The sequence below is a fragment of the Adiantum capillus-veneris genome, chromosome 28 (genome assembly GCF_014529385.1).
Source record: "Adiantum capillus-veneris isolate H3 chromosome 28, ASM1452938v2, whole genome shotgun sequence".
NCBI lineage: Eukaryota > Viridiplantae > Streptophyta > Polypodiopsida > Polypodiales > Pteridaceae > Adiantum > Adiantum capillus-veneris.
In genome coordinates this window covers 72,638,364-72,782,542 of record NC_140958.1, presented here as the reverse complement: position 1 = coordinate 72,782,542, position 144,179 = coordinate 72,638,364, and the positions used below count along the sequence as shown (strand labels likewise).

General features: G+C 43.4%; 2 protein-coding genes across 5 annotated transcripts; one reads left to right on the top strand and one right to left on the bottom strand.

Annotated features, from left to right (window-relative positions):
* The first annotated feature begins 44,386 nt into the window (after window positions 1–44,386).
* Window positions 44,387–48,900, top strand: LOC147420673 (protein DETOXIFICATION 49-like). 2 transcript variants are annotated; one of them, XM_086504671.1, is made up of 3 exons: window positions 44,387–44,686; window positions 46,125–46,641; window positions 46,948–48,900. In XM_086504671.1, exons 2-3 carry the CDS (start codon window positions 46,462–46,464, stop codon window positions 48,544–48,546), a joined length of 1,779 nt encoding a protein of 592 aa, XP_086360797.1. In that variant the 5' UTR covers window positions 44,387–44,686; window positions 46,125–46,461; the 3' UTR covers window positions 48,547–48,900. The 2 variants fall into 2 exon arrangements, with proteins under 2 accessions (XP_086360797.1, XP_086360798.1); XM_086504672.1 differs by lacking the exon at window positions 44,387–44,686 and adding an exon at window positions 44,706–46,031.
* Window positions 48,901–56,139: 7,239 nt separating this feature from the next.
* On the bottom strand, window positions 56,140–129,057 carry LOC147420672 (NADH dehydrogenase [ubiquinone] 1 beta subcomplex subunit 3-B-like). Of its 3 annotated transcripts, none has more exons than XM_086505088.1 (3): window positions 128,923–129,057; window positions 128,546–128,759; window positions 56,140–56,422 (listed from the first exon to the last, which is right to left on the bottom strand). In XM_086505088.1, the coding sequence occupies exon 2, from the start codon at window positions 128,748–128,750 to the stop codon at window positions 128,556–128,558; it is 195 nt and encodes a 64-aa protein (XP_086361214.1). In that variant the 5' UTR covers window positions 128,751–128,759; window positions 128,923–129,057; the 3' UTR covers window positions 56,140–56,422; window positions 128,546–128,555. The 3 variants fall into 3 exon arrangements, with proteins under 3 accessions (XP_086361214.1, XP_086361215.1, XP_086361213.1); XM_086505089.1 differs by having other exon boundaries at window positions 128,956–129,055; XM_086505087.1 differs by lacking the exon at window positions 128,923–129,057 and having other exon boundaries at window positions 128,546–128,903.
* Between the last annotated feature and the right edge of the window lie 15,122 nt (window positions 129,058–144,179).

Here is a 144,179-nt window from a genome sequence, read left to right as displayed (position 1 = left end):
CACAAAGGGAATGAGGGACACATGTCAGCTCCCTAGCCCAGATGCCCACAAGGTGCACTCACATCCTATTGGATGGCCATGGAGGTGGACCAATGAGAATTAGCTAGAGTAAATCTAGTTTAATTCAATTAAAAACACTTAATAAAAGAACCAATAATAATTAAACTCTCTAGAAGACTATTGGACAGTCTCCCAAGGGGTCCAATGAGCATTCAACAACCCAATGGCTTGGGCTGATTCCTATTGGCCAGAAGACAAAGGGGTCCAATGAGAGTTTAGTTGTATTAATTAATTACCTAAAGCTCTGACAAAAGGGGAAAGGGGGACACATGTCGGAAGGCTATCACTTATGCATCTTAATTTTCATTGGCTAAGCCTGGCATGGGCCATTGTGGTGCCTGCATGAGTAAAATAGAAGAGGGGTCGACCAAGAGAGAGGGGGGGTTGAATTCGTCAAGTCATTATCACACACACACACAAACAATACACACACACACACACACACACACACACACACACACACACACACACACACACACACACACACACACACACACACAAACAAACAATCTCATGTGTGAAGCAAGAAGACTCTCTCTCTCCTTCTCAACCTTTAATGGAAAGCTTATCACCTACTCCAAGCTTGTGAGAAGGGAGGCCTACACCAACAACTCTTGGATTTGTGGTGATGCAAATCCAACCAAGAGCCAAGCTTCAATGCATGCTCATCTCCTCTACCATGCTAATTACTAAGCTATGCTATGCTAATATGAGTGATTATGTGAGGAGATGTACATCTTTCTCGTAAGACTACTCCTGCTTCCTCTCAATCTACTCTCATACCCCGCTAGCTCTCACCATCTTCGAAGGTGTGTGAGGTCTTGGGTCTGAGACCGTGAGGGAATTGATGTTGTGTTTTATAAGTGTTTTGCTTAGTGCTTGAAGCTTCGATCTTCATTGCACTAGCTAGTAATGAAGGAACACAAAGAATTATATTGTAAAATGTCTCTCGATGGGAAAAACCTATAATACAAAGCCTTTTGGAGGGGGCCCGGCTCCATGTAAATCAGGTCCTCAACTGTACTCAATAGCTTAATCTCTCTCTCTCTTTTGAAGTAGTGTTCATGCCTATCTAACTAGGTGTTATGCTTTTTGTTGCTCTCTCCACCCAAGCACTCTTGTTATGCTCATTAGGAACATATTCTAACGAAATGCTCACTATGTTCATGCTATTTTTTGCTACACACAAGCTACTAGGCCGTTAAATGTTACAAAGTCATAGCATCAGTACCATGCGTAAGAACCACTAATCATTAGGTGTATATCCTCCATCCCAAAGCTCTAGGCAACTTACTATTTCAATGTCAAGCCAAGAGGCAGTTACCATACAATACTCCCCCACATCAGTGCACAAAAATCAATGCTATACGTGCTGTTAGTTTACTTACCACCAAATTATGCCAAATCAAGTAATTTTAGACAAATACATCTCCTAAAAAACCAGTGAACCAGCTAACGCATAGCATCATAGTTTCCATTGTGTACATCGGCCATAATTTACAAACCAAAACCTCATTATCTTACTAAGAAAAATCAAAAACCCAGTTGAGGGGTCAGAGTAACAAAAAACATTCAACTCTATGTACTTGTAAAGCAACCCTATTCGGTGGGCTATATCAGGCATCTCGTGAAGGTGTCAAACATACCCTAGCATGTATATGTTTATGAAATCTAAACAAGAAAGAAAACCTCGTTCATTAGATACTGGCAAACCTGAGTTGGTTGAGCTACAAGCTCCATATTGGTGCAACAATAAATATTGCAAATCAACACACAATCCTCTCTCTTACAAAATACACACCCAAAGCTAAGTGAGGGACAGAAAGCACCCTTACCTCCTTAAATAGAGGGGGGAACACCATCATTCCTGGCGTGCGTAGATTACTCCTAGGTATTGAGTGTAGTATGCGCCTTTTGGGGAATCGACACCATGCGACCATCTCAGTAGTGATCCAACTCCCCATTGCCACGAATTTTCACAACAATACTTCATGACAGAGCAGGTAAGTGTAAAGTAGAGAGACCCACGTTCTTTTACTTGTCAGTTACAGCTTAAGTGACAGCTAATAGCCTATAAGGGCTCTACCTCATGGTAGATTTCAAACTTTGTGTAAAATTAAAGCTTTCTACCCAAGGTGACATTATTAGGGTTTAGTAGAGTTTTTTCCAATACGCTGAAAACTCAAAAAAGCAAGTAACAAAGTAAGTGTGTGTGTGCACCCGCCCTATCCCAGGCACCAAACAAAATGGGTTGATAGTAGGCCCATTGTGAATGGGTCTACTACCTTATTAAAGATATGAGAATAGTATGGTTGATGTCATAAAAAATATAATGTCTAACTTTACCAAATGATTTTCTCATATTAAACTGATCACTTAATATGGGAAGATAAAACAGGAACAAGAGTTAGGATATATATATGTGCTTTTAGAACTATCTCAATAGGGGACCATAAGGAGAAATGGTTGCATTTCAATAGGGTCCAAAAGGAGACGGTCTACCAATTAAAGAGCAATGTGCAATAAGTGCTTTTAGATTTACCTGAGCAAAAGACAAGGAGGAGAGATGGTTACATCTCAAAAGGGGTCCAAACGGAGGTAATCTATCAAAGAGAAACGTGCATCTAATGTAGCTTAAAACACCTTAGGGTTAGCTTCATTAAAGACCTCCAAAAGTTAGTGTTAAAAAGTCTTTTGACCTTATGCAAGCTAGAGCTAACCTCGAGGTGGGAATCCTACCCAAGCATGAGGTGCTAAGATGCTTAAAATGGTTGTGGGAACCTTGCCCAAAGCTTGAGGTGATTTTTATGCTTAAATGACTAAGGTTTTTGAAATGTTAAATTCAAAGATAAATTCTCAAGAGGCATGAACGTTTTCATGCTTGATTGACTAAGGCTTGAAGTATTCAATTCAAAACAAATGACTTAAGAAGCATAAAAGACACATGCTTGCTTGATCACTTGATTGACTAAGGCTTGAAGTATTCAATTCAAAACAAATGACTTAAGAAGCATAAAAGACACATGCTTGCTTGATCAACTAAGTCCTTGAAGTATTCAATTCAACCAAATGACTTAATAAGCATAAAAGACACATGTTCAAATGATTCTCCACATGTGGCCCTCATGATGTGTTTGAATGCTATTGGATAGGTTTTAAAGGGGTCCAATGAGAATTTAGATACATAAAAATAAATAATTAAGTTCTGCATCTCAAAGAGGAAAAAGAGGACACATGTCCAAATGAAATAGTAAAATAATAAGAGAGAGAGAGAGAGAGAGAGAGAGAGAGAGAGAGAGGGGTGTGGAGTGCAAAGTTCAAGAGCTCCATCTCCTTCTCCAAGCTTGTTGAGAAGTGGAGAGCCTACACCAACACTCTTGGCTATGGAATGCAAATCCAACCAAGAGCCATGCTTCAATGCTTAAGCTGTCGTCTTCTTCATCTTCATTACTATGCTATTATGCTATGCTAAGCAAGAAGAGTGATGATAAGGGAGGAACTATTTCTTTCTCCTATAGATGATTCTTCTTCCTCTTCCCTACCCTCATTCCCCGCTAGCTCTCTCCACCTTCGAAGGTGTTTGAGGCCTTGGGACTGAGGCTTAGGATAGTTAATGCTTTTTGCAAAGTTTATGTTATGCTTGTGATGCATGAATCTTTCCATCTTTATAGCATCACCAAGGTCACAAGGAACACAAATACTGTATTGTACCAAGTCTCTCTTGATGGGAGAATCTATAATACAAACGCCTTCTGGAGGGGGGACCGGCTCTAAGTAAATCCGGTCCTCAACTATTGTCATGTTCTCTAATACTCTCCCTCTTGCAAAATTATTGTTCACGCTAAGTTAATTAAGTACTATGTTCATGTTGCTACCATCAACTAAGTTCACCTCTATGTTCCCAAAGTAATCTCACAAAAATGCTCACTCTAATTCTCTTAATTCCGCTATTCTCAAAGTTCATAGGCCATGTCCATTACATTGGTATCGGAGCGTTTGGTTTCTCTTTTCTTGCTTTAGAAGAGAGGTTCTTAAGTAGCCTATTAATGGTTTATTTTGTTAATTATATTAGGGTAAGTGGGATTGGGATCTATTATCGATTTTGTTGAGCCCGCTATGTGGGATATGGTGCACACCTTGAGAGCTTTGGTCTTAATAATGGGGTCTTTTTAGACTTGCCTACGGCTTTACCATTATTGATCCATAATAAGTCCAAAAGGATCTATCCCTTGACAATTGTGCTATGTTAGATCCACCCCACTACTCTCTATAATCAACCAATTCGAGCCATGGGTGTAGATACTTAAGTGTTTATTTTCAAAGACGAAGAGGAGTAGCAACTAAGGTTTTGAATTGCCAAAGGATACACTAAGTAAACACATAAGTATAATTAGCATGGTTGACAATAACCAAGAGAGTAGAATGAACATTGATGACTTTGATTTTGCACATGAAGGTGCTAATGATGATGCCCCCATGTTTATCAATTATCTTGTTACTAGGTTGCATCAAGCTATGGGCAACCCTACTTTGCAAGCCAAAATTACTAAACAACTTCGTGCTTATGGGATTTCCCTTCCTCTCCAAGAGGAGAGAGAGTTTAGGAGGCCTCTTGATTAGATTCTCAAAAGAAAGACTCTCTCCCATAAGAGAGGAGGAATCCAAAGAACAAGAAAGAAGTGAATACCTAAGTTCTTGTAAAGATGTGGCTCCATGAAGATGGTAGTATAAACTATCGCCAACTCCTCCCAAGAGGAAACGGTCAACCCATAGTCCTTCTCCTCATCACTCCGAAAGGGAAGAGAGGAAACAAAGGAAGAAAAAGGCAAGAAAGAGGTCAACCTCTTCTCCTTCTTCTTCTTCACCTTCCTCCTCTTTCGATGAAAGCTATGGCTATATTCTCCTAGAGAATACAAGAGGGGAGGACATCGCAAATCTTACCCTGCATGGTAAAGATCACAAAAGCTCAAGAAGTTCAAAGAGTATCTCTTTTCTCACCTATGATGGCACCTTTGGTGCCACAGACAAAGTATTGGCCTTCATCCAACAATTTGATGTGGCCTTTGGAGACGAGGGCTTCATGGATTCCTCTAAGCCACACCATGTAGCTATGCACTTTTAGAAATTTGCTCGTCAATGGTGGGCTAGCCTTCATGGCAATGGCAAAGCCCCAAAGACATGGAAAACTCTACAAGTTTCCATAATAAAGCAATTCCTTGCAAGAGATACCAAGGACAAAGTGCTCACCGAATGGCAAAGTTTGAAGCTACTCTTTGATGAGTCTATCCACAAATATGTAGACAAGTTTTGGGATTTACATCTCAAAGCTACAGTCTTTCAAAGGATAGACTTCATCGAATAAAATAAAAAATTTTGTGCGGGATTACGTGATGAAATGGCTGAGTATGTCAACTCAGAACGACCTAGCACTATCATCGAAGTCATCCACCACACTATGGTTGCTTCAAGGATCAATTTCCAACAAGGGGCGAGAAGAAATTTCAAGCCCATGGAAACAAGGATCGAAATGAAGCTAAAGGAAAGAGCAATGCTCAAAACTCTTCCCAAGGCAACACCAACACCAACAACAACAAGGGTAAGATGAAAGGAGCTTTCAAAGGTAAAAATAAGCTCTCTTGAGAAGAATTAGAGGCCATTCATAAAGACCATAAATGCATTAAGTGTGGGGAGCAAGGAAATGGTTATCGTTCTTGCCCCAAAAGAAATGTACACAATGACACTCCTAGAGCTTCCTTGGTTGAAGCTCCAAAAGAGGATACTCATTGCAAAGGCTCATCACTCTCTTATTGTTGGAAAAAATGGAGCATGATGCCTTCATCTTGTTTGACCCTGGCTCTACTCACAACTTTATATCAACGGAATTGGCCACTAAGTTGAGCATTCAAGCTTTCAGGATGGGAGATATTGTAACTGCCGATGGAGCTTTCAAGGGATAGCAAGCCTCCGTTACTTGCTTGATCGGGAAGTTGAGGCTTCATGTCCAAAGCTACGTCGACAAAGAAGACTTGTTTTATCTCTCCTCTCCAACATGAGGATGTTATCCTAGGGCCACCATGGTTGAACCGCATGGCTGCCAACATGAAGTTTCTTGAAAGGAGAATTGATTTCACTTATAAGGAAAAGAGCATGTACATAGATGCTAATGATTCGGGGAACACTATATCCCTAGTAAATACGCTTGCGTTTTATAAGTCAATGACAAGCTCTATTTCTTTGCGTACATGATTTTCGTTAGAGAATCTGTAAATGAGTAGCAATAAAGGGAATCAAGAGGAATTAGAGTTGTCTAATTTCCTAAATAAATTCCAAGATGTTTTCATTGATGACATCCCTAGTCAGCTACCTCCAAAACGAGGAGATGATGACCATGCAATAGAGCTTCTACTAGGAAGCTCACCGCCTAATAAACCTCCTTATTGAGTTTCACAAGCTTAACAAGAGGAGATCATGAGGTAAGTGCATGAATTGATGGAAAAAGGGATGGTGAGGTCTAGCTCCTCTCCATTCTGTTCACCAGTACTTTTAGTGAAAAAGAAAGATGACACATATCACATGTGTGTCAACTATAGAGCACTAAATAAGATCACTATAAAAAAAAAGATTTCCCATGCCGAGGGTAGAAGATCTATTTGATAAGTTACAAGAAGTTTTGGCCTGGCAAATGCTCTAGCCGCATTCAAACTCACGTGGACAAAAATCTTCAGGCCACTCAAATTCTCTTGAGGAATACAAGTGACACCTCCAGGTAATCTTTCAAGTTGTGAGAGAATAAGCTTTTCATTAATCAAAATAAAAGTGTTTTTTTTACATACAAGAGATTCGGTATTTAGGTCACATTATCTCTCAAGATGGTATCCGTATGGATCCATCAAAATTGGGGGTAATAAAAGCATGGCCTAATCCAAGGAATCTACATGAGCTAAGCAGCTTTATTGGTATGTGTGCATACTATAGACACTTCATAGCAAAATTCTCTCAAATATCAGGACCATTGCATGACTTAACAAGGAAGAACGTTAAGTACTCATGCTCTGCTAAAGAACAAAATGCTTTTGACAAGCTCAAAGAGAATCTTACCTCCCAATAAGTCCTTATGCTTTCGGATCCCTCAAAGCCATTTGAGGTCCAATGTGATGCTTGTGTTCATTGCCTTGGACCAGTTTTGCTTCAAGAATGGCATGCCATAGCATATGAGAGCCGAAGGTTCAATATGGATGAACGGGCCTTGGGCATTTATGAGAAAGAGCTTTTAGCTATTCTACATGCTCTAAACACATGGAAGCACTATTTATTGGGGACTCCATTCATCCTACGAATGGATCACAAAGCCTCAAGAACTTCATGACGCAAACCAAGCTCTCCGACAAACAGATGAGGTGGGAAACTTTTCTTTTGCAATTTACATTTCATATTGCTCACATTGCTGGCAAGCACAATCAAGTGGTCGATGCACTTTCACAACGGCCAAGGGTAAATGTGGTGTCTATAGCAACTCACAATGATCTACCTTTTATGATAGATGAGTATTCACTGACCAAGACTTTAAGTACATAATTACAGCCTTTGCATTAGGGAAGAAAAAAGAACCATTCACCTTGAAGGAAGGTTATCTTCCAAACAACAATAGGCTATGTGTTACTCATCAATACAATAAGAAAGTCTTGTATGAATCCCATGCTTCTCCTTATGTGGGGCAAAGAGGGATTCCATAATCTACTCTTCCAAGAGTAGAAATGTATTTCTGTTGGTCTACCATGGAAAGTAAACATACAAGAGTATTTTTCAAAATGTGTACTATACCAAAAATTGAAATTTAATCAAGGGAAGAAACTTGAATTGTTTCAGTTGACATGCTTAGCAAGAAAACACACTCTATGCCTGTCAAAAAAACTATTAAGGAACATCAAACGGCAACCCTCTTTAGATCTCAAAATTTCAAGTATCATGGCTTGCCAACATCCATAGTGTTGGACAAAGATCCTAGAATGACCAAACGGTCTCTTTGAGAATCTAGGAAGTAGATTAAATTTGTCTTTCGTCCTATCATCCACAAACGGATAACCAAAGTGAAATAACTAATGATTCTTGAATCTACTAAAAGCCTCTGTCATAGAAGTAGGTCCATGTTCTCAATTAGAGAAGTACCTACCTCTTATAGAGTATACGTACAATGAGATTGTACATACTTCTATGGGCAAAGCACCTTTTGAGGTTAAAGAGGGAAAATCCAAAAGTCTCCTACTACTTAAATGGGAAGATCTTCGTTGCTGCTGATGAATATAGCCGAGATTTACAAGAATCTTTTCCAAAGATTAAAAAGGGTTATATCCATTTTATAGCAAAGGCAAAAAGGGATGCTACTAATAAGCACAAAAGAGCCTTAGCCTTTAAGAAAAATGATTGGGTCTTGCTAATGTTTCTCAAGGCTCATCTAAGGAATACTACGGGCCACCAAGAGTATTATGCTAAACTAGCAAAAAGATACTATGGTCCTTTCTTTGTAAATTCTTAAGCCAATCAATGAGATGGATTATTAGTTAAAGTTTCCCAACCAGTGGATCATTCACAATCCTAACCATGTGAGCCTACTCAAGCCTTACAAAGGAGAGCCACCAAAAGAACCAATAATGGAGAACCCGCCAAAGATCAAAGATCAAGAAGAGGTGTTGCAGTCTGAATTGATTCTTTGACACAAAGACAAGGTACTAAGAAACCTTAACGTTATCCAATGATATTTTGTTAGGTTTAAGGATTATCCTTTTAAAGATGTTAGATGTATGCAAGGAACCTAGCTTAAGGATAATATGAACCTTGTCAATGCTTACAATGCTACACTAGAGTAAGCAAATAAAAAATGCAGTTTAAATGAACAATGTTTTTGTCTTATAAGACTCATTCTTTCTCTTTTATTGTGCACAAAATTTAAGAAGTATGCATGCTTAGAATCATGTTTGTGGTGACGACATCTCCCAAACACCAAGTAGAACTTGTCACTCTACTTTAATAGTATGACGTGGACTAAAGAGCAGACATGCTTGCGGCAGCTAAGTCTCCCGAGCACCAAATGGATTAGTCATCCATTCTAAAATGATGTCGTAGGGTAAAAAGGGATCCTCTACCTGTTAAGAAACATGGACTAATGACTAGGCTTTATCCTCTCTACCTCATAGTCAAGGATGACTATGATTTCAAGAGAGAGGTAATGTCATAAAATATAATATCTAACTTTACCAAATGACTTTCTCATATTAAACTGATCACTTAATATTGGAAGATAAAATGGGAACAAGAGTTAGGATATATATATGTGCTTCTAAACCTATCTCAACAGGGGACCAAAAGGAGAAATGGTTGCATCTCAATAGGGGTCCAAAAGGAGACGGTCTACCAATTAAAGAGCAATGTGCAATAAGTGCTTCTAGATTTACATGAGCAAGAGACAAGGAGGAGAGATGGTTACATCTCAAAAGGGGTCCAAACGTAGGTACTCTATCAAAGAGCAACGTGCATCTAGTGGAGCTTAAAAGACCTTAGGGTTAGCTTCATTAAAGACTTCCAAAAGTTAGTGTCAAAAGTCCTTTGACCTTACGCAAGCTAGAGCTAACCTCGAGGTGGGAATCCTACCCAAGCATGAGGTGCTAAGATGCTTAAAGTGGTTGTGGTAACCTTGCCCAAATCTTGAGGTGATTTTTATGCTTAAATGACTAAGGTTTTTTAAATGTTAAATTCAAAGATGAATTCTCAAGAGGCATGAAAGTTTCCATGCTTGATTGACTAAGGCTTAAACGCCATTAACGCATTACTTTTTTATAAGTAGTTTGATACTTTCCCAAGCAAGGAGATGATTGGAGGAGGAGTAGACAATTAAGTAAAGCAGGCTAATACAAGTGCTAAGAGCCACTTTGTGGTGTCTATTACTATTTCTTTTTATGAACTCAAAGGATGGAAGGTTCAGAAGATCTCTTTTCCAGATAAATTTTAGGTCATATTCTCCAACACAAGGTATATGAAGAGAAATAGAAAAGTTAAGGAATTGTAATGAGGTGCAGGAAAACCCATTGGATGTAGTGAACCCTTGTATAGAAGTGGGATCTATTTTTAAACAGTTAGGATATATCTGACAAATATCTTTATTGTTGATGCTCAATAAGTCATCCATATACCTGTAAGTGTGTTTGAACAGTGAAATTTTATCACTTTTTTCCCCATGGCTCTGAGAAACCATTTGTATTCAAAGAAGGCAAGAAAAATGTTACACATAAGCGAGGAGCAGGAGAAGCCCATGGAGATGCCAAGACTTTGGTTAAAATAGTGTCCTCCAGAGAGAATGGTGCATTTACTAAGTAGCCAAGACATAAGCGAGGAGCAGGAGAAGCCCATGGAGATGCCAAGACTTTGGTTAAAATAGTGTCCTCCAGAGAGAATGGTGCATTTACTAAGTAGCCAAGATATATAAAGACATAGCTTCTCTTCATTTAAGTGTAATGGATAGAATGAGTGTCTTTTTTATCCATCTAGGTCTTTTGGAAAGAGAAATGTAGAAGACCCCCATTTTTTCTAGCATTAATAAACGCCAATTTAATAACTTGTGATAGGACATCTTTAAGTCCAAGATCCCCTTCTATGGGGATATTCTCATAACACTGAGTAATAGCTGTTGAAAGATATGTTTAGGGAGGTTAAGAGAAACTTATGTAGAGTTTTTTGTTATTGAGAAGGGGTTGTATCGTACTTGAAAAAAGTTATAGCAGATTTTTTGTTTAGAGGCACAAACTAGTTCAAACTCTGCAAGTACAAGGTCACGACAAAGAGTAATATATTTAGTAAAATTTGTAAACATGCCATTCTAGGCATCAAAGATCCATCTAAATTTATGATTATGAATTTTGTAGGTGGGAAAAAGTACTGGAAGTTTAGTATCCCACAGAGGATAGCCCAGACTTTCTAAGTATCTTGAGATGTTATTGGTAACCTCTTGTACAGATGTGTTGTTTTTTGTGAATTCCTTCCCAGATACCCGAGATTGTGCTATTTTCCAAGCTAGGTTTTTACAAATAGGAGTGAGACAATTAAAGCTTTTATCCAGCCCTACTATGAACCAGTTCTTTGATAATTTTTGAAATTCAGTCGCAAGTTGTGGTGTTATCCAAGAGCTATCTGTAGACAACCATTCCTTAGGAATTTAAGAGATTTTTTGAAAAAAAACATTCTTCCACCATTTTGGTTAAGTCCAGTAGGACCATCATCTCCAGTCGGAGAGAACTGACAAGGTCAGTTAAGAAGCTCATTAGAGCTGATAAGGCAAGATATGGGTTTTTGGGATAGTTAGGTATGTGGTTAAGCCCTTTAGCCAAGACCTTTTAGACTTTGATATTTTTAATGATATCAAGATCACAAGTATAAACATGCATACCATATGTATCAAAGTCTTTGCAAAAGTGACAAACTGATTGCAGATACATTCCAAAATTGAGTTATGTCTAAAAAAATTGTTGCTGTATACCAAATTCTTAATAGATGGTTGATATTTCGAGCCAAAAAGTACATTGTCCAGTAATTTGTGCTTCCCAAAGAGTAAGTCAAAGCACTCACAAAAAAGTGTTTAAGGCTGTATCCGTCGAGACGCTGATTTTGAAAGAGACAATGTACATAAATAAAGTCTTGGCTTGGAACTTTTTTGTTGAGAAATAGCCTTCCACATGGGCTCACTGCCACCTGCATGTTCATCAATGATTACAAATCAAGAAATTTTCTGATATGCGTGTTCTTGCCTCATCTCTAGTGTAGCTACAAGACTTCCCTCGATTAGAGGAAGAGCTAGGTGTCAAAAAGCAACAAAAGAGTTGGGAGTAGCAAGGGAATTGGGTCTTTTTAGTGAAGGGGAGTCATCTTCATCAATACAAGGCTTGAGTAAGCTAGTGATAATATTTACCCCTTTGTAATTGGCGTAAGTGGTGAGATAAATCCCAGGTTCATCAGACTTCAGTTCTTTCAAGATATCCAACATTAGCCCTCGAAAGATGTAGAAAGCCATTTGAGCAATAACTACTTGTTTAGCTTGGCCACCCAACCAAGAACAAATAAGGGAGAGATGAAAGTCCACTGGTTTCTCAGGGAAGAGCAAGTCAAGATGGTTGAGAATAAACCAATAGCATGGCCAAACCACATGATATTGGATTTGCATGAAGCCTTAGGGTCAAGAAACTTGCAAGCGCATTTCACATAGGGTCAAAAAACATTCGAAATGGATTCTGGGTAGAAATCTAGGTTACTTTTGGCAAACTCCATGTTCCCCTTTGTTCGAATGTAAAGGCCTATATTAGAAGGGCATTTGGAATGATCGATGAGGTTGAGGTTGAAGGGAGCTTTAATGAGTTCCCCTTTGTCAAGGAACTGTCAACCTTCTAAAATTTTGAGTTTGCAGTCTTCTACAGTAGAGGTAGGGAGATTAGCTACGTAGACCCAGGTTTCACTAAGAATAGGTGCTAGAAAGGCTTTGTTAGGAAAGACTCGGAGTTGGTGGTCAACCCCAAAAGATTCAATTTCAATCTGCCTAACAGGTAGGAAAGGAAAAACTTTGGAGATTTTTGGTACCATTTCTAAGAGGTTAGAGTCATTGAGGGAACAGAGATTACTCTGAAATTCCTTGACAACTTCCAGAGTCTCACTATCCCTACAAAAGACACCACCTGTTTGAGGGATAGCTGAAGTAGTTGGGGTGCTGATGAAAGAAGGATTGAGGCCACATAGTTTTTTCAAAAAGTTGGATAGGTCAGCTCCTGAGGATGAGAATAGGACAAGTTCATGCTGATATTGTACAAAAAATATAGGAATTTGAGCTATGTACTGGGAAATAAGATTAACACCATCTTTGGAATCCTTATCCAAGGTAGCCAAAACTTTGATCCAATCATTGAAAGACAACATATGTAAAATAGACATCTTTTTGTTTGTGGTAAGAGCCGAGTCATATATTAGTTGAGAAGCATCCAAGCTGCTACTACATTTGAGGACCAGCGATGTTGCTACAGAAAGGGGTTCAGAGGATAATTCCAAGCCTTGCGAGAGAGCAAGGGTCTGTAATATACAAAAGAGTTAGTGTGGCTCTAACAACTTCTTGTAGTAAGTAACACAATTTTTGGCTGTTCTAGCCAGGAAGGGTCGAGTTCTAACTGCTAGGGCCTTTTTTGGAGTGTGGTCTTTTAAGTAAAATTTAATATGCTCTAGAATCGTTGTATAATTCTCAGGGTTGTAATTTACTCTCATGCAGGCTGTCATTCTATAGTGTTTGTGTTCCTTAAAGGAAATATATAAATATGACTAGTCTTGTAGATTGGGCCTGCACTCCTTAAACTGGCAAAGTCAGAGACTATGATAGCCATGAGCAGGAAACCAGAAATTTAGTCTATGAAGGGGACCACCTGACACCAGTCAACCATTGAAGGGATTACAGAATGTGAGTCCAACTTAGAGCTAAGTCTCAAAACAATTCCAGCATCCCAGTTTCGCCATAAAAATGGAAAAAACCTTATGTTTAGGACGTGTGTGTAGTTGTTTTAACATAAATAATAACACATAATTAAACCTTTACATTCAAAAGACAGTTGGCTCCAGAGAAAGGGAAATGATAAGTACAAAAAAACTCAGTCTTAGAATTATTTTTGTACAATGCTTATAAGAATGAAGCCTCATTCTAGTATAGAATTATCAGAAGTACTTCCTCTAGAGTACTTGTATGTGTAATCATGTGTGGACAACTGGTTTTAAGCCAAAAAAAAAAAAAACCTCCAAGATAAGATAGAGTCCTTACCTGCATCCATCCAAACAAGGCAACAGATATGTTAGCCTTGGATGTGTTTTACAAGTATCAATGGACTATACCAGTTGTTATCCATGTCCATCTCTTAACTTTTTTTAAAAACTTTACAAGCTTGTCCAAAGTGAAAAGTTTTATCATCCCAAAGTTTATTTAGTGCTTTATACTTACTCCAGGGCCATAACCCCTTCTTCTTCAAGTGGTATTCTTCCCCCAAATATTTTTGAGTTTTTATTTGCCAAATTACTGAGGCTTTGGCTAAAAAGAAGCTAAAAACCATTTAATGAGTTTAAAACTTATTTTTGTTTATTACTGATAAATTTTTTGTTAATATGGAATCTCATCCTTCCTAATTTTATAAGTCATAATTACATAGTAAGCCAAGTGGTAGAGAACTTATGTCGTAATCTAGCTTGTCCACTTTGTCAAAAAAAAAAAAAACCCAAGGGCTAGTTGTAAATGCTTAATAGTGTATAGCATCATCTCGACCAATCAATTGATAACGGATAGTTTTATAAATGGAATATATCCGTGCCCTAATCCTCTGAAGTAGCCCACATTTATTAGAACATGCAGTTATCATCATGTAAAAGGGCAAAAACGACCTCAAAGTTTTACTAAGCCAACCCACATGGTGGGGTTTTAAAAAAAAACAATAGTCATCATGATGTCAAGTCACAATGACAACACCATATGCAAGAAGCAATAATCATCCGGGGCATGCCCTTCCATCCCAAAGCTCCATTATGCATCGACATGATACTTACCTTCTCAATGGGCAAAAGAAACCACCACAAAGTTCAATAAGCCAACCCACACCGTAGGGTTTATCAGAATTTGTAAGCGACGGGAAGTTCAGTAAGTCAACCCACACAGTAGGTTTTACGAGAATTTGTAAGCAACAGGCAATGATGATGTCAAGTCACAGCGTCAGTACCATGTGTAAGAACCACTAATCATTAGGTGTATACCCTCCATCCCAAAGCCCCAGGCAGCTTACTATTTCAATGTCAAGTCAAGAGGCAGCTACCATACAATACTCCCCCACATTAGTGAGCAGAAATCAATGCTATCTGTGCTGTTAGTTTACTTACCACCAGATTATGCCAAATCAAATGATTCTACATCTCCTAAAAACCAGTGAACCTGTTAATGCATAGCATCAAAATTTCCATTGTGTACAACGGCCATAATTTACAAGCCAAAACCTCATTATTAAGTACTACCATTATTCAAACCATATGTGGATTTTACTCAAAAAAATCCAAAACCTAGTTGAGGGGTCAGAGTAACAAAAAGCATTCAACTCTATGTACTTGTAAAGCAGCCCCATTTGGTGGGCTATATCAGGCATCCCGTGTAGGTGTTAAAAATACCCTAGCATGTATTTGTTTATGAAATCGAAACAAGAAATAAAACCTCATTCAATAGATAGTGACAAACTTGAGTTCGTTAAGCTACAAGCTCCATGTTGGCGCAGTAGTAAATATTGCAAATCAACACACGGTCCTCTCTCTTAAAAAACACACACCCAAAGCTAAGTGAGGGGTAGAAAGCACCCTCACCTCCTTAAATAGAGGGGGAAACACCATCACTCCTAGCGTGGGCAGATTACTCCTAGGTATTGAGTGTAGTATCTCCTTCTAGGGAATCAACACCATGCAGCCGAATCAGTAGTGGTCCAGCTCACCATTCCCAAGAATTTGTACCACAGCACCTCACGGTAGAGTAGGTAAGTATAAAGTAGAGAACCCACGTTCTTTTACTTGCCAGTTACAGCTTAAGTGGCAGTTAATAGCCTATAAGGGCTCTACCCCATGGTAGATTTCATACTTAGTGTAAAACTGAAGCTATCTACCCAAGGTGACATTATTACGGTTTAGTAGATTTTTTTCCAATATGATGAAAGCTCAAAAAATCAAGTAACAAAGTGTGTGTGTGTGTGTGTGTGTGTGTGAGAGAGAGAGAGAGAGAGAGAGAGAGAGAGAGAGAGAGAGAGAGAGAGAGAGAGAGAGAGAGAGAGAGAGAGAGAGAGAGAGAGAGAGAGAGAGAGAGATAGAGAGAGAGAGAGAGAGAGAGAGAGAGAGAGGATCCTATTCCATTGTCCAAATTTAGGGGACACATTCTTCTCCATGCTCTCTCTCACCCCGCATCAGTAGCTATGGCACTTTCGTGTACATTAGAGCATTGTGGGGGCTGACATATTGAGAGATAATTATCTTCGAGTTATGATGGTGATGTAGTAATTGAAACAAAAAGTTAAAATGGGTCCTTTTCTTGCAATGGTGAATAGAAAAAGAACTTAATTGGGGATGCAGAGCATCTTCGCATTGGATGCATTTGGGCTTCTTCTATTGCTAGCAATGTTGTTTTAGCTTTTAGGAGCCATTGCCGCCGACTACTTTAGCTTCACATATTTGGAGAAGCTGTAGATGTTTTACATCTATCCCAAGGCATGTGTGTGTGTGGGTGAGTTTGTGTGTGTGTGTGTGTTTGTAGTTTTTTTACTTTTATAAATACACACCAAGGAACAAGACGTTCAAGAGATGACTTGTAACATCAACCAGCAATTAGGAACATGGTTCCTCTTGGTAAGCTTCTGCTTATTTTCTTGTAGCCACTTCTAACTAAACCATAGAATTCAATCTAGCTAAGTGATTCATAGCATGTAAATAGATGGTTAAGTGATTCATAGCATCTAAATCAATCAAATTCTATTTTCTTGTTGAGATCAGAGCTACTTTTGTGGCCTCTTTCTTCTTCGTAGTTGGAATATGCATAACCATTTTTCTTTCTTTTTCTTTGTGTTGAATAGAAGAAATGGTGGAGCTTGCATAATACGAAGAAGGTGCTTTGGCAATATGCATTTTTCCTCTCTTTTTGAGTGCTTGTTTGGAAAAGTCTCAATGATATGCATTGTTCTTTGTTTTCCAAAGGTTCATGCATTCCATCGCTTGAAACAGGACATGATAATCAGGGAATATGAGTCTCGCTGCAAGAGAGAACAAAGAGCTAGACTGAAAAGAAAAGTAGATGAAGGTAACATTGCTGACGGAGAACTGGATGAAGCAGCCAAAGAAATAGCGGACGAAGGAGAACCACAGGACTGTCCGAAAATCAACGGTGAGGTAAAAAGAGCAAAGGTAGCCAAAGACATTGCACGATATATTCTTCGTCAAACAAATGCAATGGACATGAGCGCTAAAAAATACATTTTCAAACGGATGATTCACCATCCTTCATTGAAAGATCTTCACAGCGATAAGGCACCAACACCAGGTTTTGCAGACTCACTCATAGCAAATATCTGGTACACGCTTCAAGACTTGAAGAGGCCACAAAATGAAGATGAAATGTTCCTCAAGAGGTCTACCATGTTGATGCTTGTGAGCTCAAAAGATCGAGAGGATGCATGAGGGCTTGATGTTAATGCTGCCTCCAAGCTCCTTTCCGTTCATAGAAGGAACTTTTATGGAGCAAGATACTAGCTACTCCAGCAAACTGAGAGATCCTTTTTGAGCTCTCAGTTAATGCTGCCTCCAAGCTCCTTTCCGTTCATAGAAGGAACTTTTATGGAGCAAGATACTAGCTACTCCAGCAAACTGAGAGCAGTGCACTGCCATTTTCCACATGCCATCAAAGTCTTCCAAGAAGTCACATACCTGAAGAGGTCAAGGAGTTGGTAGAGAACTTCTGGACTCTTGATACTCATGTGTCCCCCAACAAGAGGGACATATGTCGAAAGAGAATAGGTCAAAAACAATTTATCACACATCCTATCCATCTATTGGAAGTATCACAGGTATGAATGAAAGTGCATGCCATGTAGTAGCTATGTATATTTGTTATATAACATTTCGAGTTAGTATCTATCATTTAGTGAGCATTGCCTAACTATTTATATATGTGAATAGTTTAATTCTATTGGCCAGTTAATAGCTGTAAATGGTTCTAACTGTATCTATCTGTAATTATGACATGACTGTTGGTAGGCTATTTGTTGATAGCTATTGATAGAAGATAGGTACTAATTAGTAGTTATCAATTACTGATGATTGCCTAACGGTTTATAGCTGTACGTAGTTTATTGCTATTGGCCACTTAATAGTTGTAAATGGTTTCTATCTGTATTTATCTTATCAATAGTTTTTAACTAATGATTGCTATTTTATTACTAGTGATTTCTATCTACAACTATTGATGGCTATGATTGATATTTGATAGCTGTGAATAGCTGTCATATAGTTATCATTGCTATTTGAGGGGTAGCTATGATTGTTATTTGACAAGTATTGATAGATATCACATACCTATGTTTGCTACTTCATAGCTAGTGATTGCTATTACAACTTGGTATTGACAGGTACTGATAGCTTTTTGATATATATTTCATAGCTAGTGATGGTTATCTGATCGCTACTTATAGCTAACACATAGCTATGATTACTATTTCACAAAAAGTGAGTGCTATTCTACAACTATTGATAAGTATTACATGTCTATGATTAATAATTTCATAGCTAGTGATTTCTATTTGGTAGCTATTGGTAGCTAACACTTAGCTATGATTGCAATTTGATAGCTATTACATAGCTATTGGGTGGTTCTCAAAGCTATTGGTATAGTTGTGAATAACTATTGATAGGTATTGCATGCTTTGACATACTATCTAACCCACATGTGAGATCTACTAATAGCTTGCTAATGCATCATAATTTCCTAGTGATACAAGCTTTAATTGTTCTGGAACGCAGGCTGAGCTCTTCCAACATTTTAAGGAAGCATATCCTGATGTACAAATCCAGCTTCTTGCCTTTGAATTGGAGAAGCCTTACTTTGTGAGAAAGCTAAAGGATAGGCTGAAATGTTGTTGTATTTACCATGTGCAAATTTCATATATGAAGGAGGCTATCAGTCACATGCGTAATCAAGCATTCGGAGTGCATGGTGCATTGTGCAAATGTGCATGCAGTTTGTGCAAGGATTCATCACTTGCAGAAACATGTTCTGCTACAAAGTATAGTGTGAAGAGCATTTCAAAGCTTGTAGATTCTATTTTGTGTCCCAATCAAGTTGGGTCTACCTACCACGGTCTAAAATGCCACATGGGTCAATGTACAACTTGCGGGGCAAAGAAATTTGTATGTTGTCCATAGGAGCTGCTCAAGGATGCAAGAACCATCAGAGTGAAAGTATTCAAGGATGTGGAAGTAGGCAACATTAGGAAAAATATGAATCCCAAAAGGGCCTTGTAAGGATCCCTAATTTTAAAGGATTAAGGCTGAAAATGTGTGTGGTTTAGGAGACAAGGCCATTGAATGAGGGTATTCTCATAGGCTTTTTTTGGACTGTCATAGGCTTTTTGTAGGTTGAAAAAGAGGCTAAGGAGGGAGGATAGATACATTCTCTCTCTACCCAAAAGAGTGGTGGTCCCTATGACAATAACTACCCTCCCTTTTTCTTTTGTTACATCATCAAGGGCGTCCATAGCCTCAGCCCACAAAAACACTTTTTTCAAAAAAATTCAAAAAAACCTCACTTTTACTCAAAACTTCTCCCCAGCCTATATATATACTCAAAAATCAAATTTCTCTCTCAAAATCTCACAGCTAGACCTGCAAAATATGAAACTTCGCACCTTTTTTTATTTCCTTCCAAACTCACTCCTCTCTGTCTCTTCTCTCTCCTAGTTTCCAGCACACATTCTACTTCCTTCCCTCTCTCACTCCTCTCCCTCCCTCTTCTCTCTCTTACTTTTCAGCACACACACTTCCTCCTTCCCTCTCTTTATTGCAGGTCCACTCCATAGCTTTGTTGCAGCTCTCCCCCCCATGGCTCTCCACTCCATAGCTTCCTCATTCCCTGTCTTTGTTGTTTTGCAGGTCCACTCCATAGCTTTGCTACAACTCTCCCCCCCATGTCTCTTCACTCCATAGCTTCCTCCTTCCCTCTCTTTGTTGTAGGTCCACTCCATAGCTTTGCTGCAGCTCTCCCCCCCATGGCTCTCCACTCCATGGCCCTCCTCTCCACTCCGTAGCTCTCCTGCAGCACTCCACTCTATAGCTCTCCTGAAGCTCTCCATTCCACAGCTAATCAATCCGTGCCTCTACTGTAGCTCTCCACTCTTTCTTGAGGCCAGCTTTATTCCCCTTGCCATGGAGCTAGGCGACATTACAAACCTCCCATCCACACCAAGATTTTCAAGTTCAAAAACAGTTTCTCTACATGTTTGGTTGCCAAAGGACTTCGCACCCTCAAAGCGTCATTACTTGCAAACTGCACAACAACGCCGTGTTGCAGTTCACACCAATGTGAACCTTTCGGTGCATGGTTGTCTCTACCCTATTGATCCAGCCATCAATGTGTACCCAACATTCAATAGCCTTGCTTCATTCTTACAATATGTAGGTAGAGGGGAGCAAGGTCTTCTTGGATACTACAAGCAATTGTCGACTATTGGAGCTGATAGTGCACAATGGTCTTTGCATCAATGTCAAATTCTTTTCCAGACCACTAGTGGATTGCACAAAAGGATCTTTCATGCGGAGGAGGAAGTGGAAACTCTTAAGCTACAGGTGGACGAGAAGGATGTAAGATTATGAAGCTTGAAGATACGATCTTGCATCTTAAAAAAACGCCCTTAGGTGCAAGGGAACGTAAGAGGAGCTTCAATGCCATAGAGACTTTAGCCCTCGAAGGTGGTGCTAAAAAAAGAAGGGTTACAGCTACAAGGTACATTTTGCTACACTCCAATTTATGTTTTCATGGTAATGTTTTTGTCCATTCTTGTAGGAATTTTGTAATGATGTTTTTGTTCATTCTTGTAGGAATTTTCTACAAGAGCTGTGTGGTGGCCACACCCAAGAGGATCGCATCCATTTGTTAAGGTTGTGCCTCAAGAAATCAGATGTCATAGCCCTTTTACGAGCACGAAATGCAGAACATTTAAACAATGTTGACACAAAGGAGATGATGATAAAGTTATTAAATCTTGTGAGCGATGTTGATGTACAGAAGGCTTGTGATAAAGTTGAAATTAGTACTAAGGGATACGTTGCCTTATATGGTCTCCTTAAAGATTCTTTATGGGAAAGAGAAATTACTGAGAATGTTTTTCCTACACCACTTAAGTTCAATCTTGCTAAGAAGGCCTTGGACAAAGACGTGTACTTTCGAATAGGAGGCTATTTGCACATAGAGGAAATAATTCCTTCATCCATCTTTACCAAGCAATCCAAAGGGGTTAAGAAACGTACCAATGCAAGCGTAGGTGCAGATAGGGTGGACAAGGGATTTCCTTAATGTCAACTAATATTTTTGTTGATTTCAGAAGGCTTCAAATGGCAATGATACATTTTTATGGTGTACCACCTAATGGTGAGGCTACGGTAACGCGGTCTTTTTTCTTCAATTATGGTTTTTCTTATGTTATTTTGGACATTTTTCAGTGCTAGGCTCAAAGTTGGTGTTTGTGCTCAAGCTAGACAAGTGTCATATTGTGAAGAAATGAAGATTAGAAAGGATAAGTATTACTCTCATGAACGAGGCATTATTTCATGCAAAACGTATAGCTATGAATGAGGATTGTGCACCATCTTTCAGTGCAGTCGGAGAAAGAAATTTGGTGGCTTGGTGCTATTGAGGTTCCCAACGAGACCCATGGAGTGCTTGCTTGGATTTTTGAACGCATTCCGTGGATAACATATGTCATTAAGGCACAGCTAGCTGGGGAAAAACTCCAAGTAAATGGCATAGGGGAGTTTGAAGTTGACTGGCACTTAGGTGGAGATTTGAAAACAATCAAGTGCATTCTAGGGATCTCTGTATCCTTGTCCATTTTGCATTAAGGGCTATAAGGGGAATGCACGCAAGATCGCAATGGTCGATGAAACAAAGAAAGATGACAATTCACAAATTACACGTGTGTGGGAGCATTCGGTTCTACGATGTCCTATGTTGGAGGAGCCCAATTGTGCTGCAAAAGATAGCGAATGGAACCCTATAATTAATTGCCCTCTAAAAAATGTGCATTTTTGCACACTTCATGCTTTTATGTGCATCTTTGATCGTTTATTAAAGCTTCACTTTGATTATGCCTTTACAAAGAAGCCTGTGGAGAGGTCGTTTGATGCTATCTCAACAGTGGAAGCGCTCTTAAATTCAATAGGTTTTCATGAGATCAACACCTCCATTGTTTCACATAAGAACAATGCAAGCGCTGAGGAAGTGGCCCAACCAGTGTCCATGAGTGGACTAAAGGCAAGGCATTTTTTGAAGAGGGTTCGGTCCAAGGAAAGGGCTGCTACTGTCGGAACATCAACATCTGAAGGTGGATGGGAGTTGTGGAAGGATCTTTGCAAGTATACAATGAACAATGATAGCAATGCAAGTGTTGTGCTTAGCCGACAACATGTTTGCGAGGTATTCAAGAAGATGATGAAGTTGATACTACGACTTGCAAGCATAACGAGTGAGCAATGACAAGAATTCCAAAATTTGGTGGTGGAGTTCACAGAGGCAATCGTCATTGCATGGGGTGAATCGAACATTACACACTATATGGTGAGTGCTTACTATTCCTTGGTATGTACTATGCTTTAGTTTTGATCATCGATGTGTTGTGGCTTTTTGGGCAGCACATCCTCTATGCCTATGGCATACTTTATGAACATCTATGGTTCATTGGATCTTTGGAGCATGCAAGGTATGGAGAAGTCACACTATCGTACCAAGGGTGTCTACTTCAAGAATACAAGACATGGAGGAGGTTTAGTGCCCTCATGCTATCTTCAAGAAAATTTCAACTGTTTTATTGCACCACCTTTGGACGCAAAGTGTCGATTGAACGTGCAAGGTCATCACACTTGGCAAAAGAAACCCGTCGACTAGCCCATGTTTGTCCTTAGAACGCTAGAGATCCTCACAAGGTCCAGCACGGAATGCAGTGTGGCGAGCATCAAGGACTAGGGTTGGAAAAGTTTGGGTTAGGCAGTAGTAGTTGTATTTAGAATCTCATGAAAATGGAAAATCTACATATTTGGATGCTCTTTTTTTTTGGATCATGCGTTTGCATTGTTTGATAGTTTATGCAATTTTAGAAGTATACATTTCGCTCTATGTGTTTGAATCGTTTATGCAATTTTAGCAGTATACATTTCGCTCTATGTGTTTGAATAGTTCTCCAATTTGATGTGGTTTTAACATTCAAAAGATTATTTTCTCATGCTTTTAGCGGCTCTTTTCCACCATGTGAACCTGCCCTTATATGGTCCTCTGATGTCAAAACCTTTTTTTGTAACTAGCTTTTGTATTGGATTAGTTTACTTTGGAACCCTTGTATTGGATTCAAGTTTTCTTGAGAACTCAATGTATTTTCACTTTGCGACAAATACAATCCATCTCTTTTTGTCTCTCTATGCAATTTTTTGGACAAGTTTTTTTCAATGTACAAAATCAACTTTCAAACAGTTTGCTTTGTCATTGAACATGAACAAAACAGTAAATTGAACTTTGCAAAAGATCATGGAGAAGAAAGATAATTTTCATTTAAAAGATTGTACATCTGGCTTAACGATCTTTTGATACGAGGCGCTTTGCAACCTCTCTACGACGTTCTATAGTGTTGGGTAGAATGGATGTAAGTACAGAAGCAGCTATAGCTTGGGCACTGTCAACCTCCAGGGTTTGACAAAGAGCTATGCATGTCATGACCTTGCCACAGAAGCCATTGCCAAAAGTGGCAATTCCAAGTGATTTTTTCACAAGAATAATTACATGGGTTGTTTGAGGGATGGTGGCTAAACATAGGAGTTTACTTGCGGCCTTAAGATCCCACAAAACAAAATGGCCATTCGACGAGAAATCCTTGTGTATGATGCACACATCTTGCATTGTTAGTTTGCCGATGTATGTGCTAGGGCTGCTTGAGGCCCAAACACTGCGCGCTCTCCCCCCTCCGGCTAGCCCAAAGGTCCATGTACAAAACATCTTGCAGATTGTAATTAACCAAAAGCAAAGAAGAAAGGTTGAATTATCAACGTAGAAAATGCTTAGTATTACCTCTTGTTGCTTATCATCATCATCCATTGTTGATGTGGCTTCAAGGTTGATAGAGGATTTGCTCTCATAAACCTTGCGGGGGCTCTGCGAACCAGGCAAATCGGGGCGGATAGGAGTTTGGTTGGCAACAATCCAGGCTTGTGTTCAACGAACTCCTTGTCTATGACTTTGCTTTGCTCTGCAGCGAGAATATTCTCTGTCACTAGTGCAATTGTGTCAGCAATAGAGTCCCCCAATGGAAGCATCTTGTCATCTATAGCTTCTGGTGTAGGATCAAGGGGGAACTTCATCTTGGTGCATATGAGGCTAAGAGGCTCATCTAGTCGAGCACCAAAAGCTTTTTCAAGATCATGTAAGAATGAATACTCCTCATCTTCTATAATTATGCTGCTGAGATGGCTAATCTCCACTTTGGGAATTGCAACAAGGTCACGGAACTTGGGGTCGGGCACCTCAGAGGTGCCAGCAATTTGCTCTCTCGCTGCAACTGCTTCTTCCAAGCCATGTGGATATTCAGCAACTTGAAGTCTTTGCTCACTTTGGACAACTATAGGCTTGGTCTTGAGATCTTTACGATCCGCCAGCACCCCACCCACTGCTAAATGTGGGACCTCCATCCCCTCCAAGGAGTGCTCCTCATTGACGAGGAAGAATAGAATGGCAACATTGGACAAGAAAGATTGCCCAATTTTGCGCTTCTTGAAGGAGTCTGCAACTTCCTTTGTCACTTGACGGAAGTGGTTTGCCTCTTTTGCAATCGCTCCAAAGAGAGCTAGTCTCTTTGAAAATTTTGTGTCGCCCTTGTGGATGTAGCGAAGCAAATCAAATGGCAACCGCAGCATGGAGTTGTCTTCAAAGTTCACATACTTGAGTATATGCGTATGCATATACTCTATGATGTCGTGAAAAGTGTCATTGTGGAGCTGCATGGTTTTTTATAAATCCACTGTGCGGGTAAAGAAGCCGTGAAGATCACTGCGTCCAACATATTTGGTGTCCTCTAAGAAAAGAAGAAACCACGAAAGGAGGGGGGTGTGGCTCTTTCGACGTTGATGTTGCATGGGAGGAGGATGCGCTAGCATGTGCTGCCATGGCTCTCTCTCTCTCTCTCTCTCTCTCTCTCTCTCTCTCTCTCTCTCTCTCTCTCTCTCTCTCTATGTGTGTGTGTGTGTCTTCTTTTTGTCTCTCTCAAGTGTTGACAGAAAAGTAAGAAGCCCCCTCCCCTTTATATAAACCCCCCCTCCCGCCACGGCCCGGACACCCAAAGCTCTTTGATATACATACAAACACACATGGGTGCGCACACAAACACCCAACCAAAACCTAAAAAACTTAATCAACAAAGGTGATATTATAATGAAAAAAAAGTTTTGAGTTTCATTAAATAGAAAGCTTTACAACGACGTGGCATTAGAGCCGATTACATTGATCTATCATATCAACTTAAAGACAATGCGCCGCCAACCCTCTACTCCTCTTGCACTTTCATGGTTGCCTCCACCCGCCTACCAATCTGAAACAACAAAAATGCTTTTAATAAGACTAAAAATTGGCATATGTAGACAACATATAAACTAAAGTGACCTTTTGCCGATTGAGACGAAAGTAAGCATCTTTGATTTCTTTGTAGCCCAAGATAATCAAGTGTTCCCGTATCTTGGTGAGTATCCTGTGTTCACTGACTTGCACAATCTCAGAAACACCATTTGACAAAGTAACGGGCATGTCAAATGTCACAAAATTAGCAACACTAGATTGTAAGGGTATCCACTTTCCACTCTTACACATCCAACGCTCATAGTGAAAATGTAAGTACAAAGTAGTGCGCACTTTCAAATATCGTATCCCTATACCTGAAGCACCCACCTTACACTTGTATTTATCTCCTTGGTGCACTCCCTCAACCATTCCCCACTTTTCTCCAAATACCAGTTTTAGTGCTTCATACATGACATTCTTGCTACAAAACATAGTAGGTGTGACACATAATGGCAATGTCTTGAACAGTTGTACAAAAACATGCACGGGACAGCACTAACTAAGGCCAACTTATCTGGAAGCCTTTCCAAATTTTAATGAGGAATATCGGAAAGCATCTTCTCCTTCACTGAGAAAAGTGAGCACGCATCCGGTTGTGGCCATTTCGGACTCAGTAATGAAGGTTTGTCAACAACATTGATCTTCACCATATCCATCCTTCGAGGGTGGCACTTCATATCCAACATTGATCTTTACCATATCCATCCTTTGAGGGCAGCACTTCATACGTGTGTGAGTAGAAGAAGATTCCGCGTTGCAGCAAAATTGAAGGTGGCAAGTTAGGAAGCATCGTAACACCAATGTCCGCATGAAGAGCGTTGAAGGTTCTTGTGAGACTCTTGAGTGGTTGTTCCTCAAGAAGGTCGAATGGGAATATATCTATGACAACACCAAAAACAATTAAAATAAAAAACAAATAACAAGCGTTTACAATCAGCAACCAACAATGTTTTACAACTTACAATGTATTGGGAAGTCTCTTGAGCTTCCATTCCTCAAGCGCATGGAACGCCAAGAATACACGTGTGTTGAACAATGGACACTGTGCCATTGACTCTATGGTTTTTGAAACCAAGAAGTCTCCCCTTCCAATGTTCGTCAAGGTTGCCACGGTTTTGAACTCGATGAGGCCCGATAGCTGCTGCAGGTTGCATGAAGATCCAAGATCCTTTAGAAAACATATGCGGCACGCATTCCCCATCAGAATCCCTAGTGTTATGCAAGCAAACCGCTTCTATCTCATCCTTTGGCTTCCTTGAAGTGGGGGGGGGGGGGGGGGGGGGGGGGGGGGGGGGGTTGACATGGTAGCACCAGAAGAAGAAGAGTTGTGGTGTTAGAGAGAGAGGCTTGTTGCTTCAGGAATGAAATGAGAAGGAATGGTTGAATGGGAAACAAAGGGGAGAAGAAGTAGTTTAAATGGATGGTGTGGATGAAAGGGGGAGACAAGTCATGCAGCTATGGAAAGCTTCCAGTTGTGATGCAACTATGGAAAGCTTGGTGCGAAGGGGGAGAAGTGGCTAATGGGGAGCAAGGAGAGAAGAAGTAGTTCAAAGGGATGGTGTGGATGAAAGGGGGAGACAAGTGGTGCAGGTATGAAAAGCTTGGAGGCAGAAGGAGAAAGAGAAGAGATAGAGGGTACTGCTGAGAAATGCAAATTTTGGTCAAAGAAATAGTTTTGATCATGTATTTGGTTAGGAGAGCTTTTGGAGAGTGAAAAGTGAGATTTAGAGATTTTCAAAATAAAATAAAATTTTAGGGTTACTTTAATGGAGGGAACCCCCCCCCCCCCCCCCCCCTTTCCCCCTTCTCTCTCTTTCTAGGGAACAAAGCTATAATGAGGGGAACAAATAGGCCCCCATGCCCCCTACTACTCTACCTTTTGAGAGGGTATAGTTGTGGCCACCACCCTCTTCCTATTGGTGCCATGCTTAATCACCCCTTAAGCTAAAGGGCCCTTTTGGGGTTCATATTTTTCCTAATGACAGTGAAGGTGTAAAGAAGAAGAAAAGGAAGGAGCTTATATGCCAAGAGATGAGCACTGCTGAGTTATTACAAGTATTCAAGACGTATCTTCAAAAGTTCATCAAACGTGACTTTGTGTATCGATGGCAGGCTGAGTAGTCCAAAACTTGCATCAGGCATTTTCCAGAAGATGTTGTTGTATCTGTGGTGGATTTTGCTGAGAATTATTCATTCAAGGGGCAATGCATTGGTATTCCATTCAAGTCACCATTTTTGTACAGATTACCTACTACCGTGTCGAAGGTGAATTAAGAAAGACTTTGCACTTTTTCATTTTTGATGATAAAATGCATGACACTTTGTTTGTCCAACACTGCTTTATGCTACATTTGCAATGGATAAAAGATAGAGGCCTAGATGTTAGCCAGCACGGGGTTTGATCGGATGGGGCGGCATCCCAATTCAAGGCAAAGAGACCTTTCTTTTTTGTTGGTAGATATGCTGGTTTGACAGGGAAAGAGATGGTGTGGAACTTCTTTGGAAGTGGCCACGGCAAAGGAGAACATGATGGGGCCGGGGCAGTTGTGAAGAGGGAACTTACACAGGACCAATTGAAATGCAATGGAGTGGTACTCAGATGTGCAACTGATGTTGTGCAATTTATTTGCCAGCATTTGTCTGATGGAACCATTGCTCACTACCCTTCCAAGCATAAGCAAGTAGAGCATGTGTTTTGGGAGGTAAAGCTTGGAGAAGTGTCGCAAGAGAATAGCTGGGATTGTGACAAGATCCCAAGTACATGCTCCATGCATTCAGTTCAAGGCTACTCCAAACAAGCCTCCATCACATTAAGGCTGCTATCTTTCTATTGCAATGCATGCATGCACAACCAATGGAGGAAATGCAACAACAAAACACACGTGTCTAGCTAGAGCTTCCACAAAATTGCTCAAAGTGTCAGTTGCAAATGGAGACGACGAATTTGAGGAGCCTGCTTATGAAGGGCACTTTGAAACATTGAGTGATCCAAGTGGGTGACAACTTTGCTGTCAATGCCGAGGAGGGAAACAAAGAAGGTGTCGACTTTTACCTGATCAAGTGCACCAACACATTAGAAATGTTCAAAATACATGAAGTTGATAGTTGGGGTGGTGTGTTCAAAGCTGGGTCTTCCATTTTGAAGGGTCTCTATTATAAGCAGGTTGACGATTATTGTTACAAGCTTATGGGTAGACAACCAGTCTTCATGTACTCCCATCTTGTCAGATGTATTAAAATCCCAATGACAAAAGTCCAGGGTGCTATGGGATTGTATCAGATCTTGCCGGAGGACTTTGAATCTGTATACAATAGCATGCCATGGGAGATGTAATCTAAATCATTTGGATTTTTATGAGCAAACAAGTCTTATTGCCCATTTTGTCAGTCTTTGTTGGTCCAAATGTCATCCCTTGGAGCATGTTGATTGCCAAATATGCCCAAAATGGCTAAGGCAAGGAAGCCCTGGGTTGTTTTCAACAGATGCGAAGTGCAGGCCTCTACAAATCCCATACCCTATGCTTGTGACAAATGTCCCGCATCAAGGATTTTGCAACCAGACATATGGCTTTTAAACGTGTTACTAGTACACACACTGAGATTTGCAATATTGGGTTACTTTACAAAGACACACATTTAGGAAACAACTGAAGCAAAATTGTGGACTTCTTTGATGAAGTGAAACAAAGGTAGATTAGAAAGACTCCTGACAAACACTACTTGCAGCATACATGCAGCTCTAACACCAGAGACGGCTTAGAGATTAATCCCTAAAATAGAGAATTGAAATAAAGCCAAAAGAGATATTTATGTAATGTCACAATGTATCCCCAACATTCAGAGTTGACCATAATTTCCGTAGACTGCATTCCAAGTCCACCTAAGCTCTTCAATGGAGTGAAGACAAAGCTGCTTGGAACACTATCAACTGTATTGAGAGGACATAAAGCTACAAAAAACAAAAAAAACAAAGTTAACCTTTTGAAAACAATAACTAACTAGCTAAAAAAGAAAATAGCAACCTAATGCTGTTTAGAAGCTTTCTTCCAGCATGATGTACATTTATTAAACAAGAATCAAACAGCTATTAGCAGGTATAGCCTATTACACAGGTAATAGCTGTATTTTCAATAAGAGAATGAGAAAATATACCCTACAAACAACCAATAGCTAATGTTGAGCTATTTTACCAGTATGAGGTAGCTATTACCAACCCATAGCTGCTTCATAGCTACCATATACCTATTAATGAGTTAGTGTTCTACACAATAGCTATGTGATAGCTGGTCAAGAGCTCTATGTAGCTATAATAGCTTCTATAATATCTACTTAAGCTATATAAATAGTTAGTCAAAATGGGCATAGCTATCACCACCTAGCTATTCAAGACATAGCTACCTAATAGCTCGTTAAAAGCTTTCTGTCAACCTATTGTTGAGCTATTTAACAAGAACTAGGGTGCTATTAGCAGTTAATAGTTGTTCCATAGCTATCAAATGGTCTTAAGGAGTTTATGGTCTACATAATAGCTTTATACAGCTATTAGACACGTAATAGCTATATTAGTGGCTACCCAATTAAGGCCATAGCTATTACCCTCTAGCTATGAAAGTCAATCGTAGCTAAATGCTGGTTAAAAGCTTCTTGTAAAACAACTATAGTCAACTTTGGATAGGTCATAGCTACTTACAAGTTATTGAAGGCAGCTATTGGGCAGCTATCAACAGTTAATAGCTCTTCCATGGATATCAAAAATGGTCTTAAGGAATTTATGATCTACACAATATCTCTATATAAGGTGGCCAACATCTAATAGAAAGGCAATAGTTGTATTAATAACTGCTCAATTATGGCCAAAGTTGTGACCCTCTAACTATCAAAGTCAATTGTAGCTAAAAGCTGGTTAAAATCTTCTTGTCAAACACCTATAGCCAACTTTGGATAGGTCATAGCTACTTACAAGCTATTGGAGGCACCTATTGGGAAACTATTAGCATTTAGAAGTTGTTCCATAGCTATCAAAATGGTCTTGAATGGTTAATGATGTACATGATAGCTTTATATAAGGTAGCCAACATAGACAAGTAATAGATGTATTAATAGCTACCCAAATAAGGCCATAGATATTACCCTCTAGCTATGAAAGTCTATAGCAGCTAAAAGCTGGTTAGAAGCTTCTTGTGAGACAGCTTTAGCAAACTTTGGATATGTCATAGCTTGTTAATAGCGATTGGTCAGTTATTACAACAGCTATTAAAAAGGCAGTACATATATCACTGGCTTATTGGGGACATACCTGTTGGGGTACCTTTGTCTTCTATAGCGGAAGTTGTATCCGCACGAAACATCGTCTTCAAAGATGCAGGGATCTCTACGCCGCATCCCATTGCCAAGCAAAAGTCATGTAACATGCATAAATTTGCGACACAAAAAATGTGATAAGGGTGTTGCATGGTAGTAGCATGAAAACACCCACCATCATCTCATCTTGAAGACCCATTCCACAAGCAGTGCACGGCTCCTCAATATATATTGGTCCTTGACGTACATGAGGCATAGGAGGTGAGGGAGAGAATAGTGGACCTTTGCCTTGTTGCAACTGAGAAAGATTGTTGCCAACAAAAGCCTCTTGATTTTTAAGTGTTGCCAACAACAGGTTCTTTTGTTGGAGCCGCTCCTGGTGTCCAAAGACAAAAAAAAATCAGTCTACAATAAAAAAACATAATAACTGTAAAGTGTTCACAATTCAACCTGTACGTTTGCAAAGATGTGGTTTTCAGGCATGCCACTCTCGGTCACTCCAAGAAGAGCAAAGACAACTTTGTCTGTAGTTATCGCAGCTTGCAATTGTATCGACCGCTCCAAAGGTGCATTCTCACTAGTATGTAGCTAGTTCTTCTCTAGCTTCCTGTAGTTACTACAAAAAGGTGTCTCCCTTTGACTAAACCTGCATTGCCACTTCAGCTTGCTGCATTTCTTTTGTGATCTGCCCTATATCAGTCTCCACATCCCTAATTTTGGCATGTACATCAACCAACAAGGCCAATGCCAAATCCACATGCTAAATATTTGTTGCAGCCAAATCAGCCTTCAGTGGTGCACCTTCCAATGATAATGTGCTCGTCTCCCCCTGTTTTATGCACGTCATTAATCTAGCCCTCTTGTTGGAGAGCCCCTGCTTGTGTGCTCCCAGCCGACTGACTGAGCTCGCAGCCACGGCTGCCCAAGCAACCTTGTGCTTGGACTTGTCCTTAGACAACTCTGCCCGTTGGCAATATTTGAAAGAAAACGCTTTTGCAAACCAGGCAGTGCACTCGCCGTTTACAGGTAACTCCTGGTAGACCATTTGATACAGCACCATGAATTTGTTGAAAAACTCTGGCTGTAAGGTGCGGAGCTTCACTTTCTGCCCTTTTGCTCTTACCACCGTGAACACGGACATCCAATCTATGTCTGAGACATCCATCATAGCGTGTTGTCAACCCCATCCAAGCTGGATTGTAAAGTTCATGAAACTCCTCCTTTGTAGTGCAAACCTTTGCGTGCTGGATTTTGGTGTATGGAGGTGGGGTCCACCTGAATATACAATAGCAATAATAAGATGAAGTCCATAACATTAGCAACAAAAGATGAAGCATATGAAAGGTCACACACCACACACATGGGCATGCACAATGACGCAGGTGCATATAACAGGCAAATAACAACCACATACACACAAATGCACAGACTGCACATGAAAACATCATGAGCAATTGCACCTCCTAGTTCTACTCCCATTCACACAACAGCTTCGAGGTCTGTTGCAAGGGACTCTTTGCAAGTTAATGTGATCAATGAACGTGCTGTTGATGCAAAGACAAGAAGGCAATTGAGCACACATTCAACACCCCCTCCAGGTATGGATACTCCCATTCACACACCAACACAAAGCTCTTTTGCAAAAAAGCATGTACAAGCTATGGTGGTTAATGACGACGACAAGATGGTCATATTTGCCACTCTTAGTACCGATGCTTCCATTGAGAAACAAGATTCGAGTTCTATTGTGACACAGTCCATGCATAATGCTACTTAGTGATGATAGTGTGATCATGATAGATGAGGAGCTTATTTAGACAAGTCAATCTCCTTCCATTTTTGAAAATGCGCATTGATGCAACATCTTTATCAACCTCTCAGCCATCACACCCTACTTCTCCCACACATAAACAAATCACATCCACACACACACACACACACACACACACACACACACACACAGAGAGAGAGAGAGAGAGAGAGAGAGAGAGAGAGAGAGAGAGAGAGAGAGAGAACCTTAGAGCCATAGCACGCGATGTTCGTGTAGGAGAACCTTGCCTTCCTGTAGAATTCTTGCCCATGCAAGAATGAGAATCCGCGAAGAGTACTCCCCCCTCTCTCACACGTCCGACTACTTTTCTTGAAAATTTTTCAAAAGTGATTTCTAAAAATTTAGCAACTAAAGAGTTTTCTTGAATTTATTTAATCGTGACTTTTTTTAAGCTAGCAGTTAAGGACTAAGCTATTAAGGTGTTATGGAAAGACAAAGTTTCAACCCATAAAAGTGTGCCACCCACTAATGCTACCACCGTAAAGCCTTGGGAATATTTATGAAGTGGGGCTTTGATTTCATGTGGGGCCCTTTAAGAAAGTCAGACTCTGAAAGGATAAGTACATAGTCATGGAAACATATTATGTCTAATAAATGCATGGAAGCAAAGGCGCTACCTAATAATACAACAAAGTCCACAGCTTAGTTCATATACGAGTATATCATATGTCGGTATGGTTGTCCTACGGAGATAGTTTGAGATAAAGGAACTCATTTCACAAACGATACTATTTAGTTCTTCACTAAATATTTTCCTTCAAGCATCAAAAGTCAACACCTTATTATCCGAGATGCAATGGATAGGTTGAAAGTAGCAACAAGACCACAACTAGGATGAGAAGCTCTAAACACCACTATTGGCAAACTGAACAGCATACAAGATTACCACTGGGTATGACACTGTTCAAAATAGTGTATGGAACAGAGGCTGTCGTACCAAAGGAATTTGATGTTCCCAGTTTAGACCTGCAATAGAACATGACATGGAATATAAATCATTAACACATATTAGTACCTTTTTTTATTTCAAAATGATTATTGTAGAGAAAGGAAGGATAAGAAAGTGCATATGATGGGAGATTGAGGTTTGATCATTAATTCTTATGCTACTTACACAAAGAATGAGGATGTGATTGCTTTATCTCCAAAGCTTGAAAAAACCAAATCAAACACTAAGGTCTTCACCATAGGTAGTAAAAAAAGGGCAATGGAATGTCTCCAAGGGCCACAAGTACGTCTATGAGGTCTTTGTTGAGCTTGAAATGTGTGTGTGTGTGTGTGTGTGAGAGAGAGAGAGAGAGAGAGAGAGAGAGATGCACCAAATGCATTTATCGGGAAATTGCTTTACATGTCTCTTTTGAGCTTATTTTAACCTGATAAGATACCCCCCCACCACACACCGAAAGGGGTAATTTGTTAGATGATAGGACTTCTCCTTCATGCGCGCGCACACACACACACACACACACACAGGGGAGGGGCTAAGTGGTGTAAGATTTAATTGCACCCTTTTGAGGTGCACTTAGTGGAGGAGGGAGGGGTTAACTCATAACTCTTACAAATAATTAAAACAACCTCCCGCCCCGCCCCGCGGTGGGCATACCCTAAATTTTAAATACCTGAGAGAACTTAATATGTTTATAGTGCATATGTAGTGTCTGCGAGAGAGTACTTGTGAAAGGGTTCAAGCCTCCTAGCTAAGTGTTTGAACTTTGAGACTTTAGGGCTCAGGAAAATGATTATATGAAGTTGGCTTTGGGTATTTTTAACCCCTTTCTGATGAGGTGAAAACCATATTTGAGAAATAAAATTCTTTATAAAATTGATATTTTCAACTCAACATCTTGAAATTTGAGCGGACCTCAAATCCTCCTTGCTAAAATTTTAGGAGGCCATATATTGATTTGAGGACCTGTCACGATGGGAAAGGACGTTGAAAAGATAATCTATACTAGATATAATTGAGCTTGAAATTTTGAAGGAAAGAGAGGGCATCCATGTGTCACTCTCTCCTTCATTTCAAGAATTTACTTTAAGAAACATTTGGTTTGAAATGGAAAAGTGAAGGGTAAATAAGAGATGATTTGGTTTGAAATGTAAAAGAGAAGGGTAAGTAGCTAGTACACTGATGGTAGAAAATGAAAAGATTTAGTTTTGACTTCTTCTGTCAAAAAATCACAATACTTAGTAATATAAATTTTTATATTATTTAAAGTCTTTAGCAAGGCCATGGAGTTTCACTCCAGCTTTCAACTTTGAAAGGTGATTACTTTTGTTTTTATAAAGGGTGGCTCTACTTCGCAGCTTGGAAAAATAACGAACAACGAGCTATGTCACACGTCGATAAGTTGGTTCGCCTCGAACATGCGTGTGCATGTGCATACATGTGTACGTGTGTGTGTGTGTGTGTGTGTGTGAGTGAGAGAGAGAGAGAGAGAGAGAGAGAGAGAGAGAGATGTGGCACATCGCAGGTCTGAGAGAGAAGTTTTTATTTTCTACGGCACTATCCTGTGTGTCACAGGTTTGTGTGTGTGTGTGTGTATGTGAGAGAGAGAGAGAGAGAGAGAGAGAGAGAGAGAGAGACGTCTTCATTGTTTGTTGTAGTTGTGTGTGTGTGTGTGTGTGTGTGTGAGAGAGAGAGAGAGAGAGAGAGAGAGGGCCAATCCCATTTAGTCCTGCTGAGGAGTGTGTATGTCTATTTTTGTTCGAAAGAGAGAGAGTGCCATTGATTGGCCTTGGTGCTTGACAAAGAATGCTCCCCCCCCCCCCCCCCCCCCCCGCCTTAAACTCGATCATGAACACAACCCGCCATTTACTTCATGTATAACTTCTCAAATGTTGTCGCGATAGGCCTCATATAGTCTCCTCTATCAACACCCCTGGTTGCCAACGTTGATCCGCCACGAGCCCCACACCCTTATACAACCTTAATCCTCTGCTCGTCGGGACGCCACAAGTGCTTGCTGAGCCACCTACTCCTCTACCATTGCCTGTCCGCCACCCTTGATCCCAACGAGCTCCATTTTTGCCTAGCTGCGACCCTCCACACCACGAGAGAGAGAGAGAGAGAGAGAGAGAGAGAGAGAGAGAGAGAGAGAGAGAGGGAGTCCCACATTCGTCTCCACACTTTCTTCGTCTTTTTTCGGCCAGTTAGCGGATACTACAATGTTGAGAGCTCCACGTGATCATCTAAGCTTTTTAGATTTTCCAAGTTTTCACATCTCAAAGTCCTGACATAGGCAAAAAAAAAAGGGGTTCTGCAAAGGGGACAAGTGGCATTGATTGCTGCAATAGTGCTCACGGCAATGGTCGTGCAAGGCGGGTCTTCCATTCAATGTTTGGGAAAAATGTGTCTCAGTTTAATATCATGCCGTTTTCAATTTCAAAAATGCCGATTGAGGGCAAGGAGAAAAAGAGAAATCCCACCCCAAAATAGAGAAAAATAGTGTAAAAACCTATAAAATAAACCTAATTTTCTAAATTTTCTCTTGGAAAATTAAAGGAAAGCAATTTTGTACGTTTGAAAAAATTATTTTTCTAGAACAGTGACTAAAATTATACTATATATAAATGAGTTTAAAATTTTCAAGGAAAGAGAGGGCATTCATCCTTCATTTCAAGAACTTACTTCAAGAAACATTTGGTTTGAAATGTAAAAGTGAAGGGTAGGTAGCAAGTACACTGATGGTAGAAAATGAAAAGACTTAGTTTTGACTTCTTTCGGTCAAAAATTCACAATACTTATTACTATAAATATTTTTATATCATTTTAAGTCTTTAGCAAGGCCATGGAGTTTCACTCGGGTCTTCAATTTTGAAGGGTGATTACTTTTGTTTTTGTAAAGGGTGGCTCTACTTCGCAGCTTGGGAAAATAACGAGCAACGAGTTGTGTCACACGTCGATAAGTTGGTCCACCTCGAACGTGCATGTGCGTGTACGCGTATGCGTATGCGTGTGTGTGTGTGCGTGTGTGTGTGTGTGTGTGTGTGTGTGTGAGAGAGAGAGAGAGAGAGAGAGAGAGAGAGAGAGATGCGGCACATCGTAGGTCTGAGAGAGAGAGATTATGTTTCATTTTCTACGGAACTATCGTGTGTGTCGCAGGTGAGAGAGAGAGAGAGAGAGAGAGAGAGAGAGAGAGAGAGAGAGAGACGTCTTCATTATTTGTTGTAGCTTTGTGTGTGTGTGTGTGTGTGTGTGTGTGAGAGAGAGAGAGAGAGAGAGAGAGAGAGAGAGAGAGAGAGAGGAGCCAATCCCATTTAGTCCTGCCGAGGAGTGTGTATGTCTATTTCTATTCGAAAGAGAGAGAGAGAGTTCCATTGATTGGCCTTGGTGCTTGACAAAGAATGCTCCCCCCCGCCTCGCCTTAAACTCGATCATGAACACAACCCTCCATTTACTTCATGTATAACTTCTCAAATGTTGCCGCGATAGGCCTCATATAGTCTCCTCTATCAACACCCCTGGTTGCCAACGCTGATCCGCCACGAGCCCCACACCCTTATACAACCTCAATCCTCTGCTTGTGCCGGGACGCCAAGACTCTGGATCCAATACATGTCCCACTTGCCACAAGCGCTTGCTGAGCCAACTACTCCTCTACCGTTGCCTGTCTACCACCCTTAATCCCGACGATCTCCATTTTTGCCTAGCTGCAACCCTCCACACCAAGAGAGAGAGAGAGAGAGAGAGAGAGAGAGAGAGAGTCCCACATTCGTCTCCACACTTTCTTCGTCTTTTTTCGGCCAGTCAGTGGATGCTACAATGTTGAGAGCTCCAACGTGACCATCTAGGCTTTTTAGCTTTCCCAAGTTTTCACATCTTGAACTCCTGACATAGGCAAGAAAAAAGGGGTTCTGCAAAGGGGACAGGTGGCATTGCTTGCTGTAACAGTGCTCACGGCAACGGTTGTGCAAGGTGGGTCTTCCATTCAATGTTTGGGAAAAATGTGTCTCACCTTAATATCATGCCGTTTTCAATTTCAAAAATCTCGGTTGAGGGCAAGGGGAAAAGGAGAATTCCCGTCCCAAAATAGAGAAAATAGTGTAAAAACCTGCAAAATAAACCTAATTTTCTAAATTTTCTCTTGGAAAATTAAAGGAAAGCAAGTTTGTACGTTTGAAAAAATGATTTTTCCAGAACACTGAAGTGATTGCATTGGAGGATGATCATTACCAGTCGAGGGTATTGGCCTTGGTCTTGAAGTTAGCAATCGTTTGCTCATTTGGATCCTCCTTGGTGTTACATACCTAATGTGGCCTCCCCCTAGAAATGATGACTCCGGTCTCTTATTGTAGGGCTGCCTCCATTGTGACTCTCTCCATGTCATTTTGCTTACATTTAGAGCTGATCACTTTGGAATGGTTAAATAGCCTTCCAGCTTTGTTTGCAAGTTAAGAAAATTGGTGGCTTTTCGAAGATAAATGCTTGATTTGATTGAGTGATGAGACAGATTTTGAGCAGGTTCTTGCTAACCGAGAGGGCCTCAAAAGTCGACCATGTGAAAGGCTATGCCCGTTTCGAGGCTCTTAACCACCACAATTAGATAGGTAGAGGCTCGTGATCGAGCAGAAAGTAGGCTCGCTGGTGCACACGACCAGGCTCTTCGCCTCTCACATGCTTCATTTTAATACTACAAACTAGAGAGAGAGAGAGAGAGAGAGAGAGAGAGAGAGAGAGAGAGAGAGAGAGAGAGAGACCTTCCTTAAAGGTCAGATTGACCTATGGGACCAAGTACAACATGGAACATGCTCAAAGACTATGGATATAAGGGTGGCCACTAACAAGTTGAATCCATGAGGTGGCTAGGAGAGAAAGGTATGTAGGCCATGGTATGGGCTAAAATGTGGGTAAAGCAAGTTTGATGTGATGAAAAGCTAAGCACTCATGTAGGGTATGATGATCGCACTCTCAAATTGTTAAGGGATATAATTCGCATACAAAAAGAGACTCTCCTCCATGTAGTGCCTCAATGCTCTGTCTCACATTTAAGGGAGTGGAGGCTAAGCCAATTGGCTGCTATGGTATAAAATATGGGTAAGGGCAACCATGTGAATGGTTGAATACATTCTGCTCTATCAAAGAAGAACATGCATGTGTGTATGTTTGTTTGTGTGTGTGTGTGTGTGTGCGTGTATTTTGGAGCACGCCCTTTCTTTTAGCATGATGCCCAAAACTCTTGCAAAGAGAAATGATTGAGTGAACTTTCATTGCATTCACATTTTAAGGTGCCAATGGTGCCCAAATGTACACAAAAAACAATATGCGACTTATATTACTAACATGCTTATGGTTAATTGCAAGAGACCTCAACATCCATGTGACGAGTCTTGGTAGATGCAAGTGTCCATGCGTGCTAGATTGAGTGAATCCAGCCTTTTAATTTTGAAATTTACCATGCTACAATGTTGAGAGCTCCAATGTGACCATCTAGGCTTTTTAGCTTTCCCAAGTTTTCACATCTTGAACTCTTGACATAGGCAAGAAAAAAGGGGTTCTGCAGAGGGGACAGGTGGCATTGCTTGCTGCAACAGTACTCATGGCAACGGTTGTGCAAGGTGGGTCTTCCATTCAATGTTTGGGAAAAATGTGTCTCAGCTTAATATCATGCCGTTTTCAATTTCAAAAATCCCGGTTGAGGGCAAGGGAAAAAGGAGAATTCCCGCCCCAAAATAGAGAAAATAGTGTAAAAACCTGCAAAATAAACCTAATTTTCTAAATTTTCTCTTGGAAAATTAAAGGAAAGCAAGTTTGTACGTTTGAAAAAATGATTTTTCCAGAACACTGAAGTGATTGCATTGGAGGATGATCATTACCAGTCGAGGGTATTGGCCTTGGTCTTGAAGTTAGCAATCGTTTGCTCATTTGGATCCTCCTTGGTGTTACATACCTAATGTGGCCTCCCCCTAGAAATGATGACTCCGGTCTCTTATTGTAGGGCTGCCTCCATTGTGACTCTCTCCATGTCATTTTGCTTACATTTAGAGCTGATCACTTTGGAATGGTTAAATAGCCTTCCAGCTTTGTTTGCAAGTTAAGAAAATTGGTGGCTTTTCGAAGATAAATGCTTGATTTGATTGAGTGATGAGACAGATTTTGAGCAGGTTCTTGCTAACCGAGAGGGCCTCAAAAGTCGACCATGTGAAAGGCTATGCCCGTTTCGAGGCTCTTAACCACCACAATTAGATAGGTAGAGGCTCGTGATCGAGCAGAAAGTAGGCTCGCTGGTGCACACGACCAGGCTCTTCGCCTCTCACATGCTTCATTTTAATACTACAAACTAGAGAGAGAGAGAGAGAGAGAGAGAGAGAGAGAGAGAGAGAGAGACCTTCCTTAAAGGTCAGATTGACCTATGGGACCAAGTACAACATGGAACATGCTCAAAGACTATGGATATAAGGGTGGCCACTAACAAGTTGAATCCATGAGGTGGCTAGGAGAGAAAGGTATGTAGGCCATGGTATGGGCTAAAATGTGGGTAAAGCAAGTTTGATGTGATGAAAAGCTAAGCACTCATGTAGGGTATGATGATCGCACTCTCAAATTGTTAAGGGATATAATTCGCATACAAAAAGAGACTCTCCTCCATGTAGTGCCTCAATGCTCTGTCTCACATTTAAGGGAGTGGAGGCTAAGCCAATTGGCTGCTATGGTATAAAATATGGGTAAGGGCAACCATGTGAATGGTTGAATACATTCTGCTCTATCAAAGAAGAACATGCATGTGTGTATGTTTGTTTGTGTGTGTGTGTGTGTGTGCGTGTATTTTGGAGCACGCCCTTTCTTTTAGCATGATGCCCAAAACTCTTGCAAAGAGAAATGATTGAGTGAACTTTCATTGCATTCACATTTTAAGGTGCCAATGGTGCCCAAATGTACACAAAAAACAATATGCGACTTATATTACTAACATGCTTATGGTTAATTGCAAGAGACCTCAACATCCATGTGACGAGTCTTGGTAGATGCAAGTGTCCATGCGTGCTAGATTGAGTGAATCCAGCCTTTTAATTTTGAAATTTACCATGCTACAATGTTGAGAGCTCCAATGTGACCATCTAGGCTTTTTAGCTTTCCCAAGTTTTCACATCTTGAACTCTTGACATAGGCAAGAAAAAAGGGGTTCTGCAGAGGGGACAGGTGGCATTGCTTGCTGCAACAGTACTCATGGCAACGGTTGTGCAAGGTGGGTCTTCCATTCAATGTTTGGGAAAAATGTGTCTCAGCTTAATATCATGCCGTTTTCAATTTCAAAAATCCCGGTTGAGGGCAAGGGAAAAAGGAGAATTCCCGCCCCAAAATAGAGAAAATAGTGTAAAAACCTGCAAAATAAACCTAATTTTCTAAATTTTCTCTTGGAAAATTAAAGGAAAGCAAGTTTGTACGTTTGAAAAAATGATTTTTCCAGAACACTGAAGTGATTGCATTGGAGGATGATCATTACCAGTCGAGGGTATTGGCCTTGGTCTTGGAGTTAGCAATCGTTTGCTCATTTGGATCCTCCTTGGTGTTACATACCTAATGTGGCCTCCCCCTAGAAATGATGACTCCGGTCTCTTATTGTAGGGCTGCCTCCATTGTGACTCTCTCCATGTCATTTTGCTTACATTTAGAGCCTGGTCACTTTGGAATGGCTAAATAGCCTTCTAGCTTTGTTTGCAAGTTAAGAAAATTGGTGGCTTTTCGAAGATAAATGCTTGATTTGATTGAGTGATGAGATAGATTTTGAGCAGATTCTTGCTAACCGAGAGGGCCTCAAAAGTCGACCATGTGAAAGGCTATGCCCGTTTCGAGGCTCTTAACCACCACAATTAGATAGGTAGAGAGAAAAGAGTTGGCTCATGATCGAGCAGAAAGTAAGCTCGCTGGTGCACACGACCTGGCTCTTCGCCTCTCACATGCTTCATTTTAATACTACAAACTAGAGAGAGAGAGAGAGAGAGAGAGAGAGAGAGAGAGAGAGACCTTCCTTAAAGGTCAGATTGACCTATGGGACCAAGTACAACATGGAACATGCTCAAAGACTATGGATATAAGGGTGGCCACTGACAAGTTGAATCCATGATGTGGCTAGGAGAGAAAGGTATGTAGGCCATGGTATGGGCTAAATTGTGGGTAAAGCAAGTTTGATGTGATGAAAAGCTAAGCACTCATGTAGGGTATGATGATCGCACTCTCAAATTGTCAAGGGATATAATTCGCATACAAAAAGAGACTCTCCTCCATGTAGTGCCTCAGTGCTCTGTCTCACATTTAAGGGAGTGGGGGCTAAGCCAATTGGCTGCTATGGTATAAAATATGGGTAAGGGCAACCATGTGAATGGTTGAATACATTCTGCTCTATCAAAGAAGAACATGCATGTGTGTATGTTTGTTTGTGTGTGTGTGTGTGTGTGTGTGTGTGTGTGTGTGTGTGTGTGCGTGCGTGTATTTTGCAGCACGCCCTTTCTTTTAGCATGATGCCCAAAACTCTTGCAAAGAGAAATGATTGAGTGAACTTTCATTGCATTCACATTTTAAGGTGCCAATGGTGCCCAAATGTACACAAAAAACAATATGCGACTTATTACTAACATGCTTATGGTTAATTGCAAGAGACCTCAACATCCATGTGACGAGTCTTGGTAGATGCAAGTGTACATGCTTGCTAGATTGAGTGAATCCAGCCTATAAATTTTGAAATTTACCCGCATATAGAGACAAAGTTGCTATAGCTATGCAATCACCCCCAGGTCACACACCCATCATGAATACTACCTTTGAGAAGCAAACGACACACTACTCACCAAATCAGTTGTGCATACCAATGGCAAAGTTTCTTCTATTACTATGTTGTGTAATGTTGGCATGTTGGGTCATGGCTGGTACATGCATCCTAAGTGCCAACAAATTGCAGTTGATGACTTAGTTGATTGTGATGCCCCAAATGCAAGACCAAAACTACACGAGAGAAGCATGGGAGAGTTGCTATCATGACCAATGCCTTGATTGGTAAGGATGGCGAGAGGGGATGCTAATGCATCTAAAGAATTCGTCGTTCAATGCAAACACTATATCTAAAGAAGGATACTAGCTCTTTATTAGTCTATTTAGAGGGCCACTACCACTCACCAGGGTTCCATATCAATTGTGTGAGAGGGACGTCTCTAGCCTAATCGCAAATTTGTTGCCTCCTTAGAGAGAAACATAGGATGTTAAGACAAGACATCATGCAAAGGGAGCCCATTACTTAACGCATTCCCAAGGGACCTCAAATTGATCTGATAATTCTTGACTCAACACACACACACACACAGATAGAGAGAAGGGGGGGTAGGGGACAGGGACAAACTTGTCATGATTAGGAGGAGTATGTTGGAGCTTGGCATGACCAATTGGAAAGAGATTTGTCCTTGGTCAATCCACAAGAATATTAATGTGGAGAGTAGCTACACTTTATTAGTTGTTCGATCTTACACTCGAAAAGGTAGACATAGTGTTGAACCAAAAGATAGATTTGTGCTTGGTTGATGTGAATGTGGAGGGCACTTAGACCTTGTGTGTTGTCATACATTGTCATTTAGAAAGTAATTATAGTGGTGGTTGATGTATAAGTGTATTAAACAGTTATAAAAGCTCACATGGGAATCATAGGCCTTTGCCCACATTTGCCATCCCTATGAAGGGAAAGGGAACAATGGTTGCTTAAACTGACGCACATGTAGCCATAGCAACGCGCGGATCACATACTAGTTATTATTTAAATAATTCCCTAATGGTCATCGGTAAGGGTTTTGAAAATTGTTAGCTACAATGGTATAGCTCAACTTACCATGGCAAAAATAAGGACGAATGGCTACATGGAAGTTTGGGCCCTCATGGATTGCTTGATTAAGAGATTGGAATAATAAAATGGTCGCAACCATTGTTTAAATGTTGGGCACAGTATATTAAAACAAACAAAAAAGAAATTGGCATCTGGGATTATTAGATCAAATATAGTTTGTCGCCTCCTTTACATGCATATGTGTGTATAGGCTCTGATGCTCTGATTGCACATTTGCAAAGATTTTTGCAGCTTTGGTGTGGATCTCCCGCTTTCATGTGCATTACTTTTTGGTCCCATGCTGTGGGTTTGGATAAGCACATTTAGTTTATTAAAGAAATGAGGCAAATGCATTTTATGGTCGGGCCCTAAGACCTAAGCCCTAAGTGCCCTTAGAGTCTTAGCCTAAGCCCTAAGTGCCCTTAGAGTCTTAGCCTACCTGGAGCTTTATTTCCTAGTCCTTTTCTTCCTTGCATCGGAGCACGCGTTGTGCAGGCTGCAGCCACACTAGAAAGGATCACCCGATGTGACGGGACGAGGCTGCTATTTTTGCCTAGCTAGTAAGTAGCCTTCCTACTAGTGTTTGACCGACCGGCGACCAGGACGTGACCGGAAGTACCAAAGGTACAGTGTGTCGATTGCTTGTTTATTTAGTTGCAATTGCAAGCAGATCAGTCGGTCGGAGGCGCTTCTTATCTCGTCCGGTTGGCGTATCCGTTGCAGGAACCTGTGATTGAGAGAGAGAGAGAGAGAGAGAGAGAGTGGCGCTGTTCCTGCGGCGCTGCGCGCGTGTGCTGATGCGGGAGAGGAATGAGACAGGAGGTAGGAGCAACCCAACAGTAGCTGGTAGTAGGTTCGCAAATCGCTTCAATCGCGTGAATGGCGACTTGTAAAATCTTCGTTCCCAGTCCTTTTTTTAACCCGGCTTTCATCACCCTCCCAAGTCCCAACAGCTGATCAGGGCCACTCGTAGCTAAGCGCAGCCCTCTCTCCCTCGTGGCTGGGGCTTTGGGGCTTGGGCGCTCTCTCTCTCTCTCTCTCTCTCTCTCTCTCTCTGCGTCATGCACTACCATTATCCATAGCTCTCATTCACAGCTATCCCACTCTTCCCTCTCCTTATATCAGACACAATTCACACTTCTGGTCTCTCTCTCTCTCTCTCTCTCTCTCTCTCAGCAACCACTACCAGTACTTTGCCCTTGCTTAGATAGACACGCGCATTTACTGTCTTGAATTGCAGAGTGATCAGGCCTCAGAGTACTCTCTCTCTCCCCCTCTCTCTCTCTCTCTCTCTGTGCAACGAGCGGGTTACGAGTCACGACTCACGAGCCAATGACGTTAAAATCTCTCTCTCCAACCGGGCCTCACAGTTAACACTCCAGTTTAGCCCTAGCCTCCTTGAGTCCTTACTCCTCTCTCTCTCTCTCTCTCTCTCTCTCAGACACACATACGATACACGCGTCTCTCTCCCTATCGCTCAGTTTTTCCCACACGCGTCTGTAACTCGCTAGTGTAGGATTGTCAACGCCAGTTACGCCACCCCCCTGACCTGGAGTCTGGACCCCCTCTTTTCTCTCTCTCTCTCTCTCTCTCTCTCTCTCTATACTTCCCAGTCAGATGTCGCGACTCGTTTCCAAAAGAGTAGGGCTTCGTTTTTGGGTGGGAATGACAGGCTACAGCAAGCTGTAGCTGTGCTGAATGAGTGAGGCTTGAGCACAGCACAAGTCTCTCTCTCTCTCTCTCTCTCTCTCTCTCTCGTCCGTCTCGACTGCGTCTGCGTATCGTTGCCGGCTCTGCAATCGATAATGAGGAGTGGCCCGAGTTGCAGGCGCACGAGAGCTAACTAGCCAACCAGTAAAGTGGCGACACGTGTTTGACTGCTACAGTAGCCATGTTCTTCTGTAGCGTTCGGACTTCTGACTGCTTCTGAGATGAGTATGATCCGTGATCGCATGCTGACGGCAGCCGGCAAAGCATACCATTCCCGCTTTAAAAGCCTCCATCACTGCTAACAATAAATTCCAGTATTAAGAGGAGGGGGGAGGGAGAGAAGGTGTCTGTGTCAGTGTCTGAGAGTGTGTGTGTGTGTGTGTATGTGCGCCATTGCCGGCTGTGAGCTCTGAGCTCTCCTCTGCCTGGTCTTGCGCAGCGCGCACACAAATACGCGCAGTGCCCACTGCCACTCACTATATTCTCTCTCTAGTCTCTCTACCAGATTGTATTGTATTGTCAATGATCTGACACACACACACACACTCTCTCTCTTTCTCTCTCTAGGCTCCAAGGGCGCTGTTGGATTCATGAACCTTCTCTCACTCATGTTACAATTATGTGTATAAGAGGACTTGAGATTTACTGAGGTTTTTATCTTCAACAGCTTTCTCATTAACCTTAGAATTAAGCCTTCCATTGATCATATTACCTAGTGCACGTCTGCAAACGCCATCTTCCAGTTTGCCTCATCGCCCAAGTTTATTGAGGCGGAGAACCTTACAAAAATCTTGTAATTCATCAGACCATAGTAGTTTTAAGGAGTTTCAAACCTTAAGAATCCTGTTTAGCCTCTTGGAAGCATTGTTTAGGCCTTTAGCTGATTTGGAAGGTAGGAGGTTAATTATTAATTTGGTATTATCAAATTTAAACAAACAGCAATTAGCCCCCGTTGCTAACTGAGCTGAGGTCATGATGAAAGCAGGAGAGACATTCCTTTCAAGTGTCTGGGGTACAATTCTGATCCTAAGCTGACGACCAGCTCATGCCTCTCTTGCATCCTTTACTTCTTCCAGCTCCACAGCCCTCCCCATTCCTCCCCTTCTGCCCACCGTCGAAAATAACCGCCTTAGCTTAGAACCTTTCTATTTCATGATAGTCATCTGCAGGCCCCTCATTCCATCCACTTCCACAAAATTTCATCATCAGTGCAGAGAGCCCTCTATAGCCTAATCTCAGCAAAGTCCATACAGTAGGCGAGTGAGCAGTGAGGTGGCATTCTCAAATCTGTGTGGCATCAAAATTCACATTTTAACAGAGCCATGTGCAGGACATCTGATCACAATACATCAAATGACTTGGGAGAAGACAATGTGTGCTCCGTGGATAAATGCGCCCCATGGTCATTCGATGAATCATCTGTGCTGAAGATCGATCATGACATTGAAGGTGGCATCAAAAAAAGCAGCTATGAAACATCAAATTATTCAACCCCCTCTGAGGTATATTTATTATTGTATTCTGCTTGCTGCCAATAAATTTTCTAAGCTAGCACGTGGTTAGTTGATAAGCCTCTTCAAGAATTACCACTGTTGTATGATCAAGCATGCATGTGTATGTATTCTTCAAGGATAATTCAAAGAAACTCATAAATGGATCATGTCATTCGCACCTATTCAAGCTAACTTCTATTTGATTAGCATCATGACCATGGAAAATCTCTGCTTTCACCCTCACTCATCTAGATTTCATGTTTTGATTACATATCCAATGTCTGTATAATGATTTCTCTCTTCTTGGCTCATCAGGTCTGTGAAGAGCTCAGCCAGTTGATGAGAAATGCTGTACCTTTGATAGTAGCAGGCCTCTTGTTATACCCTAGAGGCATCATTTCAATGTACTTTTTGGGACGGCTGGGCGAGCTAGAGCTTGCGGGAGGCGCATTGTCCATTGCCTTTGCCAACATCACGGGTTATTCGGTGCTCTACGGACTGGCTCTTGGCATGGAGCCCATTTGTGGGCAAGCATATGGGGCAAAGCAATGGAGCCTTATGATGATAACTACAAAAAGGGCCATGGTAGGCCTCATGTGTGCATCCTTCCCCATTGCAATACTTTGGCTGAACATGCAGAAGATACTTCTTTTGTGTCGGCAGGACGAGAGCGTCACCCAAATGGCAAGCATATATATCCTCTACTCCATTCCTGACCTTGCTGTTCAATGTGTTTTGCACCCCCTAAGAATCTACCTCAGAAGCCAAAACATCACCATACCCATCTCCTGCTGTGCTGGCATTGCTTTGCCTCTGCACGTGCTTGCGAATGTGCTCCTTGTGAATGTTTTGCATTTGGGCATCCGAGGCGTGGCACTGGCAGCTGTCTGCACGAATGTCAACATGCTTCTCTTCTTGATAGCATACCTGAAGTACTCCAAAAAGGTTTATATGAAGGGAATGTGGTCCTCTTGGAGCTCCCTCTTCAGCAAACAGGACTGGGCACCATTGATAAAGCTAGCCATTCCAAGCTGTGTTTCAGTGTGCTTAGAATGGTGGTGGTATGAGCTCATGATAATGCTTTCAGGGCTCCTAGTAGAGGCCAAGGCAACAGTAGCAACCATGGGTATACTCATTCAAATCACTGCATTAGTGTACATATTCCCATCATCTCTGAGCTTAGCAGTATCTACAAGAGTGAGCAATGAGCTCGGGGCAAACCGGCCGGCAAAGGCACGGCTAGCGGTCATGGTAGCTTCATGTTGTGCTGTGTTACTAGGCATCATTGCAATGGCATTCACTACCACAATTCGACACACATGGGGGCGAATGTTTACAAATGATGAGACTATACTACGCCTCACTGCAATGGCATTGCCCATTATCGGGCTTTGCGAGCTCGGAAACAGCCCACAAACGACAGGATGTGGCGTCTTGCGAGGCAGTGCGCGACCCTCGGTGGGAGTAAAGATAAATTTGGCCTGCTTCTATGTGATAGGAATGCCTGTTGCCATCATTCTTGTGTTTGGGCTGGGATACGGGTTCGTGGGGTTATGGTTAGGGCTACTTGCAGCGCAAGCAACATGTGCCGTATCCATGATGCTAGTGATGCTGAGGACAAATTGGCTACAAGAAGCAGAGAGATCAAAGGGGTTGACAAAGGCAAGTGGGGGAATAGGGGGTTTAAGGACGGAGGAAAGTGAAAGGGTAGAAGAGGGTACAAAGGAGGGCATGGTGAAGAAAGGGGACGATGAAGAAAGGATGGCTTGCACAGTTCAAATTAAGCAAGAGGATGAAGAGAAAAGGGGTCTACTAGAAGATAAAGAGCAAGAGCATGAAGAGGCTCCTGGAGACTGTGAGCATGATGAAGGGGAAAAGAGCAATTCAATTTCAAAACGTTCACCAAAAGCTTGACCAGTACACTTTACATTCTCTCCTTTTTTGGCCCCCACCTCCTTCATGAAGTAAAGTAGCACACAAATTTTGGCATATTCTTGTATTAGCACCCAAAGGTGAAGAAGACCTTATTATACCCCTCCCTTTTTTGGCTTACCTTGTAGTCTTAACCATTTTTGGCCTTCCTCTGCTTAGCAAAATTGGATCATTGCAATTTGCATGGCTTTTGCACCAGGATTGAGTTTCAGGTCCTCTTTCTCCGGCAAATGTAGAGCTCCAAAACTAAAAACTAGTGATGCTGAATTGGCCTTGTTGTAGCAGCATAAATTTATTAGTTTTGACATGTATGCACAAATATACTTTTAATGCTAAGTGTAGCTTTTGTTATGTACATCAAATTGAACTCAATTTCTGTCGTTCAATTACAATCAAATATCGTAAAATAATAATTCAATAACACTACCAACAAAGAACAAACATATGCAGACCTCCTACACTTCAAAAATGTCGAGAATTTATTTTAGTCCATGGACTACTTGAATGCTAGATGGAAGTATGGTGGAGAGTTGCTAAATATCCTTTACAATTTTCAAAATATGCAATCCATGCGGTGGAGCTTGCAAGTAGTGAAGTGTGCAATCAATCCTACTACTATATATGGATTTATAATAAGAACAAGAACAAAGTAGTGTTGTGTGGTTAAGTATACTCAGGATCACTTATGATGATAGTGTATACTTATGATCCAACCAACCTTGTTCTAACCAACAATTAGAGTACGTTCAAACTTGAGATAAACGAAAAGATCCTAAAAGCACCCTCCCATACATCGGCTAGAGGTAGTATTGGATTGGGGGGGTCACTTGATCATGATGTGACTATCACGTGAGTGCAATAGAAGCAATTAATTTTTTTTAAAAAATCTCACATTTTCACATGCAAAAGGGTACCTTAAAATGCAATTGGAGAAATAAATTTACAAATTGAATGAGAAAAGGGTGCATTTTATTTGTAAAAAATTCACAAATTGATATTTTAAAAATAACCCTTGAACGCACAGAATATACACAATTTATACATAGTCCCCCCCCCGGCCCCCTCCCCTCCCCTCCTCTCTCTCTCTCTCTCAAACATAAATTGCAAGCCCATACATTGGTTAGTATCACCTTCCTAAAGGTTGTATAAGCAATGTTATCAAGCCACATTGTCAAGAAATTGATAAATATTTAGCTATACATTCAAAACTTAGCCTCTTATGTGAAATCACATGATATGATCTTTTTTTTGGCTCAACCACATGATCCACTGTGCACATCTTGGTCTATGTGCATGACAAGTTCCTCCTCCTTGTTAATTAATGAAGTGTTATAGTATGGGGTTAAATAAGAAACTATTGTGGTGCCCCAGATGGTATTCTATGAATCTTATTAGCCAATGACCAAGCCTTGTTGCACTCCAGGAGAAAATATTCAATAATTGTAATTGGTTATTCTTCATTGTGTACTTTAGGACGTAACGTTTGAGAATACTTTCAATTGTGGTAGCAATGCGAGTAGAATGAATTTTTGAAAGAAGAGGTGCCCCAGGAGAGTACAAAATTAGACCTTTAGCTACTTCAAGAAGATGTCATGAACAACATAATATACAATGACTTCATGACGAAGTACCAAAGGAAAGGAGGAAACCTAAGCTATGAAGGCATAAAATTGGGTCGAGCTTGAGGAGAATAGGAGAAACTTTGATAAATTTTGAAACATACCAAAGCAGTTGGTCGAACCAAATGATAGAGGTTGAGCAAGAAGAACTAGTATCTATCTTCTGACAATGCCATTTCACAAAGGGCTTATAGGTGTTCCAACATCTTTTTAGAAACATTTTTTTGTCCTTGATTTAGTATGTAAAGGGCCCATCCTTTGGTTTGAGCAAAGAGTTTGGAGCTGGAGCATTTGCTGGCATCCACTTCAGACAGCTATACTTGAAGGAGCTCGAAGGGTAGATCCGAGGAGAGGGGGTGTTTTGATTGAAGAGCTAGGGTTTTGCATTGTTCCACAACCTTTGGAGTAAGGCTGCATAAAAGAGCAAGAGTTGAAACGGTGAAGGGAGCAGAATGGTTAATAAGTTCAAAATCCCAAAGTTTATTATCAAGGCGGATCGCATCAAGCTCCACCTGTCGGGGAAGGAGAAGGGGATGGCTTCAAAAAAAATCTTCGATAAGGATTTTTTTACCTTTCTCTATATTAGATAAGGCCAAAGAAGTCAAAGCTTCCCTTTCTTTGAGATCTAAGAGATCTAAATTTAGCAAAGGGTTGACTATCTTCTCATTGTGTTTGATTTCAAGAGGGACAACTGAAAAATTGTTGATGAGATAGATACCCTCAACGGTAGGACAACCACTAAAATATTTGTGGAGATGGAAACCATACTCACATGTCATTTCTCTCCCCTTGACTTTGCAAGCAAGCTTGCATCTATAGTGTTGCTTTGTCATCATTGGATGTTGTAGATTGTCTAAAAAACTCAAAGGATGCTTGTCAAATGTAGGGATGTATGTTGCTACTATTTCTGCTATCCACTCTTTATTGTTCTTAGATGTCCATATTTCTTGAGATGTCAAGGAGGTTCTAAAGTACTCTACATCCACAAAGCTAGCTTATGACTTGAAACGAACTTGGATTTTTTTTAGGGCTACTAATTACACCTTTGTTGTTGGGTTTGAGTAACATTTTAAAACCTAACTCAAGCCGCCAAAAAAATATGTGCTTTACTTTTTGTGAACTGAAATGCAGTTGGGTTTACACTTGACCAGGTTTATATGTTGTGTTGTCTGCTTGGGTTTATACTTACCTATGTTAACCATATTCATTGTTGTAGGAAGGCTTGGAAGTGGCGACTAGTCATCAATGTACAAGAAGGCTCTTAAGTTGAAAGAGCGGAACAAGGTGCTACACTATCAACCCTACAACCCCTATGCACTTGAGGAGACAGATCGACCCTTCATTCTAGTTATCCAAGATGATTGGATGCTTCGCATGTGTATACGATTCTCAAGCAATAGTTCCTGGGTAATAGATTCGATCTTCAAGAAAAATGTATTTGGCATGCTCGTGTATGCAGCAATGGTACCAAATCAAGATGGTGTTGGCTTCTTATTAAAGATATAATATCTTCAGCACATTGTATCAAAAGATGGGGATATAAATGGATCCTTCAAAAATTGATGTAATCTGTGATTGGTAAGACTTACAATATACACATGATGTATCAAGCTCTTTTGGTTTGTGCTTTTACTACAATAGATTCATTTGCCAATTTGCATGGATTTCTTCTCCTTTGCATGACTTTAAAAATAAGGAAACTATATTAAAATGGATAGATGATGAGAAGCATGATTTTGATGCATTGAACAATGTAATCACAAATGATCTAATTTGGTCATACAAGACCATTTGTTGTGGAATATGATGCATGTGCAAAATATTTAGGAGTTGTTTTAAACAAAGACAAACATCCTGTTGCATAAGAAAGTCGCAAATTGTGTGATGCAAAGCTCTCTCTTGGAATATATGAAAAGAACTCTTGGTTGTAGTTCATGCATTGATAATTTGAAAACATTACTTGCTTGGGGCTGATTTTAGAAGACCGTTCATCAAAGTTTGAAGTGTTTTCTTACTCAAACCAAGTTAAAAAAAGCATATGTGGATGGAAAATGCTCTCTTGAGGTTCCATTTTCTAATTATACACACCCCAAGAAAGAAAAATGTAGTCACATGCATTGTCAACAAGAAAGTCGTACATAGCAGGCATCTCTATTGCATCTCACAATGACTTGTCAATGACATGTGAAAAGTATGATACAAATCTTGATTTTGCACCAATGTGGACTGCTTTGATATTTGGTCATTCACATGCTTCTTATGACATCAAATGTCTGTATTTAATGAGCGATAATTGCTTATGTATTACAGCCGAGTTGAAGCATAGACTAATAGATGAGTACCATGCTCCCCCTTTTGTTGGTCAAAGAGGAATAATGCCTACAACACATACAATAGAATATAATTTCTTTCGACCAATTATGCGGTAAGATATTGAAGAATATGCATGTGAATGAATTACCCTGCCAAAATGTCAAGTTTGACATGCATAAAATGCCCAATTTAAAAGATCAATCATCAATGACTTACAAGCATCACAATTTATAATCTCTCACAATTTGCAGCAACCTATCAAACTTTGAACTAGCATAAGGTATGTAGATGGAGTATAGAGGATTAGTTTGTTAGATATTTATAGTAAGAATTTCTTGTTCTGGTTTGATTGTGACATCAGCCTTTACTATTCCTTTGTAACCATGGAAAGCATTGCAATGGACTTCATAATAGACTTTTCAAGGAGTCAACAAGGCAATGATGTTATATGGACGATTGTCTACAGATTTAGCAAAGAAACTCCTTTATGGTGGCCATGTTCAAACATCATGGAATGTTGAGAAGTCTGTTAGGGGAGATAGAGATCCAAGAACTACGTCTCTTTTGGAGAGCATTGTTTGTTAACATGGGAACAAACTTCCATTAGCTTATCATCCTCAAATAGATGGGTAAAGTGAGGCTAAAAATTTAACAGTCTTGGATCTTTTAAATGCTTTGTTTCATATCAAAAGACTATATGTGAGAAAAGTAACTACTACGCGTGGAATTTGCTTATAACAACAATATAGTGCATCCATTCACAAGAAATGCTCCTTTTGAAATTTTATTTGGCAAAGGGATTTTACCACCTAATCTTAGTACTAAGGATAACTCTTTGCAACAATTAATGAATATGTAGGAGACTTGAATATTGCATTTTCTCAGGAGAGGACAGCCATTGCTAGTTCACAAGAAAAGTATAAGAACACTGCAAATAAGCACAAAGGATGAATTCACGTTGAAGGAAATGATTGGGTATTACTAAAATTTGAGAAATCTAGAATGAAAGGAAAGCCAAATAATGAGACTCTTGACTTCTAAAAGCAAAAGAAAATGCACTAAAAAAAAAGGAATGTATCCTTAACTTACTACTAGCTATTATGGTCCTTTTTGTGAGATTGAAAGGATCAATAAAGTGTCTTTTTGTAAGTCTTCTTTTCAAGTATACATAATGCTTTTCTATAAATCTTCTTCGTAAGTATATTGAATGAAGTTCCACTAAAAGTTAATGAGCTATCTAGACAACAAAGATCCACCGGAAGTTGATGAGCTGAAATATATTTTGTAACATGATCAAATTTGTTTTCATGAATATCGCAAGGCAACATTTGAAAAAAATGTGAGACGGCATATTGTTAAGATGACGAACTATCTTGCAAAGTGGGTTGATAAAGAGTTCTTCATAGATGCCCAACACTTCCTTCATGTATATTGAAACAAGTGGTAAGTATAACCTCCTTTTGAGGAGGAGAAAAACCTAAGACTTTTCAGATTTGCCACTAGTCAAAATTCTCAATTTGATCAAAGTTAGTTGATTCAAGGTCTTTTGTCCACTTAAAAAATTTGACTAGTGGGACTAGTGGCAAATCTAAAAAGACTTATTTATGAGAGAATTTCAAGTTTTGGAAACTAAAAACTTAATTTTTATAGCATTTTTTGCACTTTGAAGCTTCTACATTAGGGGAACCTCTTTTCCTTATCCTAGGCTATTTATGCGAAGCTGATTTATATCAAAACAGTCCATGATATAACTGAATTCTACACTTTTCTCATAGTTTCAACTATCCTTCTTCGATGGAAATCATGTGGAAGTTATCCTTAACCTATGTCGACAATGAAAGCATAGTGTCATGAAAAATTAATCACAATTGAAGATTTCAACCATTCATCTACTTCTATTCCAAAGGCTTTGTTCAATCTACTCTAGGATAGGCGTTCTCTTGTTTTGCGTGCTTGTAAAGATTGTGACGTCGTATTTGGAAGACAAATGAAAGCAAACGTTGGAGAATGCGAGCACTTGAGAGAGTAGATGTAAAGAACATGCAACTAAAAGAATCCACATCGACATTCATTTAGCTACAGATGGAGGAGAATGTAAACACTTGAGTAGATATAAATAACGTGGCTTGAAGAATCAACATCAACACTCATCTAGCTACAATGCTAATTTTTCACTAGTATTGTCCACGATACTATGCATAATACTCCCATAAATAAAGAGAAGTTTTGAGGGACAGGACTATTTGTATGCCTCGGTTCATTTCAAATTGTATTTTAAGTAAACAAGTGTTTGCTCTCTAGTGTCGAAGTAACTACCCTCTTCCAATCATCGATCATGTTTTAGAATGAGTTGCAAGAATTTTCAAAGTACAATCAACTTTTGGTCGATCCCAAAGATCATCATAAAACTGCCTTTGCAGCTAAATGAAGTATTTTTGCCTATAGGGTTATGCCTTTTGAGTTTAACTAATGCTCTTGTCACCTTCCAAAGATTGATGAGCTACGCTTTCAAAGAATACCTTTGGAATTTCTTGGAAGTATATATGGATGATCTATGTGTACACTCATCACTCTGGGCTGATCATTTTGAACATCTCAAAAAAGTATTCAACAAAAGTAGACTTTATAGGATTTGCTTAAATCTCAAAAAGTGCACATTTATGGGCAGACAAGGAAAAATTCTTGGACATAGTGTCTAAAAACGGCATAGCGATCGATATGGATAAAATTCATGTTATTGCTGATTGCTTAGACCGACAATAGTCAATGCCAACTCTAATTGACACTCAAATGGGAGCCAGCATTGGGCTAGCATGCTTTCGGATTAAGTCTGACAAAGCAACCTAGGACAATATGACACTCTAACTAGTGAACCAACGTAAAAATCTAAGTTTGGTGGTGGTAACAGATCAAAAGCAGCAAAGGTTACCACCTAGCTCAATGTACACCGATAAACTCATGGTGCCCATATGGGGGAGCCATAAAATCAATGTAGCCCTATGAGGAACCAATGAGGAGAGCCTCAATGAGGAACCAATGTAGGAGAGCCTCAATGTCAATGACTGCCTGTGTGCATCTTCACCCTACACAAAAAAATCACTCTTCCATGCCCTTCAGCTTTGGTGACCCTTTGGAAGTACAGCTCAGAAATGAAGATAAGGCATCTCAAAATTCTATGTGATGTCAAGCTACAATCAGTAAAATCAACTGTGAGCTGCGAAAGAGGTACGACAAGATGTGCATTTTAAAAAAAAAATGATACCATAGCTCACATATTCTTCAACATACAGCATGATCAAGCAGAAAAAAAAAAACAGAACAGATATAGGCTTGAATACAAGACATGAAAAGAGACGATGTTCAATAAGAACTTCAGTACAGATATAGGCTTGAATGCAAGACATGAAAAGACAAGATGCTCAATACTCGGGAACAATTTCAGTTGGAGGAAGAAGATGATGGAATGTCCTCAAGCAGCTTCAGCACAAACAGGTGGCACTAGTTGCAGAGTAACGGGAGGCACGTTGATGAGTAATCTGCGGACGTTCAGAAAAATGACAATTCGCTCTACAAAGCAAAAAATCCACATGATCGTATACATGTTTAGGTTTGGAATATATTTTAAGGGACAAACAAACACTAATCACCTAAAATAGGAGCTTATATTCACACACTTCAGGTCCTACAATCTTGAAACACCAACAATGGCTTTGCAAATTTTCTTTTAACGTGACAAGGCCGAGATTTGGCAACACTTCTTCACGTGAAATGCGTTTCAGATCACAAGTCAACAATGGGCAATATGAAAATAGATAATAAACCCTTCATTATTCATGTTGCTGCAGCTAACAAACCAATTGAACTTCTGCCAATCCCATCTTTCGCCACTTTCACCAAAGTTGCCACCCCCAACTTATCCACAAACCCTGTCGAGAAAAGTCCAAACAAACATGAATTGGAAAAGAATTCCACTAGGCACCTTAATTCCTGCAAGTCAGTGAATAGTTTAAAGAGGGTTGTTTCACTTAAACAAAAATGAGACTGGCACCATATAAATTTTGCAAGGATGATGGCCTTCCTCCTACAAATCTCTTTTTATCAGTGGTTTCCCATAAGTATCTCATCCAATAGGGAGTCTCATTCCAGGTGGGAACTCTTGATATCCTTGGTCGTTGGTTTCCCAGAAGTACCTCATCCAATAACGAATATTCAGTGGTTGGCACATCACAATGCAACACGAATGCTTGCATATGCATGTTACAAGACGTAGAAACATAAAGCCGCCGATGAGCACTCTCCCGTAAATAACCTAGGCCATGAATTGTTCAAAGATTCCCTCATCACTCCTCCCGCATAACCTAAAAAGGTCCAAGCCGGGAGATAGAGACGCCTTTTACAACCAAACGCCGCCCCCCCCCCCCCCCCCCCCCCCCCCCCGACCACAGCCTGTGTCGTTTGGAGGTGCTGAGAATAACCACTGCTCAGACTTCTTAATACTCCCCCCGTAAATAACCACAAGGGTCTAGGCCATGAATAAAAACAACACTTTTCAAACGTTCAATACTCCCCCCGCAAATAACCACGAGGGTTCGGGTCATGAGTATGAGCAAGCATTCTCAAATCATTTCTCAGTACTCCACCCAAGAGTAAAATCACCAATCATTGAAACCAGTATCAAAAACAAAGCCAAACAGTTCAAATCCGCACCAAGACAGGTTTAAATTAGATACCATCTATTTCAAACAAATACCAAACAAGTTCTCAAACAAAACTCAAACTTAGAAAGCAGTTTCGACATCAGTCGAGCTCGAAAAGACGAATGGCTTTCCATCTTGAAACCTGCACCAAGATTAGGATTAGATTTTTTTCATAAGGTCGTAGCCAACTACAGCATGGTCCATAAGTGCTTGAATAATCAAAACAAGCCTCGACAGACAATGTTCCTGTGGCCGTTATGGTAACCCCAAAATATATCAATCATACTGGACCTCCAAGGTTATCATCTCGAGAAGAGACACTTGTTGAGAGATGTTGAGAAATTTCAAGTTTTGATTTGCTAGGGTTTTTGCGGCAAGCCTTTCAAGATACCCCACTTTGCCAGAAGTTGCAATCCAAAGGAAGATGTCTGAAGGCATGTAACCTCGGGCAAAAAAATTCTTGAAAGCTTGCCAAGTCCTTGGGAGTATGCGGCTTGGTAGCTAGAAACATCCACCACTGCATGGCATTGCCTCTGAGAAAAAGAGCGGCTTGAAAAAAAATCCTTGATCCTTCTTTGTGAGTGATCTTTATGGCTTATGCCCTGTAAGGCAGAGCAATGCAGACAGGAGTGCGCCCAATGCGCGATGAAGGGTGGGAGTGGCTAATACGTCCATGGTCGGGGCACGAAGATAGGTTGGGGCACGAAGATACTTCAGATAAAATTCGAGTAGATTTTGAAAGCGCAGGTTTGCTTTGTTTGCTCTTTGGTGGGACCAGTATGCTTTCAGAAAGCACACGCCTGAAGCTCTGATACCACTGTAACAAGGGACGGGCACCACGTGCCAACGGAAAAGAACAGACTGAACACTTTTAGCACTTCAAATAACACTTCAAAGAGAGAAGAAGAAGAAGAAGAAGAGAGTTTTAACGTCGTAGGAAACTATCCCAAGAGACCTTAAAGATCTAGCCGACGAGGAGAGTTGAACTCAAGACCTGTAATTCAAGAGGGAAATGGCATAACCAATCTACCACACTTGGGTGATAGCAAGGTTATACCATTTTGCTCTTTTTATTAGCGTACACACACACACACACACCCGAGAAGAAGAGAGTTTTAACGTCGTAGGAAACTATCCCAAGAGACCTTAAAGATCTAGCCAACGAGGAGAGTTGGACCTGTAATTCAAGAGGGAAATGGCATAGCCAATCTACCACACTTGGGTGATAGAAAGGTTATAACATTTTCCTCTTTTTATTAGTAGAGAGAGAGAGAGAGAGAGAGAGAGAGAGAGAGAGAGAGTGCACGACACACGAGACAAGGAGTGACAGAGTTCCACCTCGAGAAAGCACTGGCCCCAAACCTTGGCTCCCCTTTTGGTATTTCTTTATATTGCTTGAACAAGGTACAATGCCGGTACTCCATCCTTTGCACCTTCATACTGAAGCGTTCCGGAGAATCCCTTGGCTCGTATTTAAAGGCCCTTGGCCATGAAAAGCTTTCAAATTCAAAAGTATCTGATCCCAAAAACTGGCTTAAACAGCTGGCAACGCATTTCACGAGAATCCGTACAACTGCCACATCAGCAACGCAAAATGTGGAAATTCGTATTGCCTGCAACGTGGCACTGCCAACACAAATCACGGGCGTCTGTATAGCTGCCACGTCATCATCTTTCTCGTTGTGAGTGTGCGTGCGTCCGTGTGTGTGTGTGTGTGTGTGTGTTGGTCGCGCTTTAGTTTATTCTCTTTAGGTCACTAGGGCCTTATCGAACAGGGTCCCATAAGTTGGCAGGAACTACTCTTTAGTAATAGGCCACTCGGCAAGACTTTGCAAGTTGGTAAAACTTCTTCTGCTGCTTCTTTTAGGATTTAGGCTTCTCGGCCGGGATTTTCAGGTTGGCTCTGTTCTTCAGTGTCTTGACACGTCAGCAATTTTTGACATGCAATGTGCCATCTGGAAATTTATCTGTGTCCGGATAGTGTGATAAGTAGAACAGTAGTCGGACGAAGTGCAGAATAGTTCAAAACAAGCACATGAATAAGATGGTGTCCCTAGTCTACTCGGGCAAGCTATAATGTAATAATCTTGCAGTGGCTGCCCAAGAAAGTGGCCGGCCAGACAAAGTGGAAATACGACCAAGCAAGAGCCGGTAGACTGGGTCGGGAGAGACATGAAATCGGGCGAGTTGTTAATACTCTAGAGTGGCCAAAAACCCGGGTTTTAACACTCATCTTTAAGTCTAAGGTTTGAAACCTTTTAAAAATGAGTGGCCGGGTCAGTATGTATGCGGTCAAACGACTTAACATTACAATAAGACTAAAACCTGCTAGCGTAGGATTTTGGAAAACCCAATGTTGGCAGCTTGCGAGCAGCTCTCTCTCTCTCTCTCTCTCTCACTCTCTCTCTGTGTGTGTGTGTGTGTGTGTGTGTGTGTGTGGTGCCATCTGGCAAGGATTTAGCATGTGCAACCTTACATAAGGCCTAGTGCTACCACATTGTCGAGTTCTGCAGCAATTTCCACCCACGCACAGAGTCCCCTCTATCGGCTCTAAGTTCAGCCAATACTCTCTCCCCTCGCGATTTTCTTACTATGGAATCCGTGAAGGCCGGGCAGAGGCTGTGAGGCCTGCGGCGGAGGTAGAGTGCAACCATAGCAGCTTGTGTGCGTCCGTGCGGAAAGCGTCGCACTCAAACAAGTGCAGTACCGGTTGCCCACGAAAATTGCAGCACTCTGACACATTCCAGAAGCAGGTTGTAACAAACTGCTGACGTGTCATAGCCTAAAGAATGGAGCCAACTTACAGATGCCGGCCGAGGGGCCTAAACCCTAAGAAGAACAAATAACAGAAGAAGTCCTCCCAACTTATGGGGACCCCGTCCGATGGGGCCCCAAGTGACATAAAGAATAAAAAAAAAGCAGGACACACACACACACACACACAAGAAATTGCAAAGTTGGCTGATGACGTGGCAGATTTCCAAAAATCACGCTGGCTAATGATGTGGCATGTTGTACGGATTTCCGCGTTTTGCACTGACTGCTTATGTGGCAGCTGTATGGAATACCGGATTTTACGCTGGCCGCTTTTCGACCAGATGCTTTTGAGTTTTGAAGGCTTTTCGCTGTAACTGCTTTTCAGGCCAAGCGCCTTTAAATATGAGGTTAGGGCTCATTCTCTGGCATGCTTCCCGGAGAAGGTGCAGAGTTTGGAGTACCAGCTTGTACTTTGTTGATGCAATATAAAGAAATACCGAAAGGGGCGCCAAGGTTTGGGGCCAATACTCTCTGGGGTGGAATTCCGCCACTCTGTGTCACGTGTCGTCTCTCTCTTTCAGTTCAGTTGTTATTGAAGTGTTAAAAGTCTGTTCAATTTGTCCTTTCCTATTGGCACGTGGTGCCCGTCTTGTGACACAAGTTCTAACCAAGGAGAACTCGTGTAGGAGTCCCCTACGCAAGCAAATATCAGTAGAAGCTTCTCCCACATTGAAAATCCGAGTCCGAAGCAAACATATCCGTTCTTGGCTACAAGTATGATGAATTTCAGCCAATAGGCTTATGCAACCATGCATCTTTATGCATCAAAAAGTATTTGGGACATGAACGGTGAATTCTATTTCGGGTTCACATGCTTGTAACAGTTAAGAAATTAATAAAAATCTCCTTCAAGGGGGAGAACCAGCCCATCTTTTGGTCCCTAGTGTTATGTCGATTTTTTGCATTGTTTTTTCCAATTTTATGTCTTGCAAAATTCCACGTGAATTAGTAACTTGGTTTTAAAGCATTATGTGGATGCTTCCATTTCTGTGACAATGGTATCAAAGCAAGGTCCTCTCGTTTCCTTTCTTAAGAAGAGACAGTCCTTGGCAAAAAAATACCCGTCATGGCAGGACAAGCAGAAGAGCTTGAGCGGCTCAGGTAACAAATGGCACAATTGCAAGCTGCTCTTGCTCAACCATAGGTGTAGAAAGTGCTTAAGACCCTTGAAAAAGGGAAAGCAAAGATGGTGAAAGAACCACCTCAGAACTCCCTAGTACCAACTCAAAGAATACCTCAGATTGGGGCTCTAACACGGCCTCAGAGGGATCCGGCAGTAGGAACCTCCCGACAGCACGAAGAAGAAGAAAAAAAAAATTCACCGACTTCCTCACCAGATTACTCTTTTATGAAGAACTTGGTTAATATCATTCCTGATGAGAAACCTGAGTTGCCCTTAGACGAGGCTGTAGATCAACCACCAAAAGCAGAAAAGCAAGAGAAGGATCGTAGAAAGAGTCAGCACACAATTCCGGTGCACAAGGATTCCAAAGCCATCTCCAAGAAGCGGTCCCGACATCACAAGAAGAAGAAGAAGACTTTCAAAGCTAGAGATAAAGATGTTAAATTTGAATGTTATAATGGAAAGAGGATTGCTACGAAGGCTCTCGCTTTTATTCAACAATTCGAGGTGGCCTTTACAAAAGTTAATTTCTCAGAGCGCTCAAAATAACGCTATGCTAGCATGTATCTGAAAGATACAGCTAGCAACAAGTGGCTTACCACAATTCTGGAAAAACACAAACCCAAAGACTGGGAGGATTTCAGGAAGGAGTTCTACCCTCAATTCCTTCCCCCATACTTTGCCGATGATGTAAAGAAAAAATGGGATTGGCACTCCCAAAGAGAGAATGAAGTTGTGTCTGACTACGTCGACAAATTCTGAGAGGTCCTAAAGTTGCTCCCTTTATGAAAGTTTCTAAGGAGAGACGATGCGCATGTAACAAACTTGGACACTCCAAGTCAAGAATCAATCACAACAGCACCAAATAACCACTTTAAAACAATTCACAGATCACAATAGATTTGCACTGGCCCAACGGAGTTCCGTGCCTAGAGATATTGGCCCCAAAGACTGGCGCCCCTTTCGGTGTTTCTTTATGTATTAATCAATGTCGAAGTACAAGAGAGCGGTTAGGGTTTCACTCTGAGACTCTGCGTCCAGATGCTCTGCAGAGTGAGCCCTAAACCACTTACTTAAAGATTACAAGGGATGCCCAAAAGCAGAGCCCCAAAAGCTTCAGTTAAAAGCAAAAATTCTCTCTCTCTCTCTTAAGAGAGTAAAATAAAGCAAATCAATTTTCTCTCTCTCCTTGCCCATGCGTAGAGAGAAAGCACCAATTGCGTCGCTTGGAGGCAACTTTTTTTCCGCCGTGAATCCCGCCGCAATTTCCGGAATCCGTACTAATGCCACGTGGCATTTGCTGCCAAAAATTAGGGTTTCAGCCAACAGTTAGGGTTAGGGTTTCCAAAAATTAGGGTTTCTATAGATTAGGGTTTCTGGCATAAATTAGGGTTTGCAGGTTTTAGAGTTTTTGCTCTCGGTAGCCACGTCATCACTTTGTGACAGCGCAAGTGTGAAGCTAGACTTTAGCCAGTACTTGAAAAAAGTATGAAGCTCTACCCCGGAAACACTGTTCAAATTATGATGCAGTCCGTCCTGATAGCCGGTAACTTGCATTCGAAAGGAATTCCTCGGGTGGCAACTGCTGCAGAACTCCACAAATTGGTAGAACTAGGCCTTATGTAAGGTTGCGCATGCTATATCCTTGCGAGAGAGAGAGAGAGAGAGAGAGAGAGAGAGAGAGAGAGAGAGAGAGAGCTGCTCGCGAGCCGCCAATGTTGGGCTTTCCAAAATCCTACGCGAGTTTGCTCCAGTTTTTAGTCTTATTTTAATGTTAATTCATTTGACCACTTTTATACTCACCCAACCACTCATTTCAAAAGGTTTCAAACCTTAAGCTTATGCTTTAGTGCCACAAATACAATGCAGAAAATTGGATGATAAGGTTGTCAAATGCTTTTTTTTTTTTGGTTGACTTAAAAATGAGTGTTAAAACCCCGATTTTTTGCCACTCTAGAGTATTAACAACTCAGCCAATTTCATGTCTCCCCCTACCAAGTCTGCCGGCTCCTGTTGCGTCGTATTTCCATTGTGTGCGGCCGACCACTTTCTTGGGCAGCCACTATAGGACTATCAAATTATAGCTTTTCCGAGCGGACTTGGGACACCATCTTATTCATATGCTTGTTTTGAACTATTTTGCAGTGTGCACTGCTTACGGCTACTGTTCTACTTATCATATTATCCGGACACGGATAAATTTCCAAATGGCACATTGCATCGGAAAATTTACCCGTTCGTAATTGGTACCAATAAATTCATAAATTCATTGTGTGTACACAAAAATCATTTTCATTTATCTGTAGCTACAACTAAAAATATTACATCTCTTTGGCTTCTAATCAGGCGTCCTCAACTGTAGAGCCTCATGATACTGATGCACGATGTCTGGGAAATCCTGTAATTCTGATTCCGTCATCCACTGGGCATCTAGAGGAGAGTAATTCTTAAACTTTTCTAACGATGCGTTCTCTCAGACTTTGGTTGGTACTCCTGATGTTGAATGATCTGTCCTGGAAGAAGTATTTCTTCAATTTGAACTACCTCAGGGGGATCTTTTGTAGCTGGTTCTGCAGGAGATTTACCAACGAGGTTCGGCAACGAAAGGTCGTAGAAGGCTCGTGTGAAAAGCATTACCCATTTTCCAAGTCTCTAGAAGATCCAATCTAAATGCTACGAAATCTATCTGTTCTGTAATCTTAAACGAGCCGTAATATCTATTGGAAGTTTAACAACTTTTCCTTTTTGATTGGCGTGTTTCTTAAGTTGTGCTTTATCAAACTTGAGACGAACAAATTGCCCTTTAGTTAGCTTGAGATCACGACGATGTTTCTTTGCTGCTTTCTTATGCTTTTCTTGAGATCTAAGGATAGCATGCTTCACGTGAGTGTAAGCGGTATCTAGATCTCGAACAAATTCATCAGCTGCAAATATCTTATCCTTTGTGAGAAGGGTTGGGAGAAGATGTGGTTTGTCATAAATAATCTCAAAAGGAGCTTTTCCTGTAGAGGAATGTACAGTGTGATTTGTAGGCAAATTTTGCGGGAGATAGATATTTCTCTCATTCTCGTTGGTTATCTGAGACATAGAACTTTAAAATGTCTAGGACTGTGGACTTAGCAATTTCACTTTGTCCATCTGTCTGAGGATGATAAGCCGAAGTAAAATTCAGATTAGTCTTTACGTTCGTAAAAGTGCTTGCTAGAAATTATTGGTCATTCATGAGTCACGATCATTTATAAATCATTTTGGGCATGCCATGATGCTTAATTTGGGCGAGAAAGATCTTGGCCATGTGATACAGCTTTGATGGTATTTCTTACTGCAATGAAATGAGCTTGCTTACTGAATTTGTCTATAATAGTCTAGATTGCATCATTTCCATTCGGAGTAGTTATCACCATCAGTGACATAGTCACTTATCATATCGTGGAATCCCTCGAACATCGTAGCATCATCTTCCGGTACCTCAATCTCTTTTGGTACCTTAGAGAGTGGTTTCAATGCCAGATGTGTCCACTTGCCTACATATGATTTGTTGCAACAAGTCCTCCAATGGCCCCTAATGCAAGCATCACAAAAACAAGAAAGCAATCTGGTCCTTGCTTGACTTGGATCCTAGCAAGGAAATCTTGAAATATACTGGAGTAATCAAGATCCTTGTACTATCTCACAACCCCATATATTTGCCTATCCACATCCCCCTCTTTTACCAGCCAATTTTTTTTGTTTATAGTAGGATCTGCTCTAGTGGACTATGCATAAGAGCTACATGCATCATTGGACATTGTTCTAATAAAAAACGCAACCATGTCTATAGCTTGCCTAAGTACAATACCTAGGGTATCGGTAGGGGTTGAAGCAAGCTAGGAGCCTTATGGCGATCATACTTAGCTTTTTGACATGGTATACATTCTTTGACATATTTGTCTATGTGGGCTCGTAGTGTTGTCTATATTTCTCTACGGCTTGTGTCATAGACATTACACCTTTGTGCCGTGTCATGCGTAAGGACAAGCATGTGCTTTATCCATTACCTTTGTTCTAAGTGGACGCGGCACACAAAGAACATAATGAAAATAAAGGTAACTAGCTTTAATAGAGTAGGAAAAAAATCCAGTATAGCTGTTGCCAGATTTCACTGGAATCGAGGTTGTCAAGGTACATCTCGGGTAGAGATTCCAACTCTTAATGATGTAAATTTGTTATTGCATTTACTTGAGGCCGTAGTGAGAGAGCATCTGCCACCACATTCTTACTTCCAGAAGTGTGTAGAATTTGGCAGTGAAAGATGGAAAGAAAATTGGCCCACAACATATGTTTGTCAAACAACTTGTGTTGAGAGAGACAGTATCAAAGACTTTGATGATCTGTCTTGATCGTAAAATCTACTCCCAGAAGGTAGTGTTTCCAAATTGAGAGAGCATGAATGACTGCCATGAGTTCCTTCTCATAGATAGAAGCATGAAGCTCTGCATCACGAAGTCGTCTACTTTCATAATCTATTGCGTGGCCTTCTTGATTAAGAACTAAGCCAATGCAATCGCCTGAAGCATCACAATGTACTTTAAATGGTTTCCGAGATCAGATACAATGAGGATGGGTCCATATGGCGAATAAAGCGTCTGTAGAAGGAACAAAGGCCAAGGAAACTTTGGACATCATGAACCGAAACAGGGTGTGGTTAATCTGAAATAGCTTGAACCTTTGCTGGGTCCATGCGTAATTGATTATGGGAGGCAATGTGTCATTTGTGTTCCTCCTCTGTGTGAAAAAAGACAAAAATGTTATCGAATAAGATGCCTGTAAATTGTCAATGAGGACAAAAAATTTGGTCCATCATTTGATTGAAAGTTGTTGGAACGATCGAAGGGCATTACTAAAAACTCGTACAATCCTAAATTTGTGCAGAATGCACTCTTGTGTATGTCTTCTGGAGCAATACGAATGCAGTCTTTTGTACGACCGAAAGGCATTACTAAAAACTCGTACAATCCTACATTTGTACGGAATGCAGTTTTATATATGTCTTCTGGAGCAATACGAATTTGATGGTGGTTGCTCTTGAGATCTATGCGGCTGAAAATTCGTGCCCCTTGTAGCTTGTCTTTGATTGTAAGGTGCAGCGGAATGAATGTTGTATTTTCTCAAGATTAGTGATCTTTATTGCTCAAGGTTCCTTTTAGTTCTTAGGGAAGGAGAGAGCCTTCCGTCTTGTAGAGTGCTGTGATCACGAACAACGTGAGTGGATATTGTGCGTGCAAGTGAATGAGACTGAGAGAAGGAGAGAGAAGAGATACGACACCCGAGAGGTTGTAAAACCCTCATCCGAAGGCCCCACTCTCATCGGCGAGAGTGGTCTACTTTGATTGCACAAAGATGTACAATGCGAATGCAATGGACTGATGCATTGGGACTATGCCGATGACGACGGCGGTGATGCGACGACTTAGGCTAAACTATGTGATCTTCTATGGCTGAATTCGGGATTGTCTTGGTGGCTGAAAATGACTGTTTTCTTGCTGTACTTATGGCTGAAATTCTTTGCTCTTGTCGAAGGTTCTGTGGTGAATAAAAACGATGAGATGAGACACCTTATGGCTGCGTTTTTATGGTATTAGAGCTTTGGAAGTGTTCTGCATTACTCAAGGAAAGAACCACAAGAATTTTTTTTTGTTTGTTGCGATCGCATGAACCCAAGTTTACTTGGGCGTGGCGATTCTTAATCGTGTTTTGTTGAAGAGTGACAGGAATCCCAAGAAAGAAGGGCTTGTCCAACCTCCCCTTGTGTCTCTTTTCACTCATCGAGAGCGGACCGTGCACTTAGCGGCCGGCCAATCGACGTGAGGTGGGAAAAAGCAACCTTGGTGTGAGCGCAAGGCCGCCAAGGGGGTGCGCCCGCAGAAAGGAGTAGAACTCGGGTGAAGAGAAGATCCTTCTTCAACGCGATTTGCAAGCGAAAGAAAACCTCAAGAAACCCAAGAACCCAAGACCCTCAAGACTCAAGAACCTCAAGAACCCAAGATTCTCACGAATCAAGGACCTCAAGAACCTCAAGACCCTCAAAACCCAAGTTCCTCGCGAGCTTAAGACCCCAAGATCATAGCACATGGTCGTCACCCGAAGCGGAATGGATACTTTGCATACAGGTGATGAGCATGAGAGAGGCGACGAAGACTCGTCCCCACCTGGAGATGATTTCTTCAACCCTCCCCCTTCGCCATCTACGCCACCAAGTGCACCAAACCCTATGGAGGAGATGGTCAAGCAGATGATGGCCATGATGGATAGACAAGAAGCAAGTTGCCTTGCTCAGGACCGTGAGCGCCTTGCTCAAGAACGTGAGCGCCTTGCTCGTGAGCGTGAGCGCGATGAAAGAAAGGCAAGACTTGCCGCACAACAAGAAGAAAATCGACTTGCTCTCGAACGCGAGCGCGATGAACGAAATGAACAAAAAGCAGAAAAGGACGCCGAGCGTGAAGCTCAAAGGAAGCTTCGCAATCAAGAGTTTATTTCCCACATCCTAGCCTCGAAGACCGAACCACCCAAAGATTGTGGGAGTTTGTCAAGTGCCAGTGGTTAGCCCGTGAGGCTAGGAGTGCGCGAGGTCACCTCGAGGAGGTGAGGCCAGGTGGTATGGGACGCTCGGTCTTACAGGTGCACGTCTACGTCCTCAGATGCTGGCCCCAGCACGGGGGAGCTGCCGGATGGTGGCTATGGTCGGGTGGTTTGTCCGACGCGCATCTGTTGGCGGTCCGTTAGGCCGGGAGATCCTTTCTCCTCCTTCGCTTCATGGTATCAGAGCCGGCTTGGCTGCACGAGGGACCGTGTGCACACCTACGGAACGGTTCGGGTTGGAAAACCTCAATTTTGTATAATTTTTAGTGATTAAATTGCTGAAATTACTTACTTTTCTTCTCGAAAGCATGTTTGCAGGTGAAATTTGATGTGTTTTTTGCTAATTTTTTATAAAATTCAGCAATTCGGCAGTAGGAATGCTTAAAAAATTGGAGTTTTTCAATGAATTCTATTGATTTTTGACAGGAATTGGAGGATTGACACAGAGAGAGAGAGAGAGAGAGAGAGAGAGAGAGAGAGAGAGAGTTACAACTCTCTTGTGAGCTCTGCACACGAGGCAGGGAGAGCATCCTCTGTAGCATTGAAAAAATTCGTTGGCTCTGTTGGCCTCCAGCGTGGACAAATTTACTATGCGCTGGCTCCAGAGTGCAGCCTATAGCATGTGTTGGACACGACCCTCCACGAGCCTAAAATTTCATGCGCTGCCTCTCCACGCATTAGCACTCTGGCCAACGCTGCCTTGGAAAAAAAAAAATCCACGCTGATGGCTTTCTTTTGTTTTACGCTGGCACCTAAGAGTTAAGAAACGTTGGCACTTAAGGGTTTATTTAAGTGGCCTTTTATTTTAAAGTATGGCCAAGACTTTTTGAGTTTTTTCAAGCTATGGTCTGAAACCTGAGTTATTAAAAAAAAACTCACTTACAGAGACTGCAAAGTTTGCAGAGAATCTCATTTTTGAGCTCTCTACATCTTTCTGCTGCTCCTCCCTCTCACCCGCTCGTGCTCCCGCGCCCCTGCCATCACTTGCTCACCTTCAGGCGCTCACGCCGACGCGTGGAGCTCTTCGCAACTTCAACCCTTCGCGATCGAAAAGTGCACAAAAGGCTCGGTTTCGCGTGAATTTTCCAGTTTTTCACGCACTTCGCCATGGATTCCTCCAGCTCGGATGTGCAGCGTGACGACGCGCCAGGTAACATTCAAATTCCATTCACGCATGCTCTCTACACATGGATTACCAGCACTTTCGAGAGTTTCGAACAGCGTGTTACCGCTCTGGAAAACGCGAATGTTCAGACGAACCTTCGCTCGGCCTCTCTCGAAGGGGTTGTACAACGGCTCAATTCCCGACTTTCTACTCTTGAAAATATGGCTCAGTCAACGACTGCGCGTATTTCTGAGAGCGAAACCCATCTCCAACATTTGAGGGCCCAGATTACTGCTTTTGGGCGTTCGCAGGGTGGTCCGACTGCTACAATTCCGTACAAAACTACAAATTTCTCAGGTGAAGAGGAGTGTACGGAATTGGCCGTGAATAACTGGCTGCACCAGTGGACCACATACTTTCATCTCCATGGGGAGCATGATGAACGGAGGATTCAGACGATTCCTCTCTATCTGCGCAGTAAGGCGCTTACCTCGTGGCGTGACATGACAGAAAAGCCTACGACGTGGGCTGATTTTTGCCTGAAATTCAAGAAGGATTTCGCTAAAATGGACCCTTTGAAAGCGTATGCCAAACTGCAGAGTCTTTCGATGAAAACTCTGTGTTTTGATAAATATACAACAACTTTCAAAGAGGCGCTCACCTTCTGCAAGGTGGATTCCACACACGCCGTGCACATGCACTTATTGGGGTTACATGAAGATTACCGTTGGGCCTTAATCAAGGACAAAGCCCCAACTGACGTCGAGGATGCAATGGCAAAGGCCAGGACGTTCCATTTGATAAATGGAGCGAATTATGAAAAGACGAGAACTGCAGACCATCAATCCGGTGAGGGTGCTTCGAGGAAGCGACCTCGATTCTAGCATAAGTGCAAATCACCGCCGAGATCTTCTCAGGAAAAGAAGAAAGCCAGAAACGCTTCAATTGCTGATGCAGTAAAGAAGGGGGCTTGCTTCGGATGTGGCCAGACGGGTCACCAAATCAAGGATTGCCCTAAGAAGAAAAAGACACAAAAACCGCAAGGCCGTCCTTCGGTTCAGATTCACGAGATCTCAGGTAACTCTGAGCTTGTTCAAGTTGAAATCCATCATTTAGCGCACAGTTCATGCACTAATTGTACTTTTAGCACCAAAGTGTTTGGTAAGCACGATCTTCTCCGGTTCCCCGGGAAGATCAATGGTCACGACCTGACCGTACTCCTTGATAATGGAAGCTCACACAATTTTGTGGATGCAAAATTGGTGCAGAAACTGAACCTGCGGACGCAGGACAGTGACCATGAGTATTGCGTGAAAATGGCTCGTGGCGTGGATACGGATGTATGGAATCAGATGGTTCCAGACTTGTCGCTCGAGCTGGCTGATTACAAAGAGAACCTGGACTTCCACATCATGCGCCTGGACAGAGGAGATGTTATTTTAGGAATTCCATGGTTTTATGATAAACAAGATTCGTTGTATATAGACTATGTACATCACTCTCTTGTTTTTCTTAAACAGAACATGCCTCATGTATCTGTGTCGCTTTGTTATCAGAAGTCTGTAAATAATGTGAACCATCTGCTTGGTTTGCTTCATTAGTGCTTGGTACTTCTGTCACTGAATTTCGTACAAATGTTCATGTTCTTCTGTTGAACTTGGGGATTCCGACGAATCCAACCTCATCCGAGAAATCGTGACTGATTTCAAGGATGTTTTTCCTGATGATCTATCTCCTGGCTTGCCGCCTTCGAGAGGAGTGGATCATGGCATTGAGTTGGTGGCTGGTAGTCAGCCCTTCTCAAAGCAACCCTATCGGTTTAGTAAAACCGAGGAGGACAAGATTCTGCGACAGCTGAAGGATTATCTCGACAAGGGTTTTGTTCGGCCTAGCAAATCCCTGTGGGGAGCACAAGTGCTACTTTCTCGAAAGAAGGATAACACTATGCGCTTCTGCGTGGATTACAAGGGATTGAATAAACTCACTGTCAAGAACAAGTATCCGCTCCCGCGTATGGACGATCTGATAAATCGGCTCCATGGAGCGTTGTATTTTACGAAGATAGACCTGCGATCAGGCTATCATCAGATACGGATCAAACTGGAAGATGTTCCTAAGACAAGCTTCCATACGCGTTATGGTCACTACGAGTTTTTAATCTTGCCTTATGATTTGACCAATGCTCCGGCTACGTCTCAGCAGATGATGAATGATCTGCTGAGACCATTTTTAGGTAACTTCGTTGTTGTATTTCTCGATGATATCTTGATCTACAGCCGAAGTTTGTCTGAGCGCCTAGTGCATATACGCACTGTTCTTGAAGTACTGAGAACTGAGAAGCTTTACGCTAAGGCTTCTAAGTGTGAATTCTTTAAGAAAGAGCTTCTATACTTGGGTCACATCATTACTCGCGATGGAATTCGTGTCGACCCTGAAAAGTTGGATAAAGTGCGAAATTGGCCCATTCTGAAGAATGTGCGCCAAGTAAAGTCCTTTTTAAGCTTTACTGGATTCTTTCGCAAATTTATCAAGGATTACTCTAAAGTTGCTGCTCTGCTTACGGAACTTTTGAAAGGAGGGGTGAAAGGGCTGAAGACTTCGGGTCCTCGTCGTAAAGGTAATCCCCCTGTTGTCTGGAATGAGCGTCTCGACGAGAGCTTTCGGACACTAAAGCACTTGGTGACTACTGCGCCAATATTGCACATTGTGGATCCTAGCAAACCATTTGTGGTTGAGACGGATGCTAGTGATTATGCTATTGGTGCAACATTATACCACGATGGACGTCCTGTTGCGTTTGAAAGGAAGAAGATTTCTGACGCTGAGATGCGTTATCCAACGTATGAAAAGGAGCTTTACGCCGTAGTCCACGCCCTGAGGAAATGGCGGCACTACTTGTATGGCTCTACGTTTGTTGCATGGACAGATCATCACTCCTTGCGCTATATCTGTGATCAGGGTGATCTCAACGGCCGGAAGGCTAGATGGGTTGAGCTTATGCAAGAGTTTGACTTTGAGATCCGTTATAGAAAAGGATCCAACAATCGAGTTGCCGATGCGCTCAGCAGGATTCCTGAGGTCAATGCCTTGTCTATGGTTGAAATCTCGACGGATTTCTATCTCTCTCCGAGGGCTATGCCGTTCCGACGGCCATTTTGGCAAGATATGGAACGAGGTCGAAGCGGGGCATGACTCGCATACAGGCTTGGGTGGTCCGGAGACCCAAGTGAGTCGTGATGGAGAGACGAGACAGCGACAATATTCCATTAGAGGTGGACTATTGTTTAGAAATGGCAAAGTCTGCGTGCCGGAAATCGACGAGATTCGACAAAGGATTTTGTGCGAATGCCACGATGTTCCTAGCGCTGGGCACCCAGGCATCCAAAGAACTTTGGCTTTGGTCAAGCGATATTTCTATTGGTCAAGAATGCGCTCTTACATAGCGAGCCTTGTGAAGAGATGCGCTCAGTGTCAGGTCAATAAGGCAGAGCGCCTTAGGAAAGCTGGCCTGTTACACCCATTGGAAATCCCAGATGCCAAGTGGCAGAGTATTTCCATGGATTTCATCGTTGGTTTGCCTAATACTAGTCGGAGCAATGACGCTATTTGGGTTGTGGTCGATAGACTCACAAAAATGGTGAAGTTTATACCAACGAAGTCGACAATAAAAAGCCATGAGTTGGCGGTTTTATTTGTCGATCAGCTTTATAAGCTGTATGGCCTCCCAAAGGACATCGTAAGTGATCAAGATACTAAGTTCACTAGCCGATTTTGGCGAGATGTGTTCGCTCATCTTCAGACGAAGCTGAGTATGTCGTCTTTTGACCATCCTGAGTCTGACGGACAAACTGAGAGGATGAATCAGACATTAGAGGACATGTTGCGAGCCTATGTCTCTCACAAGCAATCTGATTGGGAAAGGTATCTTCCACGGTTAGAGTTTGCCTATAATAGTAGCAAGCATTCCGCTACTGGATTTAGCCCATTCATGTTGATGTATGGATTTGAGCCTAAATCCTCGATTGCTATTGGCTTAGAGAAAGTCAAGGAACGCCAAGCTCGTGATTTCCTGTATGACATGCAGGAAATGCTCGAATTGGCTAAGGATAGTATAAGAACGGCTCGGGATCGAGTCACTACTTATGCTAATCAAAAGAGGTCTCCAAGGACTCTAGATGTGGGACAATGGGTTTATCTGAAGATACCCAAGGATTCCAAGACTATGCGAACAGGAAAGCATTATAAGCTTTCAACTAGATATTGTGGTCCGTTCTTGATCACAAAGAAAATTGGCCAAGTTGCCTATAAACTGGCTCTTCCTTTGGATGTTACTGTACATCCAGTGTTTCATGTCACCCGCCTTAAAGTGAAATTGGGCGAAGCTGATGTTGTCGTGCCTATCGAGGAAAATGTATGGCAAGATATGCAAACTGAGTATATTCCTCGAGAACCAGAAGCAGTTTTAGATCATCGTACCCGTCATTCTCGCCAAAAGGCTTATGACGAGTACTTGATTAAATGGAAGGGTCAATCTGAAAGGTTTGCTACTTGGGAACATGTTAGAGCTTTGAAGGCTCAATATCGCCACTTCATTGATGAGGACATCAATGGTTCTTAAGGGGGGAAGTATGTTATGTCCCGCTCACAGGAGAGGAGATCTAGCCCAAAGTCGTCGGGATGGGTGCCCAGTGTTCAGGGCGGACGTAGTGTGAACACGGCCAGTGTGGCCGGCCATTATTATAACAGGGAGGCAAGGCCTCATTTAGAGTTATCGACCCCACTGGCAGCGTGCCAATGGTTAGCCCATGAAGCTAGGAGTGCGCGAGGTCACCTCGAGAAGGTGAGGCCGAGTGGTATCGGACGCTCGGTCTTACAGGTGCACGCCTACATCCAGTTTGATCCGTATCTGATGATAGCCTGATCGCAGGTCTATCTTCGTAAAATACAACGCTCCATGGAGCCGATCTATCAGATCGTCCATACGCGGAAGCGGATACTTGTTCTTGACAGTGAGTTTATTCAACCCCTTGTAATCCACGCAGAAGCGCATAGTGTTATCCTTCTTTCGAGAAAGTAGCACTGACGCTCCCCACGGGGATTTGCTAGGCCGAACAAAACCCCTGTCGAGATAATCCTTCAGCTGTCGCTGAATCTCGTCCTCCTCGGTTTTACTAAACCGATAGAGTTGCTTTGAGAAGAGCTGACTACCAGCCACCAACTCAATGCCATGATCTACTCCTCTCGAAGGCGGCAAGCACAGGAGATAGATCATCAAGAAAAACATCCTTGAAATCAGTCATGATTTCTCCGATGAGGTTGGATTCGTCGGAATCCCCAAGTTCAACAAAAGAACATGAAACATTTGTACGAAATTCAGTGACAGAAGTACCAAGCACTAATGAAGCAAACCAGGCAGATGGTACACGTTGATAAAAGTCAACATCAGAAGACTTTATTTCTTTATACATTTCCAAAGCAGTAACAACTGGTATTGCAAAACCATTATTTACAGACTTCTGATTACAAAGCGACACGGATACATGAGGCATGTTCTGTTTAACAAAAACAAGAGAGTGATGTACATAGTCTATATACAACGAATCTTGTTTATCATAAAACCATGGAATTCCTAAAATAACATCTGCTCTGTCCAGGCGCATGATGTGGAAGTCCAAGTTCTCTTTGTAATCAGCCACCTAGAGCAACAAGTCTGGAACCATCTGATTCCATACATCTGTATCCACACCACGAGCCATTTTCACGCAATACTCATGGTCACTGTCCTGCATCCGCAGGTTCAGTTTCTGCACAAATTTTGCATCCACAAAATTGTGTGAGCTTCTATTATCAAGGAGTACGGTCACGTCGTGACCATTGATCTTCCCGCGGAAACGGAGGAGATCGTGCTTACCAAACACTTTGGTGCTAAAAGTACAATTAGTGCATGAACTGTGCGCTAAATGATCGATTTCAACTTGAACAACATCCGAGTTACCTGAGATCTCGTGAATTTGAACCGAAGCACGGCCTTGCGCTTTCTGCGTCCTCTTCTTCTTAGGGCAATCCTTGATTTGGTGACCCGTCTGGCCACATCCGAAGCAAGCCCCCTTCTTCACTGCATCAACAATTGAAGCGTTTCTGGCTTTCTTCTTTTCCTGAGAAGATCTCGGCGGTGATTTAGCCTTATGCTGGAATCGAGGTTGCTTCCTCGAAGCACCCTCGCCGGATTGATGGTCTGCAGTTCTTTTCTTCTCATAATTCGCTCCATTTATCAAATGGAATGTCCTTGCCTTTGCCATTGCATCCTCGACGTCAGTCAGGGCTTTGTGGAATCCACCTTGCAGAAGGTAAGCGCCTCTTTGAAAGCTGTCGTATATTTATCAAAAGACAGAGTTTTCATCGAAAGACTCTGCAGTTTGGCATACGCTTTCAAAGGGTCCATTTTAGCGAAATCCTTCTTGAATTTCACACAAAAATCAGCCCACGTCGTAGGCTTTTCTGTCATGTCACGCCACCAGGTAAGCACCTTACTGCGCAGATAGAGAGGAATCGTCTGAATCCTCCGTTCATCATGCTCCCCATGGAGATCAAAGTATGTGGTCCACTGGTGCAGCCAGTTATTCACGGCCAATTCCGTACACTCCTCTTCACCTGAGAAATTTGTAGTTTTATACGGAATTGTAGCAGTCGGACCCCCCTCCGAACGCCCAAAAGCAGCAATCTGCGTCCGCAAATGCTGGAGATGGGTTTCGCCCTCGGAAATACGCGCAATAGTCGACTAAGCCATATTTTCAAGAGTAGAAAGTAGGGAATTGAGCCCTTGTACGACCCCTTCGAGAGAGGCCAAGCGAAGGTTCGTCTGAACATTCGCATTTTTCAGAGCGGTAACACGCTGATCGAAACTCGGGAAAGTGCTCGTAATCCATGTGTAGAGAGCATGCGTGAATGGAACTTAAATGTTACCTGACAAGCCTTTTCTGCACTTTTCGATCACGAAGGGTTGAAGTTGCGAAGAGCTCCACCCGTCGGCGTGAGCGCCTGAAGGTGAGCAGGTGATGGCGGGAGCACGGGAGCGCGAGCGGGTGAGAGGGAGGAGCAGCAGAAAGAAGTAGAGAGCTCAAAAATGAGTTTCTCTGTAAACTTTGCAGTCTCTGTAAGTGAGTTTTTTTTTAATAACTTAGGTTTCAGACCATAGCTTAAAAAAACTCAAAAAGTCCTGGCCATACTTTAGAATAAAAGGCCACTTAAATAAACCCTTAAGTGCCAGCGTTTTCTAACTCTTAAGTGCCAGCGTTTTCTAACTCTTAAGTGCCAGCGTTTTTTTTAAAAAAAAGCCATCAGCGTGGATTTCTTTTTTCGAAGGCAGCGTTGGCCAGAGTGCTGACGCGTGGAGAGGCAGTGCATGAAATCTTAGGCTCGTGGAGGGTCGTGTCCAACACACGCTATAGGCTCCACTCTCGAGCCAGCGAATAGTAAATTTGTCCACGCTGGAGGCCAACAGAGCCAGCGAATTCTTTCAACGTTACAAAGGATGCTCTCCCTGCCTCGTGTGCAGAGCTCACAAGAGAGAGGTAACTCTCTCTCTCTCTCTCTCTCTCTCTCTCTCTCTCTCTCTCTCTCTCTCTCTCTCTCTCTCTCTCTCTCTCTCTCTCTCTCTCTCTCTCTCTCTCTCTCTCTCTCTCTCTCTCTCTCTCTCTCTCTCTCTCTCTCTCTCTCTGTGTGTGTGCTTCGCACAGAGGGACTCACAGAGAGAGATAATTCAAAAGGATACAGTATGTTGAGTTTTAAACTAAAACCAAGAATTTAATAGGTAATCCTCCAAATCCTGTCAAAAATCAATAGAATTCATTGAAAAACTCCATTTTTTAAGCATTCCCGTCTGCCGAATTGCTGAATATTATCAAAAATCAACAAAAAGCACATCAAATTTCACCTGTAAACATGTTTTCGAGAAGAAAAGTAAGTAATTTCAGCAATTTAATCACTAAAAATTATGCAAAATTGAGGTTTTCCGACCCGAACAGTTCCGTAGGTGTGCACATGGTCCCTCGTGCAGCCAAGCCGGCTCTAATACCATGAAACGAACCAGAAGCAGTTTTAGATCATCGTACCCGTTATTCTCGCCAAAAGGCTTATGACAAGTACTTGATTAAATGAAAGGGTCAATCTGAAAGGTTTGCTACTTGGGAACCTGTTAAAGCTTTGAAGGCTCAGTATCCCTACTTCATTGATGAGGACATAAATGGTTCTTAAGGGGGGAAGTATATTATGTCCCGCTCACAGGAGAGGGGATCTAGCCCAAATGCCGTCGAGATGGAAGCCCAGTGACCGGGCGGACGTAGTGTGAACACGGCCAGTGTGGCCGGCCACTATTATAAAAGGGAGACCAAGGCCTCATTTACAGTTATCGACCCCACTAGCAGAGTGCCAGTGGCTAGCCCTTGAGGCTAGGAGTGTGCGAGGTCAACTCGAGGAGGTGAGACCGGGTGGTATGGGACGCTCGGTCTTACAGGTGCACGCCTACGTCCTCCGATGCTCGCGCCAGCATGGGGGAGCTGCCGGATGGTGGCTATGGTTGGGTGGTTTGTCCGACGCGCATCTGTACGCGGTCCGTGTGGCCGGGAGATCCTTTCTCCTCGTTCGTTTCACGCACTGTTTTGTCATATTGTTTGACCCAGATAGTATGCATGATGTGATCAGTTCCTCTCTTGTTCAGACTGCCTGCCTCGAAGTTAGTCCGAGATCTCCTATCGAGGTCTCTGGCTTTCGTCCCGGTATGGACGCTCTCATCACAGAAGAATGCCATGATGTGTTGTTTGCAATTCAAAAAGCTGCCTTCACTAGAAGATTTGTTGTCTCTCCTCTCTTAGAATGTGATATGATTTTAGGCATCAAATGGTTTCGTGAAGTGAACCCTCTCGTTGATTGGGAGGCTAACACTTTCACTCTCAATGCCAAAAGTGATTCTCCCATTGTCATTCATGGAGAGGACATTGTTCATTCTCCATCTCTAATTGCTAATATGCAGGACAAGGTTGAAAGGATTCGGGATAAGGAGATTCTCTCAATCTCTTTTTCTCCACAGCATGACACAAAGGATTTACATGAGTATGGGAAGCATGATGATGATTTGATTGACCATGATTTGCATGATGATTTGGATGATAAAGACAAGCATGATGAATCGCATGAACCAGATGTGATTGTTCACAATGATGATGTGTTAGTTGATGCTTTTCCTAGCGAAGCTAACCTCGTTGTAGATTCGATCAATCACGAAGATCCGATCTTGGCTCTTGAGCCTTGGTCCAAGGAACCCTCACAGGAAGTATTATGTGTTCGCATGATTGATACGCACGCATTGTTCGAGTGTTTCATTCGTGAAGGTTTCCTGTACTTTAGTCAGCATAGTTATGTGATCCCTTTTCCTAGGAATGACATATTGTATGTTGAGCACGTTTCTATCATGGATAAGCACGAATGTAAGCGGATTGTTCATGAAAAGTTGAAAAGTTTGTATGTCACGAAGTCACATTCTATCTCTCTTCCTTGGCATGACACAGTTTCCGAAAGAGCACATGATAGTATAAGCACCAAGCATGGGCATTTCCATTGTGATTTGCCCCACTTGATTGATTTTGATCAAACAGAAAAGATTCGATCTCATTGTTTGCATCTATTTGATGAACGGTTTGTCATTCCGTCTATATGTTCATCTACATTGCCTATACAGTCTTTAGAGAAGACAAGATTTTTTTTCTTCACTTTACATGGAATAGGTATGTTTATGGTTTTGTGTTGGAGATGGTTTTAGGAATTTTCAGCCATGGAGATTCTTAAAGACGAAAGAAGCAGGACTCTAGACGACGTTGAAGCATCAAAGGAGCCACAGACGACTTTGTGTCGCTTTCGGCGCAGCCCAAAGCAGCAAGAGTTGCAGACCTTTATGAAGTTCAAGTACCGCACGACCCGCACATCAAAGTGGGCCGGCGAAGAGTCCCTTCCAGGATTCTGGATGCTTTTGGCGATCTCCATCGACGCCATACAGTTCGGTACCAGTACCTCACTTTGAAAAGGAGGGATGTCACGTGACACATCCCAACCCTATGTGTCCGGGACAAGCTATACCACAGCAGGGTTCAGTCACTCCAGTCAGTTTAGATTAGCAGTGATCTGGCACTTTTGTGAGTCTATTCGTAGACCGTGCATGCCCAGTCACTTAGCATAGATGCATATCCTCCGGTTGCACACAACATGATCATCAGAATTCCCATCAGAATCCATTAGCATCAGTTAGGGGAATTTTCTAGTGCATTTAGCCTATTTTCCTATTTTTGGTTATTTTCACTTATTATTTTTAAGTGACTTTCCAACAAAAGTAGGTAGGGCAATTTTGCTAAGTTAATATATAAGCAAACCCAAGTTAGCACTTTCTGGCAGAAGAGGTAGCAGGAGCTTCCCGCTCAACAAGCAACTTCTCAGCAGTACTCCCCCTCAGCACTAAACCTCGCCATCCTCTCCCATCCCCTTGGCGTTTCCACAGCATCAGCCATCGCCATTGGAGTTCCCTCTTCTAGCGTTAGTCCCCCAGCAGATCAGCCCATCCTTAGCGTTTTGACCATCAGCAGCAGCCCCCAGCATTTGCGTTTTGGGATCGCTAGACAATCAGCCCCTCAGCGTTTTTGTGGCGTTTCCCTCAGCATGGACAACTCAACCCTTGCAGCGTTTTTAACCTGCGACAACATACCATAAAAACGCAGCCATAAGGTGTCTCATCTCAGCGTTTTTATTCAGCACAGAACCTTCGACAAGAGCAAAGAATTAGAGCCATAAGTACAGCAAGAAAACAGTCATAATCAACGACCAAGACAATCCCAAATTCAGCCATAGAAGATCACAGATTTCAGCCTAAGTCGTCGTCATCAACGTCGTCGTCATTGGCATAGTCCCAATGCATCAGTCCATTGCATTCGCATTGTACATCTTTGTGCAATCAAAGTAGACCACTCTCGCCGACGAGATTGGGCCTTCGGATGAGGGTTTTACAACCTCTCGGGTGTCGTATCTCTTCTCTCTCCTTCTCTCAGTCTCATTCACTTGCACGCACAATATCCACTCACGTTATTCGTGATCACAGCACTCTACAAGACGGAAGGCTCTCTCCTTCCCTAAGAACTAAAAGGAACCTTGAGCAATAAAGATCACTAATCTTGAGAAAATACAACATTCATTCCGCTACACCTTACATTGGTATCAGAGCTTTGGAAGTGTTCTGCATTACTCAAGGAAAGAACCACAAGAATTTTTTTTTGCTTGTTGCGATCGCACGAACCCAAGTTTACTTGGGCGTGGCGATTCTTAATCGTGTTTTGTTGAAGAGTGACAGGAATCCCAAGAAAGAAGGGCTTGTCCAACCTCCCCTTGTGTCTCTTTTCACTCATCGAGAGCGGACCGTGCACTTAGCGGCCGGCCAATCGACGTGAGGTGGGAAAAAGCAACCTTGGTGTGAGCGCAAGGCCGCCAAGGGGGTGCGCCCGCAGAAAGGAGTAGAACTCGGGTGAAGAGAAGATCCTTCTTCAACGCGATTTGCAAGCGAAAGAAAACCTCAAGAAACCCAAGAACCCAAGACCCTCAAGACTCAAGAACCTCAAGAACCCAAGATTCTCACGAATCAAGGACCTCAAGAACCTCAAGACCCTCAAAACCCAAGTTCCTCGCGAGCTTAAGACCCCAAGATCATAGTACATGGTCGTCACCCGAAGCGGAATGGATACTTTGCATACAGGTGATGAGCATGAGAGAGGCGACGAAGACTCGTCCCCACCTGGAGATGATTTCTTCAACCCTCCCCCTTCGCCATCTACGCCACCAAGTGCACCAAACCCTATGGAGGAGATGGTCAAGCAGATGATGGCCATGATGGATAGACAAGAAGCAAGTTGCCTTGCTCAGGACCGTGAGCGCCTTGCTCAAGAACGTGAGCGCCTTGCTCGTGAGCGTGAGCGCGATGAAAGAAAGGCAAGACTTGCCGCACAACAAGAAGAAAATCGACTTGCTCTCGAACGCGAGCGCGATGAACGAAATGAACAAAAAGCAGAAAAGGACGCCGAGCGTGAAGCTCAAAGGAAGCTTCGCAATCAAGAGTTTATTTCCCACATCCTAGCCTCGAAGACCGAACCACCCAAAGATTGTGGGAGTTTGTCAAGTGGCGCAAGCCACGAAGCGGATTCCAACCATCCAGTCACAGAGAAGTTGACTTTCAATAAGTATGACGGTAAGATGGATGCTACAGTTATTCATTCTTGGTTGCATCAATTTAATGCTTATTTTGCGACAACTAAGAAGAGAGGAAATAGCAAAGTATTAACGACAGCTATGTACCTTCCCGATGATGCCATCAATTGGTACAACGCATGGCAAGAGGCACAGCTAGCCGCGCACCTAGAGGCAGCCGACGATTTCACGCCCCTCTCTTTTAGTTGGGCTGATTTCCAAGACAAGCTCAAGGCGCGGTTTATGCCACCTCAGTACCTTGCACGATTGAAGGAGGATTGGCGCGCTCTCAAGCAAAATGGTATGCCGGTTATGTCCTTTTCTAATCGTGTTTTGCAGCTAGGTACCCAACTACGCATGTCAGATGATGAGCGCAAAGAGACTTTTCTCCTTGGATTGGACGAGTATATCAAGTACGATGTCGAGGTATCTGATCCAATCGATCTCAACAAGACGGTAGCGATTGCTCTCGCACAGGAGATGAAGCACAACAAGGGAAAGCCTAAGGAGAACAAGACTTCCACAACTACCTCGCAGAATTCTCAGAACCCTTAGAACGGTAAGAATGGTAAGAATGATAACTCTTCTAACCAATCTACCAACAGTATCTCATCAAAGAATTCTTCCAATGAATCTAAGGGTAAGGCTAACACAATTGCTAAACCTAAGCTTACTCCAGATGAAAAGGTAGCACAAGGAATTGTAGGAGGATACATCACTTCGGAAGAACAAAGCACTTATTCTAAGGAAGGTCGTTGTTTTCAATGTCACATTAAGGGTCACATAAAACGAACATGTCCTAAGCTTGAATCGAATGAATCTAAAGAACCCACAGCACCCACTACATCTGTCAATGCAATGAATGATAACACGATTGTGCCCAAAGTTTCTCAAGACCCTCCCATTGATGATTCTCTCATTAAATGTTATGGTCGTACGTCAAGCAGATGATGGCCATGATGGATAGACAAGAAGCAAGTTGCCTTGCTCAGGAACGTGAGCGCCTTGCTCGTGAGCGTGAGCGCGATGAAAGAAAGGCAAGACTTGCCGCACAACAAGAAGAAAATCGACTTGCTCTCGAACGTGAGCGCGATGAACGAAATGAACGAAAAGCAAAAAAGGACGCCGAGCATGAAGCTCAAAGGAAGCTTCGCAATCAAGAGTTTATTGGCCACATCCTAGTCTCGAAGACCGAACCACACAAAGATCGTGGGAGTTCGTCAAGTGGCGCAAGCCACGATGCGGATTCCAACCATCCAGTCACAAAGAAGTTGACTTTCAGTGAGTATGACAGTAAGATGGATGCTACAGTTATTTATTCTTGGTTGCATCAATTTAATGCTTATTTTGCGACACCTAAGAAAATAGGAAATAGCAAAGTTTTGACGGCAGCTATGTACCTTGCCAGTGATGCCATCAATTGGTACCACGCACGGCAAGAGGCACAGCTAGTCGCGCACCTAGAGGCAGCCGACGATTTCACGTCCCCCTCTTTTAGTTGGGTTGATTTCCAAGACAAGCTGAAGGCGCGGTTTATGCCACCTCAGTACCTTGCATGATTGAAGGACGATTGGCGCGCTCTCAAGCAAAATGGTATGCCAGTTATGTCCTTTTCTAATCTTGTTTTGCAGCTAGGTACCCAACTACGCATGTCGGATGATGAGGGCAGAGAGGCTTTTCTCTTTGGATTGGACGAATATATCAAGTAGTACGATGTCGAGGTATTCGATCCAATCGCTCTCAACAAGGCGGTAGCAATTGCTCTTGCACAGGAGATGGAGCACAACAAGGGAAAGCCTAAGGAAAACAAGACTTCCACAAGTACCTCCCAGACTTCTGAGAACCCTGAGAACGGTTAGAACGGTAAGAATGGTAAGAATGATAACTCTTCCAACCAATCTACCAACAGTATCTCATCAAAGAATTCTTCCAATGAATCTAAGGGTAAGGCTAACACAATTGCTAAACCTAAGCTTACTCCAGATGAAAAGGTAGCACAAGGAATTGTAGAAGGATACATTACTTCGGAAGAACAAGGCACTCATTCCAAGGAAGGTCGTTGTTTTCATTGTCACATTAAGGGTCACATAAAACGAACATGTCCTAAGCTTGAATCGAATGAATCTAAAGAACCCACAGCACCCACTACATATGTCAATGCAATGAATGATAACACGATTGTGCCCAAAGTTTCTCAAGACCCTCCCATTGATGATTCTCTCATTGAATGTTATGGTCGTACGTCGGGGCACCGTTTTGTCATATTGTTTGACCCAGGTAGTATGCATGATGTGATCAGTTCCTCTCTTGTTGAGAGAGCCCGCCTCAAAGTTAGTCCGAGATCTCCTATCGAGGTCACTGGCTTTCGTCCCGGTATGGACGCTCTCATCACAAAGGAATGCCTTGATGTGTTGTTGGCAATTCAAAAAGCTGCCTTCACTCGAAGATTTGTTGTCTCTCCTCTCTCAGGATGTGATATGATTTTAGGCATCAAATGGTTTCGGGAAGTGAACCCTCTCGTTGATTGGGAGGCTAACACTTTCACTCTCAATGCCAAAAGTGATTCTCCCATTGTCATTCATGGAGAGGACATTGTTCATTCTCCATCTCTAATTGCTAATATGTAGGACAAGGTTGAAAGGATTCGGGATAAGGAGATTCTCTCAATCTCTTTTTCTCCACAGCATGACACACAAGATTTGCATGATTATGGGAAGCATGATGATGATTTGATTGACCATGATTTGGATGATAAAGACAAGCATGATGAATTGCATGAACCAGATGTGATTGTTCACAATGATGATGTGTTAGTTGATGCTTTTCCTAGAGAAGCTAACCTCGTCGTAGATTCGATCAATCACGAAGATCCGATCTTGGCTCTTGAGCCTTGGTCCAAGGAACCCTCACAGGAAGTATTATGTGTTCGCATGATTGATACGCACGCATTGTTCGAGTGTTTCATTCGTGAAGGTTTCCTGTACTTTAGTCAGCATCGTTATGTGATCCCTTTTCCTAGGAATGACATATTGTATGTTGAGCACGTTTCTATCATGGATAAGCACGAATGTATGCGGATTGTTCATGAAAAGTTGAAAAGTTTGTATGTCACGAAGGCACATTCCATGTCTCTTCCTTGGCATGACACAGTTTCCGAAAGAGCACATGATAGTATGAGCACCAAGCATGGGCATTTCCATTGTGATTTGCCACAGTTGATTGATTTGATCAAACAGAAAAGATTCGATCTCATTGTTTGCATGGGTTTGATGAACGGTTTGTCATTCCGTCTATATGTTCATCTACATTGCATACACAGTCTTTAGAGAAGACAAGATTTTTTTCCTTCACTTTACATGGAATGGGTATGTTCATGGTTTTGTGTTGGAGATGGTTTTAGGAATTTTCAGCCATGGAGATTGTTGAAGACGAAAGAAGCAGGACTCCAGACGACGTTGAAGCATCAAAGGAGCCACAGACGACTTTGTGTCGCTTTCGGCGCGGCCCAAAGCAACAAGCGTTGCAGACCTTTATGAAGTTCAAGTACCGCACGACCCACACATCTGAGTGGGCCGGCGAAGAGTCCCTTCCAGGATTCCGGATGCTTTTGGCGATCTCCATCGACGCCATACAGTTCGGTACCAGTACCTCACTTTGAAAAGGAGGGGATGTCACGTGACACATCCCAACCCTATGTGTCCGTGGACAAGCTATACCACAGCAGGGTTCAGTCAGTCCAGTCAGTTTAGATTAGCAGTGATCTGTCACTTTTGTGAGTCTATTCATAGACCGTGCATGCCCAGTCACTTCCGGTTGCACACAGCATGATCATCAGTATTTCCTTCAGGATCCATCAAATTCAGTCAGGGAAATTTTCGAGTGCATTTAGCCTATTATCCTATGTTTGGTTATTTTCACTTATTATTTTTAAGTGACTTTTCAACAAAAGTAGATAGGGCAATTTTGCAAAGTTAATATATAAGCAAACCCAAGTTAGCAGTAATTGGCAAAAGAGGCAGCAAGAGCTTCCCACTCAACAGGCAACTTCTCAGCAGTACCGCTCCCTCATCACTTAGCCTCGCCACCCCTCACCTTCACTGGCGTTTTCTAGCATGGCTACATCGCCATAGATCCAGATCCCCCATCCCTTGCAGGATCGCCCCCAGCAGCATTCAGCCCTGGCGTTTTCTCAATGCCATAGGCAACGTTTTCTCAGCAACTCACTAACGCCAGCCATTCTAGCGTTTTTCTTTAGCATTGAAGGACCTTTCATTCCAGTGTTTTTTAGCCTGGATCTGCCGGCAAGACCACCGTTTTCAGCCCTCGACAGAGACATAAAAACGCAGCCTGATCAGGGAAGAAGATCAGCGTTTTTCATCTTCTCCTAAGCCCCGACAACAGCAGTCATTTTCAGCCACAAATCAGCAGTAAAAACCAGTCATTTCAGCCCCGAAACAGTCCATGAAATTCAGCCATTAGAAGACCACAGTTTCAGCCACCAAGTCGTCGTCATCATTACCGTGGTCGTCATCGGCATAGTCCCATTGCATCAGTCCATTGCATACGCATTGTACACCTATGTGCAATCAAAGTAGACCACTCTCGCCGACGAGAGTGGGGCCGTCGGAGGAGGGTTTTACAACCTCTCGGGTGTCGTATCTCTTCTCTCTCCTTCTCTCAGTCTCATTCACTTGCACGCACAATATCCACTCACTTTGTTCGTGATCACAGCACTTGTCACAAAGTGATGACGTGGCTACAGACAGCAGAAACCCTAATTTCTGCCAGAAACGCTAAAGAAACCTACAAATCCTTATTTTTGCCAAAAACCCTAATTTCCGGAAATTGCGGAGGCTATTAAAAATAAAAAAAAATTAAAAATGAAAATGATGAGCGACGCAAATTTTGCTTTTTCTCTACAATATGAGAAAGAGAGAGAGAATGCTTTTGCTTTCAAGTTTTGACTCTTTGTGAGAGAGAGAGAGAGAGAGCAATTGCTTTTGATTTGAAGCTTTTGGGGCTGTGCTTTTGGGCATCCCGTGTAACCTTTAAATTAGTGGTGAGGGCCTCACTTCTCAGAGCATCTGGACGCAAAGTTCAAGAGTGAAACCCTAACCGCTCTCTTGTACTTTGATGATTGATTAATACAAAAAGAAATACCGAAAGGGGCGCTAGTCTTTGGGGCCAATATCTATAGGCACGGAACTCCACCGGGCCAGTACAAATCTATTGTGATCTGTGAATTGTTTGAAGTGGTTATTTGGTGCTGTCGTGATTGATTCTTGACTTGGAGTGTCCAAGTCTGTTACAGTGGTATCAGAGCACGGCCGATTTCACTTCTACGGGAAATCCGATCCCCAAATTTTTTTTCCGCGGCACCTATGGCTTCATGCAAGGATCAGTCGACTCCCTCTGCATCTGGAGATGCGGGCAGCGATCACAACGAAGATTCCGGCAGAGAGTATGGCCCACCTTGGCCTACTCAGGCGGAGCGGCGAGAGATGGAGCGTCGCCAGTTGATCGGCGATGCAACAAAGATGATGGTCAATTTTGCCAAGGACCCGAAGATGTAAAAATATATGAACTAGACCTCTTTGGAAGAGGTACAGATGGAGTGGCAGAGAACCACATCACCACTCCCGAAACCCGCTCTCAAGAAACCTTCTGCCTCCAAGAAAATATACGGAGAAGGAACTGGAGAACGTGGTTGATGCACGGATTGCTCAGCTTTTCGACGTGCAAAAGAAAGACAAAAAGCACGGAAAAAAGAAGAAGAAAGGCACTGACTTCCCGGGATATTTGGGTCGTCGGTCGACATTCGACAAGGCAAAGAAACAGAAGAAGCGTGTCAAGCTTACCCAGTTCTTCTTCTTCTTCTGACAGTTCTTCTAGCTCTTCAGACTCGAGCGAAGAAGACAGAAAAAGCAAAAAGCGAAGTAAGAAACAAACCTTCGGAAAGGGCAAGAAAAAGACAAAGAAGGCTACATCTCGCCTAGAGACTGACAGTTCTACTGAGGACTCGTCTACAAACAACTTAGATTCCGATGACGGAAACTTTTATGCGAACAAGAAGAATTTTTTTACAAAGCTAACCAGTATGACTTTCTCGAAGATAAAAGCAAGAAAGTCCGAGAGTTTAAGGAAGGTGGCCACTCGATCAAGTTTGATACTTTTTCAGGATACTCACATGCTTCGAAGGCTTTGTCTTTTATACAGCAGTTTGACATCGCTTTCGTAGGAGGACGCTATTCAGAGCACTCCAAGATTCGGAGAGTTGCCTCTTACTTTAAGAGGAATGCTCGTACTTGGTGGTCCACGCTTCTTTTAAACAAGACTGCGCCAGTTAAATGGTTGAAATTTAAGAAGCTTTTTATTTCTTCTTGGTTGACGCAAGAATATGAACGAGATATGCGAGCTGCTTGGAACCATCTTCGGATGACCAAGAAAGATACAATCAATGCTTATTGTGAAAGATTTTGGAGCTCTTTTCTACCCGCCTCTTCAATCAAGAAGATCTCATTCAGAGAACAGATTGAGCGGTTTACCTTGGGTCTACCTACAGAGATCCGAGATCACTGCTTAGAATAGAAGTCAGCTTCTAGCATTTCAGCAGATCTAAGACAGTAGAATTGGCCTCTTCTGACTGTCCATCAATTTGTGGATGAAACGAAGACGAGAACTTGAGCGTAGTACCCATGTTCTCAAACAATCCTCTCCAGAACAAACTGGTCATGCGAGGATCACGATCACTGATAATCGATTGTGGCATACCATGGTACTTAAACACATTGTACATGAACAAGCGTGCCATCTGATCAGATTTTATCTTCTTCCGGACAGGGATAAAATGGGCCTGCTTGCTGAACCTGCAGATAATGGTCCATATACCATCATTCCCTGTTGGCGTTCTTGGAAGATCAAAGATAAAGTCCATAGCAATGCTTTCCCATGGCTTATCCGGAATCGGCAGTGGTTGTAACAACCCTGGTGCCTTTTGCCTGTCAAACTTGACCTTTTGGCAAACTATGCATGCTCGCACAAAGGCATCCACATCTCTCCTCAAGGTAGGCCAATAGAAGAACGTCTCTACCGCTTTAACTGTTGCATCAATGCCACGATGCCCTGCATACGGTGGGACATGACTCTCTTCCATGACCTTATGTCGCAATGGCCTAGTGACACAAAGTCTGCCATGCATCATCATAAAACCATCTCTGAGGAGGTAGTGCTCGTGATGTTGTCCCTCTTGTAACTGTTCAAAGATCCTTGCAAAATCTTCATCAGCAGTATACTGTTCCTTCATGTCATCTAACTCATGATGATAAGGAATTGACACAGCTGAAATTTGTGGCTTTCTTGATAACGCATCAGCCACAACATTCTTCTTGCCTTCCACATGCATAATCTGGAAGTGGAACATGGAAAGAATGTTTGCCCATCGCATATGCTTTTCGGATAACTTTGACTGTGTCAAGAAGTATCGCAAGGTCTGATGATCTGTTTGGACAACAAAATCAGCACCTAAGAGGTAGTGCTTCCAGCTAGAAAGCGCATGAATCACGGCCAAGAGCTCTTTCTCATAGACTTGCATAGTCCTCTCTGGCCCTTGCAAAATTCGGCTTTCATAGGCTACTACCCGTCCATCTTGCATTAGCAGTGCTCCGATGCTACTGCCACACGCGTCACACTGGACCACAAATGACTTCCTGAGATCTGGCAAAACAATAACTGGATCTGAAGTCAACTTTTCCTTTAAGAGACTAAAAGCTGAAATCTCTTTTTGGGTCCATCTGAAAGTGACCTCTTTCTTTTGCAATGCGTGAAGAGGCGATGCTATCTCTGCAAAATTTCTGATAAACCTTCTATAGTAGGAACACAATCCCAAGAAGCTTCTGACATCGTGCATAGTCTTCAAGTCTTGCCATGTCTTGATAGCTTCGACCTTTGCGGGATCCATTCTAACACCATCCTTTGAGACTATGTGGCCCAGAAAGTGGATCTCTTCAAGGAAGAATTCACTTTTCTTAGGATTGACAAGTAACCTGTGACTGCGTAGCTCTTCGAACACAATGGTCAAGTGACGCCTATGCTCCTCTTCATTCTTCGAATACACAATCATGTCATCGAAGAATGTTCCAACAAACTGTTGATGCGAGCGGAAAATCCGGTCCATCATTCTGTTGAACGTGGCAGGAGCATTTGTTAGCCCAAACGGCGTCACTAGAAACTCATAAAGACCAAATGTCGTTCTAAACGCAGTCTTGTGCACATCCTCTGGGCTTATACGAATCTGATGGTACCCACTCTTCAGGTCTATCCTACTGAAAATTGCAGCACCCTCTAAACGATCGAGAATATCATCAATGTGAGGAATAGGAAACCTATTCTTGATGGTATTCTTATTCAACGCACGGTAATCAATACACATGCGCCATGAGCCATCCTTCTTCTGCACTAGCAGCACTGGGGAGCAAAAAGGTGAAGAACTGGGCTGAATCAGCCCCTTCTCTAATAACTCCTCAACCTGGCCCATAATCTCTTTCTGCTGCGCCGCACTAACCCTGTAGGGAGGTCTATTTGGTGGGCTACACCCTGGCACCAAATCTATCCGATGGTCCTCAGGTCTCTCTGGCGGCAATTGCGACGGTAATGAATCAGAAAAACAGTCACTAAACTTTTGCAAAAATGCTGACCTTTCTTTATCTAACATAGATAAATTTGACTGATCCCTATCTGAGACATCACGTGCAAAAATCAAGTACACAGAAAGATGATTCTTTATTACAGAAGTGATAGCAGAAGCAGATACAATAGGGACTGACTCTCCTTTAAGCTTTACATCCAAGATGTGAGTTTTGCCCCTATGCTGTACAGTGATCTTTTTGTTGTAGGCATCCAAGACTCCATGCACTCGGAACATCCACGGGATCCCCAACAAGGCGTCACAACCTTCCAGCGGCATGATGTAAAACTCTTCAGTGTCCACATACGACTGAATATGCAGACGCAGTTTTCCAATGATGGGAGTAACACACTCTGAGTGGCCAGTACATGCCAACCCTGCCTCTGCTGTGTACCCAATCTCTTCAGCTTTGATGCCGAGCTTCATAGCTAACTCTGGTGATATAAAGTTGGCTTTGGCACCTGGATCAAAGAAGATGAGTGTCGTCTGATCTCTAACTTTACCCCATGCCCTGCATAACTCACTGGCATCTGTGCTGGGCCTATCACCCACCATATCTGGCACTAAACCTGCCCTGGGTTTAGGCTTCTTGCCTTTCTGGTCTTCTTTATCTTCTGAGTCAGCTGGCCTTTTCCTTTGTGGACAATTGATAGAAAAGTGACCACGCTGCTCGCATATAAAGCATTTGTTCTCAGCCATTAGGACCTTCTTTTCCTTGAGCGACTTGCGCACAAAAGGCTTCCTTTTCTGTTTCTTTGCCTGCGCTCCAGAAGTCCCAGCTGAATTCTTGTCTTTGGTGACCTGTTCTGACCCCTGTGACGCATCAGGAGCCGTTTTCACAAAGGGCTTCTTCACTGAATTTTTATTTTGCTGCCCTCCTTTATCACTGCTCGGAAATCCACTGTCCTCTCCTTTCAACAGGGCAAGACCAGTGTTCGCAACTTCCATGAGCTGAGTAAGGGTAGCCACTCTGTTCTTTGTACAGTAATCACGAAGCCCTTTAGGCAGCCCACAACAATACTTCTCTATCTGATCTGTCAGTGGCACAAATCTGTAGGAGGTCACTGAGAGTAACGCTTTACAAAACCTCCTATTGTACTCCAACAAGCTCTTGCACGAAGCTGCCGTAAGCTGGTGCCAATCTGTCAGGACATCGGCTTCAAATTCATTTGATAGCCAAGCAGATGCAAACATTTGCTTGAAGTAAACCCAAGTGGCGGGTGCCTGTCCTTGCATTAACAATGTCGTCCACCATGTAAGCGCATTGTCCTTTAAGAAAGTGGCAGCTTTCCTGACCTTCGAGGCCTCTGTAAAATTCCCTCCCGCATAAGCTGTATCAAACTGCTGGAGGAAAGTGAGTGCCTTTGTCTTGTCCTCGAAACCACTGAAGGTACTGAACTTTACTGCTGCACCACCCTCTTTGTAAGCCTTCGGCTTCTCTAGTACCCCCAAGTTGTCATACGGAATGGTCTGCAACATGGGCACTGTACTAGGCATGATCGGCACGTGTTGGCCATTCACATTTTGCGTCAGAGGTGCGATATCTGGCTGCTGTCCAGAAAAACCAGCCATGCCAACATGACCCTGTGGCACCCCAAACTGGCCCTGGTTGCCATGGAAACCTTGCTGCATGCCGATAGTACCATACATGGGGTGTGGCATGATGCCTTGCATACCCCCAAACACTGTTCCTGGCATGTACGGCTGACTTCCAGACGCATAACCAGCCATACTTTGGAACACTGATCCACCCCCGAAATACCTAGGATGTACCGTGGGTGGTGGAAAAACTGAGTGCATAGCCTGGTATCCAGCTCCCTGTCCATTCAAGACAGCATGCTGGCTCTGAAAGGTGGCGGGCTGAACTGGCATAACCTGTGGAATAGGCGTTCTAGCCACCTGTTCAAGCACGGGAGGAACCTGCTTTGGAGCCCCCGACTCCGCAACATGCGAGTGTTCCCTTTCCTCCTGCGCCTCATGAAGTACCTGGGCTTGAGCTTCAACAAGCTCCGTACGCGGCGTAGGTTGCCTATTTTGCTGTTGCACTGGTGGCGCTTGCAAGAATTCCATAAACCTCGGATTCTGCACCAGCTGCGAAAAGACATTCACCGCGGCAACTAACTGAGTCTTAAACGCATCATCCTCAAGTTGCCCTGTCATAAAGCCCTGTACTACTGGAGGGACATTCACGTTGACAGGAGGTACAGACTGACGTGGCCGTGACCTCTCGCCAATCTCAAAAACCATAGGAATCTCTTGCCTGTCCTTTGGAGAGGAACCCTCTTCCATAATTCCCTTCCCCTTGTCCGCCATAGTGTAATCCCCGCGTTCTTGCACTGTGTGTCTTTACCCTGAACAATCCAAGCTCACTCTTTGAGGAAAAAGTGATTGATGTCCCGGCAATGGAACCATGAAACCGGCCCGTAGGGCGGTAGGCGTTGGCTTTCACCCGAAATTCTTTACTTTATACACACACACAGAGCACTTTGCAAAGAGAACCTGTAATGGGAATTAACACTTAATCGCACACACGGCTCGGAAGCTAGAATGCTCCGAGCAGACGCCGACAACCTGTAGGCCCCAAAATTGGCGCCCCTTTCGGTATTTCTTTATTCTTATGGAGGGTAAATTACAAGGTAAGGTCCTGGGAATCCTTCACGTGTATCCACCTAGATACCATTTGATTTGGCCAAATTTCGGCAGCATAACAACCCCAAAACTTGCGCGAAACCAATTCCCCTGCTGGAACTCGCTTGCACTGTCGTATACCCTCTGATTCCTATCCAAAAAAGTAAATTCAGCACGCTGTATTTACTGGTTTTTGCCCTGTTTTCAGCCCCAAACAGTCCCCTAACTGTCCTTTGCCAGTGGGGCACGATTCCCAATGATCTTGGCGTCCGTACGGCTGAAAAACAGTGAATTTACAGCGCATACACAGCGCTGATTTTGCACCTGTACGGTGAGGTTATGACCCTCACCAGTGCCTGCTTTGGAGTAGCAGTTAGCTACCCCTGTTCCTGCTCAAGGAGGCTCTTGCCTCAGCACAAAAGCATGAACCCACACAACTGTACATCAGTCAAATGAGTAGCCCTCTTGTGGGGCATCACATAATTGCACGTAGGGGAGAGAGAGAGCAGTGTGTAGTGTGCAGGGCATCACTCCTAGCACCACACTGTACATGAGAGGGAAAGAAAGCACTCCATAGCTCTTAACCTGTGACAGGTTGCAAATGAGGCCTCTCCCAGCATAAAAATCAGCGCCCATTTTTCTGCAAGAGGAAAGTTCACAAAAAGTTGACACTTGACGCATTTTCAAGCATTTTCCCGTTTCGGGTTCGCCGCTTAAAAATATCCCAACCGACGCGTCAGTTGACTTCGCGGCAGAGTTATAAAGTGTTCCCCTAGTCATACCGGAGGTAATGACGCGAACACATTTCACGGCCCAAAATAGCAGTTCCCTAAATTTTAGGAGATGCTTCCGTTGGGCTCCCACTGGTCTTCTGACCATCTATCCTCATTGGGACCGCATCCAAAAATGCAATGTGGCCCAACTATCGGATACTTTTTGTTGGTAGTCCCACCTTGACTTTACGCCTTAATTGAGTTCACTTCCTAGTATCCACCAACTTGCTAAGTGCGACGGGGGGGACCTATATGATCTTGCTCTGAGCCTAGACATCCTCTTACCATACGAATTTCAGTGCCGACCACTTCCCGTCTGCGGGTGAATCTACCGTTCACATTGGCCATACAATGTCCACCGTTTGCTACTTCAAAAAGAGGGTCTCAAAACAAATAAAATAAACCCCATTGGAAAGAAACCAACAACCAAGGTTAGCAGTTGCCACATCTCTGTGACATGGTTAATAACTGCCACGTCCTCGTGACAGATTGTACTTGATGAACTTCAGTTTCTTACTCATTCTTTTGGGAGAGAACTGAACAATGGATAAAGGTTGAATATGTTTTGACCTGATCTAAAGAACGCCAAGATTTTTCTCCACACTCATGCTGATTGCTTTTCAAAGGGCCTGAAGATCATACCATTGATCTGATACTTGGAAGCACGTCACCGAACCGGCCACCCTACCGTGTGAGCCGAGCACAGAATGAAGAGATTATGAACCAAGTGAAAGACCTCTTGGAAAAGGGTCTTGTCCAGCCTAGTACTTCACCGTATTGCTCTCCAGTGTTGTTGGTTTTGAAGAAAGACGGATCTTGGAGAATGTGCATCGATTATAGCACTCTCAACAAAATCACCATCAAGAATAGATTTCCGATTGCTAGGATCGATGATATACTCGACAGGTTACAGAGATCCTCGTGCTTTAGCAGGATTGACTTGAAGAGTGGATATCATCAGATCAAGATAGCGCCAGGAGATGTCTACAAGACAGCTTTTCGGACGACTTTTGGGTTATTTGAGTTTTTGGTGATGCCTTTTGGCTTAACCAATGCTCCTGCGACATTTAACCGGATGATGGACAGGATTTTTTGAGAGTACGGGCTATTTGTTGACACTTTCTTTGACGACATCATTGTTTTCTCCAAGAATGAGGCAGAACACAAAGATCATCTGCTTCAAGTCTTTCAGGCATTACGAGATCACATGTTAGTGATTAATGCAAAGAAAAGTGAATTTTTCCTACTAGAGATACACTTTTTGGGACACATTGTGTCAACAGCAGGAGTCCAAATGGACCCGGCCAAGATAGAGACTATCCGTGATTGGCCCGATTTGAGGAATGTCCATGAAGTTGGAAGCTTCTTGGGACTGTGTTCGTACTACAGGCGGTTCATACGAAAGTTTGCAGAGGTTGCTTCCCCTTTGCATACCTTGACACAGAAAGGAGTACCTTTTTCGTGGGGACCCACAGAGGTGACTGCCTTTCGGACATTGAAAGAGACATTGACTACGGGACCTATTTTGACTTTGCCGGACTTGCAGAAGTCATTTGAAGTATATTGTGATGCTTGTGGTCGTAGTCTGGGTACGGTCTTGATGCAAGAAGGCCATGTCATAGCTTACGAGAGCCGTTTGTTCTCTAGGCCGGAGATGACAACACAGATTTATGAGAAAGAGCTTTTGGCGGTTATCCATGCTCTTACTCGGTGGCGGCATTACCTACTCGGAGCGGATTTTACTGTCTTTACAGACCATCAGAGTTTGCGCTACTTCTTGTCACAGAAGCAGCTTTCGGAAAAGCAGATGCGGTGGGCGAACATCTTGTCACAGTTCCACTTCCAGATTGTCCATGTGCAGGGACAGAAGAATGTGGTGGCAGATGCTTTGTCTCAGAAACCATTGGTTCTGGCTATTTCCGCGATACATCATAGGAGCTTCGAGGATATGGTCGATAAGTATGCCACAGATATAGAATTTGCAGATATTTTCACACGGATATGGGATGGGCAGACAGTAGCTGGATACTCCCTTCGGGAAGGCTACTTGATGAAAAAGACTATGTTGTGTGTTACACAGCCGTTGAGGGAAAAGGTTATGACTCAATGCCTCTGTCCACCTTTTAGTGGTCACCGTGCCATTGCTACCACCATGAAAGAGGTAGAGAGATACTTCTTTTGGCCGTGACTCAAAAAGGACGTGGAAGAGTTGTGCGCAGTATGCTAGAAGGTCAAGTTTGACAGGTATAAGACACAGGGATTGTTACACCCTTAAACCCATACCCACCCGCCCCTGGGAAAGTATTGAAATGGATTTCATTTTTGATCTCCCGATTACACAGAATGATCACGATGATTTTCCGATTACATGGCACGTCTGAGACGATTGTCTCCGACAGAGACCCCAGATTTATGAGTTTGTTTTGGAAGGCAATTTGGGAGAACATTGGCACGCGGTTGCAGTTCTCGTCATCGTTCCACTTGCAGAATGACGGGCAATCTAAGATTGCCAATTCAGTGGTTTTAGATTTATTGAACTCTTGTATCTCGGATCAGAAGACTCAATGGGAAAAGAACTTACCTTTGGTGGAATTTGCCTACAATAACACGATACACTCTTCGACGGGGAAGACGCCATGTGAGATTGTTGAAATGCACTTAAAAACAAGTCAAGAACAAATCAGTTTCATATTCAGGAATTCCATTTCATAAAGTCATACAGCAGAATACTGTCAGCTCTTAGTATCCCTGAAGCCCAAAGAGACATCAGTGACTCTAGTACTCTAAAATCAAGGTATCTGTTGACAAAGGAGCGGAGTAACTCCCCTCTTGTGCATCCAACTCCACCAGATCTGCAGCCAAGCTGAATTCTGGGTTCCATTTGGAGTAGACTATGCTAAACCAAAAGCTTCGAGATAAAGTTTCACAATCTGAGGAGTATCTGCTAGGTCCTCCTCCTCCATCCACTTCGCATCCAATGCAGGATAGTTCTTGAATTTAACCAAGAACCGCCTTTTTACTTTACCCTTATTCTTTGTGTCCTTATGTGCCAAAATCTGTTCAGGAAGAAGGATCTCCTCGTTTTCCTCCATTTCAGGTTGCTCATCGAGCTCCCCATCATCAGGCACATCACCTTTGAAAGGTTTCAAGAGACTCACATGGAATGCATTGTGAATCCTCCAAGTGTCAGGCAGTTTCAAACGGAAGGAGACATGATGATCTTTTTGGAGATCTGGAAAGGCCTGTAGTATCTCATACTAAGCTTTGGAAAAAGCCTCTCCTTTTCCTTCTTCTTTCTCAAGCGTGCCTTCTCAAAACGTTAGAGCACCCAATCATCCTCCTTCAATTTCAAATTGCGACGATGGCGATCCACTGCCTTTTTTTGTCGTTCTTGAGATTTATGCAAAGCCTCGCGGACCTTGGCAAAAGCCGTGTCTAAGTCGCGTGTATACTCATCAGCTTCAAAAATCTTATCTTTCGTGGTTAGGAAGGGTGGAACCTTCGTAGCACCTTCAACAATCTCAAATGGCGCTTTCCCTGTCGAAGAGTGTATCGTGTTGTTGTAGGGAAACTCCACCAAAGATAGATACTTTTCCCATTGAGTCTTCTGATCCGAGATATAAGACTTCAATAAATCTAAAACCACTACATTGACAATCTGAGATTTCCCGTCAGTCTGTGGGTGGAAAGATGACGAGAATTGCAACCGCGTGCCAATGTTCTCCCAAATTGCCTTCCAAAACAAACTCGTAAATCTAGTGTCCCTGTCGGAGACAATTGTCTCAGGCATGCCATGTAATCTGAAGATCTGGGCCATAAACAATCGAGCCCACACTGTGTTCTCAGGAGATGAAATCCATTGCAATACTTTCCCAGGGGCGGATGGATATGGGTAAAGGCTGTAACAATCCCTGTGTTTTATGCCTGTCCAACTTGACCTTCTGGCATACCAAGCAATTACGCACAAACTCGTCCACATCCTTCTTGAGTCTCAGCCAAAAGAAGTATCTCTCTACCCCTTCCAAGGTGGTAGCAATGCCGCAGTGACCCGTAAAAGGCAGACAGTGGCATTCTGTTAGAACCTTTTCCCTCAACAGTTGTGTAACGCACAACATGGTTTTCTTCATCAAGTAGCTATCCCGAATGGAATAGTCCGCTACCATCTCCCCTTTCTGTATTCAACTGAATACATCTGCAAAATCTGTATCTGTGGCGTACTGATCGACCATATCCTCAAAGTTTCTATGATGTATCGCGGAAATAGCCAAAACCAACGGCGTTCGGGACAAAGCGTTTGCCACCAATTTCTTCTCTCCCTACACATGGACAATCCGGAAGTAAACTGTGACAAGATGTTTGCCCACCGCATTTGCTTTTCCGATTGCTTCTGTGACAAGAAGTAGCGAAGACAGTAAAATCCCTACTCCGAGTAAGTAATGCCGCCACTTAGTAGAGCATGGATAACCGCCAAAAGCTCTTTCTCATAAATCTGTGCCGTCATTTCCGGCCTTGAGAACAATTGGCTCTCATAAGCAATGACATGGCCTTCTTGCATTAAGACCGCACCCAGACTATGACCACAAGCATCACAATATACTTCAAATGACTTCTGCAAGTCCGGCAAAGTCAAAACTGGTCCCGTATTCAATTTCTCTTTCAATGTCTGAAAGGCAGTCACCTCTGTGGGTCCCCACGAGAAAGGGACTCCTTTCTGTGTCAAGATATGCAAAGGGGAAGCAACCTCTGCAAACTTTCGAATGAACTGCCTATAGTACGAACACAATCCCAAGAAGCTTCTAACTTCATGGACATTCTTCAAATCGGGCCAATCACGGATAGTCTCTATCTTGGTCGGATCTATCTGCACTCCTGCTGTTGAGACAGTGTGTCCCAAAAAGTGTATCTCTGGTAGGAAAAACTCACTTTTCTTTGCATTAATCACTAACTTGTGATCTTGTAATGTCACGTGACACATCCAACCCTATGTGTTCGTGGACAAGCTACAGCATGATCAGGGTTCGGTTCGGTTCAGTCGGTCTAGGATAGGAAGTGATCTGGCACTTTTGTGAGTCTATTTGTAGACCGTGAATGCCCAGGTACTTAGTGTAGATGCATATCCTCTGGTTGCACACAGCATGATCATAAGCATTCCCATCAGAATTCTTCAAGGGAATTTTTCACTGCATTTAGCCTATTTTTCCTATTTTTGACATTTTTCACTTATTATTTTTAAGTGACTTTTGTTGGAAAGTAGCTAGGGCAAATTGAGTAAGTTTGCATATAGGCAAACCTAGACTAGCACTAATTGGCAGAAGACCTTGGCGGTTCTCCCCTTCAAGCAAGACTCAGCATTAGCGTTTTCTTCATCAGCATCCCCTAGCGCTTTCTCAACAAGGCATCATCGCCAAGCAAGTCCCAGCCCTGGCGTTTTGCAACAAGTAGTCACCGCCGGCAAAGCTGCAACACATCAGCATTTTAAGCCCTTGCCATCGCTATCCACAGCCCCATGACTAGTGTTTTTGATCCCAGCAAGATTCAGCCCTAAAGAGTAGCAGATTCAGCCCGGAAAGACCAGCAGCTTCAGCCCTTAAGAACCTCAGGTTTCAGCCATAAGACCTGCAGAATTTCAGCGACAAAGACCTACAAAAACAGCCCCAAAATCAGCGTTTTTGGACTTGCAACAGATTTCAGCCAACAGCTTTTGGATAGCAGCTAAAAGATTGCAGATTTCAACCCTTAGGTCGGTCTCGTCGTCCCCGTCGTCATCGCCAACATAGCCTAGACTTGCATCAGTCACATGCATTCAGTTTGTACCTGTTTGTGCAATCATAAGTAGACCACTCTCGCCGACGAGAGTGGGGCCTTTGGAGGAGGGTTTTACAACGTCTCTGTTGTCGTATTTCTCCTCTCTCTCTATCTCTCAGTCTCATACACTTGCATGCACAGTGTCCATTCACTTTGTTTGTGATCATAGCATTCTCTCATTAAGAACGGAAGGCTCTCCCTTCCATAAGAACAAAAGGAACCTTGAGCACAGTTCGGAGCACTCATCTTGAGCAAAGCGCAAACATTCATTCCGCAGCACCTTACATGTATGCCTGAAAGACCTGAAGTAGATGATCTCTATGTTTTGCCTCATTCTTGGAGAAAACAATGATATCGTCAAAGAAAGTGCTAACAAATAGCCTATACTCTTGAAAAATCCTGTCCATCATCCGTTAAATGTCACAGGAGCAATGGTTAAGCCAAAAGGCACACCAAAAACTTAAATAACCCAAAAGTCGTCCGAAAGGCTGTCTTGTAGACATCTCCCGGCGCGATTCTGATCTGATGATATCCACTCTTCAAATCAATCCTGCTAAAACACGAGGATCCCTGTAATCTGTCAAGTATATCATCGATCCTAGGAATTGGAAATCTGTTCTTGATGGTGATTTTGTTGAGCTCTATAATCGATGCACATTCTCCAAGATCCGTATTTCTTCAAAACCAACAACACTGGAGAGCAATACGATGAAGTACTAGGCTGGACAAGACCCTTTTCCAAGAGGTCTTTCACTTGGTTCATAATCTCTTCATTCTGTGCTCAGCTCACACGGTAAGGTGGCCGGTTCGGTGGTGTGCTTCCAGGGATCAGCTATGGTATGATCTTCAGGACGAGCAAGTGGTAATTCGCCTGGCAGGCCCTCTGAGAAGCAATTAGAATGAGAGTGGAGAAAATCTTGGCGTTCTTTATCAAGTTTAGACATATTTGTCCTATCCTCATCACTCAAGTCTTTCATAAAGATCGAGTAAACAAACAGACTGGATTTTATTAATTTAGAAATGGCCGAAGCCGATACAATAGGGACAGACTCGCCCTTCAGTTTAATGTCAAGTACAATGGTTCTGCCCTTCTCTGTAGTTAATGTCGCTTTCCTCGCCCGATAGTCGACCACGGCGTTGTTCTTGTGGTACCAGGGAATTCCCAAGAGAACATCACAACCTTCCAAAGGCATTATGTAAAAGTCCTCATGCCCCAAATACCCCTGACAATGCAACCGAACTTTGCCTATGACATGTGTAATGGCTACGTCCCTGCCGGGTGCCGCTAGAACTGCCTCCGCAAGTGGTCCCATCCGATCGGGAGTGATCTCGAGCCGCGCCGCCAATTCCAGTGAAATGAAGTTTGCCTTGGCTCCTCCATCAAAGAAGATCAGGGCTTCTTGGTCTTTCACTTTTTCCCAAGCTTGGCAAAGTTCTGTACTCTCGTCCAACGTGCTGGGATCGGCACCCACGTAATCTGGAACCAGTCTTGTTTTCATCTTGCCTTTTCTTCCACATTCCTCAGCTGCTCTCGAACTCTCAGGCCTTTCGTCGTCCTTGTCATTTTGTTCTTTCTGTGCCTTTTTAGGGCACTTCACGGAGATATGTCCAGGTTCCCCACATCCAAAGCACTTCCCCTTCCTGATGAAGCGAGCTCTCTCCTGAGGAGTGAGCTTGGGTCGTGCATCTTTCTTTTTTGAGTTGCTCTTTCTCTTTCTACTTTCATTTGTCGAAGTCTGTTCAACTCTTTGTGTCATGATCTCATCTGTGGGGTAAGTCAGACTGCCAGAGTGGATGGCAAAACCCCGTTTCGCATGACTCATCAATTCCTCAATAGAAGCTGACTTCTATTCCAAGCAGTGATCTCGGATCTCTGTAGGTAGACCCAAGGTAAACCGCTCAATCTGTTCCTTGAACGAGATCTTCTTAAATGAAGAGGCGGGTAGAAAAGAGCTCCAGAATCTCTCGCAATAAGCGTCCACTGTATCTTTCTTGTCCAAAGATGGTTCCAAGCAGTTCGTATATCACGTTCATACTCTCGAGTCAGCCAAGAAGAAATAAAAAGCCTCTTAAATTTCAGCCATTTAACTGGCGCAATCTTGCTTAACAGAAGTGTGGACCACCAAGTTCGAGCATTCCCCTTAAAATAAGAGGCAGCTCTTCGAACCTTAGAGTGCTCAAAGTAGCGCCCTCCCGCGAAAGCAATGTCAAACTGCTATACAAAAGACAAAGCCTTCGAAGCATCTCTATAAAACGTGTCAAATATAATTGATTGTCTACCCTCCTTAAATTCTTGGACTTTCTTGCTTTTATCTTCCAGAAAGTCATATTGGTTGGCTTTGTAAAAATTCTTCTTCTTTGCATAAAAGTTGCTCTCATCAGAGTCCGAACTCTCTGAAGATGAGTCCTCCGTAGAACTATCAACCATGGGGCGAGATTTAGACTTCTTTGCCTTTTTCTTGCCCTTTGCGAAGCGTTGCTTCTTGCTTCGCTTTTTGCCTTTTCGGTCTTCTTCGCTCGAGTCAGATGAGCTAGAAGAACTGTAAGAAGAAGAAGAAGAAGAAGAAGAACTAGGTACTTCTTCAAATCGAACACGCTTCTTCTGTTTCTTTGCCTTTTCAAATGTCGACCGACGACCCAAATAGCCCGGGAAGTCAGTGCCTTTCTTCTGCTTTTTGCCGTGCTTTTTAGCTTTGTTTTGCGCGTCAACAAGCTGAGCAATCCGTGCATCAACCACCTCTTCTAATTCCTTCTCTGAATATTTCTTGTGAGCAGAAGGTTTCTTGGAAGCGGGTTTTGGGGGTGGTGGTGTGGTTTTCTGCCACTGCACATGCACTTCCTCAAAAGAAGTCTCACTCATATATTTTGCAAATTTTGGGTCCTTCGCAAAATTGAGCATCATCTTTGTTGCATCGCCGATCAATTGACGACGCTCCATCTCTCGACGCTCCGCCCGAGTAGGCTGAGGCCGGCCATACTCCTTGCCGGAATCTTCGTTGTGATCCCTTCTCGCATCTCCGAATGCAGAGGGAGTCGACTGATCCTTTCCTGAAGCCATAGGTGCCACGAAAAAAAAATTTGGGATCGGATTTCCCGTAGAAGAGAAATCGGCCGTGTTCTGATACCACAGTAACAGACTTGGACACTCCAAGTCAAGAATCTACCGCGACAGCACCAAATAACCACTTCAAAGCAGTTCACCAGTTCACAATTGATTCAACACTGGCCCGACGGAGTTCCGTGCCTAGAGATATTGGCCCCAAAGACTGGCGCACCTTTCGGTATTTCTTTTTGTATTAATCTATGTTCAAAGTACAAGAGTGTGGGCAGGCACTCACACTCAGACTCTGCGTCCAGATGCTCTGAGTTGTGAGAGGCCTACTCACTTATTTAAAGTTACTAGGGATACCAAACACAAAGCCCCAAAAGCTGAAAATCAAAAGCTTCCATAAAGCAAAGGCTCTTTCCCTCTCTTGCTTATAAAAATAAAGCAAGTGCCAAGAAGCTGTCCATATTTAGCTTTTAAAAATATAGCAGAAAAAGCTCTCTCTCTCTTTCTCCCAAGTTGCGTGGAAAAAGCAAGTCCTACTGCTACCGCAAATCAAGGAGGTCCGTACAGCCTTCCACGTTGCAGCCTTTCCGCGTTTTACGTTGCAGCCAGCCAATCACCATTTCAGGGTTAGGGTTTCAGCAGAATTAGAGTTTCTTATTTTAGGGTTAGGGTTTCAATAAAATTAGGGTTTTTGATTTTAGGGTTAGGGTTTCTTGCAGAGCGGGCAGCCACGTCATCACTTTGTGACACAGTTCCCGCAGTAGAACCCCTGAGCCTCGCAGATCTCACCTTCCTGCAGCAAATCCTCGTTGCACGGTCAGATCTATAGAAGTTCGCAGATTCAGCCCGGAAAACGCAGATTTCAGCATCTGCGTTTTCAGCGCATCGTTGTCATACAGTGGTCATCGACATCGTCACCGACAGAGTCAGAATTCAGCAGATAAAGATTTGCAGATTTCAGCCCTTAGCATTTTCAGATTTCAGCCGCTCTCATCGTCGTCCTCATCGTCGTCGACATCATCGGCAAGCCAAGCATTGTAGAGATTTGTGCAATCAATAGTAGACCGCTCTCGCCATAGAGAGTGGGGCCTTCGGAGGAGGGTTTGACAACATTCTGGTGTTGTATTCTTCTCTCTCTATCTCTCAATCTCAGCACCTTCATTCACAATGTTCATCAACTTTGTTTGTGATCACTTGCACTGTCACAAGGCGGGCACCACGTGCCAATAGAAAAAGAACGGAGTTTTAGCACTTCAATAACAAATGAACTGAAAGAGAGAGAGAGAGAGAGAGAGAGAGAGAGAGAGAGAGAGAGAGAGAGAGAGAGAGAGAGAGAGACGACACGCGACACGGAGTGGCGGAATTCGACCCCAGAAAGTATTGGCCCCAAATCTTGGTGCCCCTTTCAGTATTTCTTTATATTGCATCATCAAAGTACAAGCCGGTATTCCAAACTCTGCACCTTCTCCGGGAAGCATGCCAGAGAATGAGCCCTAACCTCATATTTAAAGGCCCTTGGCCTAAAAGGCAATTACAGTGAAAAGCCTTCAAACTTAAAAGCATCTGGTCCAAAAAGCAATGCCAAAAGCTGCTAGCGTAAATCACGAAAATCCGTACAGCCTGCCACGTCATCAACAAGCGTAAATCATAGAAATTCACCTGATGCCCTTAGGGTTAGGGTTACGGTTAGGGTTTCTGCAGTTTTAGGGTTAGGGTTTCCAAAATTAGGGGTTGCAAGTTTTAGGGTTAGGGTTTTCAAAATTAGGGTTTCAGTAGTTAGGGTTTCTAGCAAAAATTAGGGTTTAGGCCCCTCGGCCACATCTGTAAGTTGGCTCCATTCTTTAGGCTTTGACACGTCAGCAGTTTGTTACATCTCCCCTTCTTGAAAGGGAGTAATTGTCCACGATTACAGCATATCTGCAAAACAACTCAAGTTAGCTCAAAAATTTCCGAGGGACCATCAATATGCTCTTTTTATTAAGGAGTTAGCTTCTCCTTTCTTCTCTTTTGATCAAGGAGTTAGCTTCTCCTTTCTGCTCTTTTGATCAAGGAGTTAGCTTCTCCTTTCGTCCAAATCGGAACCCTTGATATTCCGGCGTAGTAAAATTAGCCATCACAACCAGACCGTACTGATCTTCCACAGGTGTCTTGATGCACTAAAATTACATACCCAGGCAATCTCATCCAATTAGGAATATTATTCAGTAGTTGGCACATCACAATGCAACACAAATGCTTACATCTGCATGTTACAAGACATAGAAACATAAAGCCGTCGATGACCACTCCCCCCGATCCAGGTCCGGGCCATGAGCTGTTCAACGACTCCCTATCACTCCTTCCGCAAATAACCTAAAAAGGTCCGGGCCATGAGATATAGAGGCCTTTTACAACCAAACGCCCCCCAGACCGCAGCCTGCGTTGTTTGGAGGTGCTGAGAGTAACCATTGCTCAGACTTCTTAATACTCCTCCCGCATAACCATCCAGGTCCGGGCCATGAGTAACAACAACAATACTCCCCCCGTAAATAACCACAAGGGTCCGGGCCATGAGTAAAAACGGCACTTTTCAATCATTCAATACTCCCCCCGCAAATAACCACAAGGGTCCGGGCCATGAGTATGAACAAGCATTCTCAAACATCATTTCTCACTTCTCCACCCGGGAGTAAAATCACCAATCATTGAAACCAGTATCAAACCAGAGTCAAACAATTCAAATCGGCACCAAAATAGATACCATCCACTTCAAACAAATTCCAAACAGGATCACCAAACAAGATCTCAAACACATTTTAAACTTAAAAAGCAATCTCAACATCAGTGGAGCTCGAAAAGTCGACTGACTTTCCATCTTGAAACTTGCACCAAAAATTAGGGTTAGGTTCCTTCCATGAGGTCGTAGCCGAGCACAGCATGGTCCATCAGCTCTTGGACAAACAGTGTTTCTTGGGCGGCGATGGTAGTCCCAAGAGATAGCAATCACACCGAACCTCCAAGGTCATCTGCTCGTGAAGAGACATCTACTGAGAGATGTCAAGAAATTTCAAGTTATAATGTGCTAGGGTTTCCATGGCAAGCATTTCAGGATACCCCACTCTGCCAGAAGTTGCACTCCGAAGGAAGATGTCAGAAACCATATAACTTCGGGCAAAAAAATTTCTTGAAAGCTTGCCAAGTACTTGGAGTATGCTTCTTGGTAGCTGTAGACATCAACATCTGCATGGCACTGCTTCTGAGGAAAAACAGTGACTTGAAACAAATCTGGATCCTTCTCCTGCAAGTGATCTTAATTGGCTTATGCCTTGTAAGACACTGCAATGAAGACGGGAGCGCGCCCGATGCGCGATGAAGTTAAGGGTGGGAGTGGCTAATAAGTCCGGGTTGGAGGGCCAAGATACTTCAAATAAAATTCCAAAAGCTCTGCTCTTTTGTAGGACCGGTATGCTTTCAGAAAAGCATACGCCTGATGCTCTGATACCACTGTCACAAGGCGGGCACCACGTGTCAATAGAAAAAGAACAGACTGAACAGACTTTTAGCACCCCAATAACAACTGAACTGAAAGACAGAGAGAGACGACACGCGACACGGAGTGGCGGAATTCCACCCCAGAGAGTATTGGCCCCAAACCTTGGCGCCCCTTTCGGTATTTCTTTACATTGCATCATCAAAGTACAAGCCGGTACTCCAGACTCTGCACCTTCTCCAGGAAGCATGCCAGAGAATGAGCCCTAACCTCATATTTAAAGGCCCTTGGCCTAAAAAGCAATTACAGTGAAAAGCCTTCAAACTTAAAAGCATCTGGTTCAAAAAAGCAATGCCAAAAGCTGCCAAGGTAAATCACGGAAATCCGTACAACCTGCCACGTCATCAACCAGCATAGATCACGAAAATTCGCTTGCTGCCCTTAGGGTTAGGGTTAGGGTTTTTGCAGTTGTAGGGTTAGGGTTTCCAAAATTAGGGTTTGCACGTTTTAGGGTTAGGGTTTCCAAAATTAGGGTTTGCAGGTTTTAGGGTTAGGGTTTTCAAAATTAGGATTTGCAAGTTTTAGGGTTAGGGTTTTCAGAATTAGGGTTTCTAGCAAAAATTAGGGTTTAGGCCCCTCGACCACATCTGTAAGTTGGCTCCATTCTTTAGGCTTTGACACGTCCGCAGTTTGTTACATGCACTCTCTCACTAAAGGTAGAGATTTGTGCAATCAATAGTAGACCGCTCTCGCCATAGAGAGTGGGGCCTTCGGAAGAGGGTTTGACAACATTTTGGTGTCGTATTCTTCTCTCTCTATCTCAGCACCTTCATTCACAATGTTCATCCACTTTGTTTGTGATCACTTGCACTCTCTCACTAAAGGAACGGAAGGCTCTCCCTTCCGTAAGTAAAAGGAACCTTGAGCACAATTCGGAGCACTCGTCTTGAGCAAAGTTCAACATTCACTTCCGTTGCACCTTACAAGTATTTGGGACATAAACAGTGGAATCTGTTTCATGTTCGTGTGCTTTTAACAGTTTAGAAATTAATAAAAATCTCCAAGAGAGGGACCAGCCCATCTTCTAGTTCCTAGTGCTGAGTCAACTTTTTGCATTGTTTTTTCCAATTTTATCACTTTTTTCTCGAAAGGCCTGCCAGGCGAGTTACCCCCATCTCGTCCTGAGGACCATACTATTGATTTGATTCCTAGAACTACACCACCGAACCGGCCACCGAACCGTGTTAGCCAAGAAGAAATCATGAACCAAGTGAAAGACCTTAAAAAGGGTCTCATCCAGCCAAGTACTTTCACGCTACTGTTCTCTTGTTTTACTGGTACTAGAGTAAGACAGATCTTGGAGGATGTGTATTGACTATAGAGCTTTCAATAAAATCACTATCAAGAACAGAATTCTGATTCCAAGGATCGATGATATTCTTGACCGACTTCGGGGATCCTCTTGTTTCAACAGGATTGATTTGAAAAGCGGATATCATCGGATCAGAACCGCTCCGAGAGATGTCAACAAGACAACCTTTCGGACAAGCTCTGGCTTATACAAATTTTTGGTGATGCCTTTTGGATTTACCAATGCTCCAACGACTTTCGACCGAATGATGGATAGGATTTTTCGAGAGCCTCGATCTTTTGTGGGCACTTTCTTTGATGATATTATAGTTTTCTCCAAGGATGAAGCAGAGCATCGACACTATCTGCTACAGGTCTTTCAGGCATTATGTGATCACAGATTAGTTATCGATGCCAAAAAGAGCAAGTTTTTCTTGCCGGAGATACACTTCCCGCAACACATCGTCGCAGTAGCAGGAGTGAAGATGGACCCGGCAAAATTGAGACTATCCCCGATTGGCCAGATTGAAGAATGTTCATGAAGTTAGAAGCTTTTTGGGCTTGTGTTCTTACTACCAGTGGTTCATTCACAAGTTAGCAGAGGTAGCTTCCCCTTTGCACTTATTGACTCGGAAAGGAGTCCCTTTCTTGTGGGGACCGACAAAGGTGACTGCCTTTCAGACACTTAAGGAAAAACTGACTATTGGACCAGTGTTGGCTTTGCCAAACTTGCAAAAGCCATATGAAGCTTATTGTGATGCTTGTGGTCGTAGTCTGGGAGCGGTCTTGATGCAAGAAGGCCATGTGATTGTTTATAAAAGCAAAATGTTTTCAAGGCCAGACTTGGTAGCACAGATTTATGAGAGAGAGCTATTGGCAGTGATCCATCCTCTTACTCAGTGACGACATTATCTACTCGGATCAGAATTTACGCTGCTACTTGTCACAGAAGCAGCTTTCAGAAAAGCAGATGCGGTGGGCTAACATCTTGTCACAATTTCACTTCCAGATTGTCCATGTTCAGGGACAAAAAAACTTAAGTGGCAAATGCATTGTCTCGGAAGCCCCTTGTCTTGGCTATTTCCACGATCCATCATAGAAGCTTCAAGGATGTGGTTGATCAATACGCCACCGATCCGGATTTTTCCGATGTGTTTACTAGGATACAGAATGGGGAGATAGTGCAGGGATATGTCATACGGGATGGCTAGTTGATGAAGAAAACAATGTTGTGTGTTACACAGCCGTTGAGAGAAAAGGTTTTGACTGAGTGCCATTGTCTACCTTTTACGTGTCACCGTGGCATTGATACCACCTTGAAAGGTGTGGAGCGTTATTTCTTTTGGCCGAGACTCAAGAAGGATGTGGACGACTTTGTTCGCAGTTGTTTAGAATGCCAAAAGGTCAAGTTTGACAGGCATAAGGCACAGGGATTACTACAGTCTTTACCCATTCCCACCCGCCCTTTGGAAAGTATTGCAATGGATTTCATCTTTGATCTCCTGAAGACACAAAGTGGGCAAAATGGCACTTGGACTATCATTGACATATTTAGCAAGCAAGCTCACTTCATTCCAGTGAAGAAAACAGTCAAGCCGGACCATTTAGCAAGATTGTTCATTGCACACATATTTCGATTACATTGCATGCCTGAGACAATAGTCTGCGACAAAGATCCCCAATTCACGAGTTTGTTTTGGAGGGCTATTTGGGAGAACATTGACACGCCGTTGCAGTTTTCGTCATCATTCCACCCACAGACAAATGGGCAATTTGAGATTGCAAATTCAATTGTTCTTGATTTATTGAAGTCTTACATCTTTGATCAGAAGACTCAATGGGAAATTTTTTTGCCTTTGATGGAATTTGCCTACAACAACACGGTTCACTCTTCGACGGGGAAGGCGCCATTTGAGATAATTGAAGGTGCTTAGAAGGTTCCACCCTTTCTCAGCACTAAAGACAAGATTTTTGAAGCCGACCAGTACACAAGAGACTTGGAGACTGCTTTTGCCAAGGTCCGCAAGGCTTTAAAGAAATCTTAAGAACGACATAAGAAGGCAGCAGATCGACATCGACGAGACTTGAAATTAAAGGAAGACGATTGGGTGCTCTTATGTTTTGACAAGGCACGCCTAAGGAAACGAAAGGGAAATGAGCGGCTTTTTCCAAAGCTTAGCATGAGGTATTATAGCCCTTTCCAGATTAAAGAAAAGATAAATGATGTCTCCTTTCGACTCAAGCTGCTCAATACTTGGAAGATTCACAATGTATTCCATGTGAGTCTCATGAAACCTTTTAAAGGTGAGGTGTCAGTTGATGGGGAGCCTGATGAGCAACCAGAAGTGGAAGAGAGTGAGGAGATACTCGTTCCTGAACAGATTTTGGCACACAAGGAAAGAAAGATGAAAGGTAAAGTAATTCGGCGGTTCTTGGTTAAGTTCAAGAATTATCCGGCATTGGATGCGAAGTGGATAGAGAAGGACCTAACAGATACTCCTCAGATTCTGGAACTTTACCTTGAAGCATTCGGTTTACCATAGTCTACTCCAAATAGATCCCCGAGATCAGCAAGGTTGAATCCGGTGCAGAGGGATTGCACAAGAGGGGAGTCACCCCACCCCTTTGTCAACAAATTACCTCGATTGAATAAGGTCATTGATGTCCCCTTTGGGATTCAGGGATACTGCTGGGCTGACAGTATTTTGCTGTATGACTTTATGAGCGGAATTCCCGAAATTGAATATGATTGATTTGTACTCTCTCATTTGACATGTTTGAGTGCAGGAACTGAAAGACGAAATGACTACAGCATTTTAGTCTCATAAATCTCTATAGACATGATCGCAATAAGGATAAGTTAATCCGGCATCAATGAGGTCTGGGATGGATCTAGATGCGGTTACTAAATACGTTGCTGGCAGTCATGGTCTGAGATTTAAAATGAATTTTTCTGTGATTGATTTGCCATGTGATGTCCTCTAATGTCATGTGATGTCCTGTCGTCTTTGTACAAGTGCTAGATATGTCGTGTCTAGTGCGTCGCTACTTAGAGTCAGTGTCTACTGAATTGATTTATGGCCTCTGTCTGTTTTGCACGCGTAATCGAGGGCGATTACAATTCTTCCAAGAGGGGGATATGTCACAAACTGATGACGTGGCATGCCGTAGGACTTTATAAAGTTGTTCCAACTTATGGCTATTAGCCAAGGCGGGGCCAATGGACATAAAGAATTAAAAGTCAACGAACAGCCCAGTTGTACGGACGCCGCGAATCGCGCTAGTTGCTAACATGGCAGAGCGTACGGACCTCCGTGGTTTGCGCTTACTGTACGGATTTTCGAAAATTGCGCATGCAGCTTTTGGGGCCTAATTGCTTTTGAGTTACTGTTTTTGGGGGCTCTGCTTTTGGCATCCCTTTGTAATGTTTATAAATGACCCAAGCGACTCACTTCTCAGAGCATCTGGACGCAGAGTCTAAGAGCAAGCACCCGCGGGAAGTTCTACTTTGCTCAAAAATTAATATAAAAGAAATACCGAAAGGGGCGCCAATTTTTGGGGTCAATCTCTCTTGGCAGGGAACTACGCCGGGCCGTGTCAACTCTTGAAATTGTGGTGTTTTGAAGTGAATCTCTATTGTGTCGCGACAGAATCTAGACTTGGGGTGTCCAAGTTTGTTACAACATCTATAGCACGAGAAAGATGGAGTTAGGAGCTACTCCCAATCTATGTTGGAATCCAATCAACCAAGGGTCCAATCATCTCGTACACGAAACGTGTCCAAATTGGATCAAGCTCAAAGATGACTCACATCCAATCCATCATCAAAGCATATATGACCTCCTGTTATCCCGACTTTCTAGGCTCTAAACTGTTAAGACTTACAACACTCTGTTGCTTCACAGATCTAGGGCATACATGTATGGCTAGTATGTCTCCCGGCTGGCCACCCTTTGCATATGCATTTAGGTTGCATCATTGTCCGGGCGCCCACTTCTGGGCCGACAGCCCACTTTGTCCAGGCGCCCTCATATTTCATTTATTTCTTGTTGGGTCGTGGGGGATTTTTCCAGGCTTTGCCCTACCTCCCCTTGGACACCTATTTATAGGGCTAGGGGGGTACTTACTTCCACATCTCACAGAAATCATCATATATTGATTGTACTGAGGGTCTTCTGCTCATGGTAGTCATGGGGGGCTGATCGCCACCTCTTCACCATCTCTAGCGTTTGTGTTCTCTCTCTCTCTCTCTCTCTCTCTCTCTCTCTCTCTCTCTCTCTCTCTCTCTCTCTCTCTCTCTCTCTCTGAAAAAGTCAGGGCTGTATATTACTGAGTACAATATAATCCCCAGCGGATGCCAAAATAGCCTATCACGTGGGGTGTACAAGTTGAATGTAAGGAGGAGAGCCACTATAGTGACTACTCGACTAGAACAATCTCATGGTGGTCGGTGTGATGAGTGGAGGAGAAACCACCGAGGAGGGGCATAATGCCACGTAATACGGCCACCTGTCAGTGTGAAGAAGAGTGGGGATCGAGCCCAACGCCAAAGGAAGGCAAATCGACGAGCCTCAGCTGCTCGAGATGTACCTGAGGAAGAATCCCACTGCCAAATCAGGGTGTGAATGATGTCCAGCCAAATGGCAGTGAGGGAATCGTGAAGGAGCTGTGGAGCCGCACTTAGAATGTGAAGACAATGAGCTCTCCAAACATTCCATAGTGTAATACTAGTGATGACTGAAAAAACTTCATCACGTGTCTGAGAATCCCCCTGCCAAGCAATATGTGGTATCATAGCCAAAGTCCCTCGCCGATAACCAGTCGAGGTGAGCATGAAGGCTGGATCTGTGTCTGAGCCATCGTAGAAAAGATGCGGGCCGGGCATCGGCATCAACCATGAGACAGATCCCCAAGTGAGAAATCCATGTTGAACACCTGCTCTGCTGAGTAGAAAGCAAACTCCAAGCCACACTACATGGGAAGCTGAGCATGACCAAAGACAGTGTGCACGTGACTCAAGTAGTCGCAAAGGACAGCGAGTACATAACGGATCGTGACCCATAGTAGCTAGCCAAGTCCCAACTGGAAGTCCCGCATGTGCAATCATCCACATGAAAAAAGAAATACGACGAGCCGCATGTAAATCCCAGATGGCGGACCAAAACTGCTGCAGATAGGCATGGGAGAGGCCTGAATGTAACCAGAAACGCATACAAGTGGGCTGCTATGGTTGCTGTCTCATCAATGCTAACCTTCCAATCCTGACAGTGTACTCAAAGAATGATACAGGTCCACCGGTGGGGTCAGAGTGAGGCCAATGCCACTCTCCTGGGTCCCAATAAAGCTGAGATAGGGCACGACCCTCCCGCACCCAAAGCCTCCAAAGTGCAGCATCAGCGGAAGCGAAACGGGGGTCAACACAACGACGCTTCCCGCGTGAGCCAACTACTCGTATGGCCTCCCTTCGAGCGCCGGGGGAGACAAGTTGTGGAGAGGTGGCATCATATGTCAATCTAGCATGAATCCCCTGAGAGTAGTCAGTATCAACTGTGAAGAGCATGGTGTCTAAACGAACTAATAAGAGAGTGCTCTGAGCAAAGAGGCCTTCTCAGCCACAATGGGGAGGCATCTGAACCGTGCCTCGCATGACTGCATCCCACTGTGAAGGAACGGTACAACCAATCTCAAGCAGTCTGTCTGTCACCCCGCGACCAATGTCATAATGTCCTGCCACAAAATCTGCATCCAACATACGTGTCTCATGAAACAACCGCATAGAGGCAGCAGGGCCAGTGTCCCAAGCAGCCCAATCAATGTGAGTCCTCTCTCCAAGATGACAGGGTGGATTAACCGAAGAATCAAGAACTGCAGCATTCCAAATGAGAGGCTGGCGCTCAATCTCCTCACGACATAAGGGAGGTGAGCGTATGATAGCCCATCGCATGGAAACCCAAATCTGAAGGAGCGATCGGATGAAGGGTGAGAGGGTGGTGGTGGACAAGGGGGTATCCGTAAAGAGAAAACGATACCCTGTATGCCAAGTATGACCGTCTCTAGTGCCAAGTCGTGGAGTCACTATGCAAAGAGCGGCCTGAAGAAGCATCTTCCAAGGTTCTTGGCCGGGAAAAAGACCCCGAACAATAAGCTTGGTAAGAAGGGCGCGGCTCTGTAGCTCTGGATCAATAATGCCAAGGCCTCCCTCTGACCTGGGACGAATAATCGTGGACCAGCGAACTCGAGCACGAGTATCAGTAGTCCCATCTGTGCCACTCCATAAAAAGTTCCGCACTAGTCGACGGAGCTGAGCTATCACACCGGAATGTAACATCCAACAAGAGGCCGTATACCATACTGTAGCCAGAATGACCTGGTTGGTGACCAATGCACGGCCAGCCAACGACAGATGACGTGAAGACCAATGGCATAGCTTCCTGCGAATAGACTGTAGTACGGGTGCAAACTGCTGCTGTGAGGAAACATCAAATCCAACCTGAAAGCCCAGATATCTGCATGTCTGACCCGGCTGCAGCCATGTGAAACCATCAGCTACCCCCCAAGTAGGTATGTCATCACTGCCAACCAGTAACCCGTAGGATTTATGTCAGTTAATGCGTGCACCACTGGCAATGCAAAAAACCTGTAGGGCCTCCCGCATGGCGTCAAGAGCAGGTAGCAAATAGCGCAACATGAGCATAGTGTCATCAGCAAACTCCTGATCGATAATGTCTGGAGCTGTAGGTACTGGCATGGTCAAGCCACGAAATGCATGACTCTGAGCACAAAGAAAGTCGGACATAGTCTCTCCCACAAACAAATACAGATATGCTGCTAAAGGACATCCCAGACGTACAGATCGAGAAAGCTCAAAACTGCGACTGACACGGCCACCAATAGTAATAGCACTGCTGGCAGTTCTGAAGAGAGCGGAAATGCCTGAGATCCATCTCGAAGGGAAACCCATCCTAGCTAGAGATCCTTCGAGAAAGTCCCACTCAACACCATCGTATGCTTTCTCGAAGTCAAGGATGAAAAAAGCGAGAGGTTCAGAAGATGATCTGGCCCACTCTACTGCCTCATAAAAAGTGAAGATATTATCTAGGATGCATCGATCCATGACAAAGCCTGTCTGAGAAGTATGAATAATATCTGGTAAGAACGGCCGCAAGCGATGGCTGATCAGTAACGCTAATATCTTATAGACCGAAGGGAGTAGGGTAATAGGTCTCCACTGTCGGAGCTGAGTGGTGTCACCCCCCTTCGGAATAAGAGATATGAGACCTAAACAAAGATCCGGATGCATATATCCTGATGCAAAGATGTCCTGACAACCGCGAAGCAGTGGTATATGCAATAAATCCCAATATGTCAAAAAGAAAGCTCTAGTGAGGCCATCCTCTCCTGGACAGGAGGATGGATCAAGACTCTCTATAGCAGCATGGAGCTCTGCAAGTGTGAAGGGTGCCAACAAGTTCTCTGCCATAGTGTCTGTACAATGGTGTCGAGTGTGCTGCAAGATTTGCTCACGGGCAAGTAAAACCTCAGTAGTGCATACATCAGCAGTGAACAATGTCTCAAAATAATCTGCAGACATATCAAGAATAACATCAGGATGCATATGTAGTGTCCCCTGAGCATCGCATAAAGTCCGAAGGGTGGTGCCAAGAGGGCACTCTTTATGCGCAACGAAGAAGTCTTTATTCATTCGATCAGCTTTAGCTATCCAATGAGATACTGAAGCATGATGAGTGAACTCAGACCTAGCCTCCTCTACGCGACGAATCTCTTCTGTGAGCTCTGTCTGTCTAGCAGCGAGATAAGCATCCTGAGGCCACTCCTCAAGCATGCGCTGAGTGGAACCAAGAGGGATGTGAAGATCAGACTCGCGTACTCTCAACTGATGATGAATAATAGCAGTCTGGTCACGGCAGTGAATACTAGACTGAGTAATGCAATGAGCAAGAAACTCTCCAGGGGGTCCACAATAAGAAGCATCCGTGGACCACAAGTCACGAATCTGCTGCTGCAATACTTGAGTGGTGAGAACACTGTCAGGGATGCGGCAGCCTTGTCTCTGTGCAGAGGATCTAGTGAAGGAGATAAACAATGAGATGGGTAAATGATCTGAGAGGCTGGTCCCTCTCCATATAGTAGTAAATCCGCCTAGAGCTGCTGCCCAAGGGCCAATGTAAAAACGATCAAGTCGCTCTAATAATCTCCCCTGCTGTCTCTGAAACCCCCAAGAGTAATGAAGTGTAGCAGGGTGGTGACCAAAAGAGGGTATGTGCTAGGCGTCAACACCTTGAATAGCTAGAAGAAATCGATCCCAAGCTGGCTGCTCATCGGGAGAAATGGATGATAGAACTGGAGGTGTGATGGCTCGCCAATCAGAGTCGCTCTCAACGTTGTTGAAGTCACCTCCAACAACCCAAGAGTCTACAGTAAGTAGAACAGCAGCCAAGGAGGACCAAAAAGTAGCCCTTTCCCGAGGGGTAGTGGGTGCATAGATTGACATAAAACCAATGATAGATTCCCGAATCCAAATAGAAACATAAACTGCTTTGCCAGCAACAAGTGTGCCATGCTGCTGAACTGAGGCCAAGTAACGTGGCCCCACTGAGATGCATACACCGCAACTCTGTCCATGAAGGCCCAGAGCAAGCTCCCAAAAAGTGCGGGCGCCCGAGGGCATGAGATTGCCAAAAGGAGTGGCAATCTTATGCTCCTGTACTAGTAATATATCCACAGTGCCCACTACATGAGCGTATAAATCTCTGCGAAGTAAAAGCTTACGAGAACCTTTTACCCGAGAAGTTTGTAAACCATTAGCATTCCAAGAAACTACATGTAAATCCATAGACTGCATGAAAGAATTTGTATAGCATCTGACTAACTGCGCATCTTCTTGGAGGCAGCTGGGCCATCCAAGGGGTGAGCTTCAAGCGGTAGGAAAGCAACCCGCAAGCCCTCTCTAAGATATGGTGTCTCATTGCACCAACTGCGGACCTCAGCTTGTTTACATTGCATTACCGATGCTGCAACTTTGACACCCCAAATGCGCATAGACATAGGAAGCACCACATCTGAGGATACATGAATGACCATAGACAATGAATAGCAAGCATAAACATCACTCCACTCCATAGCACCAACACATGAAGGGTAGTGAGGAGACAAAACATCAGGAGCGGAAGTAGACAACCATAAATGAAGCTGAGCCATAGTCTGTGCGTGCACAAAATGTAGAACTTGATCCTCGGACCATTCCTGAGCAACGTGGAATGGAAGGAAAAAGGAATGGGTAGGCTAAGAGCGACTGCCTATTAAGAGGGAACACAACCTGTCTTGTGATGCATAAGGTAGAGCTGCACCCGCAATGGCCCTTCTGAGTCACCGCACATCTCAGCCCAATGAGTGCTCCAGGAAAGAGGGCAAGAGCTGAGAAAACTGCGTGGGACGTAAGTATGAGCTGCTGAGGGAGGGGGAGGACCAGAAGGTGGAGGGGGGAGAGTAAGGGCGAGAGGAAGAGGAGGAGAAGGGAGAGGTAGTAGCGGTGAATGATCCATCTGCATGGGAACAGGGACCTCGGGAAGAGGGGAAGGAGCGGGCGGGGGAACTGCAAGTGAAGGAGGAGCTGGTAGCAGAGGTAAGTGATCCTGTGGCGAAGAAGAAGAATGGCGAGGAGATGCAGGGGGTAAGGGGGTGGTGGAAACTTGAGAGGGAGCAGGAGAGGTAACACTGGGGGCTGGCTGCATTGATGGTTGCTGACGAGGACAGAAGGAATGATTACGACCCACTGTCTGCCATGCTGCCTCAATGGGAGCTGAAGCAGAGGGAGCTCGAGGAGCGCCTGTAGGCTGCTGAGGTGCTTTACTAGTAGAAGGAGGAACCGGCTGTTGACGCTGACCACGTGGCTGAGCATGACTGCCACGAGCCGGCTGTTGTTGTCGCCGATGGCGTGGCAGGGTGGGGCAATCTCACGCCAAGTGTCCCATCTCGTGACAGCGTAAGCACTATCCTGGGCGACCAGTGACTTACCATTCGGAGAGAGTAGTCTCGATCGCGCACAGCCACAATAACTGTATCTGGTAATGAAGTATCCCCAAACACCAAGACCTGAATGCGAGGTGGGCCAGATGAGAAGATGCAGGATCCTGGAACTACCCTGCCAAAATGAGCAGCAATCATCTGAAGGAGATGCTCATCAATAAAATGGAGAGGCATATCCGGGCAGGAGAGCGTCAGAGGGAATCTGAGAATAAGGTGTCAACTGTCAAACTCCTCAGTGGAAAACTCAAGATACCACCTCGTTAAGTAAATCATCCTGCGATCAGAGAGTATCGGAGAGCGAGCCAGGAGAGCTGAGGCAGTGGCGGGATTTGAAAGACGTACCATGAAGATGAAGATGCCCCTGCCAAGGAATGTAAGCTCCGAGATCCGTCCTTGAGTAGTGCCCAATGCAGTCTGACACCAATCACATATAGAAGATCGAGGTGGAGACTGTCCAATCATCCGGCCAACCAAGGCATGCTGAGCCAAGTGTTGTACTTTGGAGTCAATGCGTGTCAACAGGTCGCCAGTGCAATCCACGCGACAGGCAAGTGGTGATGGAGCGCCGTGTGTAGCACTCGAGACCGACAAAGCCGTCATGAAGAATGGGCGAGACTGGCAAACGGTAAAAGCAAGACCCGAAGTGAAGCTTGGACTCTCTCTCTCTCTCTCTCTCTCTCTCTCTCTCTCTCTCTCTCGTGCAGGCAGTAGATAGATACACGCAGAGCACAGTTAGGGTTTCGCACAGTTAGGGTTTCGGGCAGTTAGGGTTTCACGCAGTTAGGGTTTCGTAGTTTCCAGTTTTCGGGCTGTTAGGGTTTCGCGCAGGCAGCAGCAGGTACGCGCAAGCTGCAGGCGACATTTAGGGTTCGCGCAGGCAGGCAGGTTCGCGCGTGGCAGCAGGGCAGAATCGCGCAGCAGAGGGCAGAGGCTGTTTCGCGCGCAAGCAGGGCAGGGCAGGGCTGATGATATTGTGCTGATTTCAGACTCCCCAGAGGGAATGCAGCGTCATTTGGATGCTCTGCATACATTTGCTCGTGACAGTGGATTGTCGGTCAATCTGGGAAAAACCAAGGTTATGGTGTTCAACACCACACCACAGTGGGTCAGGAGGTCGGCACCCACATTTATGTATGGCCAGGAGACTGTGGAGTACACAGATGCATATACCTATCTTGGGGTAGTATTCAGTGGATTGGTGTTTTCACTAAGGAGAGCATCAGAGACTAGACTGACGAGAGCATATGCAGCTTTGGGAGGACTGGAGAGGATGTGTTCGCAGGTTCAGTTTCAGGAACCGCGAACGAAGCTATGGCTCTTTGACACTCTAGTGACTCCAGCTATGCTCTATGGAGTTCAGGTATGGGGACCCTCAGTAGACCACCATGGGAGATCTGGTAATATAGATGGATGGCGATGTATGGAGAGGCCTCTGGTCTCTATGATTGCTAGGATGATTCGGGCTAGGGCCTCAGTACGACATGAGATTATCCGAGCCGAGCTAGCCGCCCCCCCCCCCCCCCCCCCCCCCCCCCCCCCCCCCCTCGTGGTGGAGGCACTGACGAGATCGGTGTCCTTTATGCATGGTTTATGGGATCTCCCAAGAGACAGATACGCTCGGCTTGCCCTGGAGTCATCTCGACAACTAGCTCTACAAGGCGATACAGCATGTTGGTATGGACAGATGGCATCATGGTTCCAGTCTCATGGTCTCAATATGGATAGATTACCTCCGCTACAATACTCCTTGGATGCACCCTCCTTGTCTCTCACACGGACAGAGATCACCAGGCTCATACGTCAGGATCTGATTCAACTAAATACCAGGAGCACATGGATACAACCGACACAGGCGTTGGGCACGAAGATGGCCTTCTACAAAGAGCATCTTCTCCAACTCACGGAGGACGGATTTGTGACTAGGCCACCATACATGGATACACACTTATCTCATGGAATAAGATGCGCTACTGGACAGATACGCACATCCTCACATCAGCTCCAGATCAAGACTGGCCGATTCCGAGGGGTGCTGGTAGGAGCCAGGATATGTCACCTATGTATCTTAGAGCCAGAGACAGAACTGCACTACACATGCCACTGCCCGGCATACTATGAGATACGCGGACGCTTCCACTGCTTGTTTAGAGAAGGGTTCGGACCTTTTTCTAGAGTCATGAGATACAAGGATCAGAAGTGTCTCTGATTGTTCCTGCTAGAGCTGCGCAGACTTAGGGAGAGCTTGCTGAGGACATCAGGGGAAAGACGATCTCAGAGACGAATCACAGAGTTCTTTACACCAGACAGAGGAGAGCAAACGGAGCAGTCATTACAGCCTACTCATACTAGAGGTACACTGCTTGACAGAGCCACTAAACTTGGCAGATCCAGACGTCCACGACCTCGGGGGGTCTCCCACTACCGACGAAGGTTGCAACAGAAGATACAGATCACTCTAGCTCGACATGCAAGACGCCCAACCAGAGTTCTGACCATGGAGGAAGTCGATGAGATCCGACAGGGACCGATGAGAGATTTCATCTGAACCCACAAACCCCCCCTCCCCCCCCCCCCCCCCCCTTTTTATTCCCTTTCTCCTTAGTGCCTTAGTGTTTTAGTGTTAGTTCTTTGTAACTTGGTAACATTGTAACCTGGTAATTTCCGTACTCAGACATGGTATCAATTGTAACTTTTTGGTCTCATAGGTCATTTTGGCCTTTTGAAGACGTTGATATAACATTTCATTTCATTTCATTTCTCTCTCTCTTTTCCATACACGCGCACTTTCACTATCCGGCAGCTTCAGGCTCTCCATGGGACCAGTGCTTCATCATCCACATCAGGTACTCCTCCCAAGGGATCACAACAGCCAGCGTTTTTGGAGAATCATCATCAATTTCACTGTGAAACTGTGAAGGCCTGGCGCTAGCACTTCGTCAGATTTTCAGCGTGAGAACTGCAAAATTCAGTCTAGAATTTTTGGGACCAGTAACGTTTTTGCAGTTCAGCCAGCGTTTTTGGCCTTGCTCCCTGCAATTTGCTACTCCTCCTCTTGGCACCCCCTCCCTGCAGAAAAACGCTCCAACCAGCATCAGATCAGCCTTGCGCTTTTCAAGGCCAGATCTGCATTTTTCTGGCGGCCTTGCGTTTTTGCCTTGCTGCTGCGTTTTCAGCAAAACGCAGAGCATTGGCATCAAAGGAGTCTCCAGATCTTGCCTTCCACACCAGCTTGGCATCTGGTGCCTTGCCGGTCGCGTATCCTCTCCGTCTTCATCAGATTTCAGCCATTAACCTTTGCTGTTTTCTCTGTTTTCAGCCCACTTTGGGTTGCTACATTGATTCCCCGCCCTCCCTACACCCTCTGCACCGCTCCGGACCATGCCGGGAGCGTACGAGCACGCTGAAAATCGCTGGACAGCAGCGTTTTCATCACTCACAGTTGCGTTTTTGGGTGGACAGCAGCCACATGGCTTGTGTTTTTCACAGAGGATGAAGTTACCTCCTTCCAGGACACCATCCAGTGGTGGTCTATGCGGTCTCTCAGTGACTGCTGCAGTGCACGGTATCTTCGACATTGGCTTGATCATCTACGGGCGTACGATCCTTGGAAGATCCATTCATTCTAGCCATCATTCGGTAGTTGCGCACTCCAGACGGGGTGGTGACTTGTGGTTTGCTATGGACACACCTATGCACTCATCAGAGGAGTTCACGCGAGGTATGGCCATGCTCATGGCATATGGGATTCTAACATTCCTAGAGAAGACACCACCATCTTGGGTGGACAGACACTTACCACTTGACCTCGATACGTCAGATCCCTTGCTTACACAAGAGCATCTACATGGACTTAGGGAGAGGATCTTGGATCTCTTCTTGGACAGATTCAATGCTTGGAACCACAGACTGAAGTGGGACTTCAGTGCTTTGGATTCTCTTGGAGAGTTTACCCGCGAGATGCGGGAGATCAAGCATCCCGCAACTACATCCAGAGTCACCCAGAGCTTGGCTTGCATGGTAGTGCAGTTGCTCTTCTACACCGAGATGTGGTTTGGTGGCGGCGTTGGCGCGGATTCTGTTTTGGTTGACACCAGAGGATTGGAGGCAGAAGATATAGCCTACAGGCAAGACGGCGCAGACAAATTGCTCTGGCCTTTCCTCTTCTCAGAGGACCTTCACAACGCAGACTGCTCAATCTGGCTTCCCTTCTTCATACAAGATGATTACGGTGCAAATGTCACAAACTGCTGACGTGTCAAAGCCTTGAAGAAGAGAGCCAACTTGCAGATGCTAGCCCGAGGGGCCTAAACCCTAAGAAGAACAAGTAACAGAAGAAGAAGTCCTATCAACTTATGGGGACCCGTCCAATGGGGCCCCAAGAGACATAAAGGATTAAAATAAAGCAAGACCCACACACACAGAGAAAGACTTGCGCCCATACTGATGATGTGGCAGTTGTACAATCAAAACCCGAAAATTGCGTTAACATGATGACGTGGCAAGCTGTACGGATTTCACGTTTTGCGTTGGTTGATGACGTGGCAGCTGTACGGCTTTCCGTGATGTACGCTGGCAGCTTTTTGGCTTTGCTTTTGGACCAGATGCTTTTGAATTTGAAGGCTTTTTTGACCTAGGGCCTTTAAATATGAGGCCATGGGCTCATTCTCGGGCATGCTTCCTGGAGACGGTGTAGAGTATGAAGTACCGGCTTGTACTGTGTTGATGCAATACAAAGAAATACCGAAAGGGGCGCCAAGGTTTGGGGCCAATACTCTCTGGGGTGGAATTCCGCCACTCCGTGTCGCGTGTCATCTCTCTCTCTCAATTCAGTTGTTATTGAAGTGCTAAAAGTCTGTTCAGTCTATTCTTTTCTATTGGCAAGTGGTGCCCGTCTTGTGACAGTGGTATCAGAGCATCAAGCATGTGCACCGGTCCTACCAAAGAGCAGACAGAGCAAGATCGTACCTCCAAATTTCATTGGAAACTTTAGCTTCATGTTGCGACCCCGGGCTTATTAGCCACTCCCACCCTTACTTCATCGCGCATCGGGCGCGCTCCCGTCTTCACCACTCATGTCTTACAGGACATAAGCCATTAAGATCACTTGCAAGAGAAGGATCCAAGATTTGTTTCGAGCTGCTGTTTTTCTCAGAGGCAGTGCCATGCAGATGTTGATGTCTATAGCTACCAAGCAGCACACTTCCAAGGGCTTGGCAAGCTTTCAAGAAAATTTTTGCCCGAAGTTATATGGTTTCTGACATCTTCCTTCGGAGTGCAACTTGTGACAGAGGGGTATCCTGAAATGCTTGCCATGGAAACCCTAGCAGATTATAACTTGAAATTTCTATACATCTCTCAGCAGGTGCCTCTTGTTGATAACCTCTGAGGTCCAGTGCAATTGCTATCTTGGGACTACCATCGCCGCGAAAGAAACGTTGTTTGTCTGAAATCTGTTTGAGAACTTGTTTGGTGATCCTGTTTGAGATTTGTTTGAAATTTGTTTGAAATGGATGGTATCTGTTTTGAACCTGTCTTGGTGCCGATTTGAATTGTTTGACTCTGGTTTTAATACTGGTTTCAATGATTGGTGATTTTTACTCCCGCGTGGAGTAGTGAGAAATGATGATTGAAAAGTGTTGTTTTTACTCATGGCCCAGACCCTTGTGGTTATTTTACGGGGGGAGTATTGTTGTTATCACTCCCGGCCCGGACCTGGATGGTTATGCAGGAGGAGTAATAAGAAGTCTGAGCAGTGGTTACTCTCAGCACCTCCAAACGACGCAGGCTGCGGTCTAAGGGGGCGTTTGGTTGTAAAAGGCCTCTATATCTCCCGGCCAGGACCTTTTTAGCTTGTGCGGGAGGAGTGATGAGGGAGTCCTTGAATATCTCCAGGCCCGGACCTTGTTAGGTTATGCGGGAGGAGAGTTCATCGGTGGCTTTATGTTTCTATGTCTTGTAACATGCATATATGAGCATTTGTGTTGCATTGTGATGTGCCAACCAATGAATATTCCTAATTGGATGAGATTGCCTGGGTATGTAATTTTAGTGCATCAAGACACCCGTGGAAGATCAGTACGGTCTAGGTGTGATGGCTAATTTTACTACCCCAGAATCTCAAGAGTTCTGATATGGACGAAAGGAGAAGCTAACTCCTTGATCAAGAGAGCCGAAAGGAAAAGCTAACTCCTTAACAAAAAGAGCAAACCGATTGTCCCTCAGAAATTTTTGAGCTAACTTGAGTTGTTTTGCAGATATGTGGTAATCGCGGACGATTACTCTCTTTCAAGAAGGGGAGATGTCACAAACTGCTGACGTGTCAAAGCCCTGAAGAAGAGAGCCAACTTGCAGATGCCGGCCGAGGGGCCTAAACCTTAAGAAGAAGAAGTCCTATCAACTTATGGGGACCCTGAAACCGGCCCGTAGGGCGGTAGACGTTGGCTTTCACCCGAAATTCTTTACTTTAGACAGACCCACAGAGCACTTTGCAAAGGTAACCTGTAACGAGGATTAACAACTAAGTACACACACGGCTCGGAAACTAGAATGCTCCGAGCAGACACCGACAACTTGTAGGCCCCAAAATTGGCACCCCTTTCGATATTTCTTTATTCTTTGACAGAGGGAATAAAACTTGTGATCTCCTACAAGCTGCCCCGCACAATCTAGGCTAAGAAACACCTGTTCTGGCCCGATCTCGGCAACATAACTGTACTAGGACGCTTCACAATCAGTATCCCCACGCAATACGTGACTTTCCTGACGCATACGGACACTTTGCAAAACCTGGCGAGAATCTGCAGCACGCTGAATTCTCTGTTTTCTGCCCCGAAAATGTGCCAGTTCACCTGTACAGCCGGTCCCCTCGCGTCCCCGAACCTCCTAGGGGTATTAGGGTCCATTTAGGGCCGAAACTCTAAACCTGCAAAAATACACAGCAGGCTGTAATTCCCTGTTTTGGGCTCCGTTTCGCGTGCCGGTCGCATCTGTAGCAAGACCTTGAGCTCCCGCACCTGTAGGGCGACTTGCCCTTTGAATCGGACGAGATTTCTGGCGTGAAACCTCTCCGAATTCACCTGTACCTGCGGGGGATTAGCTGCTAGCTAATCCGGTACCTGTGCAAGAGGCTCTTGCCTCGGCAATCGCGCATGAATCCACATAACTGTACATTGGTCAAATGAAAAGCCCACTAGTGGGGCATAACATACTGCTCGTAGGGGAAAGAGAGAGTAGTGCGTAGTGTGCAGGGCATGACTCCCGGCACCACACTGTACATAAGAGGGAAAGGAAGCACTCCATAGCTCTTAACCTGTGACAGTTTGCAAAAAGAGCCTCCTCCCAGCTTAAATTTCAGCGCCAACTTTTCCCTTGAGAGGCAAGTGCACAGAAATGTGCCACTTGGCGCATTTACAAGCATTTTCCCGTTTCGGGTTCGCCGCTTAAAAATATCCTGACCGGTTACCCAGTTGACTTCGCGGCAGAGTTGTAAAATGTTCCCCTAGTGACACCGGAGGTAATGACGCGAACACATTTCTCGGCCCAAAATAGCAGTTCCCTAAATTTTAGGAGATGCTTCCATTGGGCTCCCACTCGTCTTCTGACCATCTATCCTCATTGGGACCGCATCCAAAAATGCAATGTGGCCCAACTATCGGATACTTTCAATTGGTAGTCACACCTTGACTTTAGGCCTTTATTGAGTTCGCTTCCTAGTATCCACCAACTTGCTAAGTGCGACGGAGGGACCTATATGATCTTGCTTTGAGCCTAGACATCCTCTTACCATACGAATTCCAGTGCCGACCACTACCCATCTGCGGGTGAAACTACCGTTCACATTGGCCATGCAATGTCCGACCGTTTGCTACTTCAAGAAGAGGGTCTCAAAAATAAAACAAAACCCCTTGGAAAGAAACCAACAACTAAAGTTAGCAGTTGCCACGTCCTCGTGACATAGTTAACAGTTGCCACATCCCACTGACAGACCTCGTCCGATGGGGCCCCAAGAGACATAAAGGATTAAAATAAAGCAGGACCCACACACACAGAGAAAGACTTGCGCCCATACTGATGACGCGGCAGTTGTACGGTCAAAACCTAAAAATTGCGCTGACATGATGACATGGCAGGCTGTACGGATTTTCGCGATTTGCGTTGGCTGATGACGTGGCAACTGTACGGATTTCCGTGATTTACGCTGGCAGCTTTTTGGCTTTGCTTTTGGACCAGATGCTTTTGAGTTTGAAAGCTTTTTACTGTAAACTTCTTTTGGGACCTAGGGCCTTTAAATAAGAGGCCATTGGCTCATTCTCGGGCATGCTTCCTGAAGAAGGTGCAAAGTCTGGAGTACCGGCTTATACTGTGTTGATGCAATATAAAGAAATACCGAAAGGGGCGCCAAGGTTTGCGCCGATACTCTCTGGGGTGGAATTCCACCACTCCATGTCGCGTATCGTCTCTCTCTCAATTCAGTTGTTATTGAAGTGCTAAAAGTTTGTTGAGTCTGTTCTTTTCTATTGGCAAGTGGTGTCCGTCTTGTGACAGCAGACACCTTGGTTTGACCACACCTCTTCTCAGAGGCCCTTCACAGCGTAGACTGTTGAGTCTGGCTTCCCCCTCATCTTGGATTACCCTACCTACTGACAGGGCACCATCCAGTGGTGATCCGTGCGGTCTATCGGTGACTATTGCAGCTGACGGTAGCTTCTACAATGCAGACTGTTTAGTCTGGCTTTCCTTAATTTGGAGGAGTTTACGACGCAAATTGCTACATCTGGCCTTCCTGGAGTTTTACACAGCTTAGCCACAGGCCACACTAGGTTACAGGTTCATGCATTGACAGGCTTCTGATCATTCTCATGACGGTTCTTGGGCAGGACACTTGCAAGTCTATTGGCACTTCTTTTACGACAAGGAGTTGTTTCACACTCAGTTCAGGACCTTCATGCAGTATCTTCACCCTATATCGGCGGAGTACAGCAATTTGCTACACTGCTCGTGACGGCACTTTACCATGTAGATCTCTCGGCGATTGTGACACCCCAGACTGCCGCTACACTCGCAGAGTTCGCCAAAGTATTGTCCTTCAGTGGACATCGCAACAGACATCTTCGTCATTTGCCTCACATCTTCGGCTTCATGCAGTTTGTTCAACATCGGGTGCTGAGAGGGGGTGTTAGACTTACACCTCTCTGTTGCTTCACAAATCTAGGGCATACATGTACGGGTAGTGTGCCTCCGGGCTGGCCACCCTTTGCATATGCATTTAGGCTACATCATTGTCCGGCCGCCCACTTCTGGGCCCACCACCCACTTTGTCCGGGGGCCCTCATATTTCATTTAATTCTTGTTGGGTCGTGGAGGATTTTTCCAAGCTTTGCCCTAACTCCCCTTGGACACCTATTTATAGGGGCAGGGGGGTACCCACTTCCACATCTCACAGAGATCATCATATACTGATTGTATTGGGGGCTTCTGCTCATGGTAGTCATGGGGGGCTGATCGCCCCCCTTCACCATCTCTAGCATTTGGGTTCTCTCTCTCTCTCTCTCTCTCTCTCTCTCTCTCTCTCTCTCTCTCTCTCTCTCTCTCTCTCTCTCTCTTCCGCACACACGCTCTCACATAAACATCATCACTAACACTCTCCAGCAAACACCAGTTGCTGCTCCAAAAGGGCTTGCTTAGCTTGAAAACCGAATGCTTGAAAATGGATAATGCCAAGTAGGTCCTTGGAATTAGACTCCACGTATTGAATTCTCTAGCGAAGGTATTCTCGTACACCAAGTCTGAAGTTGAGCATTAGACTACCTCCAAATACCTCGCCATGTAGCTTCAACACAAGCCTATCCCCCGTTTGGTTTCCCTTCGGAACTTCACAACAACATTTTCATTTTAAAAAAACGTTGTAAGGTCAAAGCATTCAGCAATTTAAAAGCCATTACGGCAATTGAGCTTGGCATGGGCAGCGATTCTCTGATGAGAATCAACAATCGAAGCCAGCGATTAACCACGGAGGGGCTGCAATTTCACAACACCTTCCGCACTTTGACACTTCTCCCTTCTCACATGCAAAAGCCACAAACTTGAGGCTCAAGCCTCATATCGCTCATATCTGTGATAAAGCGAGAGGATATGAGGGAAAGGGAGTCATATTGGAGAAGCTTAACAAGGCAAAAGATGAGGAGCACTTGCTTGCCTTGCAAAAATTGCAAGAGGCTATTGCAAAGACAAATGATGCTTTGGAGCCCGTGGTGATCCATGCACCCTCTATAGATGGCCAAAGCCATCCTCCAGCCATGTTGGGACATCATGCTTGAATGCAATCGATTCTTTGAGTTTAATGTGAGAAAGAGGAGTTTGCAAATGAGCGTGGACACTCCGAGGAGGAGAGCTGCGATGACAACTAGAGCTCTTGACACATTCTTCTTTTTGTCTAGGAGCATTGTGGAGTCTCTAGTCTCGACTCTCTATTTACACAATATTGCAGCTTATGATTTTCCTACTCATGTCTTTTCTCATAGGTCATGAGAGAGCTCAAGTTTTATGGTCGCTGGCTTGCTCGTTTATGTCCATGACTCCAAAGTTCATTGTGATAGTCTATAGAGTCTTGATTCTTGGAATGCAGTGATTGTGGGATATGTGAAATAACAATAGGGCAAGGGAGTCTCTCCAGATGCAATCACTTATGCTTACATCTTTAAGGCATGTTCCACCACTCAAGATGCTGATATGGGCAAAAGAATTCACGATGAGATTGTTAGCAAAGGATTGTTGAAAGAAAACATCATGTGTGCCAATGCCTTGGTCAATATGGTGTCCTTCAAAAAGCACAAAAGGTGCTTGAGAAGCTACATGTTTGGGATGTTGTCTCTTGGGTCATTGATTGTAGGATATGCAAAACGGGGGCAACGCCAGGAAGCTCTAGGCTATATTCAACGGATGCAAAGCAATGGAATTTCTCCATATGGAATCATTTATGCTTGCATCTACCATGTTTTGGTTTGCTCTCTCTGAGGATCTTTTCAAATTTCAAATCTCAACTCCTTCACTTCAGTCAAAAATTTAACCTGAATGATGATCTCACTTGTCACTTCAATAAGCACAAGAGTATTAAGCAACAAATGCTTTGACAATTTGTTCATGGACTCCATAATTTCTGAATACCTCTCATGTGCGATTATCCTCAACAGGAAGAAGAAACAACTCAGAAAAAAGCACTTACACAAAAGCTGATTCATTGGAGTTCGGCCAATGCTATACGAGCACATATAATTAAGGATAGCCTCGATACAAACTTCACACAGTCTCATGAACTAAGTATGTTTTATGAGTTTCCTAGTCTTGAGATAAAATAAAGTGAAGTGCATCGCACAAAAATGCAACTATCTATCCATTGCTCTGGAACGAGTAGACAATGGGTGAACCACATTTGCCATGTGATAAGCAACCAAATAATCTGCCTCCCAATGCTAGTAGCAACATGTCAAATGCCAGCGTGCCCGACCACTCTACAACCTAAATGGATAGGAACACCCGATGTAAAATGATGCAGTTCTGATTAAAAAAACCCTTCAAATACGTCGCAAACATTGAAGAGAAAGAAAACGCACCTCGGTTAGGTCAGTGGTGATGTGGGTCAGCAGATGTAGATTTGGGCTTGGTGAGCTTGTCATAGGCAGTTTCAGCAACGAGGTAAACACCAAACGCAACGAGGGCAATGCCGAGGCCCGGGCAAGCCTTCTGAAAGTTTTTATAAATGGTGGGATGCCTGCGAAACTCGTCCCTGGCACGGAAGAAGTCACCTGTGCTCCCCATGGTTGCTACCTGGATGTAGGGGCAGAAATCGAACGGACAGAGTGACTGTGGGTGATAAAAACACGCACAAAATTTTAATAACGTGGGAACGTGTGTGTGTGTGTGTGTGTGTGTGTGTGTGTGAGAGAGAGAGAGAGAGAGAGAGAGAGAGAGAGAGAGAAGACGCGCGCACACAACGGGTTCGGTTCACGCGCCAAAGCTGCACCTTAGATGTTCTCCAAACCGAACAACCCAAGCGGCCTCAAAGATCTGCCCCACGGGTCTTGAACACAAGACGTCTGAGAGTGTGTGTGTGTGTGTGTGTGTGTGTGTGTGTGTGTGAGAGAGAGAGAGAGAGAGAAGTATTGGAAGAGTATTGAACTCAAGACTTGTTATGCCACGCGTGCGCGCGCACACACACACACCCACAGGTTCGGTTCATTCGCCAAAGCTGCACCTTAGATGTTCTCCGAACCATCCTTTGGGCTTGTAGAGGTTGAGTGTGTGTTTGTGTGTGTGGGTGAGAGTGAGAGACAGGGAGGGAGGGAGAGAGTTTGAGAGTTTTCATTTGGTAGTTGTGTGAAAACTTCTTAGAGGTAGTGACCAACATGAGAAGTTCATAATTGCATTGAAACTCACCGGTTTAGGATGTGTTCTTTGCATAAAAATTCCTTTGTGCCGAGTTAATAGAACACCCAAATCAAAGTGTAAGTTTTAATTAACAAGGAATATTTCCATCTCTATCTCATGTTCGTGCCTCCTTTGTACACCTCTCTCTCTCTCTCTCTCTCTCTCTCTCTCTCTCTGTGTGTGTGTGTGTGTGTGTGTGTGTGTGTGTGTGTGTGTGTGTGTTCCAATAACGATATAAATTAAACACCAAAGAATTCTTTCAAACTACTAAAGACGCTAGAAACTATGTCAGTGAAAGGTGGTATAATTTCCATTCATAATACAAAACGGTCTTTATACATAAGTATAAGAGAGTTAAGAGCTTGAAGATATATAATCCACTATCTTCACTGCAAGGAACTTTTAAACCATAGTCGAGAAGGTAACCCTCACCTACACCCATGGAAACAACACAACATTTAGTTAGCATTGGTACCGTATGCAGGTGATGCATGGGTATCCCACATGTTATAGATGTCACCCAACTAGATTTCTTTCAAAGATAAATAATAAGAAAGGTCAAGCTAATCATATATTCAGAGATGAAATTGTTTACAAGGGGAAAAAAACATATGAAGCCCCTTGTGCTTTACAAGCTCTCATGAGGTAAAGTTCAGCAGAAGAAGCTGTTCAAGTGCCTCTACCGGCATATGCATGAAGAATACTCATAACCATCAAACAGTTCGGTCAGCAGTCCATTCCAATGCCAAAAGTCACGTGAGATTGAGTTGGAGCAGCCAACTCCACAATAGCCTGCTTATCCTTGCCTTTTGCCATAGATCCGACACTTAACACTACCCCTTTGCAAGTAAAATCCTCACAGTCCTAATGTACAAACACTTCTCCCAGATACACACATCACCAATGCTAAGTGAGCATGTAAAGCTCACCTATTTATAGGGTTTGGAGCAAGTGGCCACCTTCCTTCTTAGCCGTATGGCGGGCCCGACTTCAAGAGGGGGATGGTGTAATAGTGCCGCCATCTATAGAGAGAGAAAGAGGGAGGGAAGAGAGAGAGAGAGAGAGAGCACTTAAGAGCACAGTATCGCAGACCTGTCAGGAAGGAGCCACCTCGCTATTAAGCAGAAGACGACATCATTTACATAGCCGGGTAACCCGCCCATAACCCATTTAGTATCTAAGGGTTAGGTACCATTAAGGTACTACCTTACAAAAGTTACGTAGTGAATTTAAGCGAGTTATTCACTAAGGTACCCCAAGCCAACAGTCCCAGCAGATATATACTAGGGAAATAGCAACACGCTATAAACATCCATATGTGTGTGTGTGTATGCAAGCGTGCGTATAACAGTACCAGTACAACTCCAGTATTACCAGTACTAGTATAGCAGTATCGATAACAGTAGTGTATAGTGTCAGTATAGTCTAGTAGTATCAGTATGTACCAGTACCAGTACCAGTATATACAATACCGGTACAACTCTAGTACTACGAGTACTAGTACAACAGTGTAACAGTATTAGTACCATTAGTAGTACTACCAGTACCAATACCAGCCACAGTGCCAGTACTCTGTGTGTGTGTGTGTGTGTGTGTGTGTGTCGCACTCAGAAAAATGGGGCTTTTGCCCTTTGCATTATATAAAATTCGAGCATGGGTCAATATATTAGAAATACCCCTGAAACATATACAATGACATCATGAGGGAAAACATTTATACAACCACATGGTACATCAATGATAGGATACAATCAATTATGAGGAGGGCATCATTCACTCTATGGGGCACTAGGCCGCCCAATTGGGGGGGTCCTAGTGCCCACCATTCAAGAGTCTTTTTATCACAAAGGGTCACAGCAAGATGAAATGGGCCGATATGTGTCAAGGTGGTGGTGAATGATTCTCCAGAGTCTATGTTGACAAATTGATAGATAGAACAAGAATATAAAAGAAAGAAAGAAAGAGGGTATCCTTTTTTTGCTGCAATGCTCACTAAAGTGAGCTATGTTGTATTAAAATTACCAACAAAAAGCACAATAGTAGCTCATGCAATAAATCCGCCATGAGCATCATAATGTTCATACAAGAAAACCACGATGATAGTCTAGCAACAAAACATACATCTATTGTAGCTAATAGATCCATACCTAAAATTATGAGGAAGTACCAAGTTGCCACCATCATTGGGGGTGGTCACCACCCACGCCGATGCCCATAGACTCTTGAACAAGCCTAATTAAGTACCAAAATAGAAAACTCGAGGCATTCACCAACAATCAACAAGATGCAACTCCCTTCTTAGATACCTGAAGCCAGAAGCAATCTACCAACATCATAGAAATCAAAGAGGTTTTGGGTCTGGATTAAAAATTGGATATATTCCCCTCATTGTATCTCCTATGTGATGTACTTTTATACCGAGTTCTCTCAAATCTATTCTACATTTGCATATTTCCTCTTCTTAGTTGTAAGAGGGTTTCGAATCAACGAGCAAATAAAATGGAGCGAAACTAATTTCCGAGCACATATTAGCAACACCCTTGAGAAACTGATGCGAGCGCAAGCTATATTGAAGAAAATAATCATGTCAAGCTAGATTCAATCAGCACCTCAACGCAAAAGGGCTGTACATCTACAATCACCACAAAGCAGTAGAGGCTTCAAAATCTCAAACCTCCTTACATGTTGAGGCCCCAACAAAATCCCAAGTCACAAAAGTACATATAAAGAAATTAATTATGGGTGCATCAAAAACACCAAAAAAGGTTAGAACTTCCAGCAAGTCTCTGAGGCCACTCAGATACCTACCAAAGATTGAAACAAATCCACCTTTTTGAGTGCAGCCTTGCACAAACTCATAGGCAACAGAGTCCAAACTAAGGACATCAAAGAACACAAAGTAGTAGATGTGTTTGCAGGGCACATATGTGGCATGTTTGTTGTCCCGCCTCTGAAAATCCTCATAGATGTAACGAGGGAATTTGGCAAGGGTGATAGCATAAGTAAAACCTTTCTCGAATGATCCACTTGTATTCACACGGAACACAGTGTGATGCATTGGTGACCACAATTACCTCCGACATCGATGTGGCCAGCACGCTTCTTCCCTGTGTAATTTTTTCTTGAAATTCTTTTGGTAGTTTTGATCTCCATCTAGCAAGTATCTTAGGCCATATATGCTGCAAAGTGCAACCTTCATGCTCGCCACTCCCAAATACACCAATCGCTCTCATGATTATAGTATACTCAGGCCTATGGCTATCCTCCTTCAATATTTCCTCAGTAATGGCATGTTGGCATGCAATGGAAGGCATCTAATGATATCAACAACACTTGCCCAAGTATAAATGTTGTCTTAAAGGTCGTCTTTAATAAATATTGGTGAAAACTTGAAACCGACGTCGCTTCTGCAATGGGAAAGTAGTCAGAACAACCTTGTAGAATCGAGAAATCTCATGATCAATAGCATAAACATGCTCTTCCATATTATTTTCTCTGCATTCAAGCTTTGCATGCTCTCCAGACAAAATGAGAGGACCTGGCGTGTTTAGGTGTGTCCAAAAATAGACCTCTAGTCTTTGGCCCGATGAAATAGTGCCATTGTAGAGAGCTAAGGTCTTCCGCCCTCTAATCTAAAATCCCTTTCCTCATCAACCGAAGCTTGGTTGCTCTTAAAATTCTTTCCTTGCATTAAATGGACAAAAAACGTGCACAGTGACCAGCAAGAAGCATTGCATTTTAGAACCTTATTAAAGCGTTGCTTTAGGGTTGACACGATGGACCTTTGTTTAGGCTAATGGATGTGTTCTTATTTACTAGGACACGTAGGCCAAATGATTTTCTTAAGGCTACTAGGCATGTTCGTTTTAATGGGACACGTAGGCCAAGCAATGTTTGGGAAAGGTTTGCCGTAGCTTAGCCTTGAGTCGATTGAAAATCAAGATTAGCCGGTTGCAAACCAAGGTAAAGGGAAGAAAAAGTGGTAGAATATACAAGAAGATAGTTTAAAAATCCTACAATTTTAGAAAATTCTACTAGTGTTTCCACTTTGCATCTTGGCAAGGAGGAAACCTAGCCAGATAGGAAAAAATAATTTTTTAAAACTGAGGCCACGTGCTTTTTCTTGCAAGTTGGCGACAATTGTTGATGTCAAGGGAGCCTATACGAGTAGCCGACTTTGTTTAAGTCTTTAACGGGTTGAAAACTATAGCTTTAATGTACTTATTGTATACTTAGGTGCACTCACTCTTCCACATCCTTTTCAATATTATGTCTAGCAGTGATTAGGTCTTCCCCAATCTTAAGAAAAGGAAAATTCATTTATTAGAAGCATGAATTTACCATAGCCTGAGAGACAAATGGGACATTGATGTAAAGATGAGAGTCAAGACGATGAAAAATCAGACGTCCAGCATCCACAAGTTCCAGACTTTTGGTGCTTGCCACCTTGCGAGAGCTTGGTGGTAGAGGGGTTTCTATAAGGATATGGGAGGCAATGATAGGGCAATGTCATCTCGCAAGCATGTTTGGCATGCAGAAGAGCAGCATCGTGTATAGCACCAGCGTATGCGATGATGCTGTAACTTAGGGCACCAACAAAACGTAGCCAAATTTTCGGTCATGACCCAAAAATCTACATTAGTGAGAGGAATGTGGGCACTGCAAGGAGCGAGTTGGGCATCGTAATTGGTACTTGAGGATGCTATCCACTGACGCATATATCGCCCTTGGTTTTTGCAATCAGCCCCCATCGCCTTTGCAATCTTTTTTATCGAAGTCAGATCTCGTATATACAAAATTTGGTGCCTTAACAAGGGTCTTGCAATTCTATCCCAGCAATTGTTCTCGACTCCATTTCCTTCTTAGTGTTTTGGATTCTTGTAGATTTTCTCGTTGGGAGGACTGCAACCTCTTGTGAAACCTAGCGAAACCAGTCGGACTGGTTCCAACAAGTTTGGCACTCTATCCAAAGTAGCTCATCAGTAAACTATACAAAGCACATTACTTGTTTTCTAATAAAATCAGCCATCTATGGTAATACGAAGCTAGATAATTACCACGCAGGATTTGGTCCAAACGAGTCTGCGCCGACGCAGACCGGTTTGAGCACGAGGCAGCGCCATTGTCAGTGGTGGCAAATCCAAGTGATGCTGGGGCAATTTTTTGTTTTGTTTCTATAAAATTGGCTTCTTGGTTAAACTAGATTACGTTTTGCACAAGCGGAGTTTCACAATATTTTTCAACCCATGTTGATCACTAAAGTAAACCCATGCCGAATCCAATTGATGCTTTGTGCGCAAGTGACCCCCGCAATTTAACCAACTTACGCAAGTGAGAAGACTACCACAGGCCCACCATTGATGCCCTGCCAACTTGAAGATGCAAGTTAAAATTGGCATGGAGGTGACAGTATATTACGCCGAGCGTAGGTAGCACCAAAAATGGCAAGAACTTGCACCTCTTCAAGCTGGTTCCCTATGTAGTAATCAACGTTGTTGATGTCCACAATTGTGGGGCATGTGTTCTGGAATATTTAACCGATGAAGTTCGGCAAACTTTGTCCATTTGGGAAAAGTTACATCAATTATGCATGGTTAACCCCCGCCTAAACATGCAAACCCCTTTCCAATTTGTAAAATATAGGTCAATCCCTCCCGTGCAAAATGCCTCTTATATGAAAAAAAAAGCCCCTAGGCATGTTGGAGAAGCTCAATAGTTGCTAAAACGGGTCTATGGTGTTCTGGTAGATGTCAAGCTTCTCCAACATGCCTGGGGGATTTTATCCATTTTAATACATTCATCAAACATTAGTACATTCATATAAATGTGTTCATGTTATTGGCCAAAGGAAAGTGTATGTCTCATACAAGTAAAACTTAAATACTAAAACAACAGGGGCATTAATTATGTAGTCCAGCAACTAATCATGGTTCTCGAAAATGGAGAAGGGCTTCCTTGACTCACGGTCCTCCTTGTAAAGTGATCAAGTAAGTTTAGGGTCTTTTACCAAAGATTTTGACGATTCCGATAAGTATGCTAATGAGAGTGAGATTACAGACATAGGGATGTGTTCACTGGCTAAAGAACCACAAATAGCTCGGCAAGAAGCTACTTTGGAGCTTGTGCCTTTTCACATAGCACCCGAGGTGGCTCCATGCGTGGATGAGGGGGACAATAGCCACTTACACGTGGAAATAGGTGAGGACATCCTAAAGACCACAAGGGTCTTCGCCTACTTTGAGTGTCCGCTTGTGGACAAGAGAGTTGGGCTACTCTTGAGAAATTGAATTTGATTGCACTTCATAATGCTACATTAGAAAACAAAATCCTACGAGTGTCTTTAATGGAGGCCAGCAAGATCACACGTGCTTCCTATGGATTGGTGCGAGGTGATCACAATTTCCATGAATGGGTGTCTCAAATTCCGTTTGATTTTTAATAACTTTTTAAATGTGTACACATCTAATTTTTGCTAGAGAGCAAGAGTTACATGATGCGTAGTTCAGGGGAGTTCATAGTCATTCCTCAGTCCTTTCTCGTAGATATTGTTGATCCACCCTCTCACTCTCTTCTATCTAGCAGACCCGCACTGGCCCATAAATTATGGTCACCCTTAAAAGGACAAGTAGTTAATCGATTGCTTTAAGCCTTTTTGGCAGTTGTTTTTTTTTTAATGCAACCAGCTCTTTGGACAAGAGCAAGCAGATAGCTACAGGTTTGACAATGTATTTGCCATCTCGGGTATAAAAATGTTTGCCTGAATCTAGTACATATTTATCATGGTTAGAATAGATGAATGTATTAAATATCACATTGTTACCACATTTATTATGTCTATTTTCCCTTATCACTTTTGAAAATCTCTCTAATTCACAAATTGATTTTGAGGAACTCGCTTGTTTTTTTCGTCGCTAAAAAAAACTCGCTTGCCATTTTGTAGGACCCAGTTGTAACACCAATGCACACTTAGGCATACAATATGCATTGTTCCAACTTTAATCATCACCCAAGAAGAGAAGAAGAGAAACTTCAACGTCATAGGGACAAGCATGTGCTACACGTAGAACATTAACAGACTTTGTTACGCTCTCCAGATTGCAAAATGAAATTGAACCCATGAAAATGGATGTGTTTAGGTGCTACATGGTGTGTGCAATATCGCAAGCATGATAGGGGTTTACACACCCGCAGTCCAAGATCATGATGGGATGAAACTTCCAATGGTAAATTACAAACATGGCAAGCACAATGCTAGTTATAGGGAAAATGGTGTTTGATCTTGCAACCTTAGTCGTTGCTATTGGCATCCACTATATAAGGTAAAAGGTGCACTTTAAATTTCCGCATGCCACATGGGCAACATTGATCCAAGATTGTGAGGAGTCAAGAGGATAATGCATCAAGAGGGCAATGTGACACACAACTCTAAGGTGCACATGGGGAGTCTAGGTAAAGCACCATGAGAGAATGTTTCAATTAGAAGCACAAGTGGGTCTCTATTGCTTAATGAGGTAGCATCAAAGCAGTTATAGTGAAGATCAATTGAATGCAAACATTCAATTCCTGCATTTGTGCGGACCGTCGACTTAAGGCATTCGAACATAGTTAACTTTTACCTTTGCTCTTTGTAAACTCTATAGAGTTAGCACATGGCATGGACTTTGCTTCTTACTTTCCTATCTTTATGGTTATATAAATATCATCCAAGGAAAATCAAAGGTTTTAAGAACTATCTTTTATTTCTTCTTCCCTTACCTTGAGGAGGAAGAAAAAGAGAGTAGAGTTCTAGTGTAATCATATTGTTTCTTTTTATTTATTTTGTTGTAGTATGCTATTGGAGGCAACCTCGTTATTTTACTTGTTAAATAAGAGGTGGAAAGGAGAGGTAATGGGCATTGGCACAATACATTGATCAATGACAGCATGTGAGGAAACAAAGAGAAAGAGTGTGTGCTAGAGGAGCTTCATACACAAAAAATGGCTAAGACTTCCTTAGTTGAAGAAAGAAGCACCCAATTGTGCTAGATTGGTTATCCCACACCCTTTTTGGGTAAAAGGTCTTAAAATCTCATCTTTGAGGCCTCTTAGAAATTGCAATGTTGTTTAGATATTTGAGGTCTCTTGAAATCACTTCCAATGATCGGCTTCAAAGTAATTCTCCTCGTTTCTTTTTTAGTTAAGCTCAATTGGCTCTTCCCAAAACGCTACAAGACCTTCAACTCTTGTTGATTTGACCCAAATCTTCCCTTTTTAAGCCACAAATCTTGCAATTTTATGACCGATTCTTCAATTTTCTTTGAGACCTTCTTCTTCTCCTTCACAAATCAATGAAATCTAGCAAATTCAAATTGAGTAATTGCCATAGTGGTAATTGGCATGCTAAACACAATTTGACAACAGATTCGCCGATTGTTGATCTAATTTTATCAAAAAGCATAAATTAATTTGTCAACTGGAAAGTTTATTATTGAAATTTGCTTGCCACAATTCCAAATTCCTATTGCTGATTGCCTTGAATCAAGGCACTGATACCACTATTGGGAAATCCAAGAGAACGGTTGCCAAAATCCTCAAGCTCTCACACACATTCATTACACCTCTCACCATGTCTTCCTTGTCAAGTACACAAATAGAGGTAAACAAAGACAACTCAATCCACACACACACACACAAACACACACACACACACACACACATGCATGCACGCACACACACACACACACACATGCATACACACACACACACATATGCATATAAGCCTAGTAAGGATGTAGAAAGCTTCTAAGAGCAAGATGGCGACAATATTGCAATACATAGAATAGCATAAGAGAGGGAGAGAGAGATAGAAAATCTTACAACGCAATGGCCTAAAGTGCTAGCCCCCAAACTTCACGACACACTCTTTGGAGTTGGGTAATTGATTTCTTTATTAAAATTGAAGTGGTGCCAAAAATTACACGCTCCTCTTTACATTGAGCTTGTTTGTGGTTTTCACCACTTATTGCATGAACCATAGTGGGGTTGGTTCTCACCACCTATGTGCAAAAAAGTCGCACATGCTTATTAGAAAAGTATCTAGAAATACTTGTGCTAAAATAAATGGTCAAGAGGTTTTATTGGTTTTATTGCTAGAGTCCTTTTCAATTTCCACCGTTCCAATCTACACATCATCAACTCATCATTAGATTAAATGTAAAGACAATAACATTAATTGACCATTACATGCCCAACTATCCCAATTGTAACGCTAATCACATACAATAGAATATCATGATCTCATCCTGGTGCCCGTGTCTCACTTGACATGAACAAGATTCAATGGCCATGAATGTATAGCTGCATGTGCTCACCTGAAGTGGCCGCAAAGAGCAAGGGGTGGTTTTTGACCGATTTAATGAATAAATAGATGCATGTGCGCAAAATGGTGAATGATTTTGGATCCATTCATTGCACTTTCCATTAACGCACACCCTCACGTGCACAATACCTCCAACCACGACATGTCACAACAAGGACAACTCACACCCTGTAGTCATAGAAATTGCAATTGGGAAAAGGTAGGGAAAGGAAGGTCTTCTCTCTCTCTCTCTCTCTCTCTCTCTCTCTCACACACACACACACACACACACACACACACGGAGTGGAAGCACGATCTGCAAAAGCAAAATGTTAAGAATAGATGTAGCACAACAACTCACCATGCGACAGAAGGAAGTGTTGTTGTACTCAGGAGTGATCGTGTGCTGTGGGAAAGAAGACATGCGCACATGTGCACAGACACACACACCTTGGACTCTGAGTTACTTTTCTTCAACGACCTTGCTTCAAAGATCCATCTCTTTTACTCCTCTTCTCACACACATATACATACATGGTTATCACTAGTGCTGTCATAAAATCTAATATCTAATATCTAACCAACCCAAATTATTTTGTCATATTAAATTGATCACTTAATGTGGGAGAATAAACGGGAACAAGTGTTAAGATATAGACATGTGCTTATAGATCTATCTCAACACGGGCCAATGGTAAAGGGGCCCAAATGAGAGATAGTCTATCAAAGAGCAAGGCTAACAAATGGAGCATAAGACCTTAGGGTTAGCTTCATTGAAGACCTCCAATAATGTGTGTAAAAGGCCTTTGACCTTAGGTAAGCTAGGGCTGAGCTTGAGGCGCGGGAACCCGACCCAGCTCGAGGTGCTTGTCCTGCTTGTCATGCTTGATGACTAAGGTGCTTGAGGTGCTTGATGATTGAGGTGCTTAATTATTGAGATGCTTGAGGTGCTTGACATGCTTGAGATGCTAGGGTTGCACTTGAGGTGAGAACCCAGCCCAAGCTTAAAGTGCTTATGAGCCAAGCTTGTGGTGGGAACTGGGCCTATTCATGAGGGGCTTGAGGTGTCAAAAAGTCAAAGATCAATCCCTACAAGGAGGGGGCGAGCCCTACATGAGGGGGGATGAGAGAGAACACCCACACACTCACACAAGGCATGCATGGTACAAAGAAAGCAAAAGGGACACTTGTCAAGTTCCTCCTCATGTTACCCTCATGGTGTGCCTGAAGCCTATTGGTTGGCCACCCAAGGGGTCAAATAATAATTTAAGAGATTTAATTAAATTATTTAGCATTTATCTAGCCCTCTCTCTCAAAGGGGAAAGGAGGACACTTGTCTCAAGGCTACCCTTGCTGCTTGTAATGCCTCCTGCTTGTGATTGGCTAGGCCTGGAGGGGTCCAATGAGCTTCAAGCATGAGCTACAAGGGGGGGTCGACCCAAGCAAGCTAGGGGGTTGCTTAGGGGGTATACTCACCCACACACACTCACAGACACTCTCATTGTGTGCTATGCAAAGTGCAAGAGCTCCCTCTCCTTCTCCAAGCAAGTAGAGGTTGAGAGCCTACACCAACACTCTTGGATATGGAATGCAAATCCAACCAAGAGCCATGCTTCAATGCTTAAGCTTGCCATCTCCTTCTTCTTCATTACTATGCTATTATGTATGCTAGCAACAAGAGCTATGATTAGTGAGGAACTAATTCTTTCTCCTACGAAATGTTTCTTCTTCCTCTTCCCTACCCTCATTCCCTGCTAGCTCTCTCCACCTTCGAAGGTGTTTGAGGTCTTGGGATTGAGGCTTGGGATAGTTAAAACTTTCTTCAAGTTTATGTTATGTTTGTGATGCATGAAGCTTTCCATCTTCATTGCATCATCTAGGTCACAAGGAACACAAAGATTGTATTGTAACAAGTCTCTCTTAATGGGAGAAATCATAATACAAATGCCTATTGGAGGGGGGACCGGATCCACATAAATCTGGTCCTCAACTGTTGTCATGTTCTCTAAATTCTCTCTCTTGCAAAAGTATTGTTCATGCCAAGCTAGCTAATTGCTATGATTATGTTGCTATCTTCAATTATGTTCACCCGCTATGCTCACAAAATCATTTCTCAAAAGTACTCTCATTAATTTCCGCTACTCTCAAATTAAATAGGCCAATTCCATTACAAGTGCATGGACCTCCCTCTACCTTCTACTTGTGGGATTTTTTCCCTACTTACCATTGAGACACACAGGCAATTGTACTTCTGTATGTGACAATCAATTTTTGGCTTAAACAAGTCCTTAGCTTTCAACGCCAAATCTTACCTTCTCAGAGGTTTGGGACTTCAATTTGGTATTTAACAAATATGACCTTGGCAAACAATGGACTTGTTAACTAAATCTCTTTCGTTTCTTATAGGAACTAAGGATTTACTTAAAATTATATTCCCTTCTAGGAATATTGGATGCCCTATGTGGGAACACATCCTCTCTTGGTTGGATCTATAAAAATTAGGCGTGATTTTTTCCCACCTTTTGTTTGTATGGGAAACTATGCTTGAGCTTGAGAGAGAGAGAGAGAGAGAGGGGGAGAGAGAGATAAAGAGGGACATATTTACATATATACATATATACCCTCCCTTTCTCTCTCCCTCTCTCTCTCTCTTTATCTCCTTCTCGCTCCCCTTGTCTCTCTCCGTCTCCGTATATATATATATATATATATATCTCCCCCCTTCTCTCTCTCTCTCTCTCTCTCTCTCTCTCTCTCTCTCTCTCTCTCTCTCTCTCAAGATCAATCTCAAGTGAGAACTAAGCTCCAACTTGAGCTTGAGGGAGAGGGACCCCCCCCCCCCCCCCCCCCCCCCCCCCCCTCCCTCTCTCTCTCTCTATATATATATATATATATATGTGTGTGTGTGTGTGTGTGTGTGTGTGTGAGTGTGTGTGTGTGTGTGTCCCTCCCCTCCCCCCCCTCAAGCTCAAGCTCTCTCTCTCTCTCTCTCTTTAAAGTTTTGGCATCTCAAGTGAACTACCCAATGTGATCCCAATATTTATTTTGGCTTTAGGTATTTATTTTAATTATTTTTCACTCTTTGGGTGGGGAAATTTGCTAAGGTGACTATATAAGTACACCTAGCTCTCATTGTATAATCACTGATTCATTGTCAAGGTTGGTCGGTTCAACAAAAACTATCTCTCTCTCTCTCTCTCTCTCTCTCTCTCTCTCTCTCTCTCTCTCTCTCTCTCTCTCTCTCTCTCTCTCTCATATTCCCCCCGGTTGTATACTCTTTTGCATCGTGTACTCTAACATGGTATCAAAGATTCAAACTCAGTGATCGCAAAGCACACAAAGAATTGACACGGAGGAGAAGAAGAGACCGCAGTGAAGGAGGAGAAAGCTGATGTTGTTGGTGTTTTGAAACACTAGGCATTCTCCGCGTGTTTATCCCCATGGAGCGTGTGAAAAGCTTTAAACCCCTGTCGTTAGCGTTTTAAAATACAACGTATTAAAATGGTGCTAGGTTTTCTCCACCATTACCGAAAGTAACCCCTTATCTATTCTCACTTGTTCTTTCAACCTCAAAGAGGTACCCTCACTTGTTTCAAAGGTGAAATTTAGAGAGGGCATCAAAGGTCCTTTGGTTTTTTGTAATTGGCTTTGGGAGGAGTGATTGCAGTTTGCAAGGGCAACCATTATTGGACCGGCCTTTGGAAAACGGCTTGTATGAGTCTCTAAGGTGTTTTGGAGTGGTTTGGAAAGAGAGAATTCCGTCGCTCAAATTTTTGGAGAGTTAGTGGAGCGGCTTGGGGACTGTGTGGCCACCCCAACAAGAAGGAAATAAATCTTTCAGATCTTGTACGTAGTTTATGGCCCCCCTTGCTCAACAACCAACAACTCGGATGACCAACACTGAAACATGGCTTTGGAAAGCGTCGTCCATCACCCAATTAGCAGTCTATGCACGGGGGAAGTTCTCATGGAAACCATCAGTTTGTTTGGCTCTGGATTTTGAAGCCAAAACCAAACACACGAGTTCGCTAGAGGAAAAAGGCAAAGGCAAGCTTGACAAGGATGTCAATACCAATACTCAGTAAGCTGCCTTGATACCCAGGAGGATTGACAACCATTGTTATAAACGTGACATGACGCTTTGTTTGGCTTGGGAGTTTGAAGCCAAAGACAAAAGCAAGAACTCACAAAAGGACAAAGGCAAAGTCAAGCAAAGCTAACGGTGATAAAGAGTTGATAGAAGAGATTGGCATGGCACACATGGTGATGACCACAATGGCCACGACCCCGGATTTCTAGTCAAGAGGTAGTTGTTTCCACTAGCTTCAGTCAAAGAGAGGCTTGTGTTTGGCAGGGAGGGGCAAGAAGTGCTCCCTATAAATAATTTAGAACCTTGTGTTGGAGTTCAAGTTTTTGGTGTTTGTGTTGGGGTATAAAGCCCAATGTGGTCGCCCAGGTAAGTGGGCGGGCCGCCAGGTATGTACACATATTCTTTTGTAAAGACCTAATAAGAACTCACTATGCTCTACACATTACAGTAGAGCGAGTTCACCATATCGTCGTGCTCTTCTTCTCGCACTCTCTCTCACGTCACACTTTCGCTCGTACTCCATCAACTGGTATCAGAGCTCAGATCGAGGCTCGTGGCAGCATTTGCAGGTAGCCAGAGTCACCTACTCAGATTGGAGTGAGATTCGACAGGCAAAGAGAGGGCCCCAAATCTTGTGGGCAAGCCCGATGGGCTTGGTGTTCTCAGAATTTCATTCTGAGGTCATCTCGGCCACCGTTCGGCTTCGACAAAGTTCTGCGCAGGCCATTTTCGACTACGTGGTCTCAGCGGGTGCAGATCCGACTCTGCAAATTTGGGGTTTCGGCCTACGATTGTAGGTGCTGAGGATATCAGCACTCCCAGAGTGTTGATTTGTGGCTGTCTACACATCGAAGGACGGCCCACAGTTCTTGGAGGTGTGTCACATACGACACGGGCGCATCTACACACAGATTGTAGGTGACATTCACTAGTTCATCAGGTAGCTTGTGTTTGCTGCTTGATATTCCAGATTTCATCCTGGCATTGCAGGTACTTCCACATGGGATGTATTGTCAGAGATGATGTATGTCTGTTGAGGGTTTGCTGGCTGTGAGTCACGCAGCAAACAACCGCCGCAGTGGTTACAGCATATAGTGGAAAATTTGTAGATGTATGACTTTGTGGAAAGTCTATGTACTGTCAGATTTACTGCAGCCTTTGTTGAGGGTCGAGTGAGGTTTTATTGAGGTGGGGGATTCTCGAATGTTGAGATCCTTTCGGTGATATAGGTCTTGGAGCGATCCCTCGAGCACCCTTAGATAGGCAGCTAGGATGTATTGACTGTGAGTTAGACAGTTGGGATTGCATCTTTGCTTTACTGCCGTTGAGGCATTGTCGCAGTCTATGCTTACAGGACAATGAGAGACAGTACAGGTGCAGGACAGGTTTACCC

Bases quoted from the DNA above. Each gene is read 5' to 3' on its own strand.
- LOC147420673 (XM_086504671.1), top strand. From the start codon at position 46,462: ATGTGCAGGACATCTGATCACAATACATCAAATGACTTGGGAGAAGAC. The intron at 46,642-46,947 runs GTATATTTATTA...TTGGCTCATCAG, and splicing joins ATTATTCAACCCCCTCTGAG to GTCTGTGAAGAGCTCAGCCA.
- LOC147420672 (XM_086505088.1), bottom strand. From the start codon at position 128,750: ATGGGGAGCACAGGTGACTTCTTCCGTGCCAGGGACGAGTTTCGCAGG.